The sequence below is a fragment of the Melospiza melodia genome, chromosome 28 (genome assembly GCF_035770615.1).
Source record: "Melospiza melodia melodia isolate bMelMel2 chromosome 28, bMelMel2.pri, whole genome shotgun sequence".
In the NCBI taxonomy this organism is placed as follows: domain Eukaryota; kingdom Metazoa; phylum Chordata; class Aves; order Passeriformes; family Passerellidae; genus Melospiza; species Melospiza melodia.
The window spans coordinates 4,403,432-4,541,619 of NC_086221.1; the positions used below are offsets into that span (position 1 = coordinate 4,403,432).

At 53.0% G+C, this 138,188-nt stretch overlaps 5 protein-coding genes and 2 long non-coding RNA genes across 11 annotated transcripts; 5 read left to right on the top strand and 2 right to left on the bottom strand.

Annotated features, from left to right (window-relative positions):
* The first annotated feature begins 3,595 nt into the window (after positions 1-3,595).
* On the top strand, positions 3,596-19,921 carry RAB44 (RAB44, member RAS oncogene family). The gene is made up of 16 exons (XM_063177875.1): positions 3,596-3,719; positions 4,212-4,326; positions 4,595-4,766; positions 5,010-5,153; positions 5,762-5,852; positions 5,961-6,056; positions 6,656-6,843; positions 8,206-8,254; positions 8,545-8,639; positions 9,116-10,215; positions 14,866-15,420; positions 16,260-16,341; positions 16,822-16,936; positions 18,349-18,450; positions 19,277-19,353; positions 19,812-19,921. Exons 1-16 carry the CDS (start codon positions 3,714-3,716, stop codon positions 19,897-19,899), a joined length of 3,075 nt encoding a protein of 1,024 aa, XP_063033945.1. The 5' UTR covers positions 3,596-3,713; the 3' UTR covers positions 19,900-19,921.
* Positions 19,922-24,879: 4,958 nt separating this feature from the next.
* C28H6orf89 (chromosome 28 C6orf89 homolog) lies at positions 24,880-49,361 on the top strand. 3 transcript variants are annotated; one of them, XM_063177880.1, is made up of 8 exons: positions 24,880-24,919; positions 28,144-28,351; positions 29,720-29,885; positions 42,005-42,159; positions 42,472-42,593; positions 43,705-43,831; positions 44,506-44,629; positions 44,991-49,361. In XM_063177880.1, exons 2-8 carry the CDS (start codon positions 28,163-28,165, stop codon positions 45,074-45,076), a joined length of 969 nt encoding a protein of 322 aa, XP_063033950.1. In that variant the 5' UTR covers positions 24,880-24,919; positions 28,144-28,162; the 3' UTR covers positions 45,077-49,361. The 3 variants fall into 3 exon arrangements, with proteins under 3 accessions (XP_063033950.1, XP_063033951.1, XP_063033949.1); XM_063177881.1 differs by lacking the exon at positions 24,880-24,919 and adding an exon at positions 27,143-27,163; XM_063177879.1 differs by lacking the exon at positions 24,880-24,919 and adding an exon at positions 27,809-27,831.
* Positions 49,362-51,704: 2,343 nt separating this feature from the next.
* PI16 (peptidase inhibitor 16) lies at positions 51,705-70,655 on the top strand. 3 transcript variants are annotated; one of them, XM_063177878.1, is made up of 6 exons: positions 51,705-52,811; positions 64,274-64,492; positions 65,052-65,161; positions 66,772-66,860; positions 67,244-69,010; positions 69,358-70,655. In XM_063177878.1, exons 1-6 carry the CDS (start codon positions 52,659-52,661, stop codon positions 69,495-69,497), a joined length of 2,478 nt encoding a protein of 825 aa, XP_063033948.1. In that variant the 5' UTR covers positions 51,705-52,658; the 3' UTR covers positions 69,498-70,655. The 3 variants fall into 3 exon arrangements, with proteins under 3 accessions (XP_063033948.1, XP_063033946.1, XP_063033947.1); XM_063177876.1 differs by having other exon boundaries at positions 51,739-52,811; positions 69,355-70,655; XM_063177877.1 differs by lacking the exon at positions 51,705-52,811 and adding an exon at positions 61,460-61,888 and having other exon boundaries at positions 69,355-70,655.
* Positions 70,656-73,423: 2,768 nt separating this feature from the next.
* LOC134430352 (uncharacterized) lies at positions 73,424-81,461 on the bottom strand. The gene is made up of 3 exons (XR_010030803.1): positions 80,826-81,461; positions 79,971-80,222; positions 73,424-75,646 (listed from the first exon to the last, which is right to left on the bottom strand). It is a non-coding gene; the product is annotated as an uncharacterized LOC134430352 (long non-coding RNA).
* Positions 81,462-94,556: 13,095 nt separating this feature from the next.
* On the top strand, positions 94,557-99,182 carry LOC134430452 (uncharacterized). The gene is made up of 2 exons (XR_010030822.1): positions 94,557-95,065; positions 97,327-99,182. It is a non-coding gene; the product is annotated as an uncharacterized LOC134430452 (long non-coding RNA).
* A 944-nt stretch (positions 99,183-100,126) lies between these two features.
* Positions 100,127-112,909, bottom strand: MTCH1 (mitochondrial carrier 1). Its single transcript, XM_063178143.1, has 12 exons — positions 112,748-112,909; positions 111,249-111,333; positions 109,836-109,942; positions 109,411-109,488; positions 109,069-109,126; positions 108,263-108,314; positions 107,005-107,064; positions 103,849-103,942; positions 103,460-103,507; positions 103,200-103,267; positions 102,449-102,524; positions 100,127-101,856 (listed from the first exon to the last, which is right to left on the bottom strand). The coding sequence occupies exons 1-12, from the start codon at positions 112,907-112,909 to the stop codon at positions 101,785-101,787; spliced, it is 960 nt and encodes a 319-aa protein (XP_063034213.1). The 3' UTR covers positions 100,127-101,784.
* A 1,742-nt stretch (positions 112,910-114,651) lies between these two features.
* FGD2 (FYVE, RhoGEF and PH domain containing 2) lies at positions 114,652-124,543 on the top strand. The gene is made up of 16 exons (XM_063177785.1): positions 114,652-114,822; positions 116,634-116,856; positions 116,951-117,031; positions 117,339-117,487; positions 118,259-118,415; positions 118,554-118,692; positions 119,796-119,854; positions 120,123-120,269; positions 120,598-120,690; positions 120,987-121,066; positions 121,143-121,173; positions 121,258-121,350; positions 121,474-121,599; positions 122,237-122,383; positions 122,733-122,876; positions 124,041-124,543. Exons 1-16 carry the CDS (start codon positions 114,758-114,760, stop codon positions 124,257-124,259), a joined length of 1,953 nt encoding a protein of 650 aa, XP_063033855.1. The 5' UTR covers positions 114,652-114,757; the 3' UTR covers positions 124,260-124,543.
* The last annotated feature ends 13,645 nt before the right edge of the window (positions 124,544-138,188 follow it).

The following is a 138,188-nucleotide window of genomic DNA, read 5'->3' on the forward strand; positions in this document are numbered from 1 at the left end:
AAGGATGGAAACACCCCACTCTCAGCCCAGGCTGTGTTTGCTGCTCCCCAGCCCAGCACAGAGCAGGGATGCTGAGGGTCAAACCCTCACAGGGGGAGGCTCAGGTGCTTCCCTTCCCTTGTGCACACTCAATTCCCTCTCACTGGCACCTTCCAGCATCTCCTTGGGGTTGGATCGTGCCCTCCCCCTGGGCTGTGCCCTTTGCTGATCCACTGGGAGCACCATGCCAGAGCCTTGCTGGGCAGAGGGCACAAATCAAACTATCCCAGGGATATTTAGGGTTTTCCCTTCAAAAGGGAATTTTTTTTTCCTCAAATCCTTGGGGAAGGCCAAAATCCAGCGTCCAAACATTGCAGAGAGTTGGAGGGTGAGGGGACACTGAGCCCCCCAGCCTGACCGAGGGGATGTTCCAGTTTGGGGTGAGCAGCAGCAGCTTTGCCCAGAGTGTGGAGAACCAGCTCAGCTTTACCTGGCCCTGATGGAGCAGGTGGACCTGAGCTGGCTGCTGCTTTGTTAGGTTAAACACCAAATGAGCAGAGTGTGGCTGGTTCCCAGTGAGGGATTTCACCTGTTTAGATGGGCAGAGAGAGTTGGGGCATTGCTCCAGGTTGCAAGGCAAGATGGTTTCAGTTACCATCTGTATGGCAGATTATCTTTTGTCAAGTGGGCAGTTTGCCTTATCTCTCTCTTTGAGTGACCACATTTACACCTCCCTTGGGAGGAGATATCTGCTGATAACAGACATTGAATGTTCCTGCATGGCTGATAAGGACTACAGCATCCCATTGGCAGATGTGAGCCCAGAGGGAGGAGCCAAGCATTCCTACCCAGATATAATCTGGAGATTCTGCAACACCAGCACAGCTTCTGCACTGGATTGCCCAGAGGAACAGCAGCTGCCTCTTCCCCTGCATCTTCAGAGGCAGAGACTGCACCTTTCTCCAGGATCCCTGCTCCAGCAGAACCAGCCCTGACACTGCAGGAGGGCTGAGCCACAATTCCAATGGCACTGCTGCCAGCACCCTGACCCACAGGGTGTCAGGTTGGGTTCTGACTCTGGCAGTGTTGGTTTGGTTTCCTGCATTGTTTATTTTATCCTTTTATTTTCTTCCCTATTAAAGAACTGTTATTTCCTGCTCCCATATTTTTGCCTGAGAGCCCCTTAATTTAAAATTTATAGCAATTCAGAGGGGTGGGGAGGGTTTACATTTTCCAATTCAGGGGAGGCTCCTGCCTTCCTTAGCAGACTCCTGTCTTTCCAAACCAAGACAGGCATCAGCTCCCTGCCCACAGCTCCTGCCCTGGGAGCCTGGGCTCTGCTGTGGGCCAGGGGATGTTTGTTCAAGTTATGCTGTAGAGATAACAGAGTTTCCTACTGCCAGTGTTCCCTTCATGTTTTGCAGTTAAAGAGCAGGAAAAATGCCTCTGGTCCATCTGATCCCCTGTCCCTCACAAAGCAGAGTGGCTGCAGCCCATGATCAGATAGTGGATTTAAAGCCAAGTTTATAATTCAGGCAGGAGCCTTAAAAAAACCATCAGAGAACAGCACAAGGGGGACATCTTCAAATTCTGGGGGCAAAGAGCCTCCATGGGGGGGGATTTTCAGGTTGTTCTGTCTTTGATAGGATGTTATAATCTGGGGGCTATAAATAATATTGCATTTTGGGTTATTTGGAGTCTTAAAACAACATTTGCTATTTTCCTGCTGTTTTTCCCCCCACTCCAAGCCCCCCCTCAGGCCCAGACTTGGCAAACCAGGAAAGGATGGGGACTTTGCTGCCCTTGCTGATGGCACTGGCAGCGCCTTTGCAGAGCTGCCTTGGGACTTGGGCACTCTGGGGACACCGTGACCCTCTGGATGGCTCCTTCCCTCACCCCCTTGCAAGGCAGCAAACAGGAAATGTGTGAGCACCGGCAGTTGGTGTCACCCAGAGCGGAAGGTGCCTTGAGTAAGAGATGAGAGCAGAGGCAGCTCCGTCCCTCTGAGCTGGGAGCCCCTGGGCCTGTGCCCCACTCTGAGCGTCCCTGTGGGGAGGGTAAGTCCTGCTGGTCCAGGGATGGCTTGGGCATCACCTTCAGCAGGAGAAAAGGGAGGGAAATACGTTTTTTTTCTTGCTGTTGTGATCCAAGGGGGTTTTCCTGCTGTCTGTGAGGGGCTGTGGCCGGGGTTCCTTTCTGAAGGCTGGGAGCAGCACAGGGTGCTGTGGAGGGAGGCAGGACAAGGAGCTGGGGATGCCATGGGGGGCCCTGCTTGGCTGGGGGAGGGGGGGCACAATTCCCATCCCATCCCATCCCATCCCATCCCATCCCATCCCATCCCATCCCATCCCATCCCATCCCATCCCATCCCATCCCATCCCATCCCATCCCATCCCATCCCCCTGCTCGTTCAGTGCCTCCATCATGCTGTGGGCTCAGCTTACCTCTCCTGGAGCTGGAGCAGGAACCAGGGGCTTCTCCATGCCTTAAACAACCCCCCTGGCCCCCAGAGATCCCACTTCTGCTGTCTTAGAGGCTGGGACCACCACAAAGCTGTTTCTGGTCCTGTGGGACTCCAGCAACTCCACAAGACCCTCTTCCTGTTTTAAAGGCTTGGGGCTGGTTTTGGGCTCTGTTCCCATTCCTGATGCACACTGGGATGTAGCAGGATCTGTTCCTCATGGCAAAGGGAGGGGGCAGAGGGGTGCAGGAGCTGCTGTGCCCCCAGGCTGGGAGGGGAGAGCTGGGCTCAGCCAGACCCAGCACGGCCCCGGCTCTGCGTCACCGCTCCCCATGGCTGTGGTTTCCTTCTCTCGCAGCTTCAGCTTTGCCACACAAAGAACAGCCCCTCTTGGGGATGGCATGGGGGCTCTTGGTGACACTGCCACCCACCCAGGCTGGGGAGAGGGCACTGGGGTCCCCAGCTCAGGCCCCACGAGCCTGGGTGAGCAGCAGTGTGGTAGAAACCTGCCGAGGGCTCCTGCCTCTGCCCGGAGGTGACTCACGGCTGTGAAAACTGGGGGAGGATTTCAAAAGGAGCTGCTGAGCTCTGAGAAGGCAGGTGTGACCAGCACGTCTCGCTCAGACCTCCAGCATCACCTTGGCTGCTCCTTTGCTGGTGTCACTTCCTGGCTGTGTCACTCCTGGGTGCCCCTTGTGCCCTGTGCATCCCCCGCAGCCAGGGAAGAGATTTCCCTGGGAAAGGTTTGGGGACATTTGGGATGGGTGCTTGGCTGGTGGCAGGAGCAGTGTTCAGCAGGTGGGAGCTGGGCTGGGAGCCCCTGGCAGGGCTGGCAGGAGCAGCTGTTGCTGCTGCACATCCAGGCTCCATTTGTGCTGAGCAATCAGAGATAAGGGCTCCCCTTCCCTTCCTGTTGCCAAACTCTCCTCAGCAATCGAGGTTTGGGCCTTGACAGCAGCAGCACAATGAATTTCCAGCTCGGTCTCTCTCTGCTGTGTCCCAGCAGGCTGGAGCAGAGTGCCCAGGAGGGCAGGGCTGGCCGAGTGTCCCCTCCAGGCCAGGCCAGGCCATGTCTGAGCGCCGGGCGGGCGCCAAGGGCCGGCGCTTGGGCTCCAGCCGGCGCAAGCAGCTGCAGGAGAGCCCTGGGCAGGCCCCAGCAGCAGCACCCAGCCCCAGTGAGGAGCCACCATGGGCATCTGAGATAGTGCAGAGGGTGCAGCAGCTGCTCAGCACCAGGGACACGGAGCAGGCGGGAGTTGTCACCCGCTCGGACATGCAGGTGAGGATGGATGTCACAGACATCTTTTCATGTAAATCCTTTCATTGGGATTTTTTTCCTCCTGAGAAGCTGAGCGGCCTCAGGGACAAAATGTAAATAATGGTTATCTGCTGCTGTGGAATGCAACAGGTGCATCTGGGATTGGTCTCGTGTGCTTGTTTGTAATTAATGGCCAATTATGGCACAGCTGGCTCTCTCTCTGTCCAAGCCACAAACCTTTGTAATTCATTCTTTTCTATTCTTAGCTTAGCGAGCCTTCTGAGAAAACCTTTTCTTCTATTCTTTTAGTGTAGTTTTAATGTAATATATATCTTAAAACAATAAATCAAGCCTTCTGAAATATGGAGTCAGATCTAGATCTACATCTATTCCCTCATCCTAAGACCCTGTGAACATGGTCACAGATGGGGCTGTGTCCTGGGCTCCAGCACTGCCAGGGTCACAGGAGGTGCTGTCACAGGTGGGTTTTACCCTGATTTGCTTTGGTTTTAGAAGCTGCAGGAGGAAGGTTTGCCGTGCAGCAGGGAGGAGCTGGAGCTGGTGTTTGATGGGCTGGATGCTGCTGGCACCGGGCGCTTGGGCACAGAGGAGTTCACGGCTGGGCTCCGTAAGTGCAGCCTGGGCTGGTCCCAGGGCTCTCCTGGGGGATGTGAGGTGCTGCCTTTGCTGTGTGGCACAGCATTTATTAATTCTTATCTATAAAACGATTCATGGGCATGAATTGTCCCTCTGACCAGCTCTCAGCCCTTGGCTCATCAAGAGCGGGGTCCTGCTGTGCTGAACCGCTTTGTTGAAGCCATGGAGAGGGAAATGTCGGGGTTTGGGCTGTGCTGTTGCCCTGCTGGGCACTGAGGATTCGGGGTATCTGTCAGCAGGGCAGTTCCTGAGCTCCCAAAACGCTGCCAGGGAGCACCGGAGGAGGAAGACGGCGTCGCGGAGGGTGCGGCTGGTGCTGCCCAGCCCGGTGCTGGAACGGGGGGACAGTGAGGAGAGCAGGCACTTCAGAGCCTTCATGGAGCAGCTGGGCACAGAAAACCCCTCTGAAGAGTGAGTGCCCTGCTTGGCACCCCTGGGAGTCCTGCAGGATGGACAGAGGGGGAAAGGTTGGGGGCAGGAGATCCCCCCACGGGCAGGGGGCTCAGAAATGCTGTGGAGGTGCCTTTGCACAGGAGCAGGGTCACAGCGAGCCCAGAGCTCACACAACTCAGAAAGTGTGAGTTCAGTGACTCAGCTGGCCGGGCTTTGGGGTTCTGGGGGGATGCTCAGCCCAAAACACCCCTGTCCCTGCAGACAGGAGATCTGGCAGCTCTGGGTGAAGCTCCGGCAGGACGAGCCCCAGCTGCTGGACAACCTGGAGGGATTCCTGGCCAGGATGAGGCAGCGCATCCGAGAAACCAGGAGTGAGAAGGAGGCTCTGGAGCTGACCCTGAACAGGTGAGTCACCCCAGGGTAGTGCACAGGGATGGAGGGATGGGACAGGAAGGACTGGGACAGGGATGGGGCTCTGGAAGGATTCCTGGCCAGGATGAGGCAGCGCATCCGAGAAACCAGGAAAGAGAAGGAGGCTCTGGAGCTGACCCTGAACAGGTGAGTCACCCCAGGACAGTGAACAGGGATGGGACAGGAGTGATGGGGACAGGAATGGGGCTCTGGAGGGGTTCCTGGCCAAGATGAGGCAGCGCATCCGAGAAACCAGGAGTGAGAAGGAGGCTCTGGAGCTGACTCTGAACAGGTGAGTCACCCCAGGACAGTGAACGGGGTTGGGACAGGATGGGGCCCTGGAGGGCCGCCCCAGCGGTGTGGAGGAACCTGGATGCCTTCAGCATCTCCGCCGGCGGCCGGAGCGGAGGTTTTGCCAATGTTTGGGGTCGGGCTCCCTCTACAGTCACGGCAGCGATGGCGAAAGGGCCGGACGGACTGCCGGACACTCCGCGCTGGGGACACCCTCGGGCAAACCCAGCCCGGCACCCCGAGGCTCCGAGGGCACTGTGGGGTCCCGGAGCGGGGTCTCACCCCCCTGCCCGTCCCTGCTGTCACCACAGGCGTGTGGCCGAGCACGACAAGGACGTGCAGCAGCTCTGCGAGACCCTGGAGCGGCAGATCCAGCAGGAGCAGCTGCGGCTGCAGCAGCAGGTGGGTGCCCGGCTCCTCCTGTCCCTTTGCTGCCCCTGCTCTGGGGGTACCCAGCACCCCGAACCCCTGGGCGGTCAGAGGAGGGTGCCAGTGTCCTTGTGCCACCAGAGCATGGCCCGGAGCCGGCAGCAGGGCGAGGAGCTGCAGCGGGTGCTGGACGCCAGCGAGAGGGAGGTGCAGCGCTTGGTCACGGCGCAGATGGAGGTGGGCTGCCCCCAACCCCCCTTTGTGAGTCAGGGGTCTCTGGGCTGTGCTAAAACACAGCCTGTTCTGGTGTGTCCCCACCAGCTCTTGCTGTAGGTTGTCACACAGGACCCTCTACACCCCATCCCTGCCCTCCGTCCATCCCCAGAGGACACAAGTTGAGAAATTGCATTTCCATGTATGTGTAACTGCACAAACTCAGCAGGCCTCTCTTACAGCAAAACCTAATTTCTCCTTAGCCTGTAAAGGATTTTGAAACCTGTGAGATTATTCACATCTGCTTTCTCCTTTCTTCCCTACCTGTTTGTGAGCTTTCATGACCCCGACTGCAAAACTCCCAAATTGTGCTCCTGTCTCTATTTAAAGCCAGTCAATCTTGGCTTGGATTTAAACATCACTCGTAGATCCATTTGGTTATCATGGCCACAGGGATCAAACTGGGCAAATTCTTCACATGGGGCGTTTGTCCAGCCCAGGGGAGATGCGGGTGGGGATGCCTAGGGAAGGGGGTGTGTGAAATTCAGCCCTGTTCTAGAGGAGGTGGTTATGAATTATTTTGGGGATTTTTGTCTCTGAGTGCCCTGGTTGCCATCCCACAGCTGGAGCGGCGCTGCCACAGCCTGCAGAGCTCCCAGCAAGTGACCAGCACGGAGAACCAGCAGCTGCAGGAGAGCAACCGGGCCCTGCAGCAGCACCTGCAGCACCTGCACCAGCAGCTGCAGCACACCCAGGGCCACCTGAGGACCATGAGGGCCACAGTGGCCTGGGAGCACATGGGGGAGCCCGGGTGAGTGGCTGAGTGACCCTGTGTCACTTGTGTGTCCCCACAGACATCATTTCTCTCGGGTTTTGGTTGTGAATTGCTGCTCCCAGATGTGCAGGATGTCTCTGTTTCAGCCCACGTGTCCAAAGAACGAGTCAGAGCTCTTCACTTTTCAGTCTTGAGGTTGTTTATTAATTCTAATCTATAGAATTTTCTTTCTGCCCAGCCAAGATCTGCTCAGCAGGGCAGCCACAGGCACTCTGTGTTGTCCTTTTATACTCCAAACTATGTATAACATATTTACACTTAATTCCCACTACCTATCACCTGTGTTAGACAGTGCACTACTACTCTAAACCAATCCCAAAGTGCCAACATCACTGCAGAAAATGGAGAACAACAAGAAGAAGAAGGGCTAAACATACCCAAGTTCTTCCATCTTGTCCCCATAACTCCCATACCAAAAATCCTAAAATCTACATTTCCATCCTGTGATCATTTTGTTATTACACTATTCAAACCTGTGTGACTTTCAGGTCATACAAAGCTGGCAGTTTGCTCCAGGGGTCAAAATCAAACCCCCAGGTGCTCTGGGCTGTGTGCCAGGGTCTCTGAGCCTCCTGGCGGGGTCCTGGCAAATCTGGACACCCAGAGGGATGCACTGAGCTCTGACATGTTTCCTCCTGGATGGGGAATGAGTTGGATGGACCTCAGGCATCACAGTGCTCCAATGCTTCAATGCTTCCCATGGTGCAGGTTGATCGTGGTTTGGTGTGCAAAGCATCAGAGGAAAAAGCAGGAATATCAGCACCATGCACTGAGTGTGCCTGCAGGGCAGGGCCAGAGAGGTGTGGGTGTCTGTGACCGTGTTCACAGGGGTCTCAGGTTGAGGGAAGAGATGAGGATCTGACTCCCTGTTTCAGAAGGCTTGATTTATTATTTTATTATATATATTATATTTAAACTATACCAAAAGAATGGAAGAAAGGATTCCATCAGAAGGCTGGCTAAGAATAGAACAGGAAAGAATGATAACAAAGGTTTGTGTCTTGGACAGAGAGTCTGAGCCAGCTGACTGTGATTGGCCATTAATTACAAACAACCACATGAGACCAATCCCAGATGCACCTGTTGCATTCCACAGCAGCAGATAATCATTGTTTACATTTTGTTCCTGAGGCCTCCCAGCTTCTCAGGAGGAAAAATCCTAAGGAAAGGATTTTTCATAAAAGATGTCTGTGACAGGTGTCCTTCACCCAGGAGGGCTCCACAGGACTGATCCAAGGATTGTGGGTTTTGCTGACCTGCCCTGACAGCCCTGGTGCTGGGTGGATGTGCTGAAGGGGATGGAGTTCCCATTTTGACCCTTGTGCTCTGTGTTTGCAGGGACAGAGTGGTGGCAGAGTTGCCCATCGTGGTGCCAATGTCCCCACAGGTATTTCAGCTGGGTGTGTGGGGACAGGACAAGGACCTTGTGCTGTTGTGTTTGGGACTGCTGAGCAGCTCAAGAGCACAGGGAGCACCTGCAGCACTGCCTCCCTTAAAATCTCTCTCAAACGGGGCTGGTGCAGATATTTGGGAAGGGAGGGGGTTGCAGCACCTTATTTCTGGTACCCCCAAGATTTTGGGTGGGTACAGCTGGATATCTCTCACATCGTTTCACGTGGATATTCTCCCTCACCAAGTGTTTTTTTTTCTCTCCTCCTCCCACCCTGTTCCCTGCAGCTGAGTCCTGGGAAGAGCGAGAAGTTCCGCTCCGAGATGCAGATCAGGCTGGGATCCCAGAGCAGCGAGAGCAAAGCCAAGAGCCCCCACCAAGTGTAAGGGGTCCCCTGTGTGCCCCTGGGGTCTGCGAGCTGGGGCTGAGCCCTGGGCTCTGCTCCCTCCACCCTCCCCGGGCAAACAATGAGATTTGTCCTTTCAGCACTCCTCTCCCACCCACTCATCTCTCACCTGCAGCTCCCATCCCTTATCCCAGCTCATCACTCCCTTGGCTCAGGAACTGGCTGTGCCTGGCTGAGAGTTGTCTTTTCCTGTCTGATAATGTCAATATGGGTGCTGGGAAGGGGCCAGGATGCAGCCCTGGGTCTGGCTGCCTGTGTGTGCCTCCCCCTTTCCCCTGCCCCCATTGCTGCCTGCGTGAGCTCCAAGTGCAATGGGGGGAAATAAAATCAGGTTTGGAGAGGGATGGGGTGAGGATGAAGATCAGAAACCCTCTGGGACTGACTGGGGATGGGAGGGAGATGGAGCCTGACCTGGGAGCTGGTTCATTGCCCCCATTTTTTGCCTTTTTCAGGGTTTGGGAAATGCTGCCAGCAGAAACAAACCTCTCAGGAGCCCCACGGAAAGCAAGCTCTGCAGAAGAGGATCCCTTCCCAGAACCCTTGAAAGAGGAAGGTGCCTCTGACCAAAGCTCTTTGCTAAGAGAGATGAATGATGCAATAGCAGCTCTGAGCAAGCATCTGAAGGCACAGGCTCTGGGTGCACCCCCTGCCCTGGCAGACACTGCCTGGCACCCCTGGGACAATGCTGAGCCCCACACGGGGCCAGAGGCAGCCACAGCCCATGAAACAACCCCTGGGGTCCTGCAGGAGACCCTCCCTGGCCACATCCACCGTGAGCTGCTGGAAGGAGACCTGCAGGAGGGACCAGGCACAGCTGGGCTTCGTGCTCTGGATGTGACACAGGCTGGTGGGTCTGCAGGAGCCGGGCACTGCAGGGCTCAGGAGCCAGGGGCAGAGCAGGGAGAGAGCCCAGAGGAGGCACAGAGGATGTTATTCCTGCCAGGAAAGGGAGAGGGCGAGGAGGAGATGGTGCTGAACGAGGCTGAGCACCTGGGAGAGAGCGTGGAGGCAGCAGAGCAGGTGCTGATGGAGGTGGAGGGAGCAGGGTGGCTGCAGGAAACAACGGCTTGGGCAAAACCACAGCTCCTGGGAGAAGCCGAGGAGGGGGAGAGAAGCCAGAGAGAAGATTTGGAGGCAGGTCTGGGGCCAGCTGAGGCTGGGCAGGAAGGTGTGGCAGTGGGACAGAGCCTTGCCATGGATGAGGAGCAGCCAGGGAGGACACTGGGGGGGCAGGCCCTGGGCACAGAGCTGCAGGAACGGGCTGACCCCACATCAGGGCTCCCTGGGAAACTGGAAACTGAGCTGGGAGAGCACCTGGAGCCACAGCCCCCCTCCCACCAAGGGGGAGCAGCCCATGGGGATGGGGTCCCTGAGGTGGCTCCAGGCCCAGGAGTGCTGGATGAGGAGCATGCCAGGACGGAGGCGCAGCCCCAGGGAGAGACCACGAACTCCAAAGTGCTGGAGGTGCTGCCAGCCCCAGCTGAGTGTGCAGGGGGCGAGGAAGAGGAGGTGGAGGAAGCAGAGCCCAGGGAGGCAGAGCAGCAGCTGCAGGGTGAGTGTGCCAGGGGAGGCGCAGGGTGGAGAGGGAGCGTGGGTGCTCTGGAGCCACTGGCAGCAGCTGTGCCACCCACCCACGGGCAGGGAGGAGGGGGAACAGGTGTGGGACTGATGGAGGCCCCCAGCAGCACCAACACGGAGCTGCTGGCAGAGGTGGAGGCAGATCTGCAGGTCTGCAGTGAGGCTGGATCCCCAGGGACACAGCAGGGAGGGGGTGAGGATCCAGGGGTGCAGCTGGAGAAGGATAAACCAGAGGCAGGGCTGGGAGAAGAAATGGAGGCTGCTGCAGTGCACAGTGAGGGTCCCTCCCCTGCAGAAACACCTGTGGGCAGCACGGATTGGTGTGGGCTGCTCCCAGGTACATCCCAGGCACTGCTGGAGGCAGATCTGCAGCTCTCTGGGGGTCCCAGCCCAGAAAACCCCCGGGGAGGGAAGGGGGAAAGAGCTGCTCAGCCCCCAGAGAACGAGGAAGAGGATGAGGCACAAGGACAGGGTGAGCCACACCAGCCAGTGCCTCATCCCAGTGCAGTGACCGGGGGTCAGGGAGAGGGGGCTGGTGCAGGGCTGGAGCTAAAGGAGAATCCTGAGAGCCTGGGCACAGTGGAAGAGCAGAGCAGTGGTGCCAATGTGCAGCTGATGGCAGAGGGAGATGAGCTCAGAGTGAGCCCAGGAGGGAGCACAGGGGCAGATCTGCAGCTCATGGCTGGATCCTCAGGGACAGTGCAGGGAGGGAGTGTGGATCCAGAGGTGCAGCCCCTGGATCAGCGGGATAAAGCAGAGTTTTTGGAAAGGGAGGCAGAGGATGCACAGGAAGAGATGGTGTTCCATGAGGGTCCCAGCTCAGGGGCTCCATGGGGAGGAGAGGCTGAAAGAAATGCTCTGATGGAGGAGGAGGATGATGAGGCACAAGGACAGGGTGAGGATGGGCAGTCACATGAACCTGAGCTTGATCTGCATGGATCAGGAGTTGAGGATGGTGAAGGGGCTGATGAAGACATGCAAGCACAGGAGGAGGCTGAAAGCCTGGACACTGCGGAGGAGCAGAGCAGTGGTGCCAATGTGCAGCTGATGGCAGAGGGGGATGAGCTCAGAGTGAGCCCAGGAGGGAGCACAGGGGCAGATCTGCAGCTCTTGGGTGAGGCTGGATCCTCAGGGACAGAGCAGGGAGGGAGTGTGCATTCAGATGTGCAGCCTCTGGATCAGGAGGATAAAGAAGAGGTTTTGGAAAGGGAGGCAGAGGATGCACAGGAAGAGATGGTGTTCCATGAGGGTCCCAGCCCAGAAGGCCCACAGGGAGAAGAGGGTGACAGAGCTGCTCAGTTGGAGGAGGAAAAGGAGGATGGGGCACAAGGACAGGGTGAGGATGGGCTGCCACACAAGCCTGACCTTGATCTGCATGGACCAGGAGTCAGGCAAAGAGGAGGGGCTAATGAAGACATGCAAGGACAGGAAGAGGCTGGAAGCCTGGACACTACTGAGGAGCAGAGCAGTGGTGCCAATGTGCAGCTGATGGCAGAGGGGGATGAGCTCAGAGTGAGCCCAGAGGAAGATCTGCAGCCCTGGAATGAGGCTGGATCCTCAGGGACAGAGCAGGGAGAGACATTGGATTCAGAGGTGCAGCCCCTGGATCAGGGGGATAAGGCAGAGTTAGTGGAAGGGCAGGCAGAGGATGCCCAGGCAGATCTGCAGCTGTCAGAGAGTCTCAGCTCAGGAGTCCCATGGGGAGGAGAAATTGAAGAAAATGTTCAGATTCAGCAGAAGGATGATGAGGCACAAGGACAGGGTGAGGATGAGCTGCCACACGAGCCTGAGCTCGATCTGCATGGATCAGGGGTCAGGCAAGGAGGGGAGGCTGATGAAGACATGCAAGCACAGGAAAAGCCTGAAAGCCTGGATACAATGAAAGATCAGAGCATTGGTGCCAATGTGCAGCTGATTGCAGAGGGAGATGAGCTCAAATCAGCCTCAGGAGAAAGCACAGAGGCAGATCTGCAGCCCTTCATCCAGACTGACTCCATGGGGACAGAGCAGGGAGGGAATGTGGCTCCAGAGGTGCATCCCCTGGATCAGGAGGATAAAGCAGAGGTGGTGGAAAGGGAGGTAGAGGACTCCTGGACAGACACTCAGCTGTGTGTGACTGCCAGCCCAGAAACTGCCCAGGGAGGGGGGAACTGTGCAGCTGTGCAGCCCAGGGATGGGGCTGGGGATGGGGGACAGACACAGGGACAGGGTGGGCGTGGGCAGATGCAGGAGCTGGTGCCTGACCTGTCTGGAGTGACCATCAGACAGAGAAGGGGGACAGATGCAGGTGTGCAGCCTGTGGAGGAGGCTGAGAGCCTGGGCACAGTGGAAGATCAGAGCAGTGGTGCCAATGTGCAGCTGATGGCAGAGGGGGATGAGCTCAGACTGAGCCCAGGAGGGAGCACAGGGGCAGATCTGCAGCTCATGGCTGGATCCTCAGGGACAGAGCAGGGAGGGAGTGTGGATCCAAAGCAGCCCCTGGATCAGGCTCATAAAGAAGACATTTTGGAAATGGAAGCAGTGGATGCCCAAGCAGATCTGCAGCTGTGTGAGGGTCCCAGCCCAGCAGGCCCATGGGGAGGGGAGAGTGACAGAGCTGCTCAGCTGGAGGAGGAGGATGGGGCACCAGGACAGGGTGAGGATGAGCTGCCACACAAGCCTGAGCTTGATCTGCAGGGATCAGGGGTCAGGCAGGGAGGGGAGGCTGATGAACACATGCAAGCACAGGAGGAGGGTGAAAGCCTGGACACTGCTGAGGAGCAGAGCAGTGGTGCCAATGTGCAGCTGATGGCAGAGGGGGATGAGCTCAGACTGAGCCCAGGAGGGAGCACAGGGGTAGATCTGCAGCTCATGGGTGAGGCTGGATCCTCAGGGACAGTGCAGGGAGGGAGTGTGCATTCAGATGTGCAGCCTCTGGATCAGGAGGATAAAGAAGAGGATTTGGAAAGGGAGGCAGAGGATGCACAGGAAGAGATGGTGTTCCATGAGGGTCCCAGCCCAGAAGGCCCACAGGGAGAAGAGGGTGACAGAGCTGCTCAGCTGGAGGAGGAAAAGGAGGATGGGGCACAAGGACAGGGTGAGGATGGGCTGCCACACAAGCCTGACCTTGATCTGCATGGACCAGGAGTCAGGCAAAGAGGAGGGGCTGATGAAGACATGCAAGCACAGGAGGAGGCTGAAAGCCTGGGCGCTGCTGTGGAGCAGAGCAGTGGTGCCAATGTGCAGCTGATGGCAGAGGGGGATGAGCTCAGACTGAGCCCAGGAGGGAGCACAGAGGGAAATCTGCAGCTCATGGCTGGATCCTCAGGGACAGAGCAGGGAGGGAGTGTGGATCCAGAGGAGCAGCCCCTGGATCAGGAGGGTAAAGAAGAGGTTTTGGAAAGGGAGGCAGAGGGTGTCCAGGAAGAGATGGTGTTCCATGAGGGTCCCAGCCCAGGAAGCCCATGGAGAAGGGAGGGTGAAAGAGCTGCTCAGCTGGAGGAGGAGGAGGAGGATGGGGCACAAGGACAGGGTGAGGATGGGCTGTCAGACAAGCCTGAGCTTGATCTGCATGGGTTAGGAGTTGAGGATGGTGAAGGAGCTGATGAAGACATGCAAGCACAGGAGGAGGCTGAAAGCCTGGGCACAGTGGAAGATCAGAGCAGTGGTGCCAATGTGCAGCTGATGGCAGAGGGGGATGAGCTCAGAGTGAGCCCAGAGGAAGATCTGCAGCCCTGGAATGAGGCTGGATGCTCAGGGACAGAGCAGGGAAGGATTGTGGATCCAGGGGCGCAGCCCATGGATCAGGGGGATAAAGCAGAGTTGGTGGAAGGGGAGGCAGAGGATGCCCAGGCAGATCTGCAGCTGTCAGAAGGTCTCAGCCCAGGGGCTCCATGGGTGGAGTGGAGAGGATCCCTTCACAATGAGGAGGAAGAGGAGGGTGGGGCACCAGCACAAGGTGAGAACGGGCTGCCACAGGAGTCTGTGCTTGCTCCAGGAGGAGCAGGAGGCCGACAGGGAGAGGGGGCTGGTGCAGCAGCACAGCCACAGGAGGAGGCTGGCAGGCTGCACACACTGGAGGCCCAGAGCACTGATGCTGCTGTGCAGCTGTTCACAGACCAGCAGATACCCAAATCAGGCTCAGGAGGGACCACAGAGGCAGATCTGACACCTCTGGGTGTAGCTGGGCTGTGGGAGGGGGAGCAGAGCCTGACTCTAGGTTTGGAGGCAGTCCTGGGTGCATCTCCCCCTGCAAAGCCATGGGAAGGAGCTGCTGCTGCAGATGTGCCCCCTCCAGCTGGGGCTGCTTTGTGTCCTGAGCCTGCCCCTGCTGCAGAGGGCCCTGGTCTGGAGGCAAAACTGGGAGAATGCAATGGTCCTGAGGGGCAGATTCTGGAGGCTCAGGAATCACTGCAGGGAGAGAGGGCTCCTGCAGAGGGGAAGCCTCTGGATGGAGCTCACGGTCTGGAAGTGGCACAGGGAGAGAGGCTGGAGGCAGGGGTGAGGAATGGAGTGAAAACTCAGGGTCTAGGACTAAACCAGGGCCATGATGATGCTGAGTTGGCCTCCCTGGTCTCCGAGGTGCTGTCACAACTCAGCCCCCTAAAGCTGGAAACGATGATGCAGGAGGATGTTCTCATTCCAGATGTGTGGCGGCTCTGTGCTCCGGGACAGGCAGCCCAAAGGGAGCTTCAGGAGCAGGTTTCAGCACAGGGACATGAGGGGAGGCCTCACGAGGTGACCCAACAGCCAGAGAGGGAGACACCACCCACGAGGGAACCGGAGCACACGGCTGCTGGAGCTGCTGAGCATCTGAAGCAAGAGGTGCCACCAGCATCACCACTGCACAAAGCAGTGAGACCAGGAGACGCTGGCAGTGATCAGCTGGGGGTGGTCCTCAGAGAAAACTCACTGGGGCAAAGGCAGCTCTTGGGAGAACAGAGCAAAGACACCACTGTTGGTCAACGAGAGAAGATCCAAGAGTTTGGTGAGAAATTGAGCCAGGAGGGTGAGCCCAGCTCAGGAGAGCCAGGGGCTGTGACTGCAGCTGGGGCTGCCCCACAGGGTTGTCCTAGAGCTGCCCTGGACCCAGAGCACCTGTACAACGTGCTGTTTGTTGGGGACTCCCACGTGGGCAAAACGTCGTTCCTGTACCGCCTGCACGCCGACACCTTCAACCCCCACCTGACAGCCACTGTGGGTAGGTCTCCTCCAGCCCCCTCCAAGAACTCACTCAGATTCCTGCAATTCCCTTTTCTCCACCCCACAAGCTGCTGGAGGTGCCCACACGTCTGTTAGAGCTCACACCAAGCGTGTTGTACAAGCAGTCCCCAGAGGCCAAGCACAACCACCAAGTCCCCACGCCTGGGTGCTCGTGGGCAGGAAATGCTGTTCCTGCTTGTCCTTCCTTTGCCTTTCAGCTCCATTTCTTCACCATTTCTTCACCATTTCTTCACCATTTCTTCACCATCCTGGTTTTTCACACTTCTAAAATTTTAAAAGTTTAATAGTAATAAAATGGTTATAAAAATAGCAATATAATTAGAGTAATAAAAACTTTGGACAATTTGGATCAGGACAATACGAGACAATAGAAACAAAGAGTTATGGATGTCCAGGTACCTTTTTCTGGGCAGCACAAGCCCAAAAAAGGACCCACATTAACAGAGGATTAACCCTTAAAAACAATAACCTGTTGCATATTCATACACCTCATACATGATGCATAAATTCCATTCAGATGACAGACCTTCCCAAAATCCAGTGATTAAACATCCAAAAGCCAGAGGTTCACTTGGGACCAACCCCTGGAGCTGCAGCCTCACACCACCCTGCACCATGTTTCTTCTCCATCCGTCTTCTGTTACAGGGCAGAACTCTACAGTATCAAAATATCCTCTTTTTTTTGTTTTCCAGGACTGGATTACCAGATCAAAAACCTCGTTGTGGATAACAAGCGCTTTGCTCTGCGCCTGTGGGACTCAGCTGGCCACGAAAGGTGACCAGCTTTACCAAAATATCCTATTTTGTGTTTTCCAGGACTGGATTACCAGATCAAAAACCTCGTTGTGGATAACAAGCGCTTTGCTCTGCGCCTGTGGGACTCAGCTGGCCAGGAAAGGTGAGGTGTTTGTGCTGGTTAAGGAGACAACCTGGGGTTTTTCCCCTGTAGTTTAGGGGCAATTGATATCCTTTGCTTTGCTAAGGTGCTGATGCTGCTTAAGAACACAACCTGGGTTTTTTCCCCTGTAGTTTAGGGGCAATTGATATCCTTGGCTTTGCTAAGGTGCTGGTGCTGCTTAAGAACATAACCTGGGTTTTTTCCCCTGTAGTTTAGGGGCAACTGATATCCTTTGCTTTGCTAAGCAAAGGTGAGATTGCTCAAGGAGGGACTCTGTACAGTATGTGATCTGATAAAAGCATAATAAAGGAAGTAATTAAGATAAAACTGGCGCTCAGGCTGTTCCTATGGCCCCTGCCATCAGGACAAGAGCCAAATCTGGGGGTTGCCTGTTTTGTAGACGTGCATTCCCACCTTCCCCCATCACACCTAGGCAGAACCTCCTTAGGGCGTGCTGGTGATGATCCCAAATGCCCGCAGGTACCGCAGCATGACCAAGCAGTTTTTCCGGAAGGCGGACGGGGTGGTGCTGATGTACGACATCACCTCCGAGTACTCCTTCTCCGACGTGCGCTACTGGCTCAGCTGCATCCAGGTGGGGGCGGTCAAAAGCTCCTGGCACTGACAGGAGTGGCCAAGCCCTTTGGAAAGGGTATTCTGCACTGCTTTCATTATAATTTTTTTTTTTTTTTTTTTTTTTTTTTTTTTTTTTTTTTTTTTTTGGTGGAGGATTTAAGGCAGATACAAATGGTTTTCACACGCTGGCGGCGTTTCCCAGGGTAATTTGTTGGTGGTGTGAAAAATAATTTCAATCGCTTGTTTTTAAATTTTTAGAAGTTTAATAGTAAGAAAATGGTTATAAAAATAGCAATAAACTTATAGTAATAAAAATTTTGGGCAATTTGAATTAGGACAATACGAGACAATAGAAACAAAGAGTTATGGACGTCCAGGTACCTTTTTCTGGGCAGCATAAGCCCCAAAAAGGACCCACATTAACAGAGGATTAACCCTTAAAAACAATAAGCTGTTGCATATTCATACACCTCATCCACGATGCATAAATTCCATTCAAACACAGGATTCTGTCTGGGCAGTGTCAGCTTCTTCCTCTTAATCCTAATGGAGTCACCCAGAATGAGTGAGGCAGGAAGAAGTTCGTTTCTCCTGATAATGGGGCAATAAATTCTCTTTCTCTGAAAATTTAGGTGTCCTGTGGCTATCTTGGTGCAAGCCACTTCTTTCTTTAGAAAAAAGCATCTTACATAGCATAGTTTCTATTATAACATTATGTTATAACCTAAAACAATATTTAACGCACTACTGAAGAGAATTAATACACCATAACTTTCTAGCACAACACATATAATATTTATTTTAATATTTGCAAAAAGCCAATCATAAAATATGTATTTTTCACACTTTCATTATAAAATATTTTTTTTTCTGGAGGATTTAAGGCAGATACAAGTGATTCTCACACGCTGGCAGTGTTTCCCAGGGTAATTTGTTGATAGAACCAGTAGGGTAATGATCAACTCTTAAACAATTAAAAACTAGTGCAAAGGAATGGAAAATGTTGCTTTTACATCAAGAATAGTCCACTCTTGAGTCCTAGGGAATGGGAGATTATTCAAGGCCTATTAAAACTTCTTTTCAGACATTTCCATTTGACACAAAGCCAGTGTTTAAAAATGGTGAAACAAAATAGGATATTGCCTCACTTGGTGCCTGTAAATCCCACCTAGAGCACCTTCAGAGGGCTGCTGCAGTTGAGCACAAAGTGAATTCATTACAAGTGTAACTCATCCAGTGCTCTGTCATGTTAATAGATATAGGCAGATGATTTAAGGGAAAAAAATCTTAAATGCTGTTGAACCAAATCTATTTTAGCCCAAATCCATGGGTGTCAGCCATGGTGTTTCAGGAAATTTTGTAGAGTGTGGCCAGCTGGGCTTCAAGTAAGATTTTTGAAGCGGTTCTGATCTTCCCTTCTTTGTCACTCAGGAAGGAGCAGAGGATGGAGTTGCTGTTCTGCTTCTTGGGAACAAAACCGACTGTGCTGCCCAGAGACAGGTCCCTACAAAGGAGGGTGAAAGCCTGGCCAAGGTAGGTGGTGAAGCACAGCCACCCAAGCAAGGCAGGGACACCTAAGGATCAACACCACCAACCCCAAGAGCTGGAGAAAGGGGAAAGCCCTTAATTTACCCCTCATGCATCAGTGGTTGACTAAATGTTCTCTGAATCTGTCTCTCACCCTTCCCTGCCTTGCTTTCCCTTTGTCACTTTAATTTGGCCTCAGCACCATCCCAGTAAATTGGCTTATGGAACTGGATTTGTAAATTAAAACATTTTCAGCTCTGCTTATCTTTGCTGTGAAGTGTTGAGTATCTTCCCAGCATGATAAAAATAATAAACCCACTGAGCACTATCCTGGTTTAAAGATACTGAAATGGTCAAAGTTTGATTAATCTCTTCACATACAGATGGCTAATAAAAATTAGATTAGGAAAATGAGAAGAATCTCACCTTTACTGCCTTAATTTTAAACCTTATGGGATTTGGGCCATCCATGGACAAGTTTTGCTAATGGAGATGAGGGATGGATGCTTATTTTCCCAAATTTGTAGGGAGCAAAAGAGTTGGGAACATCTAGTTATGCCTCTCTCTGTGTTTGCTCCCATGACCAGAAGGCATCACAAATTCTTCTGTCTGCCCAGTCATCATTTCCTTTGGTGTTAAAAGCTGGAGTTGTAGCAACCAGAAAATCTGGATTTCACCCTCATGTTCCAGTAAATAAGTTACTGAGTTATTTGTTTCCTTGATTCCCTCCTCTTCTCCCGTTGACTGGGACTGTCTCATTGCTATTTATTCCCACATTAAACGATTCCAGTGCAGGAACATTACATTTCTACTGGGGGTTTGTGTTTTCCAGGAGCACCAGCTCATGTTTTACGAGTGCAGCGCTGCCTCAGGCCACAACGTCTTTGAGTCCATGGTCAGCTTCACCAGGTGAGCCACGTACTTGGATTTTTCCACCTGTCCTTAATTTAATTGGCTTTTTTTAGCACCTCCCTGCTTTTTTTTTAACTCCAAACACTGGATGCCACCATCACCAGAGACTCCATGCCCAAATATCAGGGAAAACTGAGGGAAGTTCATGTTGGGATGAGCATTTAGCACTGCCCTAACATGTCTCCTGAACAACCAGCACTGCTAGGAGGTGAATTAAACCCTCTTGGGGATGCTGCTGATTTCTCCCTGGCTTGACTGAAGCAAGTTCTGTCTGTGATTTGATTTAGGTTGGATTTTTCAGCAGCATCCACAGCTCTAGGATCACATGGAACTGGAAGGATCCTGACTCCTTTCAGCTGTGCTGAGCCTCTTGTACCAAGGCTTGTCAAAACAAACAGCACAGAAATACAAAATATGAGGGGAATACACAGCTAATCTGCTTTCTTTTCTCTCAGGTTGCTCAAAGATCGTGAAGATGAAATGAAAAATAAAACAGAAGAGGTACCAAAGGCACCCCAGAAGAAAAAGAGCTGCTGCTGGTGATGGAGAGACACTCCACACACTGCACCAACAGCCGGAAAAGCATAAAAATAACCCTTGGACACCTTCTCTTTTCCTGTGTGTCTTCCTTGCTGATCTTCCTTGGATGCTGAGAGCGAAAGCTGCTGTGGGGACCCCCTGCCACTCCCCCAGAGCACACCAGCCCTCCACAATACTTCTCAGGGAACTTTACCACTTTCTTTTGGAGACCAAAAACAGGCCAAGAAAAGAGGCAGGAAAGGAACCCAGCTGGGTCTGAGATGCTGCAATGATACTGGAAGCAGCAGGGAGTAAACCCAAGCCTTGGGAGAGAAGAAATGAAAACCTGAAGCCATCCAAGTGTGTAAACCAAGGGGGTTTAGTGCTGTTGGTGCTCTGGGCTGTGGGGATTTCTCCTCTGGCTTTGCAATCTGATTGGATTTGATCGGGAACAATGAGATATTCAATATATTCTAAATGCACTTAAATCTCTCCAATGACACAAGGTAAAGATAATTTTTCCCTTCCGTGGTTTATCCTGCCAGTGAGCAGTGATAAGGCTTGACAGAAACGACTGACTATTTTGCTCAAAATAAATTCAAAAGCCCCAAGAGCACATCCAGGGTAAGAAGAAGATAAATGCTTGCAAGAGGTTTCTTTCATTGTGTTGTCCCCAGAGCAGAATTCTGGATTATTGCAACAAATTTCAGGCTGGGCAGAGAAGAATGAGCTGCTGCATCCTGCCCTTCTGCTCTTTGTGAAGTGCTGAATTTGTTTTAAATCCAGCTTGAAAAATCTAAATAAGCACATGTCACAATTTCAAGGGGTTTTTTTCTCTTTTCACAGCTTGATTGAACTATATTTTTGCAGGGGAAAAAAAGACATACAGACTAAATAAATAAGAATACAAGTGCTATATTTTAGTATTTTATATGTTCCATGTAAATTCCCAGCAGTTCAACAGGTGTGTTTAAAGACTGTGCTTATGTTTGCAGAAATAATGTCATATTTCTGTTTGCAGAAATATGTCTGCAGAGTTTGCAGAAATAATTCTGTCTAGCTGGGTTTGCTTTTTGTTGCCATTATTATTTATATGTACATAATGGCAAAGCCATAATAGGAGCCAGTTTGTGCCTTTGAAAAATAAAGTGAAAGCAGGAGTTGGGCTTCTAGCAACACTATATATTTCATATATAATTATATATATTTTATAAATATCAGCTTCACCAGCCATGGTCCAACTTTGCAGTGACTCTGGAATTTTGGGGTCTTGTAGGGATGATTTATTTCTCTTCCACACCATAATTTATCACTCCAGTACCTCTGTACCCTAAGTCTCCACCCCCTGTGTCTGCCCCCAGCCTACCTCAAGTCATTTTCCTTTGGTCCCATCATTAAAACACTTCATTTTCTTAATCCAATATATTTAATGCTCCCATTCCCTGTCCATCCCTCTTTACCATATTTCTTTATATAATATTTTTAGTGATGGAGCAGCTCCTGAGGAAGGATTTATGTGGCTCAGCTCAGAGCTGTGCCTGGGGGGTTTGGTATTTGGAATATCTGGAATTGCTTTTTCTTATTGTTTGAGACCCTGTTCACTATTTCTTCTTTTACTTAAAAATAATATAAATCCAAGTGTACTTTGCAAATTTGATCCATAATAAGAGAAGCACCATTTCAGTCTGATCAAGCCAAAATCTTTCTACTGGCTCTGTAACACTTCCCCATGTAAAACCACCCATCAGATCAGCTTTTATTTTGCCTAAATGTGCTGGGATTGCACATGGAAGACTCTGCCTGGCCGAGTGGCAGCAGGATTGTGCAAGAAACGATTTTATCTGATTCCAAAATGAAGAGTTGAGGCCGTGGAGGCTGAATTTTCCCATTAGATGGCAGCAGCTGCAGCAATTCCTCCCCACTGCAATATTGCTGCTGCAGGGAAGGACCAGGGAGCTCCAACAGGGCCTGAAGTGGGAGCTGAAAAAAAAAAAGAATTCCCAGAACAGCAGGCAGAAAGAAATGTCTATCTTATCCCCCTGGAAATCATCTCTAGAAAAAAAAAAAAAAGGATGGAGTTTGTGCCCAAAGCATGAGTTACTACACTCCAAACTTGGAAATGAATTTTTCATTGCCAGGCTGGGAGAAACACGGGGCAGGCAATAAATCACACTGGAAAAAATTGGGCAGCATGTTGCACTTGAAAGCATCTTTAACCTTTAATAATTCACATTCCAGCAAACATTCCCACTCTGGGATCAAAGGCACCGCTCCTTTGCAAGCCATTCAATGCCTGCACAGTATTTGGAAGAGGATCAAGGCCTGGGATATTAATAGCAAGAGGGAAATGCATATTTGTTTGGACCACAGGATGGTTTTTTTTAAATCAGGTGGTTTCCTTTTAAGCTGTTTGAAATTCCTCAAGGCGCTCCACAAGAATTAGAGAAGCTGCCTCAGCCAAGCCAAGATTGGGAAGATCTCGGATCCCAGCCCAAAGTCAGCAGGGATTTACCATCATCCTGCTTGGATGAATCCACCTTGGAAGCAGAGAACCCACACGAGCTTCTGACAAGTTGGAACAAATCTTCAACCACAGCTTTCAGTGCCGCAGCCGTGGGATTTGGGTTTTGCCCAGGAGTGTTTCCCAGAATTTCACCCCATTTCCCTGGAAAGGCAGGAAAATTGAGATGAGGAGACAATCCCACTCCCCTGGGCTGGGATTGACAGGGCAGGAAATGCAAACCTGAGGAGAGGAAGTCCTTTTTCTTGCAATGTTTAATTCATCTGCAGAACTCAGCGCTGCAGGAAGTTGTTGAGGCTGAGAACTTAAACAAGGCTGAAATCTAAACAAGGTTGCTGTAAAGGGTCTGGTGGAACAGGGGGAGTGGAATGAGACAATCTCTAAGGTTCTTCCAACCCAAACCAGTCCAGGATTCTATGAAAATGCATCTGAGAGATAACAAAAACACCCTTCACACCCACAATCAAGAGCTGACTGAAAATATGTTTAATTGCAGTTAAATATTGAAGTTCATGCCTGAGAGTAGGGTGAGGCTGAGACCCCTGGCTCCTGCATTCTCCCAAGCTTTTCATACTAGGGGTGGCTCCAGGGACATTTTTTTGCCCCATTTCCAGCCCTTTACTCCTTGAAGCCTTTCCCACAATTTTTAGGGCTTTCCCACCTATTTTTAGGGGTTGTTAACTGTGTGCTCAGTTGTCACTTGACCTGTGGGAATGGGCACCCATGTCCCCCATGGGGTGGGGATAAGTGGGGTTCAGGGGGATAAATAGGTCTCCCAGGAGGTGCTGGAGGGTCTGGGGGTGGCTGTGGGATGAAACTGGGGACTAAAGGGGTGCTGGGGGATGAAGGGAGGTGTTAGGGATGCTGTGGGATGTGGCTATGAAAGATTTTGGGGGTTCTGGAGGGTGTTGGGTGTGCTGTGGGCTCAGGAAGATGCTGAGGGTTCCTGTGGGTGCTGTGTGGGATGTCTCAAGGCGCTGGTGGGGGCTCAGGTGTTTCTTGGGGGATCTGTGAGTGATGGGGGATCGGGCAGGTGCTGGGGGTGGTCTCAAGGTGTTTATGGGCTCAGGTAGGTCCTGGTGGGGTTTCTCTGTGTAATGACAGGGTCAGGCAGTTGCTGGGGGTGGTCTCAAGGTATTTATGGGCTCAGGTAGGTCCTGGTGGGGTTTCTCTGTGTAATGACAGGGTCAGGCAGTTGCTAGGGACGGTCTCAATGTATTTATGGGCTCAGATGGATGCTGGGAGGGTCTTAGGGATCTTGAGGAGCTCTGATGATCCAGGTGAGGCTCGGGCTGGTGTGGGTTCGGGATAATCATGGACTGAGATGGATGATGGAGAAGGGCGTCTCCATATTCTGGGCTGAAACGTGAGCCGGGAGTCTCAGGGGGACATTGGGGGTGCCAGCAGGGAGGGATGTGGGTGCTGGGGGCTATTGGGAGGTACTGGGGTGGTTGGGGATCCTGAGGGATGGTGGTGGCCCTGGGGCTGGCGTGGGTTTTGGGGGTTTTTGGAGGTCCCAGGACAGCGTTGGGGGTCCTGAGGGATGTTTGTGGCACTGCGAGGCCCTGAGGGTGTCACAGGTGTTGGGGGGTCCTGGGGGTTTTTGGGGGTCCCAGGACAGTGTGTTGGTGATTGCAGGGTGGTGTTGGGGGTTCCTGAGGAGTGTTTTGGACAGCAGAGGGACAGGTGTTGGTGAGGTCCTGGGGAATGTTGAGCCTTTGGGCCGAGCAGGGTGTTGGGAGTCCTGGACAGTGTTGGGGGTCCCAGGCTGGCCCGGCCCGGGTGTTGAGGGCCCCGGGTAGGGCGGTGTTCCCTGGGCAGGGCTGGGTTCCCTGGGTGGTGTTGGGAGTCCCGGGGAGTGTTTGTGTTCCTCGGACGGTGTTCCCTGAGGGATGTGGCAGACCCGGGCAGTGTTGAGTCCCCGGGCAATGTGGGGGTTGGTTGCCTGGGCAGTGTCGGTTCCGCGGGCAGTGTTGGTAGTCCCTGGGCAGTGTTGGTTCCCCGGACAATGTGGGGCTTCCCCAGGGCAGTGTTGGTTCCCTGGGCGGTGTGGCGTCCCCGGGCAGTGCTGGGGTTCCCCAGACGGTGTTCTCTGGGCGGTGTGCGGGTCCCGGGGCAGTGTCGGTTCCCCTGGGCAGTGTCGGTTTCCCGGGCAATGTGGGAGATCCCCGGGCGGTGTTGATTCCCCGGGCGGTGTTGGTTCCCCGGGCGGTGTTGGTTCCCCGGGCGGTGTTGGTTCCCCGGGCGCTGTCGGTTCCCCAGGCACTGTCGGAGATCCCCTGGCGGTGTTGGTTCCCCGGTCAATGCGGCGGTCCCGGAGCGGTGTTGGTTCCCCGGGTAATGTGGCGATCCCCGGGCAGCACGCAGGCCCCGGGCCGTGCCGGAAGCCGGAAGCGGGGCCAGGCCGTGCCCGCCCCGCCGCGGGAGGAGCCGGGGCCGGGGCCGGGGCTGGAGCCGGAGCGGAGCGGGGCGGGCGGGGCCGCAGCCGGAGCGGGAGGAGCCGCCGGGCGGGACGCGAGCGGGGTGAGGCCGCGGGCACGGGCGGGGGTCGCGGGGGGCCCGGATTGCGGCCTCTGACCGCGGGCTGGGCCGGGGGGATCCCCGGCTTGGGGAGGCCGGGGTGGGGGGGTGTCCTGCTTAGTTTATTGATTTATTTTTAAGAATACCCCATGGCTGGGGCTCCTGTGCCTCAGAGGAACACGGGCGAGGCCGTGGGGCTGTAGCCGGGATCCCTTCGGAGGGGTTTCAGAGCAGGGCTGGGACCTGATCCCCTGGCAGGGCGAGAGAGGCGGCACCAAGCAGATGGGAATATATTTTTATATCTATATATATGTTCATCACTGTAGGTTCACCCGCAAGGCGAGCGAGCTTTCCCTTTAAAGACTCCTCCAGCACCGTTTCTGTCTAAATATTTACCTTGTAAAGCCTTGGACTAACCACGCTGGGGTCTTGGGCAGAGCTGGGTGCTGGGCTGCAAACCCTGCCAGCCAAGTGCCATCACTGTTTCTGTTCGTGGAGAGAGCTGCTGATTCCTCCCGGACCGCTGGAGTTCATAAAAAACCAGAATAACATATGGGTTCCTCCTTCAAAGGCCTCTCTCTAAGGGGTTTGCAAAGGATGAGCCCTGCTCAGTGTTTGTGATGGCAATGAGGGTACAGTAGCCTGTTGTTATTATTTTGTAGGGATAGGAAGGGAAATAATGGGTTGTTATTTGTTTTTTAAGGCCTCATCTGTTCTCCCAGCAATGTGGGAGCATGATGCCTTATTTCCTAGCGGGAGGATTGAGTTACTCTTGAATTTGTCAAGGAGCTGGATTGGGTTTTCAGTGTGTGTGATTTACAGGGGCTGTCTACAAAGGTGTTTCCTCAGAGTGGAGAGGGGTGGGAACCGGGATATATCTCAGTGTTGTATTTTAGCAGGATTTTTGTGTTGTTTGGAAAAGAGGAAATCACAGTGTTTGACAGCATTTCTGTGGGGATGTTTGTTATAAGTGGTTCCAGGCAGATCCTGCAAGCAGGAGAAGCTTGTTGAATCTGCTGGAATTCTGCACGGGACAGCTTCGGAGGGGAAAGCTTTGGCTTTCTCGGGAGCCAGAGGACACCAGATAATCTTTCAGACCACTTAGCACACCACTTACAGTGTCCAGGCAACTGCAGTAACCAGAAAAGCTGGAGGGGGAGGAAAAAAGGCCTTTAATATCCTGCAGATGTGCTGGCTCCTGCTTGTTCCATGAATCAGGGTATTGCATGAATGAAAGAGTTAGTAAAGCTTGTTTTTATTGTCACGTGCATGGCAGGTGCTTTACAGATGAGAGAAAAAAAGTTCTTGTCTTGGAGAGGTTAATATGAGATGTTATTGACCCAACCTGCTTTGCTTGCCCATGGGGCTGCTCAGGTGGCAAGATCTGGGACAAATATTTGCATGGAATGCAGGGAATGCTGGTAGAAGAGGGCCGGGAGCTAATTAACCTGGTAGTGCAGTGCAGTATGTTCTCAGAGTTGGGTTTTAATTTGGCATTTTTACCTTTTTGGTGTTTCTGTGGCTGTGGCAAGAAATTTGACACTGATGTTAATATAACATCTGACATTAACTGCTGGAGTTGAATGCTTAGGCAGCTGCTGAAACAAATCAGGGTTATTTTTCAGCCAGATAATTTTCCTGATCTGATGCTCCATGTGACCACATAAACAAGTGTGAAAGGGCAGAACAGATCTTGTGGGGAGAAGAGCAACCACTGAAGCTGTGAAATGTGGGGATTTTTGAAAATCCATCCCAGATTTGCACTAAAAAGAAGATACTAACATCACCCTTGCTTGAGTTGTGACTTGTAGGTGGTTTAGGGGAGAGCTGTCAGCCAGTTATTTAAGGCAAACCAGAGTTCAAATCTGAGCTTTATCATGTCTCCAGTTGTGTCCATACATAGAGCTGTGGCTGATTTGTGCCGTGGGAGCAGCCAGGACAAATGACAGCTGAGCTAATCTGAGTTGAGGTGGTTTGTTACCCAGGGCTGGTCAGTGTGTGCTCAGGTGAGCAGAACCCTGTCAATAATTACAGTTCTCACAGTGCAGGGACAGAACCTGTGGTGAATTGGGTGAAGTGGATTCATGAGCTGGTTCCTGGGGCCAGGAAACTGTAGAGCAAAATGGGGACAGGGGTGTGATTTCAGTTTGCAGCTGTGATTATTGTGTTTTCATGTGATGATCCTCAGGCTGTGCTCTCAGGGCAGAGCATTGCTCAACTCACCCCCAGCTGGCCCAGTTTGATCAGGTTAGTGTTACCCACATCAGAAACGAGAGGCAAAGCAAAACTCTGCAGATTCTGCCTTTCCCCCAGGCAGTGTCAGGCAATGGGAAAAGTTTTTACAGCGTGATTCTCACATGGGAAGCTTGTACCTTGTCCAGCAATTTCTTTACATCTTTTCTTGAGCCCATCAGCTGCTCTCAAAGAGGCCTTTGTGGCAGAGTGGTAGAGGAATATACTTTTTTTTTTTTTTTTTTTTTTTTGCAACTTAATGTCGATCTCTCATGGGCGTGTTCTTATATAAGTGAGAAATAATTTGCTGTCAAATGCCATTTTGTCTCCCAGCACAGTGCAGTTCTTGCTGGGATATTTAGTTCTGTGGCATCTCTGACCTGCAGGCAAGCTTGCAGAGGAAGGTGGGGGCTTTGCTGCCTGCAGGGCAGCTGCTCTCACGTTGCTCTTACTCAGTAATCAGTTGGCTTTGACATTAGGTTGCGAAAATTTGAGCAAATTGTAAACTGCCGAACTTTGCCCGACACTTTCTGCTTGTTTCTCTGTCCTGTCCCACTGCTGACGGGGGGGATTTAATGAAAACAAATCCGGGTTCAAATAAGCCACTGAAATCGTAGCACGGGAGGGCTTAGCAGGGCTGCTGTGTGTGATGATCAGCTTTGTATTGTTGGCTTTTGTACTCGGTGAGCAATTGCTTTATGGGACGGATTCATTTGGAGGAGATGAATAAATGGAGTTTCATGGATTGCTGGGAAGCTTTGTTCATTTACATAAGCTGCGAATCTCAGCCGGTTCTGCTCTTGTCAGGGAATTTCACGGCTTCTTTGAGTCGGTGGGAGATCCTGAAGCAGCAGAGGCTGTTAGGAGTGCAGCTCAGTGTTGTGCTCCAGAGGATCTTCCTTCTTTCCTGGGCACTGCCACCTTGCTGGCATGGCTGTGATGTTGGGTTGTGTGGCTGCAGGTGATTTCTGTTAACACACCCCATCTCTCCTCAGGGATTTCTCCTCGGAGGCCATGGAGCTTTCAGCCAACGAGCTCAGCATCTATGACAAGCTCTCAGAGACCATTGATCTGGTGAGGCAGACTGGCCACCAGTGTGGCATGTCAGAAAAAGCCATTGAGAAGTTCATCAAGCAGCTCTTGGAAAGAAACGAACCCCAGAGGGGCCCCCCACGGTACCCTGTCTTAGTGGCTCTCTACAAGGTAAGATGAGTTTTGTGCATGAACACAACATTTGATGGTCCTGTGCACCTGAGCTTTTTATTTCCCATTGCATTTTCTTTTGAATTTTCCAAGATCTTTATTTAAAAAATAAAGGTTTTTTTTTTAGAAGTGTAACTTCCTTCCTTCATGCCATGACCTGCTTCGAGAGCAGCTGCCCAAGATTTGGAATTGCTCACGTGTGCTGTAAATTTACATTGTCCACATCTTCCTTTCCCATAAATTATTAAATAATTAGATTTGGATTGATTTTTCAGACTAAGATTCTCAGTGTTGGCATCCTGAATGGAAGTGTGAGGAAGGAAAGAGATTCTTGAAGTTCAGGGTTGAGTCATGAAGTGAACATGGCTCTGTTTCTGACCCTGCCACAAACTTCTACATGTCTTTATTCTCCTTCTGGTCTGTGAAATAAAGCTATTATCATCATTCTTGATGGTAGAAAAATGTTTCAAAAGCCTTAACTAGAAGATTCTGTAAGAGAACTTTTGCAAAGTGAGTGAAAGGATGCCATTGTTCGGTAGGTTTGAGACCATTCAATCCCAGACTGGTTTGGGCTGGAAGAAATCTTAAAAATCATCCAGTTCCAAGTCCCTTCCATGGGCAGGACACCTTCCACTGGACCAGATGTTTGCTTCAAGTCTAAAAAGCTTCCCACTGACATAATATTCAGTAATACTTTAGTGTCATCTCTACAAATCCATTGCAATGGATTTTATTTGGGAAAAAATTCAAGCTCTCTTCCTTCTATAAAAAGCTGTAAAATAAGGCAGGAGAACAGGAAACTGCAAATTTGAACTTTCAGCTTCTGTTCTTGTTTTTGCTGTTGATTCAGTTTGACTTTGGCCAGGGGGAGAAATGCGTCATGTCATCTCTTCAAGGCTTATTTGGGATTCTGGTATGGAGGAGGGAGCTGGTGCCAACTCTGCCAAAGTATTTCGAGGCTTGACGGATGTTTGCAAAAGCCACAGGGTTTTCCTTGTGTAAGAGGCATGGCAGGAGTGCAAGCTTTTATTTGGTTAGGTAGGGAAAAGGAACTATCTGTAGATAATCCTGATTGATCTCATGCTGGATTATTTGCAGTGCTAAAATGCAGGAACAAAGCTGTTTGTGTGGCTTGGGTTTGGAGGCTGCTTAATTTCATCCGTGGACAGCCCTAATAATAAAACTGGCTGACAACTCCGGGTACATAAATAGCATTGCAGCTGAACGAGGAGACACAGCAAAAATAAGGAATGTTCATGCTGTGGTGCACAGCCACAGCCCTTTGATACCAGCAGAAGGTGTGTCCTGGTGTGAGGACACCTCAGCTCCTTGCAGTGTGATTATCTCTGTGTCTGTTTTCCCTTGCAGGGACTGCTCACCCTGGGCTTGGTGTTGCTGACTGTTTACTTGGTGATCCAGCCCTACAACCCTCTGCCACCTGAAGCACCACTCTCCAGAGCCCAGGCCTGGGGCTCCCTCGTCGGGCACATCCGCCTGCTGTCCCTGCCCATTGCCAAGAAGTACATGTTGGAGAGTAAGGAAATGTTTTCCCTGCTAGAACATAAGCCTAGCAAGAAATACCAACCTAAATACCAGCCACGAGAGTCACTCGAATGTCTCCAGGGTGCCACAAATGTGTTGCTGGCTTGGCATCATGGTTTTCTCTTTTCCTACCACTGAACTTAAAAATAGCAGCCTGATTTCTAGCTTCACTGGGACTGAAGCATATTTTATCTCTAACTTGATAATTTTCTTCTTGCACATTCTCTTTTCCTTGCTTTTAACACCTCGGGTCTTTCTTCCACAAGAGTTCCCTTTTCTCTAGAAATCTTTGCACTTCTGAGAACCAGAACTGCTAGGGAAATGTCACCTTTTCTTGTTTTTTTCTGAGTAAGGCAAAACCAGTTTCTTAACCAAATCTTGATATCTGTGAGCAAAGTGTAAAAACCTCAACTTGTGGCCTGGTTTAAGGAAAAGGAGTTTTTGCCAAGTGGCATATTGGGAAAGGCCTGGGGGATTGAGTGCTGTCATGTTTATGTGACATTAAGGGCAATGTGTGTGTGTGGGAGGAAGTCAGATAAGGGTTCCCTGTGAGGTGATCCCATCACAGGAGAGCAACATCCCAGATTTTCCTAGAATGGCACAATAGAAATGGCAAAGTTTAGCTATTTCTCATTCTTGGTTAATCATTTCACTGACTTAGCCTGGCAGGTGGGTGCAAGCCTGGGCTCTGCCTCTGCTGGAACACAAAGACTGTCAGTGATGATAAAGCTGTGAATTATTTTGAGCAGGGATGTGGCACACTGTAAAAACAAACTCCTGTAGCCGTGCCCTTGTCATGTTTATATTTAGCTTGGGCACCTCATTGTGTTGGAGATGTCTGTGTTGGCTCTGACCTTCCTGCCAGAGCTAAAAAGGGCTCCCTGAAATGCCAGCACCATTCTGCATTCTCTCCCTCCCTCTTGCTGACATGGGAGTTCTGTTGATTCCAATTTGTATGGGTGGGGCAGGGTATCCCTCATTGTTCCTCTTATTCCTCATGGTTTGGGATATTCTGGGAGTGAAAAACAAAGGTGAGAAGATGGCTCTGATAAGCACTTGACATTAGGAGCCTGCTTATCTGCTTCATTCCAGCTTTTCCATGGGTGAACACCCCCTGCTCCTGTATTGAGGTGGAATCCAATGGGAATTTTAATGGTTATTTCACTTTTTACAAAGGCCAGGAGTGACAGGACAAGGGGAAATTAGCTAAATTTGAAGGCAGGTTGGACATTAGGAAGAAATTCTTCCCTGTGAGGGTGGGGAGGCCCTGGCACAGGTTGCTCAGAGAAGCTGTGGCTGCCCCATCTCTGGAAGCTTTCAAGGCCAGGCTGGACAGGGCTTGGAGCAGCCTGGGACAGTGGAAGGTGTCCCTGCACATGGCATGGGGTGAAGCAAGATGGATTTTAAGGTCCCTTCCAACCCAAACCATTCTGTGGTTCTGTTGTGTTTGTTCAATCAGATTTTGTCCAGAAAGTTGACAGGCTCTTCCTTCAGCTACCACATGGTCCCTTTGGATGAGAAGAGCCTGGGGAGGTTCCTTGGCACAGCTGAAGTTTGTAGGACAAGAACTGCCTGAAACCATGAGGATCTCCTTGTCAAGATAAATAAGAGCAGGAGCAGTTCTGGCCTACCTTTGGAAAAATCAGCTGAATGATGAGATGGGGAACCATCCAGAGGAACAAGGGAAAAGGGAAGGATGGAGTGTTGTTATTTAAATGCACATAAAATTCCTCGTTTCTCTGAGTCCTGTAAGTCTTCAGAAGTGATGAGCAATAGGATGGGCAGCAATCCAGTTCTGGGGAAAAGAGGAGAGGGGAGAGGCAGTTCCTGCTCTCTTTTGCACAGAATTAGGTTGTGGTGGAAGCCACAGCATGTCCCAGTTAACAGATTGACTTGGGGTTGGCTGGAGTGACTTTGATCCTGGACAAGACCCTGGCTATTTAAATGGGAGAGTGCAGCACCCAGGCTGAACCTTGGCTGGCTTCCTGTGGGAATCCCTCATGTCCTGGCTTCCCAGCAGGCAGCTGCAGCCACTGACACTGTCCCAGTGACACTGGTGTCACCATCACAGCTTGCTGCCCAGAGGACACTGGTGAAGCCATCCAGCAGGGATCTGGAAGAGGCAGTTCCATGGCTTGAGGCTGAGTGATCCCCCAAGCCCTTTCAGCCCTGCTTTTTATTTGTTGTATTATTTTGCCCCTAATTTGTGGTCTGCTGAAGGGAAGGGGTAAAGCTGAATTTTGGGTCTTGCAGGCAGGTCTGGTGTTCTCTGATCACAGAATGCCAGAATAGTTTGGGTTGGGAGGGACCTTTGCAGGACACCCAGTCCAACCCCACTGCCAAGGCAGGGTCACCTGGACCAGGTGGGTTTGGGATGGGTACAGAGGGGGGGACATGACCTCCCTGGCAGCTGTCCCAGTGCTCTGCCACCCTCCATGGAAAGCAGTTCTTCCTCAGGTTGAGGTGGAATTTCCTGTGTTTTACTTTGTGGCTAAAACATGTTGTTGGGCACATGGAAAAGTCTGGCACATCCTCTTGGCATCCCTTGGAGATATTTATATGCCTTAATGAGATCCCCTCTGAGTCTCCTGTCTCTAGAAGGGAGATGTTTGCACTGTGCCTGAGCAGCAGAGAAAACCACTAATGAAGGGACTCAACGTACAGACTCCTCTTCCTTTCCCAATCTGGGTTCTGGGATGAAAATTTTGAGGGGGCTGAGGAGGGAGCTTGGAGCTTTCTGTGCTTGGGCACCAGTTCAAAGCCAGCTTGGGCTCTTCCTGTTGGAAACCACCTGTTGTCAGCTGGAGGCTGTGCTGGCACACGTTACCCTGCCATGGGCATGGGTGGTCTGGCTCCTTCCTCTGTGCCTGGGCAGGCAGGGCCAGCCTGGGCTGTGCTGTCCCCCCTGAGCTTTGGGGAGCTTTCCTGTTGAGGTTGTGCTCCTGTTGAGGTTGTTGAGGTTCTGTTCCTGTTGAGGTTGGAGCCTGCTCTGCTGGGAGGTGTGGGCTGAGCAGCCAGGTTTGTGTTGCAGAACAAGGGCAGCTCAGTTGTTGGGTTTCCCCTGAGAGCCAAGAGCTCCAGTCAGAGTGGTGCTGAGGCTTTGGGAGGTGCAGAGGTGCAGGATGTGCTCTCCCCTCCCTCCTGCTGATGGTGACCTGCCCTCCATCCTTGTGCCTTCCACCCAAGAGCCGTGCTGTGGGTGACAAGGGCTGTCTGTCTGTCAGTGGCTGTGGGTGGACCTTTGAGCCGCCGAGGTGAGGAGCAGCATCCACAACACTCTCTTGCCTTGTTTATAGGATTGAGTCCAAAGTAAATTTCCTTTTTGCCTGTCTCTGTGCTCTCTTTCTTGCTGACTTTTTTTCCCCAAATCAATTCCCATATTAAACCTTATGTTCCCACCCTTTGTTCCTTGATAGCTGACTCTTGGACCCTTGGGTCTGTGCCTCTCTTCCAGCTGTTTTCCCAGGGCAAGATCCCTGTGGTTGGGGAAAAGCTCTCTGGAAATGTGGTTTGCATTTTGCTCTTCCTGAGCTGGTGTTTATGCAAGCCCTGTTGCTGGGTCACATTGGCTGCTCTTGGCACATCAGCCCTTCATTTATAATCCCAGAGAGGTTCTAAATGGCACTGGGCTGTCAGACCTCTGGGTCTACCTGCTGTAAAGAACACAGTGTATTTTGATGGGTTAACTCACAGCTGTCTAATGCTATTCCAGGAAAATGTAGGGCCTGTGCATTGTGGATTAATTTCTCACACAGGCTGGGATGGAGTTTGTGTGGAGTTGTTATTTAAATGCACATAAAATCCTTCATGTCTCTATGAGTCCTGTAAGTCTTCAGAAGTGATGAGAAATAGGGTGGGCAGCAATCCAGATCTGGGGAAAAGAGGAAAGGGGAGATTCCCTCTGTGTTTCAGTTCTCTGGTGCAAAATAGGGGTACAAGTGCTCCTCTCTCCCCTGCAAGCATTAGGAAGCATTAGGAATACATGAGCTCTCAAAGTCTTCAGTAAAGCCAAATGAGAAGAGGTTTTCTATTCTTTTAACAGAAATTTTAAAACCACATTAGTGGTCCCTCTACTTGATTTTTCTTTCCTTCACAACTGTGTCATCCCTATAGCTTTGTTAATACCTAAATATGATTTTTGATGTCAGCTGGTTGGTAACTGTTTCCTGCCAGCCATGCAATGATGTGATGAGCAGAGCATTCAGCTGCTCTCACATTAACTCATGTGTCTGCCCATGGTAAGTTCAGTCCTTGCAGCTCAAAAACCTCAGCAGAGCAGGTCTGTCAGTGGGGACCAGGCTGTGGCCCAGTGTGACAATTTGTACGTTGTACTGGTAACAGGGATTGTAATGACCTCAAAGAAAATCCAGTTTTTCTTTTAATAATGACACTTGGTCCTGGGCACACTCATCCTGCACAGCCCAGAATCAGCTGGGTCAATAAATGCTCAGCACACCTAAAATCAGACAAAAGCACACGTGGATCTCAGTGCTGGAAAAGAGATCCTGTGCAAGTTATCCCCAGCTTGGAGAAGAAGTGTTAAATCCCCCTTTTTGCCTAGACCAGTAGGGCTAAAATCATGTTTACAGCTTTATGTGTAATTATTGTAGAGAAAGGAGCCCAGCTGGAGGAGCAGTGTTTAGCAACACCTTGTAAATGGCCTGTCAGTGTGTTACTAAAGCCTGCTGGGTGCCAGAGCTATTTGTGGGGATGGGTCACAGCAGGCTGGGTTACTGGGGGAGAGCAGCAGCTGGTTACTGGGAGAGGGCAGCAGCCTCTGCCTCTTGGCTGGCCCACCTTGGGTTTAGCTGGAGGCTTGCCTTGGCACTTGGCCAGCCCCTGTCTCTTCTCTGATCTTAACCCTTTGCAGGCAAAACACTTTTCCCTATGCTTCTCTCACTCCAGCCTTGGAGAGTTTTAATCCTTGGCATAGATTTGTGCAAAAGGGGAGCATCCAGCATGCCTGCCTTGCATGGAGACTTGCTGCTTCTTGAGAGCAGCCTGGGCACCCAGGGGTTCATCCAGCCTCTCCCTGTGAGCTCAACACCCAGGGGTTCATCCTGCAGCACCCAGGCACTCATCCAGCCTTTCCCAATGAGCTGAGCACCGAGGTATTCATCCAGCCTTTCCCTGTGAGCTGGGCACCCAGGAGTTCATCCAGCCTTTTCCTGAGCACCCAGATATTCATCCATCCTTTCCCTGTGAGCTGGGCACCCAGGGGTTCATCCAGCCTTTCCCTGAGAGCTGAGCACACAAATGTTCATCCAGCCTTTTCCTGAGAGCTGAGCACCCAGGTATTCCTCCAGCCTTTCCCAGTGAGCTGAGAACCCAGATGTTCATGCAGCCTTTCCCCATGGGCTGAGCACCCAGATATTCATCCAGCCTTTCCCTGTGAACTGAGCACCCAGGGGTTCATCCAACCTTTTCCTGAGCACCCAGGTATTCATCCAGCCTTTTCCTGTGAGCTGAGCACCTAGGCATTCATCCAGCCTCTCCCTGTGAGCTGAGCACCCAGGGGTTCATCCAGCCTTTTCCTAAGCACCCAGATATTCATCCAACCTTTCCCTGTGAGCTGAGCACCCAGGGGTTCATCCAGCCTTTTCCTGAGCACCCAGATATTCATCCAACCTTTCCCTGTGAGCTGAGCACCCAGGGGTTCATCCAGCCTTCTTTGTGAGCTGAGCACCCAGATATTCATCCAACCTTTCCCTGTGAGCTGAGCACCCAGGTGTTCATCCAGCCTTTCCCCATGGGCTTTGCAGCCCGTGCTCTGTCTGACCCATTCCTTAGCCCAAGGAGCGTGGGCCTGCTCAGAATAAAGAAAAATAAGGCTGCTTGGGAGGTAAGGCAGGATCTGATTTCTAACTTGTTTCCTCTCCTCTTGCTCTCAAAGGATGTTATTTTTTTTTTTCCTCAGCAAAGTTGAGCTGGTTTTTGCTCTTGTTTTTCATGCACCCGCTTTGGGGGCTGAAGCATTTGGAGGTGGTTGTGGGTCACAGCTTGTGCAGGGCTGCCTCCCATCACTGCACAGCTGCCAGTTTATCTGATCTTTTGTGTGTGTAAACAACCCTTTTATGATATAACCTGAAAGCAACCAGCAGACATGTGTTGGCTCGTTCAAAGGGGAAAGAAAACGGCTGACTTTGCAGGGCAGGGTGGTGCCAAGCTGTTCATACTCTGTTACTTTGGCCTTGGTTCAGCCAGTGAGCTGTTTATTTGGGTTTGCTGGCAGTAAACTGACCCCAAACCATTGTGGTGCTGTGGAACACAAATACTCTTCCTTTTACTTCTACATTGTGAAGCCTCCAAAATTTCTTGTTCCTCGTTTGCAGAGTGAATCCTTACTTTGGATTTGCTTCCCTGCAATGTTTGCCATAGGTGGCCTCTTGCAGAGGCATTTAGCAGCCTGGCAGAGCTCTGTGTGCACTTGTGACACAGACATGTCAAACCTTGCACAGGCTGAGGCCACCATCAGGCAGGTGACAGCAGCTGGGAGGGATTTGTTTCCAAAGCTGTTCTCTGAGGCAGATTGCTCGTGCAGCACAAGCTGTCACTGGGGCAGGTAACCAGAGGTGCAGCTGGACTTTGGATGCTTTCCTGACAGCTTGGCCCCTGCTTGTCATTCTTGAGACTGGTAGGTGCAGATTTCTCCTGGAAATAATGCTCTCTTGCCCCAGTGGTCTGTGAATTCCTCTTGGGCTCGGCTCAGCAGACTTGATTTCACAATGTCTGGTTGGATCAAAATCATTTTCATGCTTTGCTCGGGGTTGACTAATGATCCCTGTGCTGGTGCAGCAGCCGTTACCCATTAGTGAGATGAACGAGTAGTTCTTCAAGCTGTTGACTTCTACTCAGAACAACAATAAAGGGGTTCTTGATGGGCTTTTTTGTAGTTGTTATTTTGTTCCTTGCTGTTCCTAAAAATGCTGTGAACCAAACTGGGAGGTGCTTTCTTCTCGTGGCATAAATATATTCAGTATAGCCAGAGCTACAATAAAAGTTCAATATGAGGGAGGGGTGAGGATCTGGTGCTGAACAGGGACACTCTTTGTAGTGTATATTTAAAGCCCCACTGTGATGCAGTCCTTAATCAGGACTTGCAGGCTGTAATTAATAATCCTTGTTTCCTGCCTGACTTACTTAAGAGCCCATCAGTTTAGCCTGACTTTGACATGACATTAAAAATGATCAAATTAATTTTTAACCTAGTGAAGAATTTGCAGCAAGATGGAAACATTGCAACAAAGTGCTCCAAATGCCTCTCCCAAACTGTGCCACTGGTAACTACAGAGCTTGGAATTCCTAGATCTGTAAAGTAAGAATGATGGGATTTAGCTGTGTAAATGTTGTGATCATGAATTGATGCCTAAATTGTTCCATTATCCCAGGTTATTCCAAGTCTCTTCAAGCCTGGCCTTGAACACTTCCAGAGATGGGGCAGCCACAGCTTCTCTGGGCAGCCTGTGCCAGGGCCTCCTCATCCTCCCAGGGAAGAATTTCCTTCCAATATCCCATCTATCCCTGCCCTCTGGCAGTGGAAGCCATTCCCCCTGATCCTGACCTTGTCCCAGATCCCTCTCCAGCTCTCTGGGATCTCCTTTAGGCACTGGAAAGGGATCCAAGGTCTCCCCAGAGCCTTTTCCTCTCCAGATGAACAACTCCAGCTCTCCCAGCCTGGCTCCAGAGCAGAGGGGCTCCAGCCCTCAGAGCATTTCTGTGGCTTCCTTGGGACTCACTCCAGCAGCTCCACATCCTTCTTGTGTTGGGGTCCCAGAGTGGAGGCAGCTCTGCAGGTGGGGTCTCACCTGAGCAGGGCAGAGGGGCAGAGAATCCCCTTTTAATGAAGCAGCCAGGTTTGTACAATGGAACTACAAGAAAGGACAGGGAAGTGTCTGGGGAATATTCAATGCACAGCCATTCTTAGGAGCCCTGAGTTCATCCAATACTGAAGGCTTTGTGTTTTGGACACTTTGTTAGGGTCAGGAGTAACCCTTGGCTCTGTATCCTGGAGGAACAAAATGCTTGCTGAAGTTGCTTGAATATTCCAAGGATTTCATTCTATGTTTGCTTGAATATTCCAAGGATTGGCCCCAGTGAAGTATGTGGTAGGTCTGGGGAATAGCCTCATCCTCAGCAAGAGGGATCTGGGGTTTGGAACCAGCCTTTGCAGGCTGTGGAGCTGCTCAGTACCTCAGCCAGTCCTCTGGGGAGCTTCCTGTCAGTGCCTGTGGGTGATGGCAGCAGCAGTCCCTGCAGACACAACACCTGGGGGGCTGTGAAGTCCTGGGGGGTCTCCCTGGGACCAGACTTGCCTGTGCAGACCTGGCAGGTGCTTTCCTGGTGGAGATTGCTTCAGCCTTGCAGCCCTGAGTGCTGGGGAGCAAAGCAGCGTGGTGGGGAGCCAGCAAACCGCCTCAGCACCTGCAGTGTTACAAGCAGGAGGTTTTTGTGTTTTGAACACTTTGTTAGGGTCAGGAGCAGCCCTTGGCTCTGTATCCTGCAGGAACAAAAGTTCCCCCTGCTAGAGGCTTCCCTTTGAACCCTCTGCAGTGGCAGATTGATCCTGCATTCTCTGTAGGGTCCCTGAAGAGAGCAGGGCTTGCTGGGATCCTGCTCTCACATCCATGTGGGCACGTTTCCATCAGCTCATTTGCTTTGCTGCAATGGGCAGAAGCAGGGCCAGGTCTTCTCAGAAGCCTTGAGTTTACAATCTCATCATCCACACCCAGCATCTCTGGGGCTGTGCACACACACCCCTCTCTAGTGTTGTGGGCAGCCAAAAATTTGGGAGATCCTCTGTGAAAACAGCCAAGAAGGGCGGGGTGCTCATTTTAAATTGAGGGTGACTTGAAAATTATTTTTCTGCATAGTGGAAAGTAGAGTCATAAACTCCTTGTAGTATTAATCATAGATGTGTTTTGAGGGAAGATTGTTATCTTTTGGTCTGTGCTGTGTTAGCAGCTGAAAATCCCAGGCCTGGCTCTGCTAGGAGCTCTCCTGACACAGGGGAGAAGGCAGCTCTTGTTCTGGAGAAATAATAACACATAAAAGGAAATATGAGGTGGTTTTGGCCGATGGGGAACTGAAGTTCTGTTGGACAAACCAAAGGCTGCCCCTCAAAAAGGGGTGAGAAAGCAGAGAGAAGTTGGCCACACTTCTGTCCTGTAATGGATAGCTGGATGTGTCACTGCTCCAGCTGCTCTCCTGCACTCCAGCTCCTCAGGGAGAATTGCCCACGCCCAGCACTTCAGTGTGTGGATGGGAGTGGATGGGACCATGGTGTGAGGGCTGTGCTGGGATGAAAAGAGCATCCTCCATTTGCATCCCTGAGCAGCGTGTGTGTGTGCACAGACAGCGCTCAGCCTCCACCGAGCCATCCCCAGGGTGTCTGGGCAGGCAGGGTGATAATGTAAAAGGAATGCAGGGAGGGTAAGGAGACAAAATCAGCATCCTGGGTAAAATCCTGCCCTGGTCCCCAGTGGCAGTTGGCTCCTGTGTGCTCCATCTCTCCTCCCACCCTCCCTGGGAAGGGCAGGCTCTGCCCGTACTTGTCATGCCAGTCACACACATGCTGGTTGCACAGACTAACACCCTCCACAATAAATCTAAAAGATTAATTACTAGGGGAAAAAAAAAAATTCCCACAACCCCACTTGCAGCATTTGAAATGCATCTCAGCCAGTGCTGTGCTCTGGTTATTCATGGGGAAAAGAAATCACCTCCTGAATCGAGCAATTGAGAATGCAAATATCCCAGGCTGGCTCAAAAGAGGAATCAAGCTCTGTACTGTCAAGCTGATTAGCATCCTGTTCCGTGGGGTACTGCCCTGAGCCCAGAGGGAAAATTTGGGGACAACTGTGCTTAATGCTTAAGGATGAGGTTTCTGAGTTTTGCCCAGAGAGAAATTACAGTCTTGCTGTGCCCCATCTGATGACAGACCATAGAGATGTTTTCGTGTTCTCTTCACAGCGACTGCCCTTTCTCTGGTGAGATCTTTCAGCCTTTTGTTTCCTGTCACTGACCAGCTGTTTTTTGTGAGTTGAGTTTTTTTGTTGTTGTAAAACCGAAGCTTTCCACAGGCAGTGGAACAAAGATTTTCTTTTTTCTCTTGTGAGCAGGGAGGGAAAGTACATTGGAGCAGTTTCTCATGGGACTGGGACTTCTGCTTGCAAGAAGGATTTTACACTTTGTTTTGCCTTTTTTCCCCTTCCCCTGAAAGCAGTGTAGATGCCTCTTCCAGAAAGACTAGGAATTATATCCTGATCTCTTTCAGTCCATATCCCAGCAGTAGGGTGGGAAATGCAGCATTTGGGAGTTGGAAATACTCAGCAAGAAAGAAGCAAAATGAATCCCAGTCTGCTCCTTGTTGTTATGTCCCAATGAACATAAATCCTCTGTAGCATTCCTCGTGGCCCATTGCAGATGTCAGAGGGGAAAATAAAACAAGAGTTTCCCTATGAAGTGCTGCTCATCCCTTCTTAGCCCTGTGCAGGAGCATGAGTGTGGCTGGAAATTGCAGTGGCAGTGACAAGCAGCTTGTGCATGGTCTTTTTGCCCCAAAAAGCTGCTGTGCATCTTTGATTTTTCAGCCAGATTTCTCTCTTCTTTCTCCCTTTGCCATCCCCTCCATTTTTCCTGGTTTGCTTGCAGCAATGTCCAGGAGATTTTGGGGCTGTTTTGGCATGTGCTGGCAGGGTGGGCCTGTTGGTGAGGACACATCTCTGAATATTTCATGAGAGATGTGTCCCAGGCCTTGAGTTTTTCCTGACCCACCCTGACAGATCAGGCCTGGGTTGGGTTTGCTGCCACTGCCCCAGTTAAGCCCCTCCTGTTGGATTAAGGCTGCAGAACCAGGGCTGTCACTGCCATAAAATCCATGTTTGAAGTGTAATTTCCATTAAGCTCTCCCATTTCTCACAGCCTGCTGCTGTATCTCCAAAGAATAAATTGTGTTAGGGGTGTTTAGAGTGGATATCAGGGAAGGGCTCTTCATCCAGAGGGTTCTGGGCACTGAACAGGCTCCCCAGGGAATGGGCACAGCCCTGAGGCTGCTGGAGCTCCAGGAGTGCTTGGACAACACTCTCAGACACAGGGTGGGAGTTTGGGATGTCTCTGTCAGGACCAGGAGTTGGAATTTGATCTTTGTGTGGTTCTGCAGATTAGAGCCACACCCTATCAGAGTGGTGCCTGCTCTGCACATCCTTTACATAGAAATTCAGAGGGTGTTCAGCACTGTCCTGCTCATTCCCTGCTGCAACAAGTCCCTTCTCTTAATATTTATTAGTTTTTTGGGAGAGCTGTTAATTGGAAGAGGGAGGTGGGATATAGGCATCAAGTTGTGTTTTCATGTAAAAATTAAATTTTGAGGATGTAAACATATGCAGCGTTCACTGTAGGCCAGTTCAGCTGATTGTGGTGTAACAACAATTTTTGGAATTTAAAATAAATGTGGCTGTGGTCCAGGGGTTGCTCATGCTGGGACTTTTCTCCCAATTTCATCTTCAAGTCAATGCATGGAATGAATGAAAACAGCAGCAGCATGTCCTGGTGAAATCTTAACATTTTCCCAGCATCTTCTGCACATCAGAGATTGGGCAACCATTGCCTGGGACAAATTTCTAAATTAACACCGTGGTAAAGGGGAGGGTGATGATTTCAGGTATGTCCTAGCAGGGTTCATGACACCAGTGCCAGCCATGTGGGAGTTACTCTTTCCACCCTGAATCTATTTTTGGTTTACTGGGTGTTACCTCCTTGATAACACCTTTGGGTTGCTCGTTTGCTTATGGAGTTGTTTCAGTTTAATTACACTACATATGATGGTTGCCATCCCTCTGTTGCTCATGGAAGGGTAGCTGAGCCTGTGTGCCTCATGTACAGAGAAATGGAATTTCCATGAGCTCTCTATTGCTCACAACCTTCAGCTCTATCCCCAAAATGTGCTGGAAACATTCCCTGCTGGTGAAGCTGCTTCTTTTTGAGTTACAGCCATCAGAAACTATAAGAAATCTCAGTGTTTCGTGTTAGGGATAATGAGTTTGTAATTGAATTTGTCTCCTTTCCATTCCATTTTTGGTTTTACTAAAGAGGTTTCCCTTGTTTCTTCCCCAGAATGCCAGGACTGGTGGGCAGCAGGTTGCAGACAGAACACTTCTGCACTTCCTGCAAACTGCACAGTCTGTTCTGCTGTGAAAAGCCTTCACATAGTGACAGACTTGAGTGAGCTACCAGAAAAGCTCCAGAGACATCAGCCTTTTCTAATCAAGGTAATGCAGGGATTGGTGAGGCTGGGTGATGAGTCCAGACTCTTGAACAGCACAAGCCCAAAACCCCTGCCCAGTATTTTCACCCATGAGCTCAAACTGCTCATTCAGGACATGTTTAAGAAGATATTTCACTCCTGTAAAGATGTGGGAGGAAAGAGCTCCCTGCATTGTTCCTCTGACTAATGATCATTGCATTTGGACACTCAGCAATCCATGTGGCTGTTGCTCTTGGATGTTTTCTAGTGGGAGGGAAATGGGAGCAGGGGGCAACCCTGTGGGCACAGCTTTTATCTCTGTTTCATGTTCTTTAAGACAGGGCAGCACCTCTCCTATGAAGAACTGAAGCATTTTCAGTCCCAGGATCCAGAACTGGCAAAGGTTATAATAGAAGAAAATTCAGCTGAATTATGGAGCTGCCCATTTTTCTTTCGCAGGTGAGTCAGACAAACCATGGGATGGATGGATGGATGGATGGATGGATGGATGGATGGATGGATGGATGGATGGATGGATGGATGGATGGATGGATGGACACATCCTTTGTGTAGGGGTGCTCAGGCTCTGCCTGTGTGAACCAAGTTGCAGTTTAACTGGAGGGAGGGTGTACAGGAGTGGGTTTCAGGCTGCTTCTGCTTGTTGGCACTGATTTGTTCTGAGGACGAGACTTCTGCACTAAAAATGGAGAGTTGGTGTTTGGTCTCCAGCTATTGCTCGTTTTTTAAGATAAAATTATCCCAGGGACTGTTCTTCAGGCTGTAAATCATCTGGACTGTGATCAAATCACCTGAGGCAGCTGGTTCACATTTCTGTCACCTCTGTCTGCTCAGTGGAAATCCTCCACCACTGGTGCTGACTGAGGAGAGATGCCATGACTTCTGCAAACACTGAGAAGTAATGGAAAGTCAGAGAATCCTGCAGTTTGTGTTTGGTCTTGTGCAGAAAATATGACCAACTCTTATCCTGCTCCTGTTATCCAAAAGCTCTTTGCCAAAGCCTTTAATGTGAACAAGACATGTGAACAACTCAGAGCTCTCTTAGGTCTCAGAGCCAGCACTGGTAGAGGGATGGGCAGGGTACAGAAGAATTAATCAGTTCCCTAGACAGGGATGTAAAGATAACAAGCCTCACCTGGCATTTTCCAGTCACATTTCCTGGTCTAGAGAATAACCTTGGATCCCCCCTGCCTCACAGTGTGGCTTCAGTTATGGTTGTGTATGATGCCACCTCTCTGCATCTTTTGTAATTAATGGATCTGGTCAATGACTTGGATCATTTTAAGGGAAAAGGTGGGGGGAAATGAAGTTCAGGTATCCATAAGGATCTCTTTGTTCCCTCTTTACATGGTCCTGGTGCAGGAGCCCAGAAGAGAGTGGGGAGGAGCAGATTTAGAGGTTGAGGTTGAATTTTGCTCCTGACTCCCAGGGCCAGTCTGTCATGCTGTTTATCAAGCATGAACATTTGGCAAGAATTTTATCTGGAAAGTAGCTTTTCAATGCAAACATTATCATTGTATGATGATTCTTTAATATGGGCTGATTTGTTTAGGAACAAGTCTGTGAATAGATCCGGGATTCTCCAGGAATTTTTCCCTGACTCCTCTTTGCAGTCCTTCCCCAAGACACTGTCCCTGGAGAGCTGCTTCCTCATCCGCCACCCAGACTTGGGGAATAAGGTGAGAAATTAATTCCAAAGGCATTCTCTTTCTGTCTATGAGTTGTCTCCCAGCAGCTCTGGGGTTTTGTGGGAATTCAGGGTATTTTTAGCTGATTCAGTCCTGAAAAGGAGCTTTTGGGGCTGTCTCAGTTCTGTCCATCCCTGTGTAAAGTGGTATCTCAAGGTGGTTGTGTTTCCCAGCACCTTTGTCTAGTTTGGGGCAGGAGATACCTTGTGCCCATCTCCCTTGGAGCTGGAAATGTCACAGAAACAGAGGGACTTTAAGGATCACCTTGTTCCAACACCCCTTGCCTGCTCCATTGATGTGTCTGGCCTTGCTCTATAGCTGGGTGAGATCTTTCTGAGCACAGTTGGGCAGAATTGTTTTAAGAGCTGCATTTTAGGAGCTGTTCCTGGCAGTGAGTCTCACTTATTCTGAGACACTTCACTGGCCTGATCTCCTCCTCTGTGTTTTCCTGAGTTGTGGGGATGTGCAGGCCCTGCCTTGCCTTGGAGCAGAGGAGAACTCTTGCATGCAGCTGACCTCAGCTAAAATTCTGTGCTCCACTGGTAACTGGTGGAGCAGCAAACTTGTTGTTTGTTCTGTTTCACCTGCCTGCAGGGCAGTGGCTGTCCCTGCTTTGGGCAGACAGAGCCAAGGAAAGCTTTTGAAATCCTCTCCTCTTGTCCTAGAGCTACAGCCTGCACAGCCTCTTTGCTGTTGGGAGTGGGCAGCTCACCCTGACTGTGTCACCTCTGGACACGTGCAGAGGACACTGTGAGGTGTTCAAGGTGGAGTTGGAAGCTGGAGATTTCGGTGAGTACCAGAGCTGTGGCTTACAGGGGCTGGGAGTGGAATGAGGAGACTGCTTCCAGCTAGGTCTTTTCTGTCTGACACCTGGGATGGTGCTTTGTGCCACTGTCACCTCCAGACTGGTGTGTGCATGCTTGTCACAGCACAGGGAGTGATCCTGAGTGAGTTTGTGCCCTGGAACTGCAACACTGGAGATGCTCCAAGCTGAGCAGTGTGGGTGCACAATGGGTGTTACAAACCCAGTGCCCACTGAGGGAATTATCTTTCCAAAGAGCTCCAGCATGAGCACATCCCTTTGGGGAAATGGGAGCGCTCATTAACGATGGGCCCATCTAACAGAGCCTCTCCATTGCCTCTTCCCAAGGTTATGCCAGCACAGATCACTGGACAATGAGCTTCATGGCCAGAGGGACAGAGCCAGCTGTGATTTGTGATGGAGCTGCCAGCTAAGGATGCTGGGGTGGGAAAACAGAGCTGTTCCCAGGACAAGAAGACTTTCAGCTTTGAAGCCAAGGCAACGTCTTGAGAGGAGCGAGCCAGGGCAACTGGGGCAGGCAGCTTTGCCACCCTGCATGTTTACAGTGTTTAAAAAGGACTATTTTCCTGACCCTTGAGGTAATCCTTTGCCTTTCCTCAAATGTATTTTGGGAGAAGCTCAAGCTATTTATGACCCTCCCTGTCCCCTCAGGTAAGCCCTGGGTTTGCAGCAAAGGGTTTTTTTTCCAGGAGCAGCAGATGGATTTCTCAGGATGAGATTCACCTTATGTTCTTTGTGGATTATGGCACTTCTGAAACTTCCTGGGGGGTTTGGGAGTGGATGGGGTGTGTGACATTTCTGTGTACATTCCTCCTGAGGAGGAAGCTTTGAGCCTGTGTAGTCAGGCCAGTTCTCTAAAGGGAATGAATTGGTGATGTGTCCCAGCTCTCCCTCACGTCCGCAGCTGTGTGAGCCCTGCAGAGCTGACCTTGGCTCCTGCTCCCTGCCTGGGGAGAGCCTTGAGCCTGAGGGCAGAAACTCTCACCCACTGCGTCCTTCTTGTACCAAAAGAATCCCTTCAGACCTCCCTGTGTTGTGATCACCCTTCTGCAGCTCTCTGTCAGCAGGTTGTGAGTGAGTCAAATGGTAATTGTGCTTTTCTTCACCTCCACTTCCTTTCCTGCAAAAACACCGACACACGTCTCAGAGGTGCTGGCAGTGGAGGAGTTCTGGATGGAGCTGGGGCTGGGAGAGGGCAGCTCTGTCCAGCTTTCACCTCAGACACCAAGGGCTGCACAGCCATTCTCATCTGCTCCTTGTTTTTGGAGGCACTGCCTGCGTTCCCAGCCCTCGGTACCTCTGGGAGCACCTGAAACCTCCCTCTTCCCTGGCATATTTTTGCATTGACTCCTTCCAGACCTGGAACTCTGTCTTCAGAATGAACGTTGGTTTTTCCTGGGTCCTTTCCAAGCTGCCTTTGCGTGTTTCCTGCTGCTGGAGCAGCGCTGTCTCCAGTGCCCTGAGAGAGGCTCTGGTTCGGGCTTTGCAGACTGCGGATGCTCCGGTCCCTTCCAAGTCTGATCCTTTGGGTCTGATCCCACTGCTGAAGATCATTTACAGATGTGTCAGGCTGAACTCATAGGCCAGGGCTGGAGTTCAGGACATACTCTCTCACACTTGTTAATATGGAGTTGGGAGGGGTTTTGGTTGACAGCGAGTTAACTCTGTTCTCAGGAGCAAGAGCCTTTTTCTCTGTAAATATTTTAGGTACATGTAAAATGACAGATTGGGAAAATGTCTGTCCAGCCTTTGTTTTTGAGGAGAATGGGAGCAAACATTGTGCTAATCTGATTGGGAGTTGATAAAAGCTGCCAAGTGGGATGACCACTTCTGGCTCCTGTACAAGAATAAGGCAGAGGACAGTTCCTGCTCCAAAGAATTCAGTCTGAGGCCTTGACACTACAAACATTTCTATGCATAACCCTTGTTTTTCTCCTGTCAAAACAATAAGAACAAGCCCAGCACCTGTGTCAGTCTGTGCATGGCCCTTGGTGCTGGACACACACCAGATCTAGTAGAGCCAAAAGGGGAGAGAGAGTCTGGCTCTCTCAGGATAGAAAAGGACTGATATAATTTGTTACCAAGTATTAAAGGGAATTGGACTAATAGAACTTCCATTAGTGTTCTCACTGCTTGGAGTGTATTTCACACTCATGACACTACATTCAGTCTTGTACATGCCAAGACACACACACACACACCACCCCTCTCCCTCCTCTTAAAGCCTGGGTCTTAGTTAATGGAAATTTGGGAGTTCAGTGATGGCAGAATTAGGGCCTCATTAGTGACTGTTGCTATTTACACTTCTGCAGCTTCTCAAATCAAATTCAAAGGCTGACCAGGTTACTTCACCTCTTACTGCTTTTGTATCTGACCCATTTTTGTAAAGCATTTGCTCAAAGATGCTGCTGGAGCCATTCTTGCTGAGATTGCGGCGGTTTGGTGACACTGTCACTGCTAAGTGTCCTTGACTGTAACTTGTAAAAGAGCTGCGGAGACAATTCCCAAGTGTCTGTGAAATGCCTGGATTTTGAGAGTCACACTTAAGCCATTGTGGCTGTCTGGCTCTTTCAGGAAGAAGCAGAGAAAATGGATCTATTTACATTGTTGTTTGGACTGGGGGGAGGAAGGGGCAGGTTTTTAGCAGAAATGTTCTCACGTAGTGCTTCTCCCTTTCTTGAAGAGTTGCAGCTGGTTGGACAGGAGCTGGTGAGTCTGGCCTGTTTGCAGAGCAGCCTTCCAAGTGCACTTTATGGGCTCTGCATAAGTTTCCAGCTCTGTCTCAGATACATTGCATATGTCCCTTTGGAGCTTACATCATTTGTTTTTAAGCTCTCTGGTATATTTTCTCTTCCTCTTCCAAAGGCTGTAAGGAATTAGCTGCTAAACTGAAACAGGAGGGCAGTTCTCCTGCTGATAAAGAGTCAATTTTGGCCCAAGTGCAGAGCCCCAGTCTGCAGCACAGCTTCCAGAGCAGCTCCTGTCTCCAGCTGCCAGAGGAGTGGTGCTCCCACCTTCCACATCCCAGGGCAGGCAAGGAGCCACGGTGGGAAACCCAGAGGTGAGGCCACAATGGCAGAAGTGGGATGGCCAAAGGGAGGTTTTGATACCTGGTTGTCTTCCACATCCAGAGCTGCAGCTTCCCAGAGTCCCTGGAAAGGCTGCAGGACTTCCCTGGAGAGGCTGGTGGTGCTGGTGGCCTGCTGAGGTGGGACAGGGCTGTTCCTGCAGCTATTGAGGTTTCACAGCCATGATCATATGAATCTCAAAGGGGGTGTCCCACCATGGTCTCCCTCACCTCAGCTCCCCTTTTGCACTCTCTGTGCTGGTTTGGACAATCTCCCACTCTTCCCAGCTCACACAAGTCCCCAGTTAAAACAATTTAAAAATCCCTTTGTGTGCTTCAGAGCTCATTGCCTGTGAGCTGGGAGATGGATTCCTCCTCACCCCACATCCCAAAGGCTGCAAAGCTGCTCTGAAATCACCCCAGAAATCGGTACTACCCACGAGCCCAGAGGAGGGGGCACCTCTGCCCTTGCCAGGCTGGAAGGACGGGCTGTCCCCATCAGCAGGGCAGGAGGATCGTGGTTTAAAGCTGCTCCCCAAAGCAGGGTCACTGACCAGTGCTGTCAGTCAGTCCTGAACTCAGGGTAACTGAAAGGAGGAGAAGAAAGGATTATTATGATTTACTGCAGTACCAGGAAATCAGCGGCCCCCACGGGACCCAACCTGGCAGTTCCTATTGATTCTTTTTTTTTTTTTGCTTTCTTTGTTCCTTTTCATTTTTTTTCCCTGCCCACTGTTATTGCACACATTGATTCCCCTGAGGGGTCTCTTTTGAGTCAGATTCCCCATGAGTCTCCAGAGTGCAGCTTCTCCCACCAGGCCTTGTTTTTGGAATGTTCTGGAGGAGAAGCTGCTTTGTCTGGGCTGGATCAAAGCACCTCCCTTCCCTCATGGCCTCCTGGGCTCCAGCAGCAGCAGCAGGAGGTGGGGAGCAGGAGAGCATCTCATGGTAGAGATGTGAGCTCTGTAATCCCCAGTGTCTCAGAAAAGGGGATCCTTCTGCCTTGAAACCCTCTTGTTCCCTCCCTGCAGGAGGGAAATTTCCACACATCCCAACCCCAGGTCCTCGTTCCTCCCCGCGGCCCCCAAGAAAATGGAACATTTCCTGGGGTGAGGCCATTTTGGTGGGTGCACAAAGAGTTTTTGCTTCCTGCAAACCAAACTTTTCTCCTCTTGGTAAATTTTATAGGTAGAACTCGAAATCCTCCTCTTCAGGAACCTCCTCTTTGTAAAGGGCAGATTTAGTGTCCTGCTGAGTTAGACAAGGGAGATGCTGGACTTCCCTTTGCTTTGGAGATTCAAACAAATGGCAGGTGATTTATTTTTAGCATTATCTCCTTGTCTTGGGGAGGGGAGCCACATTCTAAAGGCTCAGAGGTGCTGGGAAGTAAAGCTATATATGCATAAAGACTGTTTCAATGCTGAACACTAAACTTAGTGATGGATTAAAAAAAAAAAAAAAGAATGTGAATATGCACTTAATGCAGAATTTTATGGATGGTCCTAATTTAATATATTGCAAACTTTGTAAATACTTGGGAAAAGCTTGTAAAGTATGTAAATAAATGAGATTTGTATGTAAGAAGAATAAAAAAGTTTTTAATTTTTGCAATTAAATACAAGTGTTAATGACCCTTTTCCCTTTTCCTGATTTTTATTCTCATGTTGCATGTCAACTTAGAGGGGTTATTTAACCTTTTTTGGTACACTTTTTCTAAGGGAAGTGTAATTTTAAATGAAAAGTCAGAACACTTTTGTTAGGAAAATGTCATAAGAAACACTTAGTGAAAAAGGAGCAGGTTGGGAAAGGTTTTAGCCTGATTTTCTGAACAAAGTTGATGCAACAACTCTGCCTCTCCCTCCTTTCTTTTCTTCCCAGCAACAATCTCCATCTTTCCTTCACAATCCAGTTGATTTTAGCCAAACTTTGAGGCGTGGAAGGCGATAAACTCCTCCAGAGCTCATAAATCCAGGCGAGTAGGGAGAAAAGAGAGAGATCCTGTTACTCCCACAGCAGAGCAGGAGCCTCTTAGACACTGGCCAGCCCCACTGGAGACCTCGAGATGTGAGTCAGTAGAAACCCAGGCTTGGTCACTTCTGTGCTGGAGCAGAGCCTGTCAGGTGTTGTGGACCATCCTGGGTGGCAGCAGTTTTGGGGTGGGGAAACCTTCAGGAGGGTGGAGGAAGGGATGGGAGAGCAGGGATATGACTCTGGCCAGAAACTCCCTGGAAAAGCTGAGGTAATTCTGGGATCCCAAAGCTTTGGGGCAGTGCACAAAGGGTTTCTGGAGCTTAAACCCAGTGTGAGACCCCCTTGATCCCTGTGGTGGGGTTGAAAGGGTGCAGCCCTTTTTCCTTGCACACTCTGAATCCCTCCCTGCTGGGTTCCCAAGGATGAGCAGGTGACACTACCAGACATAGGAAAGGATAATGGGGTGTTTGTGGTCATAATGGATGTGGCTCCTGTCCCTGTCCCCATGCTGCTCCCTGGGGTGGGCCATGGGCTGTTCCTTGAGTGAGCAGAAGGAAAGCTGCATTGCACATACCCTGTCAGGTGGTTTGGTTATTCCAGCCAGCCCTGAGACTCCCAGCCCTCCTGTTTGGGGCCATCTCAGCTCTGTACCCTGTTCTTCCTCTCCTGATGGTTCAGGGCAGAGGCATCACCCTCAGTTTGCCCCTTTCCCAACAGGCTGGGCAGCCCAGGGGCTGTTCCTCAGCTGCCAAATGCTGTCCCCCCATCCCAGACCTGGAGCTCTGCCTCTGCCTGGGGAGTTGCTGTGCTACAGACTGCTCTCAGCAATTGCATCCTGCTGCCTTTGTTTCTAACACGTTTCCTGGACATGGAATACACAGAGAAGGTGAGATTTCTCAACACCTTCTTTGCCTCAGTCTTTACTGCTGAGAGTAGCCCTCAGGAATCCCAGATATTGGAAGTAAGAGATGTAGGATGGAGAAAGGAAAACATCCATTTGGTCACAGAAAGTTGAGAAAGTTAAGGCAGACTTAACACCCATAAATCCATGGTGGGATGCACCCACAGGTGCTGAGGGAGCTGGCAGAGGTTGTTGTTTACCCACTCTTCATCATCTTTAAAAAACCCTGGAGAATGAGAGAGGTTTCCAAAAACTGGAGAAAAGCCAGTGTAAAATCCTGTCTTCAGAAAGGGCAAGGAGGATCTGGGGAACTCCCAGCCAGTCAGCCTCACCTTCATCCCCAGAAACATGATGGAACAGCTCATTGTGAAGATCATCACAAACACCTGGAAGTAAAGGAGGTTATTGGAAGGGTCAGCATGGACTCACCCAGGGGAAATCCTGCTTGGCCAATCTGCTGCCCTCTGTGATGGCATGGCAGGATGGGTTGATGAGAGGAGAGCAGTGGGTGGTGTCTGCCTTGACTTCAGCAGGATTTTGACACTGTGTCCTGTAACATTCCCCTGGATAAGCTCAGGAAGTGTGAGTTGGATGAATGGACAGTGAGGTGGATCAAGAGTTGGCTCAATGGCTGAGCTCAGAGAGTTGTGAGCAGAGCAGAACCCCTGGAGGTCTGTAGTCAGTGGCATTCCCCAGGGATCAGTAATGGGTCCAGTCTTATGTCATTTGTTTATCAACAGCCTGGGTGAAGGGATGGAATGGACCCTGAGCAGGTTTGGTGATGGCACAGAACTGGGGAGTGGCTGATCCACCTGAAGGCTGGGCTGCCCTTCAGAGGGACCTGGACAGGCTGCAGAGTGGGATGGAGAGAAACCTAATGAAGTTCAACAGGAGCAAGTGCAGGTCCTGCACCTGGGGAGGGATAACCCCAGGTACCAGCACAGGCTGGGAGTGACCTAGTGGAGAGCAGCTCTGCAGAGATCCATGAGTTGACCATGAGCCAGCAGTGTGCCCTGGGGCCAGGAGGGACAATGGGATCTATTGGGGAGCATTGGGAAGAGTGTGGTGAGCAGGTCAGGGAGGTGATCCTTACCCTCTGCTCTGCCCTGGGGAGGCCATGTCTGTGTTCACTTCTGGTCTCCAAGAAAGCCAGGAGTTACTGGAGAGACTCCAATGGAGGCCATAAAGATGAAGGGACTGGAGCATCCCTGTGATGAGGAAAGACTGCTGGACCTGTTAGTCAGGAGAAGAGAAGACTGAGGGGGGATCTCATCAATCCATATAAATATATCCAGGAGGTGTCAGAGGATGGTGTCAGACTCTTTAGTGATGCCCAGCAACAGGACAAGGAGCAATGGCCATAAGCTCAAAACACAAGAAGTTCCACCTCAAGACAAGTGAAAAAAATCATTCCACGGAGGGTGGAAGAGCACTGAACAGATGCCCAGGGAGTTATGGAGTCTCGCACTCTGGAGATATCTCAAACTCACCAGGATATGTTCCTGTATCACCTGTCCCAGGTGATCTTGCAGAGGGGTTGGACTGGATGATTTGCAGAGGGCGCTTCCAACCTCAGCTATTCTGTGATTTTGAGGAAAAGGACAGAAGGTAAACAAGGGGACCCATAACTGAGGGTTCAGGGGTTGGCTGAGGTTTGGAGCAGCAGAGGGGTTGGACTGGATGATTTCCAGAGGGCGCTTCCAACCTCAGCTATTCTTTGATTTTGAGGAAAAAGACAGGAAGTGAACAAGGGGACCCATAAAGGAGGTCTCAGGGGATGGCTGAGGTTTGGAGCAGCAGAGGTTTGGATGAACAATGCCAGTCCAGGGACTGGGATTCAGGCATGGACAGTGACCCTGCGTGTTGGCACCAGTCCCAGTGCAGCCTCTCCATCAAGGCCGATATGTGACACGGGTGTGTCCCATGGGGCTCCAAAACTCTAATAAATACATTTCCTCCCCAATCTTCAAGCTGTTGGGTGTTCCTGGCTCTTGGGAGGTGCTTTAAATCTGACTGCCAGAGCCATGGGCTGCTGAGAGCAGAAGCTGCCTGCACGATGCTGAGCTCAGGTCTTCCTCCCGTTCTCCTGGTGCTCTCAGTGCTGGAGCTGAGCTGGTGCCTGAGTGATGAAGAAAAGAAGATCATCGTGGATGAGCATAATAAATATCGCTCCCAGGTCTCTCCTCCTGCCCAGGCTATGATGAAGATGGTAAGTGGCTTATATTAGAGAGGAATATTGGGATGTTTGTGTGGTCCAGGGCTTGATCTTAATGCAAGGAGGGGTCAGGGAGTTCCTTAGGGGAGGCAGAGCAATTCTCCTGTAGGGTTACAAGTAGGTGTTAATGGAGGGGTTTCCAAAGCTGCCTCTAAAGAGGAGAGTTTCCTTTACCTTTGGAGTTGTCTTTGATCATTTTCTGGAAGTTCCTAAGTGTGCTGTGAGTCCCCAGCTGCTCTTCCATGAGAGTGGTGCAGCTCTCACTCACAGGAGTGCCTGCTGGAGCTCCCTGTGATGGCAGGAAGGGCAGGTGAGACCCTGCCATGAGCAGGTGCCATGACCTGGAGACTTGGCCATGGTTTTCCAATAGGTTAAAAGAGGGAATCCTGCTGTGTGGGACATCACACACTGCTCTGTATTTGCATCAACTTCAAACATGTTGGTCAAATCTGTCAGTTATTTGGGCCCATCATGCTCCTACTCCTCTGCATGCCTTGTGCAGGGCTGCCTTGGATGTGAGGGATCCCCTGTTTTGCTTGAGGAAATCAAGTCAGGTCCCACATCACATGTAGCTGCAGCAGGAGCAAAACTGAGCTCTGGAGCTGGTGCTTTTTGTCTTGCTCAGACTCTTGATTTGATTAGAACTTGGCTATGAAGTTTTATCTTGCACCACATGTGATTTGTCCTCATTGTTTGCAAATTATGGGGAGGAGGAGGACAAGTGTTTATCCTGGAAAGTTGGAGCCTTTCCTTCTTGGGTCACTGTGTTTGGAGAACACCTCCCTGCCTGGCCCAGAAGTTGCCCAGAATGAGTAAAACCTTTGTGGGCTGGTAAATGGGAATTTAACAACCAAACAAAGCCAAAAATTCAGGGAGAGGAGACCTAACAGTGACTGCAGAATCAAAGGGGACAGAGCCAGAACCCTCAGCACTGTGATGGTTTCTCCACACTGAGTTGAGGATGCTCCATGATAGTGTTAGATGAATTAGGAGAGGTTGTGAGAGTTGTGCTGGTGCCCTGACCTTCTCCTGTTTGAAGAGATGCAGAGAAGTACATCTAGGCCCGGAATGGAGGCCTAGGCAGGTTAAACCAAGGCTTGTGCTGGGACAGGCCATGGAACTCCCCTCTCCTGAGGGTTGTGCTGGGCAGGGGTTTGAATTTTCTTCATGAATGGGGAAACTTTGGCCAGACAGTGCAGGGGTCCTTGGTGGGTGCCTTGTTCCTGTTGGAGAGCCCAGTGTCCCTCCCTGTGTGCTGACTCCGAGCTCCTTTCAGACCTGGGACCCCGACCTGGAGGTTGATGCTCAAAAGTATGCAGAGAAATGCATCAGGGCCCAGAATGGGGGCCCAGGCAGGTTAAACTTCTTTGCTACACCTTCAGCCCTGGATGTAAAATTGGCCATTGAAGAATGGAACAGGGAGAGGAAATTCTTCAACCTGAAAACATCCGAGTGTGTCCCTGTGCATTCGTGTGACAACTACGTCCAGGTACCAGGGGTGGAGGGGCTGTTGGGGTGGAGCACTGCCCCAGCTCCTCCCAAAATCTTTGCAAAAGGACAGGGAACCAGGTGGGATTCACAATGATGGAGGCAGACCTGGGCATGGTGTCAGTCATGAGTGGCCTTTTGGAGAACGTTTTTGAGACAAGCTCTGCAGCCCTTTTGTTTGGCTCCTCAGCAGTGCCAGCTCAGTGCCAACTTATCTTGGGTAGAAGGATGAGATCTGAGTGTTTCTTCACAGCTTGGGTGGGAGCAAGGAGGAGAAGCGATGGTGGTGGTAAGTGGATGGATGGATGATGGATGGATGGATGGATGGATGGATGGATGGATGGATGGATGGATGGATGGATGGATGGATGGATGGATGGATGGATGATGGATGGATGATGGATGGATGGATGATGGATGGATGGATGGATGGATGGATGATGGATGGATGGATGCATCGATGGATCGATGGATAGATGATGGATCCATGGATGGATGGATGGATGGATGGATGATGGATGGTTCCAACACGAAAGCAGAGGTGGTGATGCTCTGCCTGGGTAGACTGTATGGTAGGAAGGCTGTGGCACTGGAATGTATGGCCTTGGGAAGGTGGTTCAGACAGGGGCAAGGGGGAAGATCCTGAATGCTACAGCAAAGTGGGCATGGGGATCTGGGGCACATGCTGGGAGATGAGGAAGATACTGGAGCAGCCTTTAAGGCCAGGCGAGAGACTGCCTTCAGCCTGTCCCCTCACCTTCAACCCTGGTCTTTGCCTTAGATGATCTGGGCAGCAACAACTCGTGTTGGCTGTGGGAGCCATTATTGTGCGAAGATCAAGGGAATGGAAGCAGAGAACATGCACCTGCTTGTCTGCAACTATTATCCCCCGTAAGTCCCAGGCTGCAGTGTCCATCCCCTGCTCTGTTCTGAGGGGGGTCAGGGATCTGCTCATCCCCCAGAGTTGTCTGCCCTGGCTTTATCTGTCTTGGGGTCAGGCTGGTGAGTAAACAGCCCTGACAGGCCGTGGCAGGAGACCAAGACCTGTTTTCTGCATTAATCCCAAGTTTTGCCTTGGCTGGGATATCCCAGCTGAATCAGCCCCCTCTCTGGGATGGGTGTTTCCCCTTTCCTCATGTCTCCTTTATCTTTGCATTTTCTGCTTCCAGGAGTAATATAACAGAAAAAAGGGCCTACTGGGAAGGATCCTCGTGTAAAATGTGTCCCAGGGGCACAGTCTGTGTGAACAACCTGTGTGGTGAGTGAGCAGAGCCATGCATGGCCCTGGGGGGGCTGTTGGGACTGAGACCCCGGGCTGGTCTGAGCTCTGAACCCTCCCAGAGCTGTCAGGAAGCTCCTGAACTGCAGTTCCAGGGCTGGACCATGAGACATCAGGAGCAATTGCTGCTCCAAACAGAGGCCTTAAAATGAGGAGGGTTGGTCAAGGGCCTTGTACCCCATTGGGGAGCGGTTTTTTGCCCCTTGTGGGGCAGGAGGTTGTGAGGGACATGAGATGTCACCAGTTTGGGAACCCCACAGTGGGGGATGGCCCCAACAAGAGGGTTTGGCTGCTGTTTCAGCCCCTCATTGGTTTCTGCTGGTCCTGCTCAGTGCAGGAGATCCATTGAGGTGAGCCAGCCCTAATCCCTGGCACTTTTCATCTCTGCATCTTCTTCACCCACCCTAACAGCCCTGCCAAAACTCACAGCCACAGCTAAACCAGAGCCCACAGCATCAGAGGCCACCATAACCACAGCCAAGCCACCATCCAAAAACTCACTTCCAACCACAATCACAGCCAAGCCACCCCCCAGAGCCACACTGCCAAACACAGCCAAGCCCAAACCCCCAAAACTCTCACCCATCACAAGAGCCAAACCAGAACCTGCCGTCACTCTCCCAACAACAACCCCAGCCAGGCCAAAACCCTCAACACCAAGACCCACCACAACTCTGGCTAAGCCAATATCTGCTGCTACAACACCAGCATGTGCCACAAGGGCAAAGACAAAACTGAAAACTGCCACAACCACAAAGCCAAAGCACAAAGACCTGATCCTGTTGAACCAGGATCATTCTTTCCTCTGAGCCCAAGTTAGACCCATCTCCAGAGGTTGAGGCAGGCAATGGAGAGCTTCTTAGCTCCTTCACTAAAGAGGATCTTCTACTCTAACTTCATCTTGTCTTCTTTTCCTTCCATATCTGCCCTGGACACAACAAAACCGGGAACAAACTCAGACCGGACAAGCGTGGATCGGCCCAAAGGAGGAGCCCCCAGTACCTGCCTGGGCCTTTCACTCTTCCTCCTCCTCCCCAGTGCCATCCTGGTGGGCCTTCTGCTCTGAAGGGTCTTCCTCAGCTCTCCCTGCACCCTCACCAAGGCATTTGTCAGCTCTGGTTGTTCCACAGCCCTGGCAGGCTCACGAGCTCCTTGGACAATTCCTGTGCTCCCTCCTTGCGCTGCCTGCTCTGCTGCAGCCCCAGAGAGCCAAGGGCAGCTGATGCTGGGGGAGCTTTGTCCCCTTCCTGAGGAGACCTGAGGGCAGGATTTTGCCATAATGCTGGTGACCTTGGATGCTTCTCCTTTTTCCTGGCTTCTGTTCCATTTCCAGGCTGGAAGTGTTGAGCTCCCCCACTTACCCACAAACCCATATGGCTGACCCTGGGGACAGCAGGGTGTCTTGGGGAGAGTGAGACATGGTGGTTGGCATTGGTCTTTGTCAGGAGGAGTTTCCCACATAAAGGTTCTTTCCCCTCCCAGTGTGTTTCTTTCAGTTTTGGACATATTTTATCTCTTTTCTATCTTATCCAATTAGAATGGCTATTTGAGGATTTCTGTTTCCTCCTGGTTCTGGTGGAGCTGGCCAGTACTGCTCAGCTGTTCTCCCCTTTCCTCCTCCCACTCTGCAGCCCTTGCCTCCTCCCTCTCTCCTCCTCCCTCTCTCTTGCTCTCTGGCACATATCCCATTCCTCAGTCACTCCAATGCCACAGATTTATTTTTCACGTGTCCCTGCACCTGTGTGCACACGCAGAAGAGAAACCTTCAGAGCTGAGAGAAGCCACCAGCTCCTCCATGTAGCTTTTCCCTGCATGGCTTCATTGCATCATTTCAGTGTATTTGAATTTAAATACAGACCCTGCTTGATGTGTAACACGTGTGTGTCTGGTCAGAGAGAACAAATCCCCACGTGTGTTGGTACAATCTGAGCTCCAGAGGTACAATTGATGCTGTTAGAGGTTATTGGTGGCTCTGCTGCCCAGCAGCCCCAGCAGGGCAGCCCTAGGAGCCCAGCTGGCTGCAGGATGCTCTGAGCTCCCAGCCCAGCCCGGCCAGGAGGTGACCAGCAGATGGCACTGGGAGAGGCACCGCTGGGAACTGGGCACCTCTACTCGCCCCCACACCCTGCCCACAGCTCTGAGCTTTATTTCACTGCCAGCCTCAGGTGTGGTTAAGAGTCAGATTAGAAATAACCTCGTGCCCAGGTGCTCTGGATGCTTCTTATCTTCTGCTGCTGCTGCCTTGGGGGAGAAATCCATCCCTGCCCTGTGGACAGATGATAAAACCACAGCCCCAGAGGCTGCAACTCAGCCCTGTGAGGGGAGAGGGCTCCGAGCTGGGACAGCATTTCAGTGAAGGACAGTTGGCATTCCCTAAAAGTTCCCTAGAAACACTACCAAGAGCAGAAGAACATTTCTCCTCCCAGCAAGATCAGGGCGCTCAGGCAAACCCTGATTTTGTTTCAGTGCTGGATCCCCCACCCTGCTGAGAGCCGTCGAGGCACAATGCTGCTGCTGATTATCAGGCACCAACAGAATTCCAGGACTGCAGTGTTTTATCACTGCTGTGGGGCTGTGAAAACCCTTGAGTTTTGTTTTCCTGGAGGTCTTGACTTGTGGGGACAGGCTGTTGTGCAAGGGCCTATTTATAGAGATCCTTGCAGCAGAAACTCCAAGCCAGAAGGAAATCCGCTTTCCTCTTGCCCTGCTCCCCGGGACAGCAGGGCTGAGCCTGCCCACACCGGCATTTGGGGGCTTGGCTTCAGGGTGAATTTGGGGGTTTAGGCCAGGACAGAGTTTGGTGTGGTGCACAGAAACATTCAAGGCAGAGTTTTGCAGCATTTCCACTCCATTTCTGGAGTTGGCATAAAGGGAATTCTGGCACTGGGGTGACCCTGACAGAGATTCTGCCAGGTTCTTACAGCCCCATGGCCCTGTGTGCTGAGAGGAGGAGAAGGCATTACCCACCAGCTGTGCTGCCTGGGGTGACATGGTGGCATTTATGGTGTTTGTGAGGCCTGGCTTCTTTATCAACCTCCCCTGCTGGGTTCCCTCCATCCCAGGGCCTGTTTCCAGGCCATTGGAACCATCTGCAAAACTAAAACAGGAGGGCAGTTCTTCTGGGACTAAGGAATCTATTTTGGCCAAATCTGCCAAGCTCCAGTTTGCAGCACAGCTTCCAGAGCAGGTCCTGTCTTCAGCTGCCAGAGGGGAGTGGTGCTCACACCTTCTGCACTGCCAGGGTGGGAAACCCACGATGGCAAAACTGGGATGACCAAGGGGAGGTTTTGGTACCTTGGCCAAAGAGCTCCAAGTGAGCCCCGATGAGGTCATTTTCCTCATCTTGAACTCCAGTTTTACAGCTCCTTGGAAAGGCTGCAGGAGCTGGGACCTCCCTAGAGAGCCTGATGTTCCTGGTGACTTGCTGAGGTGGAACTGGGTGGGAATGGGCTGTTCCTGCAGCTGTCAAGGCATTGTGGTGACAGACACAATTGGATGAGTCGCAGATGAGGTGTCTCACCGTGGCCTCCCTCATCTCAGCTCCCCTTAGCACTCACTGAACTGGTTTGGATAATACCCCACTGTTATCCTGCCCAGCTCAGGGAAATTCCCCATCAACACTTGTGTCTCAGCATTTTTAAATAATAGAATGGATTAATGGATAAATAGTGTGGAAGATGACGAACTCCTCCAGAACTCATAAATCTGTGTGAGTAGGGAGAAAAGAGAGATCCTGTTACTCCCAAAGCAGAGCAGGAGCCTGTTAGACACCGGCCAGCCCTGCTGGAGATGTGAGTCAATAGAAACCCAGCCTTGGTCACTTCTGTGCTGCACAGTGGGGCCTCTTGGAGCCAGCAGAGCCTGTCAGGTGTGGGTGTGTGGCTCCTGTCCCTGTCCCCATGCAGTGGCTGCTGCTCCAGGGGTGGGGGACGGGCTGTTCCTTGAGTGAGCAGAAGGAAAGCTGCATCCCACATTCCACACACACTTACCTAATGCCGGCTGGACACGAGTGTCAGCTCCAGGGTGGGGCTTGGGCCTTGCACTGCTAATCTTGATGCTTCAGACACTGGCTCCAGAAGAAACTGTCAGAGCAGGTTGGGATTGAGAAATGGCCCTGCACCCCTTTGGCAGCCACCCTGCACTTGCCAGAGGCATCAGCTCTTACTCACGTTTCCCCACGAGCCACATGCCCTGGTGATGACTCCTCCAGGGCTGTTTGCTCATCCCCACAAGCTCTGTGTATCCCAATTTCCTTCATCCTTGTGGCCACGTTATCTCCTGCAGGGTTCAGCCAGGGAGCTGTAGTGCCAGGGGCTATGGGGAGCTTGGTCCTGCATCCCCTCATCACCTTTGGGGAGACCAGCACCTGCACTAGTGGAAGGAGTCCTGCTCATGGCAGAGGGGTTGGAATGAGATGAGCTCTCAGGTTCTTCCCAACCCAAACCATTCCATGGCTTTAAATTCTCAGCACTGCCTTGTTCCTTGTAAGCCAGGCCATGGTGAGCTGGCCAGCCGGGGCTGGAGCCTGTGTTGATGTTTTCTAGATGTTTCTCCAGGTCTCCAGAGATCAAACAACAAATGTGTGCAGGTGTCTCCATCAAGAGACAGATTTGCCTTAGCAATACATGAGGATCTCTGGTTTTACCATCTGAGTTGAAGACCTGGTGAGAGCTTGGCCTCAGACCCCACTTGCAGGAATTCCTGGACAATTGAGGGCATGGCTGACCCCAGAGCTGGTGAAGGACAAAGGAACACACAGAGCTCAGAGAGCTGGGGGGCAGCAGCAGAGCTCTTGTGGTGAGAGAGGTGACCCGTGTGGCCCAAAACCGGAGGAGAACCGACAGAGCATTGCCTGGGGAGCGGAGGGGAGGCAGAGCCGGGGCTGCGATGAGCTTGGCTCGGCTCTCAGAGCTGCCCACCCGCTGATCCTCCGCGATCCCTGCGGAGCTGCTGGAGCCGGGCCGGGCGCTTGCACAATCACAGATGGGAACCGGGGCTGGAGCAGCCCGGGGGGCTCGGCCAGACCCGCTCCGGCTCCGGGGCTGCGGGACACGGGTGTGAAACCCCCCAGATGTCTGCGGGACACGGTGCTGAACCCCCGGGTGTCTGCGGGACACGGTGCTGAACACCCCGGGTGTCTGCGGGACACGGGTGTGAAACCCCCCAGATGTCTGCGGGACACGGGTGCGGAACCCCCCAGATGTCTGCGGGACACGGTGCTGAACCCCCCGGGTGTCTGCGGGACATGGGTGTGAAACCCCCGGTGTCTGCGGGACACGGGTGTGAAACCCCCGGGGGTCTGCGGGACACGGGTGTGAAACCCCCGGGGGTCTGCGGGACACGGTGCTGAACCCCCCGGTGTCTGCGGGACACGGGTGTGAAACCCCCGGGGGTCTGCGGGACACGGTGCTGAACCCCCCGGTGTCTGCGGAGGGAGCACAGCCTGTCCCTGCCGAGCCATGGTTTGGATATTCCAGCCAGACTTCCAGCTCTCCTATTTGGGGCAATTTCAGCTCTGTACCCTGTTCTTCCCCTCCTGCTCTCCCCTGTGCTGATGGTCCAGGGCAGAGGCATCACCCTCAGCTTGCCCCTGTTCCCAGCAGGCTGGGGCTGTTCCTCAGCTGCCAAATTCTGTCCCCCCATTCCAGACCTGGGCTCTGCCTCTGCCTGGGGAGTTGCTGTGCTGCAAACTGCTCTCAGCAATTGCATCCTGCTGCCTTTGTTTCTAACGCAGCTGCGTTCCAGGCACGGGGGAAGACCCGTGTGGAAACAGGGCTTTGTCAAATGCTGTGGGATTGTTGTTAGAGATTAAGAGAAATGGAGCAGGAGGTGGAGGAGACGACCCGTAACTGAGGGCTCAGGGGATGGCTGAGGTTTGGAGCAGCAGAGGTTTGGATGAGCAATGCCAATCCAGGGAGTGGGATTCAGGAACAGGGTCTGTCCCAGGGAGAGGACCCTGCGTGGTCGTTGGCACTGCTGCCTCTCCATCAAGGCCGATATGTGAGATGGGTGTGTTCTGCATGGCTCCAAAACTCTAATAAATACATTTCCTCCCCAGTCTTCAAGCTGTTGGGTGTTCCTGGCTTTTGGGAGGTGCTTTAAATCTGACTGCCAGAGCCGTGGGCTGCTGAGAGCAGAAGCTGCCTGCACGATGCTGAGCTCAGGTCTTCCTCCCGTTCTCCTGGTGCTCTCAGTGCTGGAGCTGAGCTGGTGCCTGAGTGATGAAGAAAAGAAGATCATCGTGGATGAGCATAATAAATATCGCTCCCAGGTCTCTCCACCTGCCCAGGCTATGATGAAGATGGTAAGTGGCTTTTATTAGAGAGGAATATTGGGGTGTTTGTGTGGTCCAAGGCTTGATCTTAATGCAAGGAGGGGTCAGGGAGTTCCTTAGGGGAGGCAGAGCAATTCTCCTGTAGGGTTACAAGTAGGTGTTAATGGAGGGGTTTCCAAAGCTGCCTCTAAAGAGGAGAGTTTCCTTTACCTTTGGAGTTGTCTTTGATCATTTTCTGGAAGTTCCTAAGCGTGCTGTGAGTCCCCAGATGCTCTTCCATGAGAGTGGTGCAGCTCTCACTCACAGGAGTGCCTGCTGGAGCTCCCTGTGATGGCAGGAAGGGCAGGTGAGACCCTGCCATGAGCAGGTGCCGTGACCTGGAGACTTGGCCATGGTCATTGCCAAGAGTGGTGGGGGAATCCTGCTGTGTGGGACATCACAATATCACAAATCACAAATACATCTGTATTTGCCTTTGCAGGTGAAGGTACTTTTATCTTTTGGAGGGAATGTCAACTTGTCAGTCAAGGTCTTTCAGTTATTTGGGCTCATCACACTCCTAATCCTCACCATGACTTGGTGTCTTGGAGATGCAGGATCCCCTCTTTTGCTTGGGGAAATCAAGTCAGGTCATCAGCGGGACCTGTAGTAGGACCTAAAACAAGCTTGGTGCTGCTGCTGCTTTTTCTCTTGCTGAGACTCTTGATTTGATTAGAACTTGGCTTTGAAGTTTTATCTTGCACCACATGTGATTTTTCCTCACTGTTTGCAAATCTCACAGAGAAGGACAATTGTTTATTATGGAGAGTTGGAGTCCTTTCCTCTTTGGGTCACTGTGCTTGGAGGACACCTCCCTGCCTGGCCCACAAGTTGCCCAGAATAAGTAAAATCTTTTTGGGCTGGAAAATGGGAGCTTAACAATTAGAAGAAGCAAAAAGTTAAACTCAGGGAGAGGAGACCTGATCAGTGACTGCAGAATCAAAGGGGACAGAGCCAGAACCCTCAGCACTGTGATCCCATGGAACCCACCAGGCACAGCAAACTCAGAGGATCAGGGCTTTGGAGCCAAAGTCAGAGAAAACCTGAGGGAAGTGATCTCTCAGGGTCCTTAAGTCAATTCCAAACCTGTGGGGGCTGCTCCTGGCTGAATCTTTGATTGCAGCCTCTGTGCTTTGAGATGCTCCCTCTGCAGCTTCTGCTCCTGCTTGAACACTCAGGACCTGCTCTTGGTCCAGGTCCAAAGGCTTTTTCCTTTTGAAGCCCAGCAAATGTTTAGCTCACAGCAGCCCTGACGATTCCTCAGCAGAGGTTTTCCATGAGAACACCGTCCTCACCTCCCTCCTGGGACCTTTGCTTGGGCTGAGTTTGCTCTGGATTCACCTGCTGCCGTGGCACAGTGCCTGGCTGAGGTCACTCCGTGCTTCCTTTGGGGACATGGGGCTGCTTGCTTTGGAAATATTTAGTTGAAGGGGGGGAATCTATAGCCTAAAGCCCCTTTGCTAATGAGGCAAATCTGCAGGTGTGAGTGCCCGTTTATGGAGCCCAGCTCTGTGCCAGAGGGAGAGGGGTGTGTGCTCCCCAAATTGGGTCTCTGTCAGCGTGGCTTGGGGCCATGGTGGGAGCTGAACCAACACTCTGTGTCCCATCCAGGTGTTTCCTCCCCCAGTGCCTTCAGGCCTGTCCTCATCCCATCAACACCCCAGTGGTGCCATGTCCTCCTGTCTGGCACCTTTTGGATCCAGCTCTGGCTCTGTCCAGGTTCCCCCAGGACTCTGTTTGCAGGGCCAAGCTGCTCTCTCCATCAAGGATGGTCCAAACAGCTGCAGTGCAGGATTCTCCATATGAGAAAAGGATTTCCCCCTGTGAGAAAAGCTCTCCCCCTCCTCCTTGTGCTCCTCCTGCACATCCCTGTGGCCGGGGGCTCAGCTGGTGTCGGGGTTCCTGGCTGGCGGCCACATCTCAGTTCCAGACAAACAGATGATGTTTCCAGGAGCCTGTGCTCCCAGGCTTTGTTCAGCTGCCAGGAGAGATGTGTCCCATTCCCCTCCTGTCCCCACCCTGGGTGAGGAGGGATGGCCCCAGACCCCTCTGGTGTGACCCACAGTGGGTTTCCTTCTTTCTTCCATGACTTCATGGTTCCTCCATGCTGAGTTGAGGATGCTCCATGATGGTGTTAGATGAGCTCCGGGAGAGGTTGTGAGAGTTCTCCTGTTTGACCCATAAGCCAAGGTTCATTTTGTACTGGGATTGATCATGGAGTTCCCCTCTCCTGAGGACTGTGTTGGGCAGGGGTTTGAATTTTCCTCGTGAATGGGGAAACTTTGGCCAGACAGGGCAGGGGTCCTTGGTGGGTGCCTTGTTCCTGTTGGAGAGCCCAGTGTCCCTCCCTGTGTGCTGACTCCGAGCTCCTTTCAGACCTGGGACAAGGAGCTGGAGGCCCTTGCTCAATCCTATGCAGAGAAATGCATCTGGGACCACAACAAGGAGAGAGGCCGACGGGGAGAAAACCTCTTTGCCATGGCCCCAACGCTGGAACTGGAATTCGCCGTGGAAGACTGGAACGGGGAGGAGAAATTCTACAACTTCACAACATCCACGTGTGTCCCCGGGCAGATGTGTGGCCACTACACCCAGGTACAGCTGCTGGGGTGCAGGGGTGGCTGCTCAGCAGAGCTGGGTGAAGGATTTTCTCAGAAAAATGAAATCTGAGTGTTTCTTCACAGCCTGGGTAGGAGCAGAGATGGTGGTGTGTCACTATAGGACACCAAAAAACACAAGCTCACACTGCTGTTCTCAAGGTGAAGAAAAAAAGATAAGTTTATTTTGTGACTCCAACATTTATAGTTTTCCAAAAGTGCCAGTGGATTGGAGGGTGGCAGTGCCACCTCTCCAATGACACTGGACAAACCAACAGTCCATCAACTTTCTCCTCCTCCATAAAGGAATGCAAAACAATGAGTTATTTAGACAAAGTGTGTGAGAAAGTTCGCTACAAGAATGTCAACATCAGAAGGCTTAGAAAAATCTTTAAAAAATCAGGGTGACAGTGGTGGATCCTGAATGCCAAAGTAACATGGGGATGTGGGATGTGGGGCATACTCTGTGGGGTGAGGATGTCTTTGGAGCAGCCTTTAAGGCCAGGGGACATTGCTTTCACCAAATTCCCTCACCTCCACCCTGGTCTTTGCCTTAGGTGGTCTGGTCAAGCACACATCAGATCGGCTGCGGGGCACATTTCTGTGAGAAGATTGATGGGATTGAAACAGAGAACATGCACCTGCTGGTCTGCAACTATTATCCCCCGTAAGTCCCAGCCCCTGCATGGATTGGTGCATCTCAGTGGGGTTTCTGTGCTGGAAATGCCCTCATGTCACAGCAGGGTTTGTCCTTGGTCAGAAATAGAAGTTCCAAATAATGCTGCTGTTATCTTGGGTTGGTCCCAGGCTAAGGAAGGGTTGTCTGGAGATCCCGGCCCATTATTGTGACTCTGAGTGCTGGTTCAGCTCCTGGAACACACCCAGGGAGGGACCTTCTTCCCCAAGAGCTGCTCAAGGCTGAGGTGGCAGTAGCTGAGGGTACAAACTCTCCCCTGCCCTGGGCCTGGTTCTTCCCAGCTGGCAGCAGCCATTCCCTGGGTGCCTTTTGCCCCTTTTTGCAGCAGCAGGAAGGGTTGGATGTGGGAGGAGAGCTGGGTACCCCTTCCCAGCCCTGGGACCAGCCTTGGCACCACTGGCTTGGAGCTGCTGAGAGCACCAAGGGTGGCCAGTGGCTGCAGACCCTCTTGGGGTCTGGAGCAGAAGTGAGACAGAATTCCCTGTCCCAATGTCCATCTCCTGCTCTGTTCTGAGGGGGGTCAGGGATCTGCTCATCCCCCAGAGTTGTCTGCCCTGGCTTTATCTGCCTTGGGGTCAGGCTGGTGAGTAAACAGCCCTGACAGGCCGTGGCAGGAGACCAAGACCTGTTTTCTACATTAATCCCAAGTTTTGCCTTGGCTGGGATATCCCAGCTAAATCAGCCCCCTCTCTGGGATGGGTGTTTCCCCTTTCCTCATGTCTCCTTTTGTTGCAGTGTGATGCAGTGGCCTGTCTCGATTGTCCCGGTTCTTTCCCGGGTGTGCCAACAACCTCTCCCTTCCCCTCCCTTGCCCATTGCTGAGTGCTGTCCGTCAGCCTTGGCATTCCAACAGGACAAAGAACCCCGTGGTTGCTGTGTCTTTGAACCCCAGGGAGAGGGGCAGGGAAGGGGTAGGGGTCCCACTGTGACCGTGTTCACAGGGGCTTTCAGGTGAGGGAAGAGATGAGGATCTGACTCCATGTTTCAGAAGGCTTGATTTACTATTTTATGATATATATGTTGCATTAAAACCATACTAAAGAATAGAAGGAAAAGTTTCATCTCAGAAGGCTAGCTAAGCTAAGAATAGAAAGGAATGAATAATAAAGGTTTGTGTCTTGGACAGAGTCCAAGCTAACTGGGCTATGATTGGCCATTAATTATAAACATCCAACATGGGCCAGTCACAGATCCACCTGTTGCATTCCACAGCAGCACATAATCATTGTTTACATTTTGTTCCTGAGGCCTCTCAGCTTCTCAGGAAGAAAAATCCTAAGAAAGGATTTTTAATGAAAATATGTCTGTGACATCCCACCAACCAGGTAAGGGGGGGAAAGTCTCAGGGGACAAATGACACCTGGATGGCCCAATGTCCCCAGGGCTGAGAGGCATCTTTTGAACTTCACCAATCACACAACACCCTTGCTGGGATGCCATGATTGAGGGACAGCACTCAGCAGGGGCAAGGGAGGGGAAGGGAGAGGTTGTTGGCACACCTGGGGAAGGAACCTGGATGACTGAAACAGGCTATTGCATCACACTGCAACGTTCTTTATCTTGGCATTTTCTGCTTCCAGGGGTAACATGAAAGGCAAGAAGCCCTACGTGGAAGGACCCTCATGTGAAATGTGTCCCAGGGGCACAGTCTGTGTGAACAACCTGTGTGGTGAGTGAGCAGAGCCATGCATGGCCCTGGGGGTGATGTTGGGACTGAGACCCTGGGCTGGTCTGAGCTCTGAACCCTGCCAGAGCTGTCAGGAACTGCAGTTCCAGAGCTGGACCATGAGACAGGACAACTACCTCAAGATAAGGAGGGGCTTGTGCCCTGTTAGGCAGCATTATTTGCCCCTTGCATGGCAGGAGGTTGTGAGGGCCATGAGATGTCTCCAGGCTGGGAACCCCAGAGTGGGGGATGGCCCAGAGTGACCTGAGAGGGGTCACCTGCTGTTTCAGCCCCTCGTTGGTTTCTGCTGGTCCTGCTCAGTGCAGGGAATCCATTGAGATGAGCTGAGCCAGCCCTAACCCATGGCACTTTTCATCTCTCACCAGAACTCGTTGTAGAAGAGACCACTCCGGCCTCTGTGACAACAAAGGCAAGGCCATCCACCCCAGGCACAGCCAAACCAGAGCCCACAGCCAAACCTGAACCCTCAGCCACAGCCAAAACAGAGCCCACAGCCAAAACAGAGCCCACAGCTAAACCTGAACCCTCAGCCACAGCCAAAACAGAGCCCACAGCCAAACCTGAACCCACAGCCAAACCAGAGCCCACAGCCAAAACAGAACCCTCATCCACAGCCAAACCAGAGCCCACAGCCAAATCAGAGCCCACAGCCAAACCAGAGCCCACAGTCAAATCAGAGCCCACAGCCAAATCAGAGCCCACAGCCAAACCTGAACCCTCAGCCAAACCTCAATCCTCAGCCACAGCCAAACCAGAGCCTAAAGCCAAACCTGAGCCCACAGCACCAGTTCACACCACAGCTGAACCAGAACCCACACCAGTGTCCACCACAGCCAAACCAGCACCTACAACACCAGTACACACCACAGCAAAACCTGAACCCTCACCAGTGTCAACCACAGCCAAATCTGAGCCCACAAAACCAGTGTCTACCACAGCCAAGCCCAAGCCCCCAGCACAGGCACCCTTCAGCACAGCCAAGCCAAAACCTGCCAGCACAGTCCCAACAACAACCCCAGCCAGGCCAAAACCCACCGTGCCAGCAGCCACCAGCACTGCAGCCAAGCCAAAGCCCACCACAACGGTGGCCAGGCCAACACCCACCACACCAAAACCCAGCCTGACAACCACTGCCACTAAGCCAACAACCACCACTACCACCAAATCAACACCCACCCCCCTGAAACCCACCACAGCAAACACTACCACCAAACCAACACCCACCACCAAACCAGCACCCGCCACAACCACCACCACTACCACCAAACCAACACCCACCACAACCACCACCACTACCACCAAACCAACACCCACCACAACCACCACCCAACTAATACCCACCACACCAAACCCCACCACAACCGCCACCATCACCACCAAACCAACACCCACCACAACCACCACCAAACCAACACCCACCACAACAAACCCCACCACAACCACCACCATCACCACCAAACCAACACCCACCACAACCACCACCAAACCAACACCCACCACAACAAACCCCACCACAACTATGGCCAAGCCAACACCCACCACACCAAAATCCACCCCAATTGCAGCTAAGCCAAAACTTGCTGCAGCCACAGCCAAACCAACACCCACCACCCCAACATCCACCACCACCACAGCCAAGCCAGCACCTGCTGCTACCACACCAGCACCTGCCACAACAGCAAAGACACAACTGAAAACTGCCACAACCACAAAGCCAGAACCAGAAAGGCCTGATCCCACTGAGGCAGCCAAGATCACTCTTTCCTTTGAGCCCACCTTAGACCCAGATTATAAAGTATCTCCAGAGGCAGACACTGGAGAGCCTCTTAGCTCCTTCACTACAGAGGATCCAGCTTCATTAGAAAGCATGGGCACGGCCTTCAGCCCCAGATCAGTCCCAGAAATAAAGAAAGGTGTCAAAGAGCATGGGGAGGAGAAATCAGCCTTTCCCAGCCCATCTCCATCCCTCAGCCAAGCTGCTCCAGAGATGAAGCTAGGTTCCAATAGAGATGAGCTCATAACCCCCTCCAAGTCCATGGTCCTCAGCCCTGAAGAGCCCACGTTCTTGCGCTTAACATCATCCTCCAAAGACAAAAAAGGGCCAAGCCCCCATTTCCAGACCTCCCTCTCAGGTAAGGCGACCGTGGAGTTTGCCCTGGCATGGACACTCGGACGTTCAGGGATCCCCAAGCAGCATGGAGAGGGCTTGGGAGGAGCAGTGTCACACTGGTCCTTTGGATCCTCCTCTTGTATGTGGCACCAAGCCTTTCCCTCACTCTGCTCTAACCCTGAGGGGCTGTTGGATGTCCCGTCCCTGCAGCATGGTCCCGTTCACAGCCTGCTCCCACTAACGCACAGCTTCCCTGGACAGAGCTCTGCTGCCTCACGGAGCACATCACGGCACACCTGCATGAGTGGGAGCTTCTCCTCTGCCAGATCCTCCCCTCTAACCCCACATTCTCCTCTCTTCTTCCAGCAGGTGCCCTGGACACAGAACTGGAGACAAACTCGGACCAGACAAGCATGGATCCACCCAAAGGAGGAGACCCCAGTACCTGCCTGGGCCTTTCACTCTTCCTCCTCCTCCCCAGTGCCATCCTGGTGGGCCTTCTGCTCTGAAGGGTCTTCCTCAGCTCTCCCTGCACCCTCACCAAGGCTTTTGTCAGCTCTGGTTGTTCCACAGCCCTGGCAGGCTCAGGAGCTCCTTGGACAATTCCTGTGCTCCCTCCTTGCGCTGCCTGCTCTGCTGCAGCCCCAGAGAGCCAAGGGCAGCTGATGCTGGGGGAGCTTTGTCCCCTTCCTGAGGAGACCTGAGGGCAGGAGGGTGTTTGCCATAACGCTGGTGACCTTGGATGCTTCTCCTTTTTCCTGGCTTCTGTTCCATTTCCAGGCTGGAAGTGTTGAGCTCTCCCACCCGTCTGCCCGTGTGGTTGGCAGGCCCTGCCACAGCCTGACCCTGGGGACAGCAGGGTGACTTGGGGACAGTGAGACACGGTGGTTGGCTTTGGTGTTTGTAGATGAGACACAGTGGTTGGCTTTGGTGGTTTTTCCCAGCAGAAATGCTCTTTTCTTTCCCAATGTATCTGTCTCAATTTTGGACAAGTGTTACCTCTTTCCCTTCTTGTCCAAACAGAATTGAGGATTTCTGTTTCCTCCTGGTTCTGGTGGAGCTCTGGCCAGTACTGCCCAGCTGTTCTCCCCTCTCCTCCTCCATTCTGCAGCCCTTGCCTCCTCCCAAGATTCATTTTACGCCTGTGCCTGCACCTGTGTGCACACACAGAAGAGAAAACCTTCAGAGCTGAGAGGGGCCACCAGCTCCTTCATGTAGCTTTTCCCTGCATGGCTTCATTCTTTGCATAATTTCAGTGTATTTGAACTTAGATACAGATTCCTCTTGACGCGTAACTTGTGTGTGTGTGGTCAAGGAGAACAAGTCCCCACTTGTGTTGGTACAATCTGAGCTCCAGAGGTACAAGTGACACTGCTGGAGGTTATTGGTGGCTCCTGGGCCTGTTGCAGGACCACTGGCATTGTCTGGGCCACTGTGTTTTGTTTTTGTTTGTCTCTCCTCCCTTCACCTGAGGATTCCCAGTCAGGTCTGTTAAATATGTGCCAAGCTGTGCAGACAGATGGAAGGAAGATAATGGGGAGATGCAGCCCCTGCTCTGGTCATTGCAACCTTTCATTTCTTACACATGAGGTGGAGGATGACCTGAAGGCCATTATTCTGTCCTGTGCATCTCCAGAGCATGCACTGAATAAATCCTGTTGTGAAAATCTGTTCACTCTCTCTCTGGGGATCTGCACACCTGGGAGCTGCTTACTATTAAAAATGCTCTTAATTATGTGCTCACACAGAACTGCTAAAAGACAACATGACTTCTGTGGGTCCTGAAGGGGTTTTTTGGCTTTGCAAAAGCATCCATGTGCTGCCTTTTTGTAAGGGTGTAACTTAATGTTTTTAAACCTTTGTAAAAGCAGCAGGAGGCCATGGGGATTGGGGATGACGTAGGGAATTTTTCTTGAGCATCCAGCTGAGTGTAAAGTAAAAATGTGTCCCCACCAGGAATTCTAGGGCAAGGGAAGCAAGAGAAAAAGAGCTCAGAGCAAAACAAGAAATAAAAACTATGGCTGGAGCACATCTGGTTCCCTGTTTTAGGAAGCCTCTCACACCCTAAACACAATTTCTTCTTTGCAGCACAGAAAAAAAGTTAAATTCCAAGCGTGGGCCCCCAGATTCTGTTTTTGCAGTGTTTTCACATCAGAACATCCATGTGGGAGCAGCATAAGGGGCAAGGACCTTGAGAGGCAGAATCAGCACTGCAGTGATGCTGGTATACCTTTGCCTTCTGCTTTTCCCCAGCCTCCTGCCCCTGCTTTTCCCAGCAGAGCTGTCCTGCAGCTCCTCATTCCCCTTGTCCCGAGGCCCTCATTCCCCTTGTCCCTAATTCCCCTTGTCCCTAATTCCCCTTGTCCCGAGCCCCTCATTCCCCTTGTCAGGAGGCCCTCATTCCCCTTGTCCCTCATTCCCCTTGTCCTGAGCCCCTCATTCCCCTTGTCCCTAATTCCCTTTGTCCCGAGCCCCTCTGCAGGAGCCGGGCAGAGCTCTGATCTCTGAGCCCAGCCCAGCCCGGCCCAGCCCGGCCAGGAGGTGACCAGCAGATGGCACTGGGAGAGGCACCGCTGAGAACTGGGCACCTCTACTCGCCCCCACACCCTGCCCACAGCTCTGAGCTTTATTTCACTGCCAGCCTCAGGTGTGCTTAAGAATCAGATTAGAAATAACCTCGTGCCCAGGTGCTCTGGATGCTTCTTGTCTCCTGCTGTCGCTGCCTTGGGGGAGAAATCCATCCCTGCCCTGTGGACAGATGATAAAACCACAGCCCCAGAGGCTGCAACTCAGCCCTGTGAGGGGAGAGGGCTCCGAGCTGGGACAGCATTTCAGTGAAGGACAGTTGGCATTCCCTAAAAGTTCCCTAGAAACACTACCAAGAGCAGAAGAACATTTCTCCTCCCAGCAAGATCAGGGCGCTCAGGCAAACCCTGATTTTGTTTCAGTGCTGGATCCCCCACCCTGCTGAGAGCCATCGAGGCACAATGCTGCTGCTGATTATCAGGCACCAACAGAATTCCAGGACTGCAGTGTTGTATCACTGCTGTGGGGCTGTGAAAACCCTTGAGTTTTGTTTTCCTGGAGGTTTTGACTCGTGGGGACAGGCTGTTGTGCAAGGGCCTATTTATAGAGATCCTTGCAGCAGAAACTCCAAGCCAGAAGGAAATCCGCTTTCCTCTTGCCCTGCTCCCCGGGACAGCAGGGCTGAGCCTGCCCACGCCGGCATTTGGGGGCTTGGCTTCAGGGTGAATTTGGGGGTTTAGGCCAGGACAGAGTTTGGTGTGGTGCACAGAAACATTCAAGGGAGACTTTTGCAACATTTCAACTCAATTTCTAGGATTGATGTAAAGGGGATTCTGGCACTGGGGTGACCCTGGCAAAGATTCTGCCAGCTTCTTACACCCTTAAAGCCTTTTTTTTTTTCTGGGAGGAGAAGGCATTACCCACCAGCTGTGCTGCCTGGGGTGACATGGTGGCATTTATGGTGTTTGTGAGGCCTGGCTTCTTTATCAACCTCCCCTGCTGGGTTCCCTCCATCCCAGGGCCTGTTCCCAGCAGGGACAGGGAGGTGTTTGCTGCTGGTTGAGGGAGAGGAGCTTCATTTGCTTCAGCTCCTGGATCTCCCGTGAATGCAGTGGGTCAGAAGGGTTGGGGTGAGCACCTACACCCTGCTGGGTGTTTGGGGTTGTGAAGCTGGCCGTTCCATCCAGGTTGTGAAGCTGGCTGTTCCATCCAGCTTCCAAGCATTCCCTCAGAGTGTTTGGGCTGAAAGTGCTCTTGTTCCTCAATGTCCTGTGAGGGTCTGGGGACAACCCTCCTTTCTTGATCTTGCTTCCTGGCTGCTTTTTGCTAAAAGGAGGTGCCCATTCCTCCCTGCCATTGTGGCTGCCCCAATGCCATGTGCTGTGGGATCCTGGCTGGTGAGTCAGGTTTGTGTCCCACTGACCCATGGGTATGAGCTCAGCCAGGCTGGTCACCCTCCTCCTGGGCAAAGCTGCCCTTCCCTTTGTGCCAGGATCCATTGGAGAAATTTAACATTACCTGGGCTGGTTTCTTAGCCCTTGATGGGATTTATTTGAGTTAGTGCACCCTGTGTTCTCCTCTTGCTGGTATGCACATTATAAAGATGTTTATAGCAAGGACTATCCAGGGCAGAGGGAAGCCCAACCTGCAACCCTTGATCTGACTGAGAGTGAGGAAGCAGGTCAGGCTTTGTGTAAGAGTTGTGCTGAGAATTTGTGTCAGGAAAGCACCTGCTGACAGCCACACACGTGGTCCCAGCTGCTTGGCCAGCTCAGTCTGCCCCACATCCTCATCTTGTTTGTGGCTTCCCTTTCACACCCAGGAGTTTGGTCAGTCAGGAACAGTGATCACCCCTCAAGAGGTCCCAGTTCACCAGCCAAGCTCACTTCAGGGCAATAAAATGACTCAGTTTTAAAAAAGTCAAACCAAGTTTATTTTCACGAGGGAATATCTCCAGTAATATTTTATTCATGGCTTCCAGCTCACACAGTTCCACTGTTTGAGATTCTCTGCATTAGTATCAATGCCATGGAGGGGGACGGAACAGAATCCATCTGGGACATGTGGGATTAGCTCTTTTCCAGGGGACACCTCTCCAGATGAAGTGGATTTGCTGCCCTGTTCCCATCCTTGTGCTGCTATTTTGGAACCTTCCAGGCAATCTGTGGGCAGGAGCCCTGCCCCTGAGCAAGCAGCTGGAGGATAATAATGCAGCTCAGAGCAGCAAGCTGTAGTTTTGCTCAGCAAGTCGCCAGGACTGCTGAAAAGCCAGATTTATGGAGAGAGGGCTGCATTCCTTCTCTGCTCGGAGCTGCAGCATCCCCACCCAGCAGCTGCAGCTCCGCCCTGTCCCAGCAGAGGGGCCTGAAATTCTGCTTCATCCTGGGGACTCCAGCAGCCAGCTCTGGCTCTCCCTGAGCCTCTGAAATGGGAGGGCTCCAATTTCTCTGTGCTCTCTCCCTCCCATTTCATCTGAGAAGGTGTCCTCTGCTTGCCCTCGCTCCCCAGTCTCGGGTCTCACAGTCTCCCTGGCACTGAGATGCTCGTGATAATGGCCTGAAATGTCCTTCCCGGTGCAGCCCTGATCGGGTTACAGCTCCACTCCTGCTCCTGATCCTACTCACTCTGGAAAACGGCAGAGGGATCGTCCCATCTGCTCCTAAGAAACAGAAGAATTAACAGTTCCCTGTCCCTTGCCAAGGGCCAGAGCTCTGAGCGATGATGACTTCTCTCATGTCTGTTGTCAGGGAGAGCCCAGGAGGATTAGAACCTGCTCCTTCTGCCTCATGTCTCTTCCTTACCTGTCTCCACTTCAGGACAAGATTTTAGTTGGAATCATTGGTTCACCTTATGTAAACACCCAGGAGCCCCAAAATTCCCTGACGGGGTTTGCATGTGGGGGAGTTCAGTTGATAAGGGATTATCAGAGCAGAAAGAACCCTCTGACTCTGTTCCATGGGACAGGCTGGGAACTTGTCCAAAACCAAATGCACTTCCTGAGCAGGGGCCAAGCAGCCAAATCTGATCAGCTCCCAGGGCTCTGAGTCCACAGGCTGAGCTTGGCCCTGGGTCTGCTTCTGAACCCAAACTTCAGAACTGGGCACAAAAACGTGAAATAATTAACTCACATCTGTCCCATTTAAACAAAAGTATCTGCTCCCCTCCAGACCTGAAAAGATCAACACATTTAAACACCTTACAACTTGAATCCATCTCCTGGAAAAAAAAAAAAAAAACAAAACAAAACAAAACAAAAGAATAGTATTGAACACTGAGCTGCTGTGCAGACTCATTTCCCTGGTTCTCTGGAATCTTAGAGAGGTGGGTTCCCTGGAAGCAGGTGGCTCCATGCTCCAGTGCCTGAGGCATGAAGCAATTCCTGGAAGAATGCAGTTCTGGATGCTGTAAGAGAAACACCCACTGAGCTGTTTAACAATGCCATGCTGCTTTTTTGGATCCTCAACAAAAGAAGCAATGCCTCGGGAGCTCCTCCGTGGTTTTGCTGCTCTTTAAGGAAGGCAATAGACTGTATAGTTATCACCTGAAATGGGATCAAATCCCTCCCACCAAACTATACAACCTACTACCTCACCTCCACAGAGCAGAACAGACGGGTCACAGCACGGATTTGCTTTCCTGGCACCACCTGCCCCACAGCTGGTGTAGAAATGGACGAGCAGAGCTGAAGACCTGACTGTCTCCTTAGGAAAGACAGTAGATTGTATAGTTAGCTCAGAGGGAGGACCAGACTCCACAACTATTCAATCTACTACCTCAGCCTCAAGGACAGCTTGGGACCGTGGCAGCCTAAGGCACTGAGATGATCTTTATCCAGGCTATGAGATGATCCTTATCCAGACACTGAGATGATTTTTATCCGTGCACTGAGATGATTCTTTTCCAGGCACTGAGATGATCCTTATCCATGCACTGAGATGATTCTTATCCAGGCACTGAGATGATTCTTATCCAGTCTATAGGATGATCCTTATCCAGGCTATGAGATGATTCTTATCCAGGCATTGAGATGATTTTTATCCATGCACTGAGATGATTTTTATCCAGGCACTAAGATCATCCTTATCCAGGCACTAGGATGAGCCTTATCCAGGCATTGGCTGCTCCACAGGTCCTGCAAGAAGGAATGCATGAAAATCAGAATTCTTGATGGCAGGGGAGAGGACTCATATCCAGCCTTGTCCTGGAGCTCCTTCTCCTTCTTCAAACCTCCTTCAGCCCACTTGGACTGTACCTTGTGCTTGGCAATCACACCAGCTGCAGACTTTGTGCACCCAGGGGTGCAGAAAAGCAGCAGCCCTGCCCTTGGAACCTGGGGCTGCACATGGAGATAGCAGAGCTCTCGGGAAGCTGCAGCAGCGCCAAGCACACCCAGCCAGGCTGACCTCACCTCCTGAACACACAGCATATCTAGAACAAACCTGCCAGACCAGATAAGAGAATCCATCAATTTAGCTCCCTGTGCACTCCAGGGAATTGAGCAGATTAGAAATAACTAAGTACAAGGAAGCTTTTAGGCTGCAAATGTAATGGTATCGAGTACATCAAGGCAGATCTTATTTCCTAAACAAATGAGTGCAACATGCAGCCGTGCTGTCCCTCTAATGCTGCAGCCCAGCCAAGCAGTATTAGCATGGATCTGAGACAGACTGGCTTCCCCCCAAGCCCTTGGCTCACCTTCTGAGGCTTCTTCACTCTCTGCACACCCAAATACAGAGGCGAGGTATTAATCTGGGAGTTTGAAAGGAACGTGTGAGGCTCTTTTGCAAGGAGAAGAAAGAATTCCCCTTGGAGATGAAAGAGGCCCTAACGACGAGGGAGCCACGCCAAGCAGGCCGCATGTGCAGCCCAGCACAGCCCCAAAGGACAACTTCCCATGGGAGCTCAGCAGGAGATGTCCCCAGCCTCCACAGGCATCTGCTGAGCGCTGTGCTGGGAGAGGAGGGGGCTCAGGGAGAAGTTTCCAAAGGGATAAAAGCTGCCTAATGCTTTGTGCTTCCACAGCTACCAGGCAACAGGCTAAATAATCCCAAAGCTTTGGTCAGCTACTGCAGCTGGAATCCTTGGGAGAGTTTAGGGTGGCCTCAGGTGCACGGGTGTCTCTGCAGCAGGGGTGGGAAGTGCCCTCTCCCAGAGCTCTCCATGGGCTCTCCTCATGGCATTCAGCACAGGTAATTCTCCTGATTTCCTTTGCCAAACTGGTCCTTGACAGAGAGTGACCCACTGTGCTGGACCATCTGGCCCAGGCCTGTCCTGCTGTAACAGGGCATGAACATCAAACCCCAACGTGGCAGAACTGGATCCTACAGCACCAGAGTGCCCAGCCCATCCCTGGTGCCAGCTGCATCCCAAACAGCCTCCTGGTGGGAAATGCTGTTTCTCCTGGTTTTATCAGCACAGAAAGTGATGCACGGGGGTTGCACATCCCTCCTCAACCAGTCAGAACTTCAGTGAGGTGACAGCCAGGCTTTGGGGTCCATCAGGTCTGTCACTGCTCAGCTCCTTGGGGACAGAAGGGATAGTTGAAACCAAAATGTTTCAACTTCCCAAAAATTTACCACAAGCATCAAGCAGAAGGGTGGCAAGAAAACCACCAGATGCTGCACTGGTCAGGGACTGGGAGGGTGGGTGGTGTAGGTGACTCCTGGGGGATGCATAGAGGCAGAGGATGATTGTCTTCTCCAAGGAGACTTTTAGCAACTTGCCTGGAGGAATAATTTTTCCTAGTTCCCAATCTGGTGGTTTTTATTACTTTAACCACATAAGCCAGATGTATCAGGCTGGCATTTCAAAGGTCACTCTTGATGCCATTGCAGACAACAGGCATTTGGGCCAATCTCAAACTGTTAGTGGAAAATTACATTAAAATTACATTAATAGATGTAATTATACATGGAGAGAGGGAAAAAAAATCCCTTCTGACTTCTATAAGTAAACCTGAAAACAGAAGACTTAATTATAATAATTGTCTTAATGAGTATAGGTTTTGGGAATACCCAGCTGCTGACTCTGGAATCCTGATTTTAGCAGGATCTGTGAAGAAAGGAGTCAAACAGGAGGATTTATGGATCAAACAGGGGGAATTTTTTATGCCCAGTAAGGATGACTAAGAGCATCCTACCCTCAGTATCACTGTCACACTTGTTTGTCCTACACAAATTGCAATGACAGGAATTCCCTCTCCTCATGGCCTGAGGTCTAAACCATCAAAACAAAAGACAAGGAAGGAAGGAGATGTGCCCAAATTTGCCTGGATGTGATGCAGCTATGCAAAATTCTGGATAAAACAGCCAACAGGGTCTGCAGGGCTCAGAGACCCACACCCAAAGCTTCTCACTGCCCTCTGAGATTAAACACAGTTTTGAAAGATTATTGGATCCTTGATTGCCAAGAACCTTTTCAAAAAGCACCACTTTCTGTGCAGGCCTTAAGGCAGTGACCCTGTAATTTCCACTTTCCAGATTCATAGGAATCCCTCAAAATTGATCAAATCTGATTTCTGTGAAAACACTTCATAGGTTTCTGCAAGCCACTGTACAAAGGTCCCCGTGCACAGAGTGTGTCACTACATGGTCCCACTGTCTACTGTGCTTGGAGGGGTGAGGAAAATTGGGAGGTAAAGGGTTTTTGTTCATAACAAGATCCTCCAGGCTGCAATAAAAATGGCATTTGCAGTCCAGCTTTCAGACTTGCTTTTGGGATCCAAGTGACCTAAACTGCTCGGGGTGGCTTGTGATGACTCCAGCAGAAAACCCAAGATGCTGGCCCCCAAATTTTAAAACATCTTTGCCCCAGAGATTTCTGAGCACGGCCAAGTGTCTGCATCTAAAAGGAGCCCACCTCGGAGAGGAGCTGGAAAGGCTCCGAAGCCTGGAGGAGCTGCTCTGGTTCATTAAGGAGCACTGAATGAAATGGAGGAGGGGGGAGGAGGAAACCAGAAAACAACAAAGTCTGTGCTTTAAAAGCTGACACCACTTTCAGCCTTTGTGTCGGTGCCGAAACGTGCCAGGCACAGGGAGGGTTTCTCAGTGGGAAATCAGGACCCTGAGTGTCCAGGAGGATTTTCAGCCTCCTGGAGCTGGGGCAGAACCAGCCCCGGCTCCCTGGAACGGCGGCGGTGGCACAAAATGGCCGAGTGTGGCCATTTTGTTCCCTTGGCTTCGTGTCCTCCCAACCTGGCTGGAAAAACAAAAACCCAAACAGACCAAAATAAAAAAATAAAATAAAAATAAAACCAAAAAATAAGCGAAAAGAAGGGTAGAAGGTTTTCAGTAACTCCCCAATATTGTGGGGACCCACAGCGCCAATTGGAGGTGCCGATCCGGGCGGCAGCGAGGAACCCGCTCGCACAAAAAGCAGAAAACAACCCAAAAACCCATCTTGGACACACCCTGTGCCACGGGAAAGCAATAAAAAATTACATTTGCCAAACTAGCCATGAAGACAAGTTGTTTATAACTTCTCCCAGGCCAGGAAAGCCTCTCAGCAAAGCAAGGCCAACCACCTTCGCAAACACCCCATCCTAAAGTCAATATTAAATATCACACTTTGAAACAATTAATCAAAGACACCAGGAATAGGGAAAGAGAAATGGAAGTAAAAATATTTACAGTTCAATGCTGCAACAGCCCATGCCTCTCAGCAATGCTTTTACTCCACACACTTTTAATGACATAGGGAATATTTCACATCAATTTTGTCATTGCATTTATTATTAAGCAATTAGCAGGTATCTTTATAAAAAATTGCTCATCACTAAGGGGTTGTCTTGAGTCCTATCAGATGTTTCTAAACATCTGGATCATTATTAATGAATCTGATATTGTTATCTATAATGCAGGCATCTGTAACCTGCTTGTTGTATGTCTTATCTTTTATTAACCCTTCCTAAACGCATTATTAAAGGTGGCTATAAAGGCAATGCTTTTTCTAAATATTTTCCTAAATTTTTCTAAATATTTTCTAAGCATTTTCCTTCTTAATTTGTATATACCTCACCCTCTCCTGAAGCAAAAAAAGTCCCAGAATTTTTGTCAAAAAAGATAGCCGCTACTGATATTTCACAGCGTAATTTCATTAAATACTAAAAATAAGAAGAAAAAAATATCCTTCAGGCTTATTTTTACCTGTTCTGCACTCAATTCTATAGGCTAACTCAAAAATGGAAAGAAAAACCTTTTTTTTCTGTAATACTCTATAAAACTGGTCTATTAATACTGTTAACCTTCTCAATGTTGAGTTCATAAGCTGCTCATGAAAGGCGTGCAGGTAATGTCCACCTCCAATGTAGATTTGGACCAAAACATTAAATTTGCACCGTGAAGCACCCGCCCAGCCCCTGCCCTTGCAGCCCCGGCTCCGGGACCACCGTGGCCCTGCCATTCTCTCTACTGTCTGTTTGCAAACAACCCAAGGGGATATGGAGGCAAATCAAATACCTTTCTGTGCAAGGAAAGCCATTTTTCACCTCTTTCTGCTCTCCTTCCCAGCTCCGCTCTGCAAGTGTCTGCTTCTCTCCACATGTCTGGAAAGCCACTCAAGGAACAGCAGGACGATCATTCCAGCACCTTATCAGAGCCTGATCCCCCCCGTGCCACAGGGCAGGGATCTGCTCCTCAGAGTGTCCACGAACAAAGTGACGTGGCTACTAACGCCAAGACATCCAGGCTACTGAAGGAAATGCAGAATCACTTTAAAAAAAAAAAAAATCACTTTTATTTGGCGCATGTTCTGGTGTTTTTGCCCTGCTTCTGCGCAAATTTTTACAGTAACGCCACCAAGTTGCTTTAAACTTTCAAGGCGTGTTCCTGTTGATGGTGTTTCTGTTGTGTATCACACCTTAACGTGTGCAGGATACACACAGAGTGCAGTAAACAGCTTGTGAGCACAGTACAGCTCCAGCCTTGGGAGAAAAGCAAGGGCTTAAAAAGCCAAGAACAGCTATTGCTTTAAATATTTAAATTAAGATGTTTTTATTCCTGAGATGAAAACTTTCAAGGCAAGAAGGCAATAAACAAAAAAAAAAAAATCCCTAAAAAAATATCCTCCGGATTACATCAGCTAAATCCAGGCAGTGCCAGCTCAGTGGAAAGGTCAGATCCCGTAAGCACCAAAAACAAGAGGACACACAACAGGTTAAAACGCTACCGTCCGGCAGTGACCGGCTCTGGTCATACCAAGCCGATGTGTAAAACCATCCGCCCGTCCAAAAACAAATTAAGACAACAGTGCTCTCTGGTACTTTATAAATCCAGAAGAAAGGAGGGCTGTTTTATTGAATATAGCGAACAAACCTTTCCGTCCGGCTATTCCGTGCAGCCCCGCGGCTCTGCGTGCACCGAGTAGCCCTTACGCTGCTCATACAAAAGCTCAGTTTGGCAATTCCAGGCATTTTCAGTGCTCAACATACGCCAAAACTACCCACTCTCTGCCTCTGCCTTTGGTCTCATTCCAAAATGTCCTTTTTTTTTTCTTTTTTTTTTCTCTCTTTTTTTTTTTCTTTCCCTTTCTCTCTCTTGCTACAGCCGGTGCCACGTAGAGACGGGAGAGTTGGGCTCGGACATGGCCGCAGCCTCCAAAAAAGAGCCAAGTCCCGGCGTCCCGGCTTTTCCCTTCCAGATGGGAAACAAAATGGCCATGGAGCAGCCATTTTGTTTGCTGCGGGATGGGAGGGAGAAGGGAAGGGAGGGGAGACGCAGGCCAGGCGGGAAGGATGAGGGGGGAGAGGGGAGGGCGTCGATTCGGCAGGAACCCAAAAGCTCTGCAGCCATGCCCGGGCGCGTCCTCCTTCCTCCTCCACGGCAGGACTGAGCCGGAGGGATGGACGCAGGGTTGGTTTTCCAGCCCTCCCAAGATGGTTGAACCTGAGTTGCCCGGCCTGATGTGGGTGACATTTCCCTCCCTGGGCCAGGCTGGCACCTCCATCCCGCCCGTGGGGTCCGGCCCGGCTGCTGCCGGGCTCTGTGAGAGCTCCCGAAGGGAACCGGGCAGGAGAGCGGAAACCAACGCAGCAACGTCAAACTCCTGAACTTCCCTGGGCAGGAAATGGTGTAAATAACACCCGCAGAGAGGGGGAGAGGAACCCGCCTTGGGGACAGCGTGGCCTCCACAGCCCGGATCCCAACGGCACCCGCGGGAGCAGCAATCCCAGCAGCAATCCCAGCAGCAATCCCAGCAGCAATCCCGGCTTTCCCTGCTCGCTCTCACTCCCGTCAGGATGAGCCTGCCTCAGAAACAGAGGCTCTCTCCAGCAGCACCTTGTGCCCACAAAATCCATCACAACTTTTATCTTGCTGCCCTTCCAGGGAGCAGCACCACAGCTGCCCGTCCCATGGCTTGAGGAACCAGAGATGCCTCTCACTGGGCCCTCTTCTCCCAAAAGCACGGGGCTGAAGTCCCAGTTGCATCCAAAGAGACACCCAGATGAATCCCACCCTCCACCATGCGCATTATGTTCCTCTAAATCCTCACCAAAACCAATGACAGGTTTTTAGAGCAAGGCAAACATCTCACAAATCTGTCTGGGAGTACCAGCATGGGAAGACCTTTAGGAGGACACAAATCAAACAGCCCCTGGACCAGCTTGAGGACCTCTTCTCCCAAAAGCACAGGGCTGAAGTTACATCCAAAGAGACACACAGATGAATCACACCCTTCACCACAGGTGTGATGTTCCTCCAAATCCTCACCAAAACCAATGAGGGCTTTTAGAGCAAGGCAAACACCTCACAAACCTGTCTGGGAGTACCCAGCGTGGGAAGACCCTTAGGAGGACACAAATCAAACAGCCCCTGGGCTGCCTCCTTGTGTAGATGGGACAAGCTGTGAAAATCAGGAATATTTCAGGATTTAGGACTGGTAAGATCTCCTCATTAGAAGTCCTGTCCCTTAAGGATGCAGGGAACTGGAAATGCCAAAACCCAGCACAGCTGTGAAGCTCTTACAGGGCCTGTAGGAAAATCCTGTAAGAAGGCTGTCAATAGGATGAGGCACTCTGTGCCATATTTACATGGGATAAATTTAAGCACAGGAGGCTGGACCTGCTCAGCTTTCTGGAGCCACTGGGGAGGGTAATTTCTCTGCAGAGCAATTCAGAGCAGAAGCATAATGGCAACATCTTGAATTATCCTGTGAAAATGTTAAATCTTTAGATCTTTTTTAATAACCACTATTCCTCACTGCAATTTCTGGCAAAGTAACCTAAGATCTCCAGGTGAAAATTGTTATGATTTATTAGTAATTTGTTGTGATTGATTAGGCTTATTAAAATGTCCCTAAAAATAAGTATCAGCTGTAACAAACTCCACTGAGAGCCTGCTCAGGATATCCTGATTTCTGGTATGGGTTTGATGTGGAGCCATTTGACCCCACAGGTTGGTGCCCTTTGTATTAACCTCAAAGTCTGGGAATTTTGAAGGAATTTGAGAGATCCAAGTCTGGTTTATTTTACTAGGCTTTGAGAAGACAAGGCTTGCTTGAAAACACCTGTGCATGGAGAGAACAGTGCATTTCTTGTGAAGGACTCTTCCAGGAAAACCAGCAAGACAGGCTGGAGAATGATGATCAAAGGGCTCTAGATGTGCATAGGAAGAGATCAAGAATGGCCACATGCAGCATGTCAGGGTGAAGCTAAGAGTAAAAACCAATTTCAGCTGCTCTGGCAGCCAATATTCTCTTCTAGAAACCCCCAACAACCTGAGGAACTCTGTTTTTACCCTTATTCTGAGGGAAAATGAACAGAGCAGGATGAGACACATTTACAAGACACATTTGGGGGGTTTTGCCTTTCCCAATAACAGCTCCCCTACATCAGCAGCACCTTCCTGGTGGTCCTGAGATGGAGAAATACAGAACTGGGGACATGCAAGGGGCTGGAGCTGCTCAATCTCAACAGCACACCCAGAGCTGCATGCAGCCCCTCAGCACTAGTTGGTTATTCAACAAATCTTAGTCAAACTAAGGGGGGAAAGATGGAAATACAGAGAATAAGAAATGAGGATTTTTGGGAGGCTGATGGAGGGGAGAGTGTCTGATGCATCAGCAAGAGAATGAGACCAGGAATGCACAGGTTTTGTGGACCTGGGAGGGAGCTGAGATTGTTTGTGTCAGGAGAGGGAGGTGTGAACATGATTAAAATGCTGGAGCTTCACAAAGGACAAGGGAGGAGTTGCTGAGCAGGGATATTTTTGTAGCCTCCAATCTGGGCTGCTGTGGGCTCAGCAAACTGGTGGTGGATTGAGCTGTGGTCATGAAAGGAGTCCCTCCTGCAGGACAGGCCACTTGCTTTGGTGCCTTCTGCTCCTGAGACCCCACCAGTCCCTCATTCCAGGCACTCCCTTGACATTCCAGCGCTTGGTCTGTGGCTGCCTGGGCTGCTGGAAGCCAGCAGACTGATAAGGCCCCACAATTAAACCCTGTGGGATTCTCCTCCTCAGGGATGCATCCCTGCACGCAGGAGTTGGTTCTCATTCCTCTGCACACGCATCCTCGCTGCTGAGAATTGTCATTTGAGAGCAGGCAAAGCACACAGAGCCTTGAGGTCAGGGCTTGGTGGAGAGAACAAGCTTCCCCTTTCTGTTTGGGGTCAGGGTTCGTGAGAAAGGGTCTGTGGTGTTGTCATGGGTCTGGCAAGCCAAAGAACTCTACCCTTGTGCTTCAGCTCAGGGTTTTTTCCAGCCACGCTGCAAAGCTGTGTAAATCAGCTGCTCATCATCATGTGTTGGAGTTGAAGGGCTTCCTCAGCATCAAAGTTTCTCCCCTGGCTGTTTGTCTGAATCTCTTCAGGAATTATCCCTCTGCTCTGATCCCATCCCAGTGAGCCCATACAAACACAGCCCCACTGCCATTCCTCGTGTGCTCTCTCCTCCCCACACTGGCCATTTGCTCATGAAATTTAGAGCAGATGAAGATGTGAGTGAAAAGCCAAGGTGGTGAGAAAAACTTTCCTTGAAAATGAGGAGAAGTGGTTTTGGTTTTATTCCTTAGCTGGTGCATGTGGGTGAAGCAAATTTCCTCCTCTGAGTATTTGGATGGATTCAGTTCTTCTCAGGTTTGTCCAGGAGTGCCTTCTCTCACTGGGAGCACTCTCTTGGGATTTTTTAGGAGTCCTCCATTTCTGCCTCGAATAAATGATGTGCATAAGGCAGCAGCAGTCACACAAAACCATTTGGGACAGAAAAACCCAGACTTAACAGCTGCATTGCTAAGCTTCTGCATGCAGTCTTAGTGAGTCACTTTGCCTGTTTCCTCCTTTGGGAGACAAATATTCCCTACCTGGGATGCTGAGAAGGTTATTAGTTAATGTACTAATTAACCAAATGTGCTTTGAACAATAGAATTGCTCCAGGCAGTGGATCTCATGCAGGTCTAAGTCTAACACTGGCTTTAACAAGATTGGGCTCCCAGTTCTTATCAGCTGGGACACCTTGCCCCTGGCCAGGGAGAGAAGAATTGAACTCCTATACATTATTCATGCTGTTGGCACTCCTGAAGCACAAAGGCTGAGTCCATCCAAGCTCCCATCAGGGAGGAAGATGGAGCTGCCTCATCACACACCGAGCTCTGGGGCTCCAGAAAAACCCCAAGCCAGGCTTTTGACAACATTACTGACCTCTTTAGCATATGCCCAGCAGTCTGTGAGCCACATCCCACCCTGCTCTGGAGCTCTGCTCACACCCAGGGCAGCTTCTCCTCTCTCTTCCAGAAGCTGGGTGGTGGCACAGAACTCTCTGAAGTGAGAGCTGCCTTCTCTGTCCATCTCACTGGGACCCATCCCAGGCTGGATTTGGAGCTGCAGCTGCCACAGATCCTGCAAGCCAAACCAGTTGAGGCTTTGGCCAGTCCTGAGCTCATCCCCAAGCCATTTTGTGCAGCTTCAGGCACCTCATGTGTCTGTTGAGGCAACTGAACAGGGAAGTCAAAGCCCATAGTGGAGATTTTAACCCACTGAAAGGTTCCAATAGAGATGTAACCACTGGAGCTGGTGAAGGTTGTTTGCCTTGAACTCATGTTTGGGATGAAGACAACAATCCTGCACTGCCTCAGGGTGCCAAAGTTACCCCTTAAAAGTGACACTCTCCCCAAGCCTGGGGGCACTGGAAGAACAGAATTGTGACAATTTAGATTACTGAGTTTGATTCCCAAATGTGAAACTAAATTCTCCTTCCACACCAACCCTGCAGGTTTAGCTGGTTCCTCCCCAGCTGGAACAGAAAACACCAGGCAATGTCACAGCTATTCCTTCTGTGTCACATTCACACAATGCAAAGACCAAATGGAAAGAAGCTGAAAATCATAATTAGGCAAGCAAGTCTGAAAAATTCATCCCTCTTTAGTCTAAGTCTGAGGCAGGTATTGTCTGAGACTCTGGAGAGCTGAGTTTTCAGAGCTGCATTTTCAGAACTGAACTGCTTCTGAAAGCAGGGCCCCTAAAATAAGCAAGATTAGCAAATGTTCCCACCTCCAGCAGTTCTGACGATGACACCAACAGACAGATTTTCATCACCCTTTTGGCTGAGCCCTTCTGGAACTGTGGACATATTTTCTACAGGCAGAATCCTTTCTAAAACCCCCCCTCTGCAACATAGAAACTGTACAGATTCCAAACTGCAGCCAAGTTTGACCACAGATCCAGCTCTCAGCCCTCTCTGTAGATGCAAAAATGCTTTGGAGAAGCAATATCAATATGGCTTTGCTAATTGATGGTCTTGTGCTGGCTTTGACCCATCAGTTATTGACCACCCTCAACTGTCATTTCCTAAACCCATTTTTTTCTGCTTGTTTATCCTCCCCAGCCTTGTTTGCACACAGCCACCACCCAAAAACCCCCTGGCAAACCCAGGGATTGGGATTTGTCTCTCCTATTTCAGTAGCAGCAGAGCACAGAACAATGTAGGGCCTATACAAACAAGCACTGCTGTTTTCTTTTGCTTTTCATTTATTCCTTATGGTAAATCAGTGCATTCCAAACCAAACAGAAATCAGAAGATTTAGGAGCCAAGGAGCAGCCCAGGGGCTGAGGACAGGTTGCATTTAGAAATGAAGCAACAAGTAGCCCTTGAAAGCAAATGAAATGTTTAACCTGTGCTGCATTCCTGAGATTGTTCCTGGCTGTAATGACCCTTTGGCAGGAGCTCAGGTGCCTGAACACCACACATGGGGGAGGACTGGGCTGTGCATGTGAACTGCCCTGGGCAGGGACAACTTTCACCTTCACGGGGACAGCATTTGGTCTGACAGATCCCCAGGACACTCCAGCGACCACCAGTAAGGGCCATTTCAGTGGAGGTTGACACTGTTTGGATATACAGGACTGGGAATTGTAACCCTGAGTTTTGTCCCAACTCTGACCCCAAGATGGACCTTTCAGATGGACCTTTCAGAAGGACCATGCAAACTCCAGCCACTGCCCTACAAAGAAAACCCCATTGATCCACACACCAGCTCCTCTTTTGATTTCACTTCAGCCAGTGCATTACCTGACATTTGTACCCACTGCAGGGCTGTCGTGTTTTTTGCATAGTTGGACAAAATTGCGAAGGAAAAGAAGCTGAAATGAGCCCTGGGGATCCTTCACAGCACCCATCAACTTTCCCAGTGTTCTCACAGAGCAGATTGAGAGCTCAATCCCTCTCCTGACCATGAGGGGCCCTGCGTGTCCTGTGCTCAGCATCCCATGGGATGAACGAGGCTTTGAAGCCAAGGCAGCCAAACATAATCCACCTTTACCTGCGTGTGGCAGAGCTGAGCTGGGCTGAGCAGGCAGAGTGTGGAAAGCTGAGCTTATCTGTGTGTCACAGGGATCCCTTTGAACTGCTCCAGGCCCCTGGGAGCAGCCACCCTCCCTCCTGCCACAGCAGTGGCCTTTCCTGGATGCCAGGCTCCATCCAAACGAGACACCCAAGGCCAAGGGAGGCTGGCACAAAGGTGAGCTGGCAGGAATTCCTGCACTGGAGGCCCTGCTGCCTCCCAAGAAATCAACCTCTGACACCTCCTGCTCCAGAGGGTTGCCCTGTCAGGCTCGAAAATGCCCCATGGTGAACAATAAAGGGCAAGGGGAGGAAGAAAAGGGCTGGGTGGTGCAGTTTGGGATTGTGCTGTGTTGGCTGCAGCTCCTCCAGGGCTGCCCCAGCCCAGCAGGGAGAGGAGCAGGCACTGCCCGGGCTCAGAGTGAGCCCTGTTCCCATCCTGCCTGAGTGGCTGTGGCAGAGAGGGATGGAAACAGTGCCTGAGAGAGGCACTGCCTGCAGTGGGGCTGTGACAGGGATGGAAACAGTGCCCCAGAGAGACATCTGCCTGCAGTGGGACAAACAGGGATGAACCCAGTGCCCCAGAGAGACATCTGCCTGCAGTGAAAATGAACAGAGGGCTCTGGGGCTCTCTGGGGCTGTTACAGGGATGGACACAGTGCCCCAGAGGGATCTCCCTGCAGTGGGGCCATGGCAGGGATGGACACAGTGCCCCAGAGAGACATCTCCCTGCAGTGGGGCTGTGACAGACAGGGATGAACACAGTGCCTAAGAGACATCTCCCTGCAGTGGGGCAGACAGGGATGGACACAGTGCCCCAGAGGCACTGCCTGCAGTGGGGCTGTGACAAACAGGATGGACACAGTGCCCCAGAGGCACTGCCTGCAGTGGAGCCATGGCAGGGATGGGCACAGTGCCCCAGAGGCTCTGCCTGCAGTGGAGCCATGGCAGGGATGGGCACAGTGCCCCAGAGGCACTGCCTGCAGCGGGCCGTGCATGGCTGATGCACAAGGATGAACAGATGGGTTGATTACACAGGGAGAAATGGACACTAATCGTATCCAGATTCACCAGCTGCAGGATTTCCTCCTGAGCCCTCAAGCACAGGAAGCCCATACCTGCCTGGTTATCCTGTCTGTGCTCATTAGTCCCTCCCCCGCTAATCCCCCGGGCAGGGAGGGCTGGGGCTGCAAAGCTGAGATGCACAAGGGAGCTCCTACCGTGCTGAGGCAGGGCTGGAGCAGCCCCGGGGCAGGGCAGATCCTGCACAGCCCGGCTCCATCAGCTCAGCCCGGGGAGTTTGGTGCCAGGCTCTTCTCTTGCTGCTGCCCCTCTGAAGAGCCAGGAAGGTTTCAGGGTCAGCAAGGTCAACAGCAAAGGCTGTGGGGTTTGACACATCACTCGCTGTGTGTCTCCTCATCTCTGCTGAGAGGCAGCTGCCCCTAGGGTGGGGTTTGGTGTGTGGCTGTTCGGGACAGGGAGAGAAGGAAGTTTTGTGGATTTAAAGCAGCAGAAGCAATTCCCCACCACTGGCCAAACTGAGTTGGGAGGTGATGTTGGAAACCTCATCTGTATTATATCTGGACACTGAAACATGCCAAGTGGATGGGTTTCATCACCTGCTTGGATTTTGGGCAGTGCCACCTTGGAGGAAGGAGCAAAGCCCTCCTTTTATCCATCTCCCTCTGTGTTCATCCCAGCTCTCTTCAGAGGCAGCTCCCAACACACAGCAGCTGTGGGGATGGTCCCAACATCCTCCCTGTGGGCTGCTCAGCTCCAGGGGTGTTAGCCCAACCTTCCTCCCACAAACTGGAGCTCTGGGAGCAGATATGCAGATATGCAGACACTAAAGCTATCAATCACACTGGCATCAGCAGCTGCCCTGACTTTTGGTGGAGTCTGTGTGAGGAGTTTCCTGCTCAGAAAACTCTATAACCCAACTTGTTGCTCTGAGTTGGGATTTTGGGACCTTCTCTCCTTGCACGCCCAGGGTACCTCCACTACCAGCCTGAGCTCACCTTTCTGTTGTCAAAATTGATTAAATTAATGCTCCCATGTTTGGGCCTGCTCCCCATCCAGATTCACTCTGGCTCATGTGCCAGGCTGCCATGTGCTGCCCCACAACCTCCCTTCCCCTCATCAGAGCTGATGCCCAGTGCCAGGCAAACCCAGACTGAAGGATGGGAGAACCTGAACTCTTGGTGTTAATCCCAGAAGCTCCCAGGCCTGGCAAAGCTGTTCCACGTCTTCACACCTGGCAATAAAACATCAGCATGGACCATCCTGTGAGTCCACATGGACCTAATACTGAGATAAAGGTGGCTGTGGCTGCCCTAAAGCTGGGGGGAAGAGGAGGAAGGTGAAAGGAGGAAGAAGCACAATGTTTGTTGTGGTTTTGCAGATGAGGAGAAACCTCCTGCCCAGCCCTGCAGGACCTAGGGATGCACGGCCACCTCCTTTGGGCAGCAGGATGGGGGTGCTGGCAGCAACCACAGAGGGGAAAAGCCATGCTGGGGGAAAGCCTGGTGTGGGAATGAGCAGGAGAGGTTCAGTGAAGCCACCCCAGGGTGACATTTGGCTGCCATCACCTCAGCAACACAGCCCCCACTCCTCTGACTGCACAGACCTCACCCCATGCAGTGTTGGTTGTGTGTTTGCTGGGTTATTTCTCTCACATTTCCTGTGGCCAGGACTATCTGGAGAGCAGCCCTAGCAGGCCAAAGCCTGTGTGTCTCATGGGCTTCCCAGCTGCAGAGCCAGACAGCACAGCTCAGTGCCCATGAGCAGCCCTACAATAACAAACTGGGCACCTCCTGTGTCCTCCCAGGCCTCACCTTTCACTGCAGCCAATTCTCACCAAGGTTAAACAGTAGCTATGAGCAACTCCAACATAAAAAACCAGTACCACTGAAAAAAAGGTAGAGAGAAATGAGGAGAGGTGGTAGAGAGAGAAAAACACTGCAGGGGGAAAAATAAATGGGATTGATGCTTGGACACCGTGTTCCCCATGGAGCCTGCCAGCATCAGCTCTCCCTTGGATGGGCTTCTGTAAGGATCTCATGAAACTTGTACCCCCAAATCCCTTGGAACAATTAGTGGAAAGGCTGAGGGTGGAGCCCACAGAGGTCAAATTAATCTCATTGCCTTTTACCCCTTCTTTCCCCACCAGAAGTGGTTGCTGGAGTGGTGAAGCTGCTTACATGGATGGTCCAGCATGGGGGAACCTTTGCCCCTCAGGTCTGGCCTGTGAAGACACAGAACTCAGCATTTTCTGCAGCTGTAAATGAGGAGTTCTCACCAAGACAAATTTTGCTGTGAGTTGTAGGGGATTAAAACAAAACAAAACAAAACAAAACAAAACAAAACAAAACAAAACAAAACAAAACAAAAAAAAAAAAAACCAACAAAAAAAAAAAAAAAAAAAAAAAGAGGAAAAAGAAAAAAGGAAATCACAATTCAAATTCTGCCTTGGCCAAACTTGGTCCTTTTAAGGAAAGGAAATTACCCAGAGCCACCCTCGAGAAACCTGGGGGTCTGATCCTGCTGTGAGGAATGCCTGTGCAAATCCAGAGTGGCTCTGCTGCCTGCTGGGGGTTACAGCAGCTGAACGAGGCTCCAGCCTCAGAGCAGAGCTCCTGGTCTCCTGCCAGGAGATGGAGCAGAGCTCACACCAGAGCAGCCTCAGAGCAAACTGGGGATTCAGAGGCAATAAACAGCAGAAAGATCTGACTCCCCCTTTCAAGAATTCACCCTTTCTGCTGAGCCATGTTCTGGAAGCACGAGCCCTGTTGTGCTGTGAGCTGTGGAATAAAACAGCTGTGTCCCTTGGCTGCATGGCTCTTCCAGGGGTGCCAGATGTTTTGCTTAGGACACGTCAGAAGAGCCTTGAGTTCAGACTTTTTTTCCTCTCAGGCTGCTTGCAGGACCTTCAGTGGGGTTTTGGTTTTTTTTTTTTAGTATTTTTTCTCCACCAGATTTTCACAGGAAAGCAATAGGGATTGGGAACAAACTGGGAAAGGTCTGGTTTCACCCCAGCCCCTCTTTGTATAAATAATCTGCAAAGGAAAAGCTGCAATGATGAGTAAAACACTTGTGCTGCCTTTTCACCGGAATTAAGGGTCTGGATGTAACCCACTGTGTCCACATGCTCTGCTGAGGAGACATTTTGGGGGTCAGACCCCACAAATGCCTGAAATCCCCCATAATGTGGGGATTTCAGCTGCCAAACCAACCGTGGGGCGTTGTGGAAACAGCACAAGCAAGGTCCAGGACAGGACCCCAGCATCCCAACCACCAAACCACGGTGCATGAGGCCACGGGGTCAGGAGATGTGAAATGCCCAGGACACCATCTCTGGGAGGTGAAGCTGGCACCATCCTGGTGGGTGAGGCAGTTTTGGGAATGTCCCCAGGGTAGGGCTGATACAGCCAGTGCAGGCTGCTGGGTCATAGAGGCACAGAAGGGCCGCAGCATTTGGGTGCTTTGTGGCCACTTTGAAGGTTTTACTGTAGGGCCATGCGTTGCTCACTGAAAAAAAGATTTTTTTTTCAGAGAAAGGGGGAGGAGCAGGGAGGAAAAATTTGGTGAAGGAGGAGGGGCGGCTTCCATGGCTCCGAGCGCCTGCGGAGTGCGCGGCAGCCAGGAAGGAGGACCCTGCCCTGCAAACAAGCTGCTTTTGTTGTGTCCCAGCCAGGCCTAAATTAAGTTTGACAGAAAGAGGGCATATTCCCCCACGCTGGGGCAAGCCCTGGGCTCGGGTAGGGCTGGGCCACCCTGCGGAGGGAGCCTCGGCCGTGCCAAACCTCGCCCCGGTGCGAGGCGCGAACCTGCACGAGGCCGGAGGGGCCGCAGGGCCCGGGAACGAACCGAGCCCTCACAGGGCTCCCTCCAGGAGAGGCTGAGAGCACCCTGAGCCTTCACAGAGGCTGAGAACACCCTGAGCCTTCACAGAGGCTGGGAACACCCTGAGCTTTCACAGAGGCTGGGAACACCCTGAGCCTTCACAGAGGCTGGGAACACCCTGAGCCTTCACAGAGGCTGGGAACACCCTGAGCCTTCACAGAGGCTGGGAACACCCTGAGCCTTCACAGAGGCTGGGAACACCCCGAGCCTTCTCACAGCTTCGTCCACCCCGAGCCTTCTCAGGGCTTTCTCCAGCAGAGGCTGGGAACATCCCAAGCCTTTGCACGGCTTCCTCCACCCCGAGCCTTCACAGGGCTCCCTCCAGGAGAGGCTGAAAACACCCTGAGCCTTCACAGGGTTCCGTCCAGCAGAGGCTGGGAACACCCCGAGCCTTCACAGCGCTTCCTCCACCCTGGGCCTTCTCAGGGCCTCCTCCAGCAGCAGCCGGCCCAGCCCCGAGGCCGCCGTGGCTCCAGGAAAAGCCGCCTCCATAGTGCCCTGTCCCGCCCTGCTGCCGGGCATCTCCCAGCCCCGCGCCCGCCTGGGCACGCCGTGCCAGCGTGGGGAACCAGCCAGCTTCTAAACAGTTAATGCTGACAAAACCAGGCAGCTTGAGTTCCCTCCTTCCCAGACCGCTCCTGGTGGAACTCACCCCCTTCAAATGAAATAAAATGATCCTCCTGCTCTGACCTCGCCCCGCTGTCCTCCCCGCTGTCCTCCTGTCCTCCCTGTCCGTGCATCCGCTCTTGCCGTGCCCCCACCCAGCGCTGGCGCTGCCGGGAGTGCCCGTGCCCAGCGTCTCCCACCACGTTTGCTCCGGCTGCCATGTTGAATTGCAAATCCGACATGATTCGACACATTCTCCCCCTCGGTGGTGCCCGCTGGGGAACTAAAGAGGCACCCGGGCGACGACGCCCAGCTCCGGGTGGCTCTTGGGGACGTCCCGGGTGCTGGGGCGAGGGCAGGGAGAGAAATCACCCTCCAGTTCTGCTCCAAATGCTGCACGTAGGGACCTGCCTATCTGCTATGCTACACATCCCTCTCTAGGAGACCGATTAAAGTCGGGTGTTTTAGCACCAAGGGCCGGAGGACTCGGCGGGAAGGGATTTTGGGGAGAAGGCAGGTTACAGCAACAACAAAGCAACTGGAAGAACAAAACGTTATTTCAAATCAAAGGCAAAAAAAAACCCCAACCGCACGGACCAAAAAAAAAAAAGGCAACCAAAATTAAGAGTGAGGTTCGATTTCGTACCAAGGCAGCAAGAGAGACGCACCGTGGAAGAGAGTGGTTTTGTTGTTGAGTAGTGGCTGGATTTAGCTCCGCTTATCCGGACAATCATCAGGGAAGGATCCTTTTCCGAGAAAGGCCAGTTTGAGTGAGACAGCTTTTTTTTTTCCCTTCTCTCTGCTCGCTCTCTCCCCTTTCCTTCTCCTCGCAGCTCAATGCCAAGAAATGGGCGGTGCCTGGATGCCAGGCTCCATCCGAACGAGACACCCAAGGCCAAGGGAGGCTGGCACAAAGGCGAGCTGGCAGGAATTCCTGCACTGGGAGCCGCGCGCCTGCGGGACAAGCCCGTCGCCTCCCAAAAAATCAACCTCCGACACCGCCCGCTCCGGAAAGTTGCCCCGTCAGGCTCGAAAACGCCCCATGTGGCTCAAGCACATGGCGAAAAAAAAAGGACAAGGGGAGGGAAAAAAACCCAAGACCCCTCTTTGCATCGACGCAGGTTAAACAAAAGGCCTGGGGAGGTGGATTATTTTTTTTCCGCCCTCCCCATGCTCCTTTTCCCGCCTTCCCGTCCCTCTCCTCCCTCCTCTTGTCCTCCATCGTCTCCCTCGCACGCCGCCCCTGCGTCCAGGCAGAAATGAGCCCTTGGCTCCCTCCTTCCTGGTTTTAGCACGACAGGAGGTGGTGGGTCCTTGAATAGGAACACACACACCCAACGCGAGAGGGACTCGATGGGGGCAGAAAAAAAAGAGGACAAAATATATATATGTACATACAAACAACAACCCACCCGCCATGGAGGACGGTTGGGAGCAGTTGTTGCCCAGGGTGGCAGATTGGGGGTGGTTTGGGTGCCAGGGGGTTTTTTTGGCCTTATTTTGTTGCTGCCCAAGCACCTGGGTCGTGCCGATTGTGAAAGGGAGTCACGGCGGGTTGGGAAAGGGAGTGGAGGGGGGGCAGCTGGGGTTGGTAGCTCTGCTGGGGAGATGCCAAAAAACCAAAACAAAACACGTTTTCATTTTGTCTGCACCAGCCTGGGCGCAGGCGAGCGCGGGAGAGAGGGAGGGAGAGGGAGGCGCACGCCAACAGAAAGCTGCCGTGCTCAGACGCGGGCCTGCGGCCACGTCCCTCCGCAGCCGCCCCAGCAGCCGTTCCCGCTCCCTCGTCCCCCTCTCCCTGCCCACCCGGCTTCGCCTGCCAAGTCCGAGTTGGCACGGCTCCCCCGGCTGCACCGAACAAAGCCGTCACCCATCCCCGAGCCGGAGCTGACAGTAAGCAAAGTGACAGGCGCATCTTCCGCATGTTAATCCAAACGGCAAGAAGGCGAGCGAGCTGCGGAGGCCCCCCCCGTGCCATGCACACACACCCCCCCCGCCACCGAGCCACCCACCCCACCCTTGGCACCCGACAGCCCCGGTGGCCTCGTGCGGGGATGGCGAGGCCCCCGCCGGCGGGAGCACCGAAGGCTCCTCGTCGGCGAGGCTTAAATCGAGCCGAAGCCCCGCTCGGCGGGCAAACGAGGCCACTCGGCATCTGCTGTACCTGTTCCCGCTGCCTTCATCTCGCCTTGGAACCGTGACAAGAGCGCACTCGCCTCTGGTGGGCTCTCAAAGCCGCGGGTCTGTAACCCTTTGCAGGAAGTTGGCACCGATCCCAGGTAGGACTTTACTCCCCGGCTCTCGCTCTCTCCCCCCACCTCCGCCTCCTGCTCCCTCCCCTCCGCTCCCCCACCCATCCTGTCCCTTGGGCCCCTCTTGCGTCCCCCAAAACACCACCCGGCCCCCGTTCCCCCTGCGCTGCTCACCCGCCTCGTTGGCCGGGGGTAGCGTGGGTGGCGGCCGACGGCTGCTGGGCGCCCACTGAGCCCTCGTGCCCACCGCCCTTGCTCACATACCCTGGAAGGATGACCTGGGCAAGACAGAGAACAAGAACTTCCTGCTCTGGCTCCCTAAAACGCCTGTTTCCACGCAGGGGTTAGGCAGCGCGGCGAGACGGGGGGAGCTGGGAGGAGGTTTGGGGGTTTGTCGTCATTGAACCAGGCTTTTTTTCTTTTCCTCTTTTTTTTTTTTTGGCTTTTTTCTTCTTTTTTTCCCCTTTTTTTTAGTCTTTTTTCTATTTTTTCCTGCCTTTTTCCCTTTTTTTTATGTCTTTTTTTTTTTGAAACATATATTTTTGCCCTGCAGTCCAAACCCAACGTGAAGGGAAAGGAAGGGAAGAGAAATCAAATGGGAAGAGAATAGCTCCAAGTCGGTAGGACAATGCACGGGAAACGGGGAGATTAGCGTAGCTCTCAAAATCCATCACGCCCGCCCCGTTTCTGAACCGTTCGCCCCCGCGCCTCGTCTTTTTTAATTCTCCCAGCTCCTGAATTATTCCAGTCCACGAGCGGGAGGGGAGCGAACAGTCCGGAGTCCCTCAGAGCTGCCAAGAGCATTGCAACAGGAAAGAAAGGAAGCGGGAGAGGGAGAGCCAGGCAGAGCCCTCACAATCGAGCAGCGAGAAGAGCAAGGAAAAATTAACATCCAATTAGTGCCGTGTTTAACGAGGGAGACAGAGGCGGCTGTTGTTTTATTGCCCTGTTCTTTTCAGGCGCATCTGACAGGCAGCAGGGAAGGCACCCCTGCTCTGAGTGACGTCATCATATTTTATTTTTTAATTATTCTCCCCCCCCTCCCCCGTCTTTCCTCCTCTAAGTTTTGCACAGATGATCTCGGCAACTCGGCCAGAGAAATTTGGGACTTTCTCACATTCAAGCCACCGTCTGCCCCCCTCCACCTCCAGCCTCCCCCCATCCACCGACAGCAACCCCGGAAAAACAACAGCGCCAACCCACCCCAAAGTCTTTGTTCTTCCAAAAACAAAAGGAAAAAAAAGGAGGGAAGAAAAACAATCAGCGTTGGGATGAGAGCTGGAGGAGGTTTCTCCGCGTGCGCGTCCGAGTGTGTGCGTGCGGCGGTCGGTCCCTCTCCCGTCCCTCTCCCCAGACGCTCGCTCGCCTTGTAAAACTTTGCTGCATGTGACGCTGCTCCGGCCTCCTCTGGCAGCCTGACAAGAGCCGCCCGGCCGCAGAGCGCAGGCGGCTTTTCAGGGAGGGAGAAACTCCATTCTGAGGGATGGGAGCGTTCACATGTCTGCAGCGAGGGGCAGCGCCTCGAGCCAGGGCCGCAGCCAGGGCAATGCCCACCCTCGCCACGCCTGCCCAGCCTGGGGTCACAGCAGGGGGAGAAGGGACAAGTTTAAAGCTGGGGAGACTTTTCCCCTCGTGTTTCTCCCCTGGGATGGGGAGTTGTAAGTGCCGGCACGTTGCGAGTGCCGAGGGAGGTGTGCAGGGGTCACGGTGGCTGCAGGGAAAGGAGTCTGACCTTGTGCTGACTTTGTGCTGCCACCTCTTCCCCAAAAGACTCAGATCCCCTCAGGGTGGGATGAAACATCACCAGCTCCCCCTGGGAGCACTGCCCAGCTCAGTTTAGGGGGATTTGAGGGAGTTTACCCTAAAAAACCCACAGCAGGCAAGCAGGAGCATGGAAAGCAGCTTTCCCACCTCGTTCCCATCCTCTTACCAGCCGTGAGTGATGGACGGGGCTGTCCCTGTCAGCGTGGCAGGTCAGGTGGCTGTGCCGAGCTTTGCTCCTGTGCTCTTTGTGGCCTCTTCTCCTTGTTTCCAGACGGGATTTCCCTTATCCAGGGGGGAATCCACGAGGACCTGGCTCCTCTGTAATCCCCTATTTCAAATGAAGGCCATCCCAGGGGATGGGGCTGTGTGAAGACAGGGACAGGTCCAGGGCCACCACGCTGCTGGTCCAGTCCAAGTCCCCACCCTGAGCATTTCCTGGCACCAGCCAGCCCCACCACCCCGGCAGCAGGATCTCCTCTGTGAGGGTTATTATTTTTTTACATATATATATTTTTTTTTTTAAGGAATTATTTGCCTACGTGGAGCTCGGCGCTGCGGGAGAACAGAGCAAACAGCGTTATCGAGGGCAGCTGTGCCACAGGGCACTTCCTCATGCGTGGCTGCAAGATGGGGCCCTCCATGGCTGCAGGGGAGGGAAGGCTGGCAGCCCCTGCCCTTCCCACTGACCAGACACCAGGGAGACACCAGGCACCATCCAGGCATCGGGAGGGCTCTCTGGGATGTTCCCTCCCGGCTCCAGGGCAGGAGAGCGGCACGGCCAGGAGGGGTTTGGACTGGACTGAAGGGTCTCCAGCAGGACGGCTCTGCAGGGGAGAGGATGGAACATTGGCTCTGAGCTCAGCTGCACTTCCCTGGGCACAAAGGCTCATCTTGCTGCTTTCCACATCCTGCCAGACTCGAGCATCCATGCCCAGCAGAGACACAGCCCAGCCTTGACCTGAGATTCCCTCTCCTGGCTGCTGTCGCTGCCTCCCTTCTCCCCCAGGCAGCTGGGAGCAGATGAGGCCAAAGTCCCAGCAATCTCAGCTCTCCACTGGAGGCTGATAAACGGTGTGGGCACAGAACAGCAGCAATCCCCACCCAGCCTGGCTTTGTGCAGGAGGGAGAGTCAATATTTAAACCAGAGGCTGCTTCCTGGGCAGACAGGAGGACAAACCCCCGGCTCCATCCTGGGCGCCAGACCCAAACCTCCTCCTCCACCCCTTCATTTGTTCTCCCAACCACATGTTCCACCCTGGATCCCCTCTCCTGTGGGAATGGGGCCCCATTCCCTTCACCTGAGCACCAGCTGCAGGGCCAAGCACTGACTAATGGACAGCAATTTAAGGGAGAGGGATGCCCAGCCAGTGTTTGGGTTGTCTCCTTGCCTGCTTTTTGTGCAGACATTTGTCCTTGTTGTCCCTCAAATAAAAATTGTCCTGAGGCCTCTCAAATGAAGGACAGGACAAGAAGAATAGGGGGATAGAAAGAGGAGGTGAGGAAATATTCAATCATCCTAAGAATGGCAGCCCCTTGCTTCAAAGTAAGGCAGTGCAGTGAAAGCTTTGAAACCTGGTTTTCATTTAAATTGAGCAAAACCTACAGTCAACTGTTGGGTTTTCAGCCAAGTTTGTGGGCCCTGATGAACTGGGCAGAAATTACTGGCAGGATGCATCCACTGGTGCAGCTTTAGGTAAATCCCTTAGGTAAATTCCTTAGGTAAACTCCTCAAAGGACAGGAAATAGCACTTTTCCCTGCAGGGGCTGCAGTCAGGCTGTGCAGAGGCTGCAGGAGGTTTGACAGGCATGTGAGCAGCAGAAGGTGGCTTTAATTTGGAGGGCAAAGGTTCCTGAGCAGGTGCTGTGTGACCTGGCAGGTGCAATGCCCTGTGTGGGAGCAGGTCATAAAACAAGGTGGTTAAAGGGAAGGATGGAGCTGTGAGGGGGAAGATGGAATGGCTGAGCCCACCTCACCAGTCTGAGAGCAGCAAAGGGTCTCCATCGCCACTTTCCAGAAGACCTCAGGGTCAATTTTAACTCCAAAAACCTAATTTCAAATATATTGCTTCAAGCAGCCAAGACCTCTGCTGCCTCCACCCTCATTGCAGTTTGCTCAGCCTAAATATGCCCACTTTCCATGGAGGTGAGGAAAATCGGGGGGGATCTGAGTTTTAAACAGCTGGTTTAGCCCCTGATTTGTAGAGAAGACCAAAGGAAGTGCCTGTCTTAAACAGAAACTTTCCCTGAGGGAATACATTATACAAGGAAAAAAAAAAAATCACACAAAAAAAAATCACAGAAAAACCCCCAAAAAACCAAACCACCCAATAGTTGTTTTATAACTGTATTTTGGAGCATAATTAAATCCTCTTTGAAATCATCTGTGGTGTTAGGGAACAGGTCCATGCATTATTTAACTGTAACACAAACTGGGAGCGAGGGAGGACAGACAGGACTGACTTCACCACACTGAAGGGAGCTGGGTGGGGGCTGCCACTCCCTGCACACACCAGCACTGTCCTGCAAGCCTGCACACACCAGCACTGTCCTGCAACTCTGCACACACACCAGCACTGTCCTGCAAGCCTGCACACACACCAGCACTGTCCTGCAACTCTGCACACACCAGCACTGTCCTGCACACACACCAGCACTGTCCTGCAACTCTGCACACACCAGCACTGTCCTGCAAGGCTGCACACACACCAGCACTGTCCTGCACACACCAGCACTGTCCTGCAAGGCTGCACACACCAGCACTGTCCTGCAACTCGGCACACACACCAGCACTGTCCTGCAAGCCTGCACACACACCCGCACTGTCCTGCAACTCTGCACACACCAGCACTGTCCTGCACACACCCGCACTGTCCTGCAACTCTGCACACACCAGCACTGTCCTGCACACACCAGCACTGTCCTGCAACCCTGCACACACACCAGCACTGTCCTGCAACTCTGCACACACACCAGCACTGTCCTGCAAGCCTGCACACACACCAGCACTGTCCTGCAACCCTGCACACACACCAGCACTGTCCTGCAACCCTGCACACACACCAGCACTGTCCTGCAACTCTGCACACACACCAGCACTGTCCTGCAAGCCTGCACACACACCAGCACTGTCCTGCAAGCCTGCACACACAGCACTGTCCTGCAAGGCTGCACACACACCAGCACTGTCCTGCAAGGCTGCACACACACCAGCACTGTCCTGCAAGGCTGCACACACCAGCACTGTCCTGCAAGCCTGCACACACACCAGCACTGTCCTGCAAGCCTGCACACACACCAGCACTGTCCTGCAACTCTGCACACACATCAGCACTGTCCTGCAAGGCTGCACACACACCAGCACTGTCCTGCAACTCTGCACACACACCAGCACTGTCCTGCAAGGCTGCACACACCAGCACTGTCCTGCAACCCTGCACACACACCAGCACTGTCCTGCAACCCTGCACACACACCAGCACTGTCCTGCACACACCAGCACTGTCCTGCAACCCTGCACACACCAGCACTGTCCTGCAAGCCTGCACACACACCAGCACTGTCCTGCAACTCTGCACACACACCAGCACTGTCCTGCAAGCCTGCCAGGGGTGTGCATCGACCCTGCCTGCTGGAGAAAAGCCCCCTGTGATGGCAGGTCCCCAGAGGACCAGGATGAGATGTGACCCCTCATGGGAACCTGCTCAAGCATTGCTAAACCTCTTCCCAGGAGGGCAGCATCACCTTTGTGCAAAAGACTGCTTTGTGGGGAAGTGAAATGGGGGAAATCTGCCTGGCTGCCATCACAGCACAGACTGGTGCAAAGAAAGTCTTGTCTGGGGAGCTGAGCATCAATCCTGCCCTGGTGAGCTCTGCTACACACAGAGCCATGCTCCACTGACACCAGGAGCCTTCAACTCTGATGCCTCAGCAGCCTTTGGCCAGCTCAAGGTGCATGCCTTCATTGCAGACAGCCCTGGATGGCTGCCCCTGCTGCAGGAGAGCCCTTTGTGAGCAGCTCTCAGATCCCAGCAGCTCCATTTCCATCAGCAACAGGAGCAGGAGCTGGGAGATGCCCCTCAGTGCAGCCAAGCCAGTCCAACCCAGCACCCACTGTGTGCAGGCTGCCTGCCCAGCCCACAGCCCTGCTGGGTGTCCCCAAACACAGCCCATTCCATTCCATGAGTGTATCCTGTGTGCAGGCTGCCCTCCCAGCCCACAGCCCTGCTGGCTGTACCCAACACAGCCCATTCCATGACTGAAATCCTGCCCAAAGCAGCACCACTGGCAGCACATGTCCCTTCCCAAGGGCTCTCTTCAGTGTCCACATCCCATCACTGCCCTGAGCTGGGCTGGACCTGTCTCTTTGGGACTCTGCTGTTCCTTGCAGTGGGATCTGTTTCCCTTCCCTGTTTTGATCCTATAATTTCATTTTCATGCCCGTGGGAGGTGGGATGTTCCTGGGTGATCAGGTACCCTCAAACCTTGAATATGGATGCCAGGTTGATCTTGCCCAGGATGAGCTACCTGCCAGGCCAAGGTGCTCTCTCCAGAAAGGATGAGGCAGGAGCTGTCACCTGGCATAACCTTCCCAGGGAGGTGACCTTGGATCTCCTGCTGCTTATCAGCTCAGGCAGAACAAAGCAGTCTTTTGTCCCTGTAGCTCATGGCTGGCTCCTTTAGTACCTGGGCATTTTCTGGATTCCTGAACTTCCCCAGCAACTCCAGGGCTACAGCCTGGACTAAAGAGACAACAGCTTTCTGCTCTCTCTGCTATACACCCCAGTTGAGACAGCCACGAGGATGGAGCTTTGGTGCAGCTGGAGCCTGAGCCAGATGTCCAGAAGTCTGTTCCTGGTCCTGCTGGAGGAGGTGTCAGTTCTGGCACCATGGACTTTGGATCAGAAAATAGAAATGTACAGATATCGAGACAAGCTGGGGGTTTCTTGAGGAGTCCAGGCTGATGAGCTGTCCCTGCCGAGGTGTCAGTCCATGGGGAAGGAGGCTGGGATGGGCGCCCTGCGGAACAGGAGGCTGGAGCCACGGAACAGCTGCCCCTGAGGAGGAGAGCCCGGGGTCAGGGCAGCCTCAGACCTGCCCAGGGAGCTGCAGCTGCTTCAGCAGGGCCCCACTCCATGCCCATGGCAGGGCTGCAAGGCTGGGCAAAGTGAGGTTCCAGCCCTGTGGGTGCTGAGGTGAGCATTTCCTCCAGGGGTGACATGCAGAGGGGCACAGACTCTGCTGTGTGAAATGCACGGGATAGAAGCTCACAGGCTGCAAGCTTGGGGTGTGCAAGGGGCACAGCAGCACTGCCATGCTGGTATCTGTGCCACAACTGGAGGGACAAAAGCAGGCTACAGAGCACAGCAGCACTGCCAGGGTGGTACCAGTGCCACAACTGGAGGGACAAAAGCAGGTTACAGAGCACAGCAGCACTGCCATGCTGGTACCAGTGCCACAACTGGAGGGATAGAAGCAGGTTACAGAGCACAGCAGCACTGCCATGCTGGTACCAGTGTCACAACTGGAGGGATAGAAGCAGGCTACAGAGCACAGCAAGGATGCAGCACAGGCACTTTTGGGGAACGCTGGAGACTTGGGAAAGGAGCAGAGGGAGCCCAAAGGCCCGTGTGTGCCCTGCTCCCTCACCTGAGCACTGAGGTACCTCCAGCAGTGGATCCAGGATGCAAAGGCAGGAGCGTAGGGAGGGAGGCCGGCGCGCAACCTGCACGGCAACAGGGAACGGCTGAGGTGGATGTGTCACCTTACCCGCACAGGTAACAAAAGAGCAGCAGGAGGTGTGAACGAGGACACGGGGACAGTGTCCACACCGGGCTGGCAGCCAAGTGACAGCTCGTTATTTACAATGCAGCAGATCTGTAATTTAATTACCCCTGGAGTGCACAAACAAGGAGCGTTACCTGGAGACTTTGAGAGTCCAGGACCGTATCTACACTTTCAAAAGCCAGCAGATACTGAGAAAACACGGCACCAGACTCGGATCCCGTTCCCATGAGCAAAAAAAAATGCAGAAGACTTGCAGCAGTGCGATTGGGAAGGCAAGCTTGGTCCTGCTCCTGTCTGCTGCCATAAGAGCTCTGCTTCCCTCGTGCTGCTCCCTGGAGCCAGCACTGTCCCTTTGATCCCTGTGCCTCCTGCTCAGCTCAGACCACCACAACTCTCCCGATTTCTCACCACCTGAGCTTTTCTGCTGCTCGTGTCTGTGCCCTCTGATCTAAAATTATAAGCAACCTGGGAGAGGAAACGAGCCAGCTCTGCGAGGTGCCACAGAGTTTACGGGGCTGGAGGAAAGCTTTACGGTCGTTAGCAGCCCATTCAGACAACAAGGGGCTGCAAGAAAGGAAAAGAAAAGCTTTAGATCTCAGTGTGAAGGACATACCCGCAGTTGTTCACTGCCATGAGATCTCCCACGAGGAGGAACGGGTAGGTCAGCATGCTCACAGCGATCTGAAAGCACAGAAAAGCAGCAGCCTCTCTAAAGCTCCCCATGTCAAAAACGCTATTTCCAGCTTTTGCATGTTAGCAGAATTATCCTTGGATAAGGGATGTCATGTACAGAGCGGCCTGTGTCCCCAGGGCAGGAGCTCTGAGCCCAGAGGTGGCAGGAGGAGGGGAAAGGACACAGCAGCTCCTACATACCCCCATCACGAACTTGGTGTAGCTCCGGATCACCGAGGCCTGGCTGAACTGCAGAGAGAAACCAAAGGCGTTGTGGAGCAGGGGATGACACCAGGCTGGCACTGTCACTGTGTGACACCCCCTGAGCCTGAGGTGAGGGGCAGGGGAGGAGGCAGAAAGCAACAGAGAGCAGCTGCATTCCAGCTGAGAGTCTGGGAAGGCATTTGGGGAACTGTGATCCCCCAAAGGTGAAGCACAGCCCTGAGCAGACACAGAGCCCCCAGCACTCTCACAGGGATGTCCCCAAAGCCTGGGGTCTGTACTAAGTCAGCCCCTGCTCCCCAGGAATCCCTCCCCACTGCAGCTGCTTGCTCCAGACCCCAAGCCCTCCCTCGGGCACTTCCACTCACGTTGTCGTCCACAGCGTAGGTGTTGATGAAGTGAGCCAGGAGGTTGCAGCACCAGAGGAAGATGACATCCCCCAGGACGTGAGGGACTAACCCACTGCAAGGGCAAAAAGAGGGTGTGAGGTGCAGGAGGGTCCCAGTGGCACCTCCTGAGATGCCCAGCCCTCCTTCCCTCCACCAGCTCAGAGGAACTCCACTCCCCCTAAATGGAATTTCTGCTTTGGGAGGAAGGGAAAAGGGAAATTTCAGGGAAGAGCTCTCTCAGCCTTCAAACTTGGTACTACATGTGCTGCTCTGGCTGAATTTTTTGGGATGTTTTTTGGGCATGATTCAATTCCCCTTGTTCCATCCCAAATCTTCTTGGCCCAGCTCCTGCTGAGAAACCCAAGTGAGACACAGATGAAGTGGTTTCCATTTCTGAACATGCTCTTTTGGATGCACAATGAGAAGTTCATCTCTTTGTGGAATCTCTCTCCTTTTAGAAATCAAAATGAGAGGGGTTATTCCTGCACAACCTGCTCCACTGAGAAATGGGAGTAACTGGGGGAACACTGATTTTCCCCAGTCCCTGCTACCCCAGGAGCAGAGTTCTTTGGTTAATGCCTCCCACTGAAACACTGGAGCTCCCAGCAGCACCAGCACTGCCAGCTTTTGCAGATAACAGCACTAAAACTTTAACAAAATATTCCAGAGGGTTTCTCCAGTTTTCTCTGCTGCAGCAGTGCAGGGTTTCCTGCTTTTGCAGGGGTTGTTCCACTGCAAAAGGATCCAGGTGTGTGTCAAACCTGTGTTTCACCAGCAGATGTGGTCAGCTCTGAAAAGAAGCCTGTCAAGAGCCACAGGAGTGTTTGCTGAGCTGCAAAGAGCCCCCTCCAGGCACGTTAATCTGAGTCTTTTGTTTCTTTCCAAACACCACCATGCTGCCTCCTCAGAGCAAAGGACCAGTTTGTTTCCTGCTGTGGTTGCTGCAGCACCAAAGCAGCAGCTGGGACTGGTTTTGGGAACAACCTGAGCATTGTTAAGGCCCCAGCAGCCCTGGGGATGCAGCTGAGGTCTCAGGGGCCAGGCACAGCAGAAACCTTCAGCAGAAAATTCCCTGGCTTCAAAGATGTGATACATGAGAGCAGCAGACAGGACAAAGAAATCAAAGCTCTCTGGCCCCAAAGAGATGTTCTGCTTTGTGTTTGGCTTTCAGCCTTTGTAAAAAATCCATCCTTTCTCTAACTCAAAGTTAAGTCTGAAGCTCCTGAGCTGCTGCAGATACAACAGAGCCTAATAAATTCCAGAAGCAAAGGGCTGGGCCAGGGCAGCCCCAGAAGGAAAACCTCACCCAACTGTTGAGAGGGAGTCAGACTGTTTATTCCACTTCCAATAAGGATCCCATCCCTTTCTCCCCTCCAAAGTAATGACAGCTGCTGGCCCTGAGCTGATGACTGGAAACCAGGGGTCTGAGAGCTGCAGAAAATAACTAAAAAAAAGCCAACAAGCCAAAGGCATCAGCCCTGAAAACCCCTCCTGGAATTCCAGCACTGCCTTTACTACTATTGACATAAAAAAAGTGAGTGCTGCAATTCTCACACCTGCTGAGATGTCCAAGATCTGAACTGGGAATATCTTTGGAAGATGATGAAAAGCTGGAACAGCAGCAGGCAGAGGAGGAAGCCTCAATGATGTACAACAATGTGACCCAACAGCAGAAACCCCAGTGCAAGGGACCTGGGACAAGCCAAGTTTGAACTGACCATGCCCAGCAGCTTTGGAGCTCAGGGAACACCTCCCTGGGCTGGCAGGAGCCTGCTGCAGATATGAGGGGAAGGGAGATAAACCCATCCTTGCAAAGTCTTTATCTCCAGCCAGGCACACACCCAGAGAGTGTGAGAGAGAGACTCAGAGAGTGTGTGCCACTGTTATAAGGCCATGAGAAACAAGTGCCCTGCCATGATTTTAGGGCAGTGGATGTGCTGGGATTGCACCAGGGCTCAGAGGAGAAAATCAGCAGTTTGGCCCTTCAGATGCAGTTTGTGCTCCCCTCACAGCAGTGGGATTTCCTAACAGGGTTGTAGAGCATGTAGAACTTCAGAGCCCTCCTGAGACAACTGGGGTTGTGTTAAAGCCTTTCCTGAGAACCATTAAGTTTCATTAGGCCACCAGCAGTGTTTATTTTATGTGGATGGAAGGGAATGTGGTGGCTTCTTTCAATCACTTCCTGGGAGGTGGAGGGTTGTCAGCAGCCATGCCCCACTCACAGGGACCATCCTGTATTTAGTGGAGCAGATTTGGAGCTGCACAGCTCAGCTGAGAAGCTGTGGGCTGCCAAAGGAAGAAGCAGTGACCCTCAATGGGTGCAGATCCCTGGCCATCTCCCCTCGGGGAAGGACAGGGTGAGACCCCTTGTGATTCTTTCCCTCTTCCTGATGCATTCAGGTTTCATCTGGAGGCCCATATTTTGTGAGTGCAGAGCCAAAGGCATCCTGGAAACCCCTACTGAAATTCCAGAGCTGCCTTTACTATTATTGACATAATAAATTGAGTTATCTCCCCACCACGAGCAGAGACAGCAGGTGGTTCTGTTTTATGTAGATGTGAAAAAGAAAGGCAGGAAGCATTAATTAAGGGTTCAAGCAAAAAGGTGTCCACTAAACTTCCATTTCAGTGATGCACCAATTTGCCAGGCTCTGAAAGCAGCTGGAAACATCTTTCAGCTCCTCCTGGTCCAGGCACCACCACATTCCAGCCACACAGGTAAACCTGCTCATTACAAGCACCCACGGCGCTCTGCAGAGCAATTTGCTGCTTATCCAGGGCCTGGCTTTCATTTCAACAAGGGAACTTATTGTTGCACTCGATCTTGGGGCCTGTTGCACAAATAATGCTTTAAATGGCCCTTCACTGAAACACAAAGAAGCACCAAGGGAAAAAGAAAGATAAGAAAAAACACAGCTTGCTCTGGGCTCTGAAGGTTTGATTGAAGATAAGATCTGGGGCAAACTTAATGGTCAACCTGGAGTGCTGTCAAAGGCACAGATTTAACTGTGGGAGTCCCTTGGTCAGACAAGGTTTCAGCTCAGTGTGACTCCAGGTGGGGGTGGCAGAGCTGCCAGCAGAGCCATCAGTGCCTTCAGGCTACGGGAGAAGGTATTTAAACAACAATTCACTTACACAAAGAATCCCAGGATCCCTTCTTCCTTAAATATCCTGCCAATGGCACTGAACACACCGCTGCCAAGAAAGGAAAAGAGCTGTGAGTGTGCAGAGTGGTTCCACCTCTGCTCTGTGCAGCTTCACATGCATCCTGCAGCCCTCAACCATCATTCCAGCAGCTCGTTCTGCCTGTTCTCCTCACACCAGGCAGGTTTGAGGAAAGGAAGGTCGTGTCTGTGCCCTGCCAGTCTGCAGTGACACCAGCAGAACAAGCTGCACACAACTGTCCAGTGCTGAAGGCACAGGAGCTCTGTGAGGCTTTGTGAGTGGGTACAGGTGTTGTGTGATATGGGTTGATTTGGATGATTCTAAGCCCAAGAACCCTGTCTGCCTTTGGGAACTCGAGCTGGCTGTTGTGGGCTGGCTGCAATCCTGTCTAGTGTGCCTCCACATTGCTCCACAGGCAGTTCTGCCCTGCAGAGAGGCAGCTGGTACTGCAAAAGGCCTGGAAAATTTTTACAGACTAAGCAGGGCTGCAGCAAAGCTTTGTGTTACCCACTCTGCCTCCCTGCTGCCTTCCCTTTCCATTAATAGGCAAAGGAAAAAAGAAGGAGACTCAGCAAGGGGTGACACAGCCTCAAACAGGCACAAGGTGGGACAGAGGCACATCAGGGACAGAGCCCAGCCTTCCACATCCCTTCAAGCCCCAGTCACCCACCCTCTAAGCACAGCTCAGATTCACTTTTCAGCCTCTCAAGGCTCCTGGATAACCCTATTCCCATGGCATGGGAGGCACCATTAAGTTCCATTAGGCCACCAGCAGTGTTTATTCCATGTGGATGGAAGGGAATGTGGTGGCTTCTTCCAGATCACTTCCCTGGGTTGTGAGCAGCCTGCTCCACTCACAGCCATGCCCCACCCACAGGGACCATCCCAGAACATCCTGTATTTGATCTGGGGTCAGTACCTGGCACTCCTGACCCTAAGCACAGCTCAGATTAACTTTTCAGCCTCTCAAGCCTCCTGGATAACCCTATCCCCCATGGCATGGGAGGCACCATTAAGTTCCATTAGGCCACCAGCAGTGTTTATTCCATGTGGATGGAAGGGAATGTGGCAGCTTTTTCCAGACCACTTCCCTGGGAGGTGGAGGGTTGTGAGCAGCCTGCTCCACTCACAGCCATGCCCCACTCACAGGGACCATCCCAGAGCACCCTATATTTGATCTGGAATCAGTACCTGGCATTCCAGAGCCTCCCCAGGTGCAGCCACTCACCTGTATTTGACTTCCCGGCCCACGAACTGGACCATGCAGCGCATGGAGATCACTGGGAGGAAAGAAACACAGGGCTGATAGACAAACAAATCCACTTTGGGTTGTACTGGATGTCAAGGGAAATGAAACATGACCCTTCTGCTCTCCCTCAACTCACAGCATCTCCAGCTCCTCTCAGTGGTCATCAGCACTGCAAGACTCATTAGAAACTGGGGCCTTTCCTGAGCCTGTAAGTGGTGGGAAGGATTTCAGAGGATCACAGAGAGGTTTGGGTTGGAAGGGATCTGTCAAGTCCCTAACTTTTTCCAAAAGATCTATCTTTTCCCAAACTCCCTGGCATAGGCAGGGACACCTTCCACTGTCCTAGGCTGCTCCAAGTCCTGTCCAGCCTGGCCTTGGACACTTCCAGGCATGGGGCAGCCACAGCTTCTCTGTGCCAAGGCCTCCCCACCCTCACAGAGAAGATTTATTCCCAAAATCCCATCTAACCCAGCTCTCCAGCAGTGGGAAGCCATTCCCTGTGTCCTGTGCCTCCATGCCCTCGTCCAAAGTCCCTCTCCAGCTCTCTTGGAGCACCTTTAGGCACTGGAAAGCTGCTACTGGCCCTAACCCCAAGGGGATCTCTAGGACAAGGTCCTGGATGAGTGGCAAGAGAGAAACTCTTGCTCAGCTGTGTTTGTGCCTGAAGGCAAACCCCAGCATCAGCCTGATATGATAGAGAAGTATAAGAACCATCCCCCTGAGTGTGCAGGGTTTGGGGTGATGCCCAGCCTGGAGGGAGCTGCCAGCCAGGGCACAGGACTCACCGTGCAGGGGGTGTGACACAACCCGGGACACACACTGCATCATCATCTCGTGGGATGTCTGGGAAGGGAGGAGAAAATACTGTGAGAAAAGCTGTGTGCTCCCCCTGCTCCCTCTCCCTCACACATTTTGGGTCTCTCTTTTGAGATCTGTTCTTGTGGTGAACCTCTGCTCCTGTGAATTATTTAATGGATTGACACAGAATGGCCACTAAACTGACAGACAAACAAATCCACAAATTCCTCACCACAAAACTTCTCACTCCAGTTTCTCTCCAAGTGATCTCATCCACGTCCCCAGGGATGTCCCCAGCCACTCATGAATGGGCAATATCTACTTCTCACCTCTCTGACCACTTTCCTAAGTGAAGTTTTCACATCATCCTTGTTAGACACGTGCTCCATGTCTTCCAGTGGAAAAGCCTGAGTGGAGAGGGAAGCGACATGCTCAGAACTGATGGAGATGCTGACCCACAATGTCTGAGGATGGGAGAAACTACAAAAAACTGTGCTCTAGACTCTAGATGCAAAGGCAAGACAAACAGGCAAGAAAAAAACACAGGAGAAGAAAGGATGGAAAGTAAAACAGAGGAATAGAGGAGTCACAAAACTGCAGACAGAGGATACAAGGTACAGGGATGCCAAAGCAAATTAAAATGGTTTATAAATTAAAAAATGCTTTGAGGATGGGTGTATCAGTCCTCCTGTGCAGCTCTTGCTGCAGTAGCACTGCCCCTGCAGGTGATTAATGGAGAGAAGCTGACCTTTACCTTCTTCACACTCCCCCTGGTGATGGTTGATAAAGTGCTTGAGATGAGGCGAGGGGTGAGGCCACGGAAGAGGCCTCTCTTCCCATCCACTTCCACGATGTGTCTGGCTGGGAGGGACAACACCAGGGTGCTGTCAGCAGGGGAGGGGACATGGAGAGCACCCCAAACACCCCCAGGGCTCAGCTGAAACCACACCAGGCTCAGCTCAGCACTCCATGGCCCCACAGTAAGTGATTCATTGTACAGTCCTAAAGAAACTTCTCACTGGAGGACAAGAATTCTTACTCTGCCATCTGGCTAATCTGGAAGGACAGCTGCAATATTTTGGGCTATTTTTTGTCTTTTTGATGGTTTTGCTCACCTGAAAGGGCTCCAAGGCAGTTTGGACTTAACCAGGCAGGGGGGATCATCCCATGTGCTCTGTGCTGTCACCTCCTCCCTCCACCCCAGGAGGGTTCATATGGATCTCACAAACCCACGTTCAGTTCCTGCCCCACCACCTCCTCCCAGGCAAACTTCCTCAGGTCTCCAGTTGCAAAAAAAGCCCAGAGATCCCATTTCTCCCACATATAACAAGGTTGGATAGAACCCACTGTGTGCTGGTGGCTACTGACTGCTCCTGTCCCTGTTCTGTGCTGTTCAAACAAAGCCAGGCAGGCTCTGCACCTCTCCATCACCCAACACTGCCCATATCTCTGGAAATTGCATCTTCCAATCTTCCCAGGGCAGCACTGGAGCATTTCCAGCACTGGGTGTCCCAGGATGGGCTTCCAGGGCTCTCATCCTGCTCCTGTGCTGGTTCCACCCCATGGGCACCACTGGCAGATTTTGGGATTGGCCCAGCTCAGCTGCCAGGACAGTGCATTCCCCTTCCACACAGCAAACCTGCTGTGACAGCAGGTCACAAAGTATTCACCCACCTCTCCCATGCTGCTCCACCCACAAAAGAGGAAATTACTGATTTTCTTTCCTTCTAAATATATTACCTGCCCTTTTCTTGGTATTTCTGTCCCTTTTTAGGGCTCCATCTATAACACAAATGAGCAGGGCAGGGGGCAGGTTATTCCAGGGCTGTTTTGGAGCAGAAGGAAAGTATTTTGCAACCTCCAAAACACACAAAAACCTCCTGCAACAAACCTACAGCACCTAAAAGCCCCCAAACCCCTCCACCATGGTGCAAACCCAGAGCAATGTGCCACAGGAACACGATGCAGCACCAACACCCCCAGCAAGAGGTACATGAATGTGACAGCCTTGCAAGGAGTTGTGGTGGTTTATGCCTCACTGGAGCCTCAGGATGATCCCGAGGGGATGTGGGAGTGCTGCTGGGGTCAGCTCAGGCTGCCTGGCAGCTCCCAGCCCTGACTCCAGCAGGGCAGGACCTCGTGCTGGCAGGGAGGGACAGTCACTCACCGTAGGTGAAGAAGCCAGGCAGGTACAGGACCTTCCTCCCCAGCACATTTCTGCCAATGGTTGGAGGTAGTGGCTCGTGGCCAACCTGAGAGAGAAAGCTCGTGAGCAGATCTCTGTTCTGGTGTTCCCAAAGTCCCTGGGATGAACAGGACTGATCCCAGTATCCCCCCATCACTCTCAGACACTCCTTTCCCCTTCTTATGGGGTGCCTAGGTTACAGAGAGTCCTCCACCCTCCAATTTTAGGAGCTCCCTGTTACTGAGAGGGTTTTGAGGTTTCCTATCCCTTCTTATATGGCAGGCCCCATGGCAGAGGGGTAATTTTATAGGGGTTCCCAGATTGCTGGGTGTCCCCATTCCCTGTCATAGGAGGGATCCCAATGCCCCACTACAAAGGAGCCCCCACTGTATGGTGTCCCCTATTCCCTATACATGGTGCCCCTATTGTAGAAGGCATCCTCACCCTCCTATTATATGGGACCCCATTTTTATATGGGTCCACCAGTGTATAGGGGACCCCATTCCCTTACATATGGGGCATTCATAATGGGGGGGGGGATCCCTCATAATGGGGGGGCTGCATGTACAGTGACCCCCAGGGCAGGGAGTCCTCCACAGTGGCACGAACCAGGAATCCACTCCCACCTGTGACAGTGGGGTCCCAATCCCCCATCCCACACAGGGACTGCACCCCGTTACATTACCCATGGGGGTCCCCCATTCTACAGGTGCCCAAAACCTCCACAGGGGCACAAACCAGGAATCCACTCCCACCTGTGACAGTGGGGTCTCAATCCCCCATCCCACACAGGGGTCCCCCATTCTATAGGTGCCCCCCATTCTGTAGACACCCCCATTGCACAGGGGGTCCCACTGTAATGGGGGGCTGTACATACCATGTATATAACCCTAGCACATGGGGGTTTCCATGGGGGCACTGCAGGAATCCAGTGCCCCCATGGAAATCCAATACATCTCCTCCCGTTATAGTGGGGTCCCGATCCCCCGTTACCCACAGGGACCCGACCCCATTAATAACACCGAGGTCTCGATGTCCCGTTACCCACTGGGACCCCATCCCATTAATTACACCGAGGTCCCGATGCCCTGTTACCCACAGGGACCCGACCCCATTAATTACACCGGGGTCCCGATGCCCCGTTACCCACAGGGACCCCATCCCATTAATTACACCGGGGTCCCGATGCCCCGTTACCCACTGGGACCCCACTCCATAAAGTCCACCGGGGTCCCGATGCTCTGTTACCCACTGGGACCCCACCCCGTAATTACACTGAGGTCTCCCCGTCCTATAGGTGCCCCCCATCCTATAGGTGCCCCCACCGCACAGGGGGCCCCGTTATACCGGGTAGGGCAGCACAAACAGTGACCCCCCCAGCGCACGGAGGCCTCTATAGGAGCACTATCCACAAATCCTCCCGTTATCCCGGATTCACCCCTCCCGTTACACACCACACCGTCCCCCCCCCCAAAGCGGACCTGCACAAGCAGCTTGACGTAGAGCAGGGGGTGGCTGGCGGCGGCGAGCCCCGCGCCCAGCAGCACGAACAGGCCCTCGGCGCCCTCAGGCCCCGCCGCGTCCGCCGCGCTCCCGCCAGGCGGCGACAGCGGCCCCGGGGGCAGCGCCGCCATGGCCGCCATGGCTCGCGCGTCACCGGCCGCCACCACCGCGCCGCGGGCCGGGGGGGGAACCGCGGAACCATTGAGGGGCGGGAGGAACCACTGAGGGGCGGGGGGAGCCCGGCGTGAGGGGAGGCGATGGCGGCGGCGGGAAAGAGGAGAGGGCGCGGAAAATGGAGAAGGGGTCTAGGGATTTGGGGAGTTGGGTGTGAGTGACTGACGGGGATTGTGAGCACAAGGGAGAGGGGAGAGATAAAAGATAAATGGAGTTAAAGGGGAAGGGAAGGGAAGGGAAGGGAAGGGAAGGGAAGGGAAGGGAAGGGAAGGGAAGGGAAGGGAAGGGAAGGGAAGGGAAGGGAAGGGAAGGGAAGGGAAGGGAAAAAAGGGGGAGGGGAGAAGAGAAGAGAAAAGAGAAGAGAAGAGAAGAGAAGAGAAGAGAAGAGAAGAGAAGAGAAGAGAAGAGAAGAGAAGAGAAGAGAAGAGAAGAGAAGAGAGAAGAGAAGGATAATTTTAAAAGACCCAAAAAAATACCAGGAAAGGAAAAGAGAAATAAAGGAAAGCAGATCTCCAGTGCTGGTTCCGTCACTGGTCTGCCTGACCCTCCTGGGGCACAAGTTCTGGGATGGGTTTCTCACTTGCCGTGCACATTGGATCTCATACACAGTGCACTGTCTTAGACCTTTCTGGAAAAATATTGCCCTATGTCCACATGGTCCCTTCTCCAGCCACATCTTGTTCTGTCTCGCGGTTATCACCGACAATCCTCGTCTGTTGTTACCAGCAGTCCTTGGCTGGCCCCACAGCCATGCAGCTCTGGGTGTTTGGGGCAGACACACCAGCCCTGGCTGGGCACCAGGGTCCTGCCAGCCCACTCCAGCCATCCAGACTGTCCAGACTCCCACCCTGGTGGGACACTCAGAACCCAGGAAATCCCTCTGGCTGCCCTGGAGGGCTCCAGCCCCTGCCCAGGGGGCTCAGAGAGCTTGGCACAGAGCCCGAGACCCCCGTGCCTTTGATTTAGAAAACAATTATCAACCTTATTTACAAGTGATGAAAGTTTAAGTAGAATGATATTGAATTTATCACAGGGTGAAAAATAGATTTTTGGGGTTTTTAGAATGGGGGTTCAGGGGGCAAGATGGAGGGATCTAGGTGTGTTGTCCAGCCTTTCTGCTTCTTCTTGGCCTCCATCTTCTGCTGTGATGGTGGCACTTTTGGATTGGTTTAGAGTAGAAGCTCACTGTCTAACACAGGTGATGGGTATTGGGAAGCAATTGTAAATATTGTACATGTGTTTTGTATAAAAAGATAACACCACCCTGGGGGCAGACAGAGTGCCTGGGACTGTCTTGCTGAGCGGACCTCGGCTGGACAGGAGAAGGAATTCTATAGATAAGGAGCAATAAACAACCTTGAGACTGAGAAATTAAGAGCTCTGACTCCTCCTTTGATTGCCTGGCTGGGAAAAGAGATTTTCTAATGTATCTGGGGGTCACTGTGAGCAGCAAGAGACCCCGAGAGGACACAGCCCACTCCACCTGAGGTGTCCCAGGTCACACCTGCCCTGCGCCATCCCTGCTGCTGCTCTGCCCTTGGCTGTGCCACACTTGGGTCCCTCCCAAACTGAAGCCATTCCCAGTGTTTTCTCAGCATTTCTCCTACCCACAAAGTGCTCTGGTTCCTCTTTCCCTTCCCTTTTGAGGCCAGCCCAGTGACAAGCTCTGCTGCCACAGAGAGGGCAGCGGTTGGGCTTTGCCTCGTGCAAATCCTCACCCCCAAACTGCAGCCAGAAGCACTTCAGAGCAGAGAAGGGGACACAGGAAGGAGCTGCAGCTCCTGGACACCCTGGAGCTGCTCCCAGCCTGTGCCATGGATGGAAAAGCAGATTGTCAGCAGAGTGTGGTGAAGCTGGTGGCGGCATTTGAAGAGCACTGGTAAGGCAGGAGGGCTCTGGGTGCTCAGGGTGTGTTAGGGCTCCACGTGGAGTGGGTTTGGAAAGGAAGAAACCCGCTGTGGAGGTGGTTTTGGAGCCTGTGGAGAAGCTGACAAGGTGATTTTGGAGAAGCTGACAAGGTGATTTACAATCCTTCACAACTCAGGTCAGCCTCAGTGTCTTCCTCCTGCTGAGGGTCATGAGCAGAATCTGAAAACCTCAGTGGGGTGTGAGTGGCTGTGCCTGGCTCAGGGTTAGGCTGTGGCAGCCCATTTCCCCACAGCCAGCATCTTCACACTCAGCCTGGCTGGTGCATCTTCCTGCTGGGGAAAGGAATCATGGTTTGGAAATTGTCTCTCTGGGCAGGGGTTGTCACTGGGAATTGACTGCCTGGGTGTCTGGGAGGGTCCCAGCCTCAGACTGTCCAGCTGGTTGCAGAGATGTGGCTCCTAGGAAAGGAAACAGAAAGCAATATGGTAAGGGAGAGAGAGAATTCCTTTCATAAAGAAGCTCCTTCCTTTGGAGAGTGAGCTGGGACCCTCAGACAGCGTGTGCGAGGGCATCTGCCCTGGCCCTGGTGTAAAACTCATTCTGAGATTTCAAGTGAGTTATTCTCACTTTCTCCATCTGATGGATCAAGATATGGAATCCTGCCATTCCTTGTACCCATGAGATGCTCTCAGTGAGCCTTGGAGGGGCTGGGTGGTTGAGCAGGTGAGTTTTGCAGCAATTCCTGAAGATGCTCAGGCACAAGATTTCCTTTCATTCCAGGAACTCCTGCATCTCTGCTGTGTGCTGTCCCCAGGCTTTGTGGTTGTCCCCATCATCCCCCAGTGATGTTGTGTTGGAGCCACTGCAGTGTTTGATCTGCCCCCATGTCCCTGCTGCAGTGTGTTTGTTGTTTGCCTTTGATTTAGAGGAAATAAAAGTAACTCAATACTTTCAGAGGAAGCTGGGGAACCTGGGAATGAGCAGACAATGGTTTGGCCTAAGTCAGCATAAATAGAAAGAGAGAAGTTCCCTGTTGGGACTCAGCTGTGGCTTCAGGCTGACACAGGTTTGGGAGGCACCAGGAGAGATGGAAAAAGCTTCTGAAGGGTTCTGCCAACCCCCCTGGACAGGAGGGGATTTGTGCATGGCTGTGGATGCACTCCTGAGCTCACAGACATCCTGAGCATGGGATGGAGCTGGCATCCTCTTCAGATGAGTCTCTGCCCCTCAAGCCACTTCCCATCCTCAGCTTTGCAGTTTGATGTCCAAATTCTTCATGTCTTTCCCATCCCATCCATCCCACTCCTGCCTGCAGGCCAGCAGTGGATGTCTTTCCAGTTCTGCCCAGAGCAGTTTCCTGCAGTGACCAGCTCTTGGATGACAGACAAGTCACCTGCTGTCACATTCACAGCCTGGCTTCTCCCTCATGCCCTCTCTGGACCTGCTTTTTTTATCTTTGCCAGAAAAGGGAAGAGAGAACACCACCAAAAACAACCTGTCTGCAAAACCTCCCACACATGGCTCAAAACTCTTGGCTATTGGGCTGCTCCCTGCTTTCCTCCATGGTGGCAGCAGGCAGAAATCCAGAGCTGTGGGTGGGATAAACAGCAGCATCCTGCTTTTCTAGAGGAGGAGAGGGACTGGGAACAGCAACAGGGGGCTCTGGGAGAAGAGAAGCTGGATCCTGACCATGGAGGATGCTGAGGATGTTTGCACTGCAGGGCAGTGACAGTGCTGAGCAGCTGCTGCTCTTGTCCCTTTTGGTGGCTTTGAGCTGGGCTGTGCTGGGGGAATGGCTGAGCTGATCCCATTCCTTTGTAGCAGGGACAGCACACCTGCCCAGAGGGACAAGCAGGCAGGCAGGCAGCTTCCAGCATCCCCTGCCAACCAGAGCCACTCTCTGAGCAGAAAAGAGGATGAGGAGGAGAAGGGTCAGCAAGGCCAGCGTGGACTCAGCTTCAAATGCCTCCGTTCTCTGCGCTCCAAAATCCGTGAGGACGACTGGAGGAGGCCACAGGGCCCAGGCCTGGAGCCTGGCAGCCAGGTGAGCTCCAGAGCTGCTGGGGTGGGTGCCCACACTCAGGGCTGGCTCAGGGTCTCATCTCTGCCCATGAGGCTGAGCCTTGCTCCCCATGCAGGAACCAGAGGAGAAGAAAATTGCCCTGGAGCTGCTGGAGACAGAGCAGGCTTATGTCAACCGCCTGCACCTCCTTGACCAGGTGAACTGGGGAGTGGAGGGACCAGTGCAAGGGGATTTTGGAGGGATTGAAGCTGTAAAAATGAGCAACATGTGGGCTGCTGGTCTTTACAGCCAGAGATTGGGTCTGGCATTTGTCTTTTCTACACCACACACCTGTGGGAAGCACCTTTGTCCCAGCAAAGCCTTCCATCCCCCTCTCCTCTTGGAGTTTGGGATTTTCCTCCTGCACAGACCTTTCACTGGGTGATGTGCCGGTCCTAGAGCGGGAATGGGATCCTCAAGCATCTCCCTGGCCCTTTTTGTTCACCCTCCTTCCTTCCTTCCAGGTATTCTATACAGAGCTGATGAAAGAAGCCAAAACTGGGAAGACGGTCCCAGAGGAGGTGGTGAAGATGATCTTTTCCAACATCTCCTCCATCTACCAGTTCCATGCTGAGTTCTTCCTGCCAGAGCTGCAGAAGCGCATGGAGGATTGGTGAGCCTCAGGAAGGGATGGGAGGGCAGCACACCTGGGTGGTTTGGCCAGAATGGGGGAGCAGCACTGAGTTCAGGCTCCCATCAGGACCAGAGCTCAGCCTGTCACAGACATCTTTTAGAAAAAATCCTTTCCTTAGGATTTTTCCTCCTGAGAAGCTGGGAGGCCTCAGGAACAAAATGTAAACAATGGTTATCTGCTGCTGTGGAATGCAACAGGTGCATCTATGATTGGTCTCACGTGGTTGTTTGTAATTAATGGCCAATCACAGTCAGCTGGCTCAGACAGAGTCCAAGCCACAAACTTTATAATACCTTCTTTTTCTATTCTTAGCTAGCCTTCTGATGAAATCCTTTCTTCTATTCTTTTAGTATAGTTTTAATATAATATATATCATAAAATAATAAATCAAGCCTTCTGAAACATGGAGTCAGATCCTCATCTCTTCACTCATCATAAGATCCCTGTGAATATGCTCACACAACCTGTTTTGCTCCAAGTGTCTTTTGCTGGAAAACACTTCCTTAAAATGCTCAGATCAGAGTATGGAAAGCTGGGTGACATCTCAGGTGGCTTGAGGGTGTGCCAGGGTGCAAGGTTGGCTGCAAGGTGGGGACATTTCTGTTCTGGAGAGCAGGAAACACTGTGGGGCTGTAGCAGCCTGCAGCAGAGCAAACCACAGTCCTCCACTGTGCTCCTTCAGTTCATCCCTCGCCGTCTGTCTGTCCGTCTGTCCTGAGGAAGCTGCTGGTCTGTGCTTCCCTCCTGCAGGCACCGCAACCCCCGCATCGGAGATGTCATCCAGAAGCTGGCACCCTTCCTCAAGATGTACGGGGAGTACGTCAAGAACTTCGACAAGGCCGTGGAGCTCATCACTGCCTGGTCAGAGAAATCACCGCCCTTCCAGGAGCTCATTGCTGACATCCAGGTAAGGACAGGGCAGGGGAGTGGGGAACGGAGGTTTTGGCAGCACAGCTCCCAAAATCTCCATGGAATGGGGAAACAACAGAGGCTGGGAGCTGCCTTGGTCACTGTTCCTCTGTCCGTGCCTGCTGTCCCTGGCCAGAAGAGGAAGGTCTGTGCTAACCTGACGCTGCAGCACCACATGCTGGAGCCTGTGCAGAGGATCCCGCGCTACGAGCTCCTCCTCAAGGATTACGTGCGGAAACTCCCGCCCCAGTCCCCCGACAGGGGCGATGCTGAGAGTAAGGGCTCACGGAGGGGAGGGCAGGGTGGGTTTGTGGGGAAATAACAACCCCTGGTTGTCGGGGAAGATGAAACAGGAAAGCCTTATAAATATGATTGCCTGGCAAAAGATTTTGAGAATATGGAAACTACAAGTGAGATTGAAATGAAAGCAAGCTTTGAGATCCCTCAGTTACTGAACAACTGGAAAACAATGGTGTGGCCAGCTGAAGGTGATCCCCTTTTGATGGAACAACACCCTCTGCTTGCAGACAGGCCCAAGGGTCAGAGCAGACCCTACAGCTTGGCAGAAGGGATCCAAAGAGGAGTTTTTAGGGTTTAAAATGTAACACAGTGGTAATGTAATGATTCTTATAGGCTGTATGGAAATGCTATAGGATTTGTATCTTGTACTAGATTGGTTAGTGAGAATGAGAACATTCAACAGAGAAGAAGATTTATTGTATTGGAATAGGAACCTCACTCTCTTACCTTTTTTACTCTCTCACCCTCTCATCCTCTCTGCCCCTCTCTTCTCTCAGCCCTGCTCCAGCTGTGGCTGGCAGCTCCCAGCAGGGCCCTGCACCCAGGCCCTTTGCAACAAACCCCAAGTTCCAGCCCTGGCTGCAGAGATCTCTCATGTCTGTCTGTCCATCCGTCCCCACCGTCCTACTCCCGGTGCTCCTACACCTGGTGTTGTACATGGGCTCCAGAAAACCTGGATTCACTCATCAGCTGCCCTGTGCCTTTGGATAAACCTCTCAGTCTGATCCTTTTCTAGCAGGGAGAGGGATTAATCTTCTTTTTCATGGGCTGGGGAGGGTAAGGGTGGTGTGCCAGGTGTCCACAGTATCCCCTGCAGCAGCTGGGGGAGCTTTCAGACCCCTGCAGATAGCACAGCTCCCAGTCCTGCTGGGATGGAGGGGTACAGGAGTGGGCTGTCTGTCCCTCCATGTGCAGTCCAGCTGTACCCAGACTCCTGCACAGCATTTCAGGGCCACTTTGCTTGTGTTCATGGAAGGGCAGCAGCTGCTACTCATGTGCATCCATAAGGGACAGAGCCAGAATCTTTCTCCCACAGCTCCAGAGCAGGTGTTTCACCTCCTGTCTGTTCTCATTGCAGAGGCCCTGGAGATGATTTTTATGGTGGCCAAGCACTCCAATGCAGCCATTGCTGAGATGGTGAGGCCCTGTCCCAGCTGGAAATGCTTTGCAGCTCACTGCACAGTCCCCCTGAAGGGGCCAAGAGCCCTGTGGGTTCAGCTGTGGAGCTTAGACCCTGCTCTTAATGCCCAACCTCACCACCAAGTCACATCTGTAGCATCAGCTGGGGTGTGACCAGCTGGTCAAGGCTGGGAGCTGCTCCCAAAGATCAGTCTGGGCTGGGAGAGCTGTGCCACCTCTCCCAGTACTCAGCACCCCACAAGAACAGATCCTGTGACCCCCCCAGGAACGGCTGCAGAACCTCTGGGTGGTCTATCAGAGGCTGGGCCTCGAGGATGACATCGTGGATCCCTCCAATGAGCTGATCAAGGAGGGGCCAATCCAAAAAATCTCCACCCGCAACAACAGCACGTCGGAGAAATACCTGTTCCTGGTGGGAGCTGGGGTGCCTGGGGCAGGGAGAACATGAGATGGGAGTGGGGAGAGGGGTGGTACAGCCTGGCCAGGGTGTTGCTGGGTCACCTTGAAACAGAGAGGATGAATTCAGAGCTGGGGAGGGAGGGTTTGACCCCGCTCAGTGCAGGGCGCAGTTGGGAATCTGCTGATCCCCAGGAGATGCTTCACCTTTGCAGGGTGGGAGGGGGGGCTGAGGCAGAAACAGACAAGTTTTAGGTGGCAGTGAAGGACCCCAGACCCCAGACAAGCCCACAGCTCAGAGCAGGCAGTGCTGGGCTCCAACCCACCCTCTTCTCCCCTCCCAGTTCAACAACATGCTGCTCTACTGCGTGCCCAAGGTCATCCAGGTGGGCGCCGAGTTCCAGGTCCACCTCCGCATGGATGTGGGGGGCATGAAGGTCAGACACACCTCTTGTGCTTCCCCCAGCTCCTGCCTGCTCCTAAAGCCTCTGCTCTGGGCTGTGGCTGCTGCCTGAATTTCCTCAGGAGGGAGGGAGGAGCTGGAGCCAGGGGTGGCTTTGTGAATGGGGTTGATGCTCTGATCCTGGGAAATGCTGGTGGAATCTCGTGCCTGTGGGATCTGAGGGGCTGAAGGGCTCGTGCCAGAGGGACATCCCCGTGCCCCACATCATGGAGAAAATCCAAGTGTGCTGGAAGTGGGTTCAGCTCCACATCCTTCCTCTGTCTCCCACAGGTGCGGGAGCTGAAGGACACTGAGTTCCCTCACACCTTTCTGGTTTCAGGAAAGCAGCGGACACTGGAGCTCCAAGCCAGGTGAGGGGAAGGGTGGCATCATGCAGATCCTCAGGGAGGAGGGACAACAGCTCATCCAGGTCCTTTTTGTACCCAGGTCTGAGGAGGAGATGAACGACTGGATCCAGGTACCACGGAGTGCTGGGAGAGGGGGCACAGCCCCCTGGGTGAGGGCACCCCCAGTGCCCCTCCAGCCCTGCCTTCCCCTCCAGGCCTTCCAAGATGCCATTGACAGGAAGGAGAAGAGGAGTGAGACCTTTAAGACAGCAGTCCATGGACTGGAGACAGACACCCCTGCACTGAAGGTAACGCCCCTGCTCTCCCTGTGCCCCACCTGGGAGAACACACTGTGCTGTGCCTCAGTTTCCCTAGCTAAACCAGCCTGTGGGGAGGCTGAGGACACCCAGCCTGTGCTGTCCCACCCCCAGGCAGAGGAGCTGGGCCGCCGAGCCCCTCAGTGGGTGAGGGACAACCTGGTGACCATGTGCATGCGCTGCAGGGAGCCCTTCAACGCCATCACCCGCCGCAGGCACCACTGCCGGGCCTGTGGCTATGTGAGTGTCCCCTCCCTCCCTCCTGCTGGCCTGGGAGTGTCCCCTCCCTCCCTCCTGCTGGCCTGGGAGGGTCCCCTCCCTCCTTCCCTCCCTCCTGGCCTGCTCAGGTGGCTGCTGCACCTCTCCTACACCTTGTACCCCTTTCCTAGGCTTGGGGCTGTGTGACCGTGTTCACAGGGGTTCCAAGGATGAGGGAAGAGATGAGGATCTGGCTCCATGTTTTAGAAGGCTTGATTTATTATTTTATGATATATATTATATTAGAACTATACTAAAAGAATAGAAGAAAGGATTTCATCAGAAGGCTAGCTAAGAATAGAATAGCAAAGAAGAATGATAACAAAGGTTTGTGGCTCGGCTCTCTGTCCAAGCCAGCTGTGATTGGCCATTAATTAGGAACAACCCCATGAGACCAATCCCAGATGCACCTGTTGCATCCCACAGCAGCAGATAATCATTGCTTACATTTTGTCCCTGAGGCCTCCCAGCTTCTCAGGAGGAAAAATCCTAAGGAAAGGATTTTCCATAAAAGATGTCTGTGACAGGGGCTGCTCCTACCCCTCAGCTCCTCGTGGAGCTGTGGCTGGGTCCCCTGGCCCTGCCCCAGTGTCACCAGTGTCCCCGTTGGTGGCTGCAGGTGGTGTGTGCTCGCTGCTCTGACTACAAGGCTGAGCTGCAGTACGATGGGAACCGCCCCAACCGGGTCTGCCAGGAGTGTTTCGTCTTCCTCACCGGCCACACGGTGCTGGAGGACCGCGAGGGGAAGCACAAAGGCATCCTGGAGGTGAGCTCCACCCCCGTCTGCCCCCTGAGCACTGCCACCCACCCCGGCTCCAGCCTCTCTGTCCCAGCCTCGCTGTCCCAGGAGGGGTGGGAGTCACTCCCAGGGCACTCAGAAGGTGGATGTGTTGATCTCTTTCCCTCCCTCGTGCTCCAAGCTTTGGGACCAAGCAACTCCCTTCACCACAGGATGAAGCACTGTCACATCTAGGACAGCCCCTCACCTGCCCCTGCCTTCCCTGGAGTGGGCAGGGAATTCCCCAGGAAATTCTCTCAGCTCAGTGCCCTTTCTACCATCTGCACTGGATATTGAGGGATTTGTTGGCTGAGGGATTTGTTGGTTGTTTTGGCAGAAAGGAGCTGCAGAGGTATCAAGCAGGAGTTTGCTCTGCAGTTCCCTGCAGCTGCTGGACAAGAACGGCAAGGGGGGCACGCGGGGCTGGTTCGTGATCCCACAGGACGATCCCCTCGTGCTCTACATCTATGCAGCCCCCCAGGTGAGGCCTGGCTGGAATGCACCCCCAGGGGACATCCCACTGTGCCCAAGGGACACCCCAGGACATCCTGATGTGCCCAAAGGACGTCCCACTGTGCCCAAGGGACATCCTGCTTTGTCCAAGGGAAATCCCGCTGTGCCCAAGGGACATCCTCCTGTGCCCAAGGGACATCCTGGGACATCCTGCTGTGCCCAAAGGATATCCTACTGTGCCCAAGGGACATCCTGCTTTGTCCAAGGGACATCCCATCCCGCTGTGCCCAAGGGACATCCCATCCCAATGTGTCCAAGGGACATCTCACTGTGCCCAAGGGACATCCTCCTGTGCCCAAGGGACATCCTGGGGCATCCCACTGTGCCCAAGGGACATCCTACTGTGCCCAAGGGACATCCCATCCCGCTGTGCCAAGGGACATGCCACTGTGCCCAAAGGACAACCCATTCTGATGTGCCCAAAGGACATCCCACTGTGCCCAAGGGACATCCCACTGTGCCCAAAGGACATGCCACTGTGCCCAAGGGACATCCTACTGTGCCCAAGGGACATCCCATCCCGCTGTGCCAAGGGACATGCCACTGTGCCCAAAGGACAACCCATTCTGATGTGCCCAAGAGACATCCTACTGTGCCCAAAGGACATCCTACTGTGCCCAAGGGACATCCCACTGTGCCTAAAGGACATCCTACTGTGCCCAAAGGACATCCCATCCCACTATGCCCAAGTGACATCCCAATGTGCCCAAGTGACATCCCACTGTGCCCAAGGGACATCTCATCCTGCTGTGCCCAAGTGACATCCCAATGTGCCCAAAGGACATCCCACTGTGCCCAAGGGACATCCCAATGTGCCCAAAGGACATCCCATCCCAATGTGCCCAAGTGACATCCCAATGTGCCCAAGTGACATCCCAATGTGCCCAAAGGACATCCCACTGTGCCCAAGGGACATCTCATCCCGATGTGCCCAAAGGACATCCCAATGTGCCCAAAGGACATCCCGCTGTGCCCAAGTGACATCCCAATGTGCCCAAAGGACATCCCATCCCAATGTGCCCAAGGGACATCCCATCCCAATGTGTCCAAAGGACATCCCGATGTGCCCAAGGGACATCCCATCCCGCTGTGCCCATGCCCTGCCTCCCACCCCTGTCTCTCTCCTTGGCAGGACGTCCGAGCCCACACCTCCATCCCCCTGCTGGGCTACCAGGTGCGGGACCTGCCCCAGAGCGAGTCCCGGCACCTGTTCCAGCTGGCGCAGTCCCGGCAGGTGTTCACCTTCGTGGCCGACACCGAGGAGCTCAAACGGCGCTGGATGAAGGCCATGGCGCGCTCTGCTGCGGGGATCACCGAGGAGGAGGAGGAGGATGAAGATGAAGCAGAATGAGGCCATTCCCAGCCCTGTGCTGCCTTGGGGGGTCACACTCCCCCTGCCTGCTCTTACTGCTGCCTTTGGGCACCCCCGACATCGCTGCGTTCTGGATTTCCATCGCCATGGGGCAGGATGGGGACGCGTTTGCCAGCACACGGACAAAGCTGGGATCCCCTTTTGCTCCCTGCTCACTCTCCGTGCTGGACAGAGCCCCTAGGAGCAGCAGGATTTTGGGGAGCCTGGGATCTGGGGAGCGGAGGATTGGGAAATGGAGATTTGGTGGAGCGGGAATTTTGAGGAGCGGGAGATTTGGGGTATTTGGGGGAGCTCAGGATTTTGAGGAGTGGGGATTTGGGGACGCGGGGAATTTGGGGAAGCGGGGATGTGAGGGAGCGGGGATTTGGGGTATTTGGGGGAGAGGGGATTTAGAGGAGCCCGGGATTTGGGGGACATGGGGAACTGGAGAGTGAGGGATTTGGGGGAGAGGGGATTTGGGGAGTGGGAGATTTGGGGGATTTCGGGAGTGGGGGATTTAGGGGAGCGGGGATTTGGGGAACGGGGATTTGGGGAGGAGGGGATTTGGGGGAGCGGGGGATTTGGGGGATTGGAGGAGCAGAGAATTGAGAGAGTGGGGGATTTAGGGGAGCAGTGGATTTGGGGGAGCGGGAATTTTGGGGAGCGAGGGATTTTGGAGAGCGGGGATTTGGGGAGCAAGGATTTTGGGGAGTGGGAGATTTGGGGAGTGGGGCTTTGGGGGAGCCCAGTATTTGGGGAGCAGGGGAATTTGGGGAGCAGGGATTTGGGGGAGATGGGGATTTGGGGAGCGGGGATTTAGGGGAGGGGGGGATTTGGGGGAGCAGAGGATTTGGGGGGGCAGGGATTTGGGGAGCAGGGGATTTGGGGGATTTAGGGGAGCGGCGATTTGGGGAGCAGGGATGTGGGAGAGCCGGGGATTTGGAGGAGTCCGGGATTTGGGGGAGCAGGGATTTGGGGAGGGGGGATTTTGGGGATTTGGGGGAGCGGGGGATTTGGGGGAGCCCGGGATTTGGGGGGGCAGGGATTTGGGGAGCAGGGGATTTGGGGGATTTAGGGGAGCGGCGATTTGGGGAGCAGGGATTTGGGAGAGTCGGGGATTTGGAGGAGTCCGGGATTTGGGGGAGCAGGGATTTGGGGAGGGAGGATTTTGGGGATTTGGGGGAGCGGGGATTTGGGAAGGGGGGATTTTGGGGATTTGGGGGAGCGGGGGATTTGGAGGAGCCCGGGATTTGGGGGAGCAGGGATTTGGGGAGGGGGGATTTTGGGGATTTGGGGGAGCGGGGGATTTGGGGGAGCGGGGATTTGGGGAGGGGGGATTTTGGGGATTTGGGGGAGTCCCCGGCCCGGGCGCGATGCGGTGCCGCCCGTGGCCACGCGAGGGCAGCACCGCTCCGCGGTTCCGCAGCCGGGCGGGGGTGCCCGAGCCGGGAGAGCCCGCGGCGCTGGGGCTGCTCGGATAAACCCTCCCGGCACCCTCCCTGCGCTCCGTGCAGCCTTCTTTGGGCGTCTGTTTCACAGAGACCCCCGTGGGATTGTCCCCGTGGCTCCACGTTTGTGTCACAAATATATCAGGGATCCAGCTTGTAGCTCAGCCTCACAGCTCAGGGACACCTGTGCTGGATTCAGGATGTCCCTTTTCCAGTTTGTCACCACTCCTGGCCTCACACTGCAGTCCCGTGGTGTGGGGGTACCCCTTAACCCCAGACAGCCCTCACTCCTGCCCATCCCAGGCTTTCCCTGCACCCTCCTGCCCACAAGCACCTTCCACCCTTGTACCTCCCTCAGTTACATTTCCATAGGAAAACACTTTGGGACAAGGTCACATCCACACAGGTGATGCTGGGGAAACACAGGGATCCCCTCTCTATCATCAGCATAACGAGCACCCCTGTTCATTTCAGTCAGTGCTTTAGGCTGCAGCCCCACATTTTTCTCTCTGTGTCCTCTTTAGCTCCCCAAAAACGTTGCCCAGGCAGAAGCTGCCACTTCTGAGCCTGCCAGGGGCCTCATGCCCAGAGCTGGAGGAGCTCATGATCCCTGGCAGGCAGGGACTGCAGCCTTGGGCAGAGCCCAGGGGTGTCTCAGGCTGAACAGAGCCCTGCAAACTGGGAAGGGAGGTGGAGCAGGATCCTGCAAATGGGAACAACACCTGGGGAAAGGATGAGGGGGGGGGGTAAAGATGAATCACAGCTGTCACCACCCTGGGGGGCTTTGGGGAGACAGGAAAAAGCTGTGAGCAATGTCCTTCCTCAGTCTTCTCTACCTAGCTCATCCTGGGAAAGAGCAAACTGCGGTGGCTTTACCTCCTCCAGCTGCAGAGATGCTGTCAAGGAGAGGAGGAGCTGGATCTCAGGGTGCACACAGCACAAGCCGGGCTTTGCAGAGACACCCCAAAGCAGCCCCAGCTCCCAGAGTCACCCCGTGGGAAGGGGAATCCCCTCTCATCAGCCCTTGCAGGGTGAGCGAGGGGAGGAAAGAGTGAGCAAAGGGGAAACCCTCGGGGCTGGAAGGTTCTGCCTGGCGGCCCTTCCACCTCGGCTGTGTCACCGCTGTGTCAGCGAGGAGCAGAGGAACAAAACAAGCCCCGGGCAGGGAGCTGCCCTCAGCTCAGCTCGTGAATGGCCTCAGAATAAATTTCCTGTTTACCCAGTGAGGAATCGCTCCCGGGGCAGAGGGCACCTGGGGGTATTTTTAGAGCTCCTGCTCTCCTCCCTCCTGATCCTCAGCACCCTTGGGACCACTGCAGCACCCATGGGTGCCTTGGAAAGGAGCTGCCACAGAGGAGAGGTGGCACAGGGCAGCAGGGCAGGCCCTCTGTGGGGCTGGCCCCTATGGAGCCCAGCACCCTTACAACCAAGTGCCAGGGGTTACAGAGCAGAATCTGCTGTCCCAGCAGAGCAGGCACCCAAAGAACAGCCCCTAGAGAGCACAAAACCCCTTCCCATGTAGTGCAGAGGGACCTGCAGTCAGTGAGTGAGGAACATGCCCAGTGGAACAGGCCCCAAAGAGGGGAACAGCCAAGCATGCAGGGAACCCCTTACAGAGCCTGTCCCGATGGATGAAGAGCCCAGAGCCCCCCGAGCAGCCCCCAGAGCAGCCCTGCAGGCTGGGCCTGCACTGTGCCACCCTCAAGGACAGGGCGACAGCATCACTGCCCTGAGCATCCCCAAACAGGAGGGTGGGAGACCAAACTTTCAGAGATCAGACTTTGTTTTGATTCCACAAATAAAAGGATTTTTTACACGTGCAGAGAATAAATAGAGTGATGGATTTTTCAGTCCCCAGGCAGCACCACAGTAGTGGTCAAGCAGAGCAGTTTGGCCCTCCCGCCTCCAGAACAGAAAGTGAAACCCCGGTGCAGAAGCCACAGTTTCCTATTCTCGAGAATGGGGAAGGCTCAGAGGCCATTTACTGGCATCCCCCCGCGGGCCCCCCCACGCCTCTTCCCGTAAGCACTGACCAAAATACCCTGTGAAAGCCACAGGGGCTGTGCTGGGCTGGGACAGCATCAGAGACACCCAGGGGAACCTGTGTCCCTGAGCTGCTGCCCTGCAGAGCCTCCACTGTCCATCCCAAATCCAGCTGGGGATATTGCTCTGCTGAATTCAGAGCCACACGCACAAATGGTACTGTTTGTTATCTGCTGCAGAGACTCTAATTCCAGAGGATCTCTTAAATTCTGAGGAGATTCTCTAAACTCTAAGAGATTCCAGAGGATCTCTTAAATTCTAAGGAGATTCTCCAAACTCTAAGAGATTCCAGAGAATCTCTTAAATTCAGGGACAGTATGAGCTGCCACTGGCGTTGTTCGTATGCCTCTGTACCATAAAGGCAGATGAACAACATGTTAAACAGCAAAATAAGCACGCTGCTATTAATTGCATGCCATTAACCCTTCAGATTTACCAGTGCAATCACTGGAAGTGGATTAACACAGCCCATGAATGTCATGCATTCCATGTGGCCCCCACCTCTGGGGCACATGGAGAGGTTTGAGGGAGCAGGGGAGGTGGCAGGGGCACAGCTGTGGTCCCCCCTTGCAGGGCTCTGTGGGTGCAATCCCCCCCTGATCCCCAAGAAGGGGCTCAGCAGGGCCTGGGCTGGTGCCCTCCAGGTGTGGGGTGGGATGGGAACCATGTGGGGCAGCAGGACCCCACGGGCCCAGCCTGCAGGGCTGCTCTGGGGGCTGCTCGGGGGGCTCTGGGCTCTTCATCCATCGGGACAGGCTCTGTAAGGGGTTCCCTGCATGCTTGGCTGTCCCCCTCTTTGGGGACTGTTCCACTGGGCATGTTCCTCACTCACTGACTGCAGGTCCCTCTGCACTACATGGGAAGGGGTTTTGTGCTCTCTAGGGGCTGTTCTTTGGGTGTCTGCTCTGCTGGGACAGCAGATTCTGCTCTGTAACCCCTGGGATTTGGTTGTAAGGGTGCTGGGCTCCATAGGGGCCAGCCCCACACTGAGTGCTTGTAGGTATTGAGTTCCATAGGGGCTGTGACCCTGCTTGAGGACAGCACATCCCTCACTGTGGGACAGGACAACCCTTGCCATGGGGCTCTTGGGGCAGCACACCCCTCACTATGAGATTTAAGGTAGCACTTCCCTCACTGTGGGATTTTGGGCAGCACACCCCTCACTATGAGATTTTGAGTAGCACACCCCTCACTGAGATTTTGAGTAGCACACCTTTCACTGTAAGATTTTGGGCAGCACATCCCTCGCTATGAGATTTTGGGCCTCATATCCCTCACTATGAGACTTCGGGCAGCACATCCCTCACCATGAGATTTTGGGTCACACACCCCTCACTGTGAGATTTAGGGTAGCACACCCCTCATTGTGAGATTTTGGGTAGCACGCCCCTCATAAAGAGATATTGAATAGCACACCCCTCACTATGAGATTTTGGGTAGTTCAGCACACCCCTCACTGAGATTTTGGGCAGCACATCCCCTCACTGTGAGATTTTGGGCAGCACATCCCCTCACTGTGAGATTTTGGGCAGCACATCCCTCACTGAATTTTGGGTCACACACCCCTCGCTATGAGATCCTGAGTCACACACCCCTCACTATGAGATTTTGGGCAGCACACCCCTCGCTATGGGGCAGGGGACACTCCCCCCTCACTGAGGCGTTTTTGGGCAGTTCCCCACTCACCGAGGCGTTTTGGGGCAGGTTTTTGGGCACTCCCCCCTCACTGAGGCGTTTTTGGGCAGGTTTTTGGGCAGGTTTTTGGGCACTCTCCCCTCACTGAGGTGTTTTTGGGCAGCTCCCCCTTCACTGAGGCATTTTTGGGCAGCTCTCCCCTGGCTGAGGTGTTTTTGGGCAGGTTTTTGGGCACTCTCCCCTCACTGAGGTGTTTTTGGGCACTCCCCCCTCACTGAGGCGTTTTTGGGCAGGTTTTTGGGCACTCCCCCCTCGCTGAGGTGTTTTTGGGCAGTTCCCCCCTCACTGAGGCGTTTTTGGGCAGGTTTTTGGGCACTCCCCCCTCACTGAGGCGTTTTTTGGACAGGTTTTTGGGCATTCCCCCCTCACTGAGGTGTTTTTGGGCAGGTTTTTGGGCACTCCCCCCTCACTGAGGTGTTTTTGGGCAGGTTTTTGGGCACTCCCCCCTCACTGAGGTGTTTTTGGGCACTCCCCCCTCACTGAGGCGTTTTTTGGACAGGTTTTTGGGCATTCCCCCCTCACTGAGGTGTTTTTGGGCAGGTTTTTGGGCATTCCCCCCTCACTGAGGTGTTTTTGGGCACTCCCCCCTCACTGAGGTGTTTCTGGGCACTCCCCCGTCACTGAGGTGTTTTTGGGCAGGTTTTGGGCACTCCCCCGTCAATGAGGTGTTTTTGGGCAGGTTTTTGGGCACTCCCCCCTCACTGAGGCGTTTTTTGGACAGGTTTTTGGGCATTCCCCCCTCACTGAGGTGTTTTTGGGCACTCCCCCGTCACTGAGGTGTTTTTGGGCAGGTTTTGGGCACTCCCCCGTCACTGAGGTGTTTTTGGGCAGGTTTTTGGGCACTCCCCCCTCACTGAGGCGTTTTTTGGACAGGTTTTTGGGCACTCTCCCCTCACTGAGGTGTTTTTGGGCAGCTCCCCCTTCACTGAGGCATTTTTGGGCAGCTCTCCCCTGGCTGAGGTGTTTTTGGGCAGGTTTTTGGGCACTCTCCCCTCACTGAGGTGTTTTTGGGCACTCCCCCCTCACTGAGGCGTTTTTGGGCAGGTTTTTGGGCACTCCCCCCTCGCTGAGGTGTTTTTGGGCACTCCCCCCTCACTGAGGCGTTTTTTGGACAGGTTTTTGGGCACTCCCCCCTCACTGAGGCGTTTTTTGGACAGGTTTTTGGGCATTCCCCCCTCACTGAGGTGTTTTTGGGCAGGTTTTTGGGCATTCCCCCCTCACTGAGGTGTTTTTGGGCACTCCTCCCTCACTGAGGCGTTTTTTGGACAGGTTTTTGGGCATTCCCCCCTCACTGAGGTGTTTTTGGGCAGGTTTTTGGGCATTCCCCCCTCACTGAGGTGTTTTTGGGCACTCCCCCCTCACTGAGGCGTTTTTTGGACAGGTTTTTGGGCATTCCCCCCTCACTGAGGTGTTTTTGGGCAGGTTTTTGGGCACTCCCCCCTCACTGAGGCGTTTTTTGGGCAGGTTTTTGGGCAGCTCTCCGCAGCGCCGCGGTGCCGGAGCTGCAGCAGCTCAGCCTCTGCAGCCTCTGCAGCCTCTCAGCCCCACCGGCGCTTCCGCTGCTCCCGCCAAGCGCTTTAAATAATAAATAAATAAATAAACGGAGTTCAGAGGCGGCCACAGCAGAGCCCTGCCCCGGGGGGAGCTCCCAGGGCGGCGGGGACACGAGGGACACGGGTGTCCCCTGGGTCTGGGGGCACCCCCTGCATGGATGCGAGATGATGCTAAATGATGGGAAATATTGGTGATAACCCCCCCCCCCAAAAAAAATAAAACCCCACAGCCAAGATTGTGTAACCTTAGGGGTTCTTCACCCCCCCCAATCCCTCAGGGAACAACCCAGACCCAGAGGGGGATCCCAGGATCCACCCAGCTGCACCCCATTTTTGCAGCGCCTGGGCAGGACCTCGCTGTGGGGGTAGGAGATGATGCTAAATGATGGAAAATATTGATGATACCCCCCTCCCCCGCAAAAAAAATAAACTCCACAGCCAGGATTGTCTAACCTTAGGGGTTCTTCACCCCCCCAATCCCTCAGGGAACAACCCAGACCCAGAGGGGGATCCCAGGATCCACCCAGCTGCACCCCATTTTTTCACTCTGGGGGTGTCCCCATGCTTGGGGCAGCATCTGAGGAGGGAGAAGGTTCCACCTGCTCCTCGGTGCCCCCGCAGGAGGCTGCAAAGGGCATTTCGTGCGCTGGGGAAGCACAGGTCGTGCATCCCCGGTGTGGCGAGGCGGGAGGTGTTTCCCGGTGCCGCAGGAATTCGCTGTTTGCGCCTGTGTTGTGGGAGGCTGGGGGAAGGAAGAAGGGGCGGAGGTGGCGGTGGAGGTGGTGGGGGGGGGGGGGGGATGATGCTGGCAGTTGTTATTATTTAATTTTATTTTCCTTCCTCCATCCAGGAATCTCTGCAATGTGCCGGCTGCTCGCCGGGAGGCTGGGGTGGCCGTGAGTCACTGCTGCCGCTGGAACGTGACTCAGTCCTGCTGCTGCTCCGCCGCCAGGACATGACCAGACTGCCAAAAAGCGGGAGAAGCCCCAGCTCCCATTCCCGCCCGCGCCGGGGGCCGAGGACACGCGAAATCCCCTCGGGGAGCTCGGCATCCCGCTTGCCAGGGAGCCAGAAAACAGAGCTAGGCATGGGGGGCACAATGGGCTTATTTATTTATGTATTTATTTATTTATTTATGTATTTATTTATTTCTGTATTTTTAAAATATTTTTCCCTTTTTTTATTTTCTTTTTTTTTTTTTTTTTTCTCCAGCTAGGAAAACCCTCTCCACCCACTCCGGCTCACCCATCCCTGCATTGCCATGGGGCAGTCCCTGGGCTTTTGCTTCCTCATTTTCCAGGCTCTGTCTCTATGCGTGAGCAGGGAAAGCTTCTGGCACCGTGCCTGCCCCAGTTCCCGTGCCTCAGTTTCCCCATCCGGTGCGGAGTGGAGATTTCCCCATCGGGACCGGGGGTTACTTCAGGTTGTGCTTTGAGGCCAGTGAACAGCAGCTGCAAGGGGTTGTTATTAATATTAATTAATAGCCAGGCTCGGCCGGGGCTCAGGTGGCAGCGAGGGATGAAGCAGCCCTGAGTCACAGGGCAGAGCAGCCCTGACACACTCACTGCACCCCAGAGAGGCACAGCCAGGGCTGGGCGATGCCGGGCAGGAGCCCTCCTCATCCTCACCCTCCTGCTGCCTGTGGGATGGGCCCTGAGGAGCAGGAGGGTAGCGGAGCATCCCCAGATCCAGGGAGCATCCCCAGATCCAGCAGAGCATCCCCAGCTCCAGGGAGCATCCCCAGATCCAGAGGAGCATCCCCAGCTCCAGCAGAGCATCCCCAGATCCAGCAGAGCATCCCCAGCTCCAGGGAGCATCCCCAGCTCCAGCAGAGCATCCCCAGATCCAGCAGAGCATCCCCAGATCCAGCAGAGCATCCCCAGCTCCAGGGAGCATCCCCAGCTCCAGCAGAGCATCCCCAGATCCAGGGAGCATCCCCAGCTCCAGGGAGCATCCCCAGCTCCAGGGAGCATCCCCAGCTCCAGGGGAGCATCCCCAGCTCCAGGGAGCATCCCCAGATCCAGGGGAGCATCCCCAGCTCCAGCAGAGCATCCCCAGATCCAGGGAGCATCCCCAGATCCAGCAGAGCATCCCCAGATCCAGGGAGCATCCCCAGCTCCAGGGAGCATCCCCAGCTCCAGCAGAGCATCCCCAGATCCAGGGAGCATCCCCAGCTCCAGGGAGCATCCCCAGCTCCAGGGAGCATCCCCAGATCCAGGGGAGCATCCCCAGCTCCAGGGAGCATCCCCAGCTCCAGGGAGCATCCCCAGCTCCAGGGAGCATCCCCAGATCCAGGGGAGCATCCCCAGCTCCAGCAGAGCATCCCCAGATCCAGGGAACATCCCCAGATCCAGGGAACATCCCCAGATCCAGGGGAGCATCCCCAGCTCCAGCAGAGCATCCCCAGATCCAGAGGAGCATCCCCAGCTCCAGGGAGCATCCCCAGATCCAGGGAGCATCCCCAGCTCCAGCAGAGCATCCCCAGATCCAGGGGAGCATCCCCAGCTCCAGCAGAGCATCCCCAGATCCAGGGGAGCATCCCCAGCTCCAGCAGAGCATCCCCAGATCCAGAGGAGCATCCCCAGCTCCAGGGAGCATCCCCAGATCCAGGGGAGCATCCCCAGATCCAGCAGAGCATCCCCAGATCCAGGGAGCATCCCCAGATCCAGGGGAGCATCCCCAGATCCAGGGGAGCATCCCCAGATCCAGCAGAGCATCCCCAGATCCGGGGAGCATCCCCAGATCCAGGGGAGCATCCCCAGATCCAGGGGAACATCCCCAGATCCAGGGGAGCATCCCCAGCTCCAGCAGAGCATCCCCAGCTCCAGGGAGCATCCCCAGATCCAGGGGAGCATCCCCAGCTCCAGGGAGCATCCCCAGATCCAGCAGAGCATCCCCAGATCCAGGGGAGCATCCCCAGATCCAGGGGAGCATCCCCAGATCCAGGGGAGCATCCCCAGCTCCAGGGAACATCCCCAGCTCCAGCAGAGCATCCCCAGATCCAGGGAGCATCCCCAGATCCAGGGGAGCATCCCCAGCTCCAGGGAGCATCCCCAGATCCAGGGAGCATCCCCAGATCCAGCAGAGCATCCCCAGATCCAGAGGAGCATCCCCAGCTCCAGGAAGCATCCCCAGCTCCAGGGAGCATCCCCAGCTCCAGGGGAGCATCCCCAGCTCCAGGGAGCATCCCCAGATCCAGGGGAGCATCCCCAGCTCCAGCAGAGCATCCCCAGATCCAGGGAATATCCCCAGATCCAGGGAACATCCCCAGATCCAGGGGAGCATCCCCAGCTCCAGCAGAGCATCCCCAGATCCAGAGGAGCATCCCCAGCTCCAGGGAGCATCCCCAGATCCAGGGAGCATCCCCAGCTCCAGCAGAGCATCCCCAGATCCAGGGGAGCATCCCCAGCTCCAGCAGAGCATCCCCAGATCCAGAGGAGCATCCCCAGCTCCAGGGAGCATCCCCAGATCCAGGGGAGCATCCCCAGATCCAGCAGAGCATCCCCAGATCCAGGGAGCATCCCCAGATCCAGGGGAGCATCCCCAGATCCAGGGGAACATCCCCAGATCCAGGGGAGCATCCCCAGCTCCAGCAGAGCATCCCCAGCTCCAGGGAGCATCCCCAGATCCAGGGGAGCATCCCCAGCTCCAGGGAGCATCCCCAGATCCAGCAGAGCATCCCCAGATCCAGGGGAGCATCCCCAGATCCAGGGAGCATCCCCAGATCCAGGGGAGCATCCCCAGATCCAGGGGAGCATCCCCAGATCCAGGGGAGCATCCCCAGCTCCAGGGAGCATCCCCAGATCCAGGGAGCATCCCCAGCTCCAGCAGAGCATCCCCAGCTCCAGGGAACATCCCCAGCTCCAGCAGAGCATCCCCAGATCCAGGGAGCATCCCCAGATCCAGCAGAGCATCCCCAGCTCCAGGGAGCATCCCCAGATCCAGTGGAGCATCCCCAGTTCCAGTGGAGCATCCCCAGCTCCAGGGAACATCCCCAGCTCCAGCAGAGCATCCCCAGATCCAGGGAGCATCCCCAGCTCCAGGGAGCATCCCCAGCTCCAGGGAGCATCCCCAGATCCAGCAGAGCATCCCCAGATCCAGGGGAGCATCCTCAGCTCCAGGGAGCATCCCCAGATCCAGCAGAGCATCCCCAGATCCAGCAGAGCATCCCCAGCTCCAGGGAGCATCCCCAGATCCAGCAGAGCATCCCCAGATCCAGGGAGCATCCCCAGATCCAGCAGAGCATCCCCAGATCCAGGGGGGCATCCCCAGATCCAGGGGAGCATCCCCAGATCCAGGGGAGCATCCCCAGCTCCAGGGAGCATCCCCAGCTCCAGGGAGCATCCCCAGATCCAGGGAGCATCCCAGCTCCAGGGAGCATCCCCAGATCCAGTGGAGCATCCCCAGTTCCAGTGGAGCATCCCCAGATCCAGTGGAGCATCCCCAGTTCCAGTGGAGCATCCCCAGATCCAGGGGAGCATCCCCAGCTCCAGGGAGCATCCCCAGATCCAGGGGAACATCCCCAGATCCAGGGGAACATCCCCAGCTCCAGGGAGCATCCCCAGATCCAGGGAGCATCCCCAGATCCAGCGGAGCATCCCCAGATCCAGGGGAGCATCCCCAGCTCCAGGGAGCATCCCCAGCTCCAGCAGAGCATCCCCAGATCCAGCAGAGCATCCCCAGCTCCAGGGAGCATCCCCAGATCCAGGGGAGCATCCCCAGATCCAGGGGAGCATCCCCAGATCCAGGGGAGCATCCCCAGATCCAGGGAGCATCCCCAGCTCCAGGGAGCATCCCCAGCTCCAGGGAGCATCCCCAGCTCTGCAGGGGCAGTGCTGAGCACGGGCTGGGCTGATCGCTGCTCCGGGCTGATCGCTGCTCCTCGTGGCCGCAGCTGCCTCTGTCAGCCGTGATTGAAAGCCAAGCCGGGCTGGCAGGCCTTCTCTGTGATCTTGTTAATTAAGAAATACATTTAATTAGCAGCACCCCAGCTGTGACTCAGCTAATCATCGTGATCGAAACAAGAGCTGGACTCCAGCGCTGGAGCCACCAAACCCCTCACCTGCCCTGCCCTGCCCTGGTGGGTCCCTGGTTGTGCCCTGGGACCCCATCACCCACCAGGCACACCCCAGTGCCCTCCTGGGGTTTTTGGGGTGAGTTTCCCCCTCAGCTGGGAGCAGGTTGGCTCTGTGACCATCCCCATGCAGCACCTCACACACACTCCCCACCCAAGGCAATTACCCATTGCCACACAGCAAATAATCACATTAACAACACATTTAGCAGGCTATAAATAGCCTTGATAATAACACCCTGGGTTTTCCAGGAACGGATTGTCAAAAATGTGGGGAAAGCCATTCCCTGTCGCCTGGGCTGCAGATGGGGAAACTGAGGCAGGGCTGGTTTCGGGCACGACTCTCACCCACTGCAGCAGCGTCTGCCAGGCAGCTGTGGAATTTGCTCCCGAATAAACTGTCATGGAAATGAGCCCTTATGTATATTTATAGGAGCCATCCTGACAGCTGGAATCTAATAGGGGAGAAAATAAACTGGGAAACTGCCTGGAACAGGAGGGCGGTGCCTCACACATCAGCACCATGCCCTGCCAGCACTGCCGGGGGGGAATGTCTGTCTGTCCCTGTCCCCAGGGTGTCTGTCCCTGGTCCTGGGAATCCTGCCCTGCATCCTGGGCTGCCCAGATGTGGTCCTGGATGTTGAGCCCTGCACCCTGGCATGCTCAGCCCTAGCTCCAGGTGCCCAGCCCTGCACCCTGGCATGCCCAACCCTAGTTCTGGGTGCCCAGCCCTGCACCCTGGGATGCCCAGCTGTGGTCCTGGATGCTGAGCCCCGCACCCTGGGATGCCCAGCCTAGTTCTGGATGCCCAGCCCCTGTTCTGGGTGCCCAGCCCTGCACCCTGGGATGCCCAGCCCCTGTTCTGGGTGCCCAGCCCTGCACCCTGGAGTACCCAGCCCTGGTCCTGCTTGCCCAGATCCTCATGTGCCCAAATCCTGGGGTGTCTGGGAAGCAGTCACTGAGTGCTCTGCAGCTGCTGCAGGCTGTAATGAGCTTTGGGGTGTGGAAATGGGGAGTGTTGTTGGCACTGGGGGTAAGAGGGTCACAGGAGAATAAAGCTACAGAGCGTTTGGGGGGCTGGCACAAGGGGTCCCTCCTTGCTCAGCAAGGCCTGGGTGGGTGAGCCCAGAGCTCAGGGTGGGTGCTCTTTCCCTGCCAGCAAGGCACACATGTGTGTGTATGTGTGTACATGGGCACACGTGTGTGTGTGCACACAGGGGTGTGTGGCAGTGCCACACGGGTGCTGCAGAGCACCCACCCACAGGGACAGGGGTGGCAGCAGCACCAGGGTGGGCAGCAGCACCCACTGCAGGGACGGAGCACCCGGAGGTCCCTGGCCCTTCCTTCCTGGAGGTCCCTGGCCTGAATTTCCTGGGGGTCCCTAGCCTGGCTATCCCAGGGCTCCCTGGCCCTGCTTTCCCAGGGGTCCTGGCCCGGCTTTCCCGGGATCCCTGGCCCTTCTTTCCTGGAGATCCCTAGCTCCACTTTCCCAGGGGTCCCTAGGCCGAATTTCCTGGGGCTCCCTGGCTCTGCTTTCCCAGGGGTCCTGGCCTGAATTTCTTGGGGGTCCCTGGCCTGGCTATCGTGAGGCTCCTGGCCCTGCTTTCCGGGGCTCCCTAGCCCACCTTTCCTGGGAGTCCCTGGCCCTGCTTTCCCAGGGGTCCCTGGCCCGAATTTCCTGGTGCTCCCTGGCCCAGCTTTCCCAGCTTTCCCTGGCCCTTCTTTCCCTGGGGTCCCCAGCCTGGCTTTCCTGGGGCTCCCTGCTCTACATCCCTGGGGTCCCTGGCCCTGCTTTCCTGGGGCTCCCTAGCTCAGCTTTCCCGGGGCTCCTTGGCCCGGTTTTCCTGGCGCTCCCTGCCCCGTCCTTCCCAGGGGTGCCTAGCCCGAATTTCCCGGGGCTCCCTTGCCCTTCATTCCTGGTGCTCCCTGGCCCTGCTTTCCCTGGAGTCCCTGACCCCTCATTCCCGGGGCTCCCCGGCATGGCTTTCCTGGCTTTCCCTGGCCCTTTATTCCCAGGGCTCCCTGGCCCTGCTTTCCCAGCTTTCCCTGGTCCTTCTTTCCCGGGCCTCCCTGGCCCTTCATTCCCAGCTTTCCCTGGCCCAGCTTTCCCTGGCCG

Excerpts from the sequence above, each read along its gene's own strand:
- RAB44 (XM_063177875.1), top strand. Across the intron at positions 6,057-6,655 it reads TGGTCACGGCGCAGATGGAG|CTGGAGCGGCGCTGCCACAG; the intron begins GTGGGCTGCCCC and ends GCCATCCCACAG. Across the intron at positions 16,937-18,348 it reads ACTGGCTCAGCTGCATCCAG|GAAGGAGCAGAGGATGGAGT; the intron begins GTGGGGGCGGTC and ends TTTGTCACTCAG.
- C28H6orf89 (XM_063177880.1), top strand. The coding sequence starts at position 28,163 with ATGGAGCTTTCAGCCAACGAGCTCAGCATCTATGACAAGCTCTCAGAG. Across the intron at positions 42,160-42,471 it reads ATCAGCCTTTTCTAATCAAG|ACAGGGCAGCACCTCTCCTA; the intron begins GTAATGCAGGGA and ends ATGTTCTTTAAG. Across the intron at positions 43,832-44,505 it reads ACCCAGACTTGGGGAATAAG|AGCTACAGCCTGCACAGCCT; the intron begins GTGAGAAATTAA and ends CTCTTGTCCTAG.
- PI16 (XM_063177876.1), top strand. The coding sequence starts at position 52,659 with ATGCTGAGCTCAGGTCTTCCTCCCGTTCTCCTGGTGCTCTCAGTGCTG. Across the intron at positions 66,861-67,243 it reads CTGTGTGAACAACCTGTGTG|AACTCGTTGTAGAAGAGACC; the intron begins GTGAGTGAGCAG and ends ATCTCTCACCAG. Across the intron at positions 69,011-69,354 it reads TTTCCAGACCTCCCTCTCAG|CAGGTGCCCTGGACACAGAA; the intron begins GTAAGGCGACCG and ends CTCTTCTTCCAG.
- MTCH1 (XM_063178143.1), bottom strand. The coding sequence starts at position 112,909 with ATGGCGGCCATGGCGGCGCTGCCCCCGGGGCCGCTGTCGCCGCCTGGC. Across the intron at positions 109,943-111,248 it reads GCCTGGCTTCTTCACCTACG|CCAGACACATCGTGGAAGTG; the intron begins GTGAGTGACTGT and ends TGTCCCTCCCAG. Across the intron at positions 108,315-109,068 it reads TGTGTCACACCCCCTGCACG|TGATCTCCATGCGCTGCATG; the intron begins GTGAGTCCTGTG and ends CTTTCCTCCCAG.
- FGD2 (XM_063177785.1), top strand. The coding sequence starts at position 114,758 with ATGGATGGAAAAGCAGATTGTCAGCAGAGTGTGGTGAAGCTGGTGGCG. Across the intron at positions 119,855-120,122 it reads ATGCAGCCATTGCTGAGATG|GAACGGCTGCAGAACCTCTG; the intron begins GTGAGGCCCTGT and ends TGACCCCCCCAG. Across the intron at positions 121,174-121,257 it reads AGATGAACGACTGGATCCAG|GCCTTCCAAGATGCCATTGA; the intron begins GTACCACGGAGT and ends CTTCCCCTCCAG.